The sequence below is a fragment of the Notolabrus celidotus genome, chromosome 15 (assembly GCF_009762535.1).
Source record: "Notolabrus celidotus isolate fNotCel1 chromosome 15, fNotCel1.pri, whole genome shotgun sequence".
NCBI classification, from domain to species: domain Eukaryota; kingdom Metazoa; phylum Chordata; class Actinopteri; order Labriformes; family Labridae; genus Notolabrus; species Notolabrus celidotus.
Genome location: NC_048286.1, coordinates 4,255,445 through 4,377,340, shown reverse-complemented (window position 1 = coordinate 4,377,340; position 121,896 = coordinate 4,255,445). Strand labels below are relative to the sequence as shown.

Here is a 121,896-nt window from a genome sequence, read left to right as displayed (position 1 = left end):
AAATGAATTGCAAAATGAATAGAAAATATAGTCAAGACATTGAGAATGTTAGAAATAATGATTTTTATTTGAAATAATAATTTTGTCCTTCAAACTTTGCTTTCATCAAAGAATGCTCCCTTTGCAGCAACTACAGCATTGCAGACCTTTGGCATTCTAGCTGTTAATTTGTTGAGGGAATCCGAAGAAATTTCACCCCACGCTTCCTGAAGCACCTCCCACAAGTTGGATTGGCTTGATGGACACTTCTTGCGTACCATACGGACAAGCTGCTCCCACAACAGCTCAATGGGGTTGAGATCTGGTGACTGCGCTGTCCACCCCATTACAGACAGAATACCAGCTGCCTGCTTCTTCCCTAAATAGTTCTTGTATAATCTGGAGGTGTGCTTTGGGTCATTGTCCTGTTGTAGGAGGAAATTGGCTCCAATCAAGCGCTGTCCACAGGGTATGGCATGGCGTTGCAAAATTGAGTGATAGCCTTCCTTATTCAAAATCCCTTTTATCTTGTACAAATCTGCCACTTTACCTGCACCAAAGCAGCCCCAGACCATCACATTACCTCCACCATGCTTAACAGATGGTGTCAGGCACTCTTCCAGCATCTTTTCACTTGTTCTGCATCTCACTAATCTTCTTCTGTGTGATCCAAACACCTGAAACTTTGATTCGTCTGTCCATAACACTTCTTTTCAATCTTCCTCTGTCCAATGTCTGTGTTCTTTAGCCCATATTAATCTTTTCCTTTTATTGGCCAGTCTCAGATATGGCTTTTTCTTTGCCACTCTGCCTAGAAGGCCAGCATCCCGGAGTCACCTCTTCACTGTAGACGTTGACACTGGCGTTTTGCGGGTACCATTTAATGAAGCTGCCAGTTCAGGACCTGTGAGGCGTCTATTTCTCAAACTAGAGACTCTACTGTACTTGTCTTCTTGTTCTGTTGTGCACCGGGGCCTCCCACTTCTCTTTCTACTCTGGTTAGAGCCTGTTTGTGCTGTTCTCTGAAGGGAGTAGTACACATTGTTGTAGGAAATGTTCAGTTTCTTTGCAATTTCTCGCATGGAATAGCCTTCATTTCTAAGAACAAGAATAGACTGTCGAGTTTCATATGAAAGTTCTCTTTTTCTGGCCATTCTGAGAGTATAATCGAACCCACAAATGTGATGCTCCAGATACTCAACTAGCTCAAAGAAAGGCCAGTTTTACAGCTTCTCTAACCAGCAAAACCGTTTTCAGCTGTGCTAACATGATTGCACAAGGGTTTTCAAGGTGTTTCTAATCATCCATTAGCTTTCTAACACGATTAGCAAACACAATGTACCATTAGAACACTGGAGTGATGGTTGCTGGAAATGAGCCTCTATACACCTATGTAGATACTCCATTAAAAACCAGACGTTTGCAGCTAGAATAGTCATTTATCACATTAACAATGCATAGAGTGTATTTCTGATTAATTTAATGTTATCTTCATTGAAAAAAAAAGAGTTATTTTCTTTCAAAAATAAGGACATTTCTAAGTGACCCCAAACTTTTGAACGGTAGTGTATACACAACTCTTTTCCTTATTGGTGCAAAATGTACTGAGACTACTTTCTAGAATTCACACGTTTTGATTATGACAAAGAGCGGTCTGGACCAGAACCATTCTGCACAACCAAAAGGTGAACAATGCTTTCATAATGTCAGGTGTTCGTCCCAGAGTCCATGGCAAATACAAACCTGAGGCTCAGTAAGCCTAAAGGGATTTATGTAGAGGTTTTTAGAACACACAGAGTGAGTGAGGCTTTTATTCTTGGTTAGAAATGAACTCAGTTTGAGTGTCTTTGAATTACAGCTGGAGCACCTTCATTAACTGTTACCTAGTTGCCCTGTCTTTGTCTTATTGTAACCTGGTATTTTCTCAAGAGCTTTCCAACATGGTGTTTGGAGATCAAATGTTGAGTCGACCTGCCACGTTGTGGGATAAAAACCTCTACAGACATTTGTCTGACACCACAGCTGTCTAAGGAGACTCTTTGTTTCTGATATTTTAATTGTTCTGCAGATCTTTAAAGTCTCTTTCACTCATGAAAATCTGATTTAACTCCTGACGTGTCACAATTAAAGAATTCAGAAAAGTAAAACCTAGAAGGTTAAAAGAAAATGTGGACAAAACAGAGACAAACCCTCAAGCCTTATTCTTTAAAGGAGAAAAAAGTGCCCTGAATAAAGTTTCAACACACGCACCTGTCAGTCATATCAGCCTTATCTTTAATTCTGCATGTATATGCACAACTCTTAGCTTTAATGTAAACACAACAGATAAGTTAGAAAAAATGTAATCCATGCACAAATAAATAAGATGAAGAGACAAAAACAGGCTGTGAACATGTTTAGTTCTGTATGTCATGTATGAGTTAATCTATGAGTTTAAGAAGGCCTCTGTTTTTCCAGCAAGTTCTTTGTCAAAGTTTCTCCTGCACTGTTAAAGGGAGGGGGGAGAGGATGTCTGCTGGTTGCAATCTACAATCTCACTGCTAGATGTCACTACATCTCTTGAATCTGGGCCTCATAGAGTAACCTTTAAGACTTTTTGAGATCTGTATAATTAAAGAATATTGGAGAGGTCCAGGGCGTTTTGAAGTCCAGGATTCTGCACTGAATAAATTGATAGATCTGAGTAAAGATGGATAGAGGTGATAGATGTGCTGCTGAAGCATTCAATATAGAGATAATTGGGATTAGAGTTAGCACTGTCAGATGTGGAGTTTACTTAATGTGCAGTCTTTTATGTCCAATCACTCGTAGCTGCAATGATAGCGGGGAAAAAAATTCCACTTTCCATACAGTAAACACTCAGCAGTTTGCAGAAACATCATTGAGCACATGGTGAATAGTCATGAGAATGTCATCATGTCTATTTCCACTGAAGTGATCTGCAGCTTTTATCCTGCAGCAGCTATTTTCTGCACTGTGATTTGCACTTTCCTTACCTGTTAATCTGACGCTCTTGGATCTTTTATGGTGTTTAAATCTTCCTTTTTTCTTAAAGTCAACCTTCCCCAGCATGCCCCAATTATCACATCATTTACAAACAACCATAAGCTCTCTGTCTGTCTTGGGCAGTCTCATGTCTTGAAACCTTTGGATCAAGCTCCAAACTCCCCTAACATTCAGACAACACTGACCTGAATCAATACCTGGAGCTTACTGCTTCATGATAATAATAATAATAACCATAATGAATGATAAGTGCATGTTTCTGCTCTTAAAGTACACTACCAGTTAAAAGTTTGGAAACACCTTCTCATTCAAGGGTTTGTATTTATTGTAATGATTGTAAACACTGTAGATTAATACTGAAGACATCAAAACTATGAAAGAACATATATGGAATTAATGAAAGAACAAAAAAGTGTTAAACAAAGCAGAATCTGTTTTATATTTTAGATTCTGTAAAGTAGCCCCCTTTTTCCTTCATGACAGCTTTGCACACTCTTGGTATTCTCTCAGTCTGCTTCATGAAGTGGTCTCCTGGAATGGTTTCTAATGAACATGAGCCTTGTCAAGAGTTCATTTGTAGAATGACTTGTCTTCTTAATGTGTTTGAGACCATCAGTTGTGTTGTTCAGAGGTAGGGTTAGTACACAATGGATAGCCCTATTTGACTACTGTTGTAATCCAGATTATGGCAAAACCAGATTATTTCATAGTTTTGATGTCTTCAGTATTAATCTACAATGTTGAAAATAATTAAAATAAATACACTTTTCACTGGTAGTGTTACTTTTCCTGTAGTGTTGGATGGTCTTTGAGCACCACCTAGTGGCATATTATTTAATTACACTGGATTAAAACAGAAAAACCTACCCTGTAAGAGTCTGCAGAGAAGTTTCAATGTTTCACAGTATCTCTCAGTCGCTAAAACACTAAACCCGATTGTCTGAACCAAATTTCTTATCAGCCTGAACCCATGTATTGAATCAGTCACTCTTTTAGCAAAACCATCAGCACTTTTCACCTGTTAGACAGAACTCCAAACACACTCTCACTCACTAAAACACATGTTGCACTGTGATGCTCTTGTGTTGCATAAAGGTAAGCACAGGTAGCAACAGTGAAACACATTTGAAGCACAGGTGTCACAGCTTAAACACAACCACTCAAAACTGATCACACTTGTGGATCATGATGTGAGGAAACCAGTATAAACCAGTTCAGAGAGCACTGGTTGTTGAAGGTTGTACAATGGACAGAAATAATCTGAGAGGCAGAGGAAGAGTGCGTGTAAGAGGTGGTCGAGGAGGAAGAGGAGGGGAGCGAAATCGAGAAAGACAAAGAACAGTAACTTATATTTGTGTTTACTTTATTTTTACTGGATATAGGTGCTCAATTCAAAGAGGATTTATGTTTAGCCTACTGTGATGAATAAACATTATTTCTCCAGCTTCATGTCCTGATGTGTTTTCAGTGTTTTGATGTAGTGTGTAATGACTGCTCAGTATTGTTTTTAATTTTGATTGACTCGGGGTATGATCTGACAACATTGTTTGGTTTTGCAGGAGGAGTCAGAGGTTTGGTGAATGTAGCTTGAGAAAAGTGTGGTGGATGTTAAGAAATGTGTTTTAGCAATTGAGAAATACTGAAATTACATCGTTTGAACAAAATATTCTTATCTTATGAAGTAAAGATGTCCAGATTTGTAAACTTACATACTTTTTGTTTCATAAGAAAGTCAAAGTTCAGGAAGTTTTCAATTTATTTTTGCTCTTTTTTAATTCTCAGTTTTTCCAAGTATTCTTTCTAAATGTGTAAACTCAAATTTTTGGACGATTCTTCCTGCTTAAGAAACATTCAACATGAGTAGGTTTATAGAGTGTAAGGCGATGGAGTAAAGCAAGAGACTCAGACGTGCTTTCGTATATTTTATTGTGATGGGGAGTCATAAAAATGGAGCAAAACTAAAATAAAAACAATACAAAAAGACAGTGGATTTACAAAGGGTGAGGACAGAACGATCGATATGCAGCCTTCGACAGTACGATGAACGAGTTGGCACAGAACGGAAAAACAGGGCGGAGGGATGATCTAAATTTGGCTTTGAAATAAAAAGGGGAGGAGGAACGGCTTCATAACAAGATCCTTCAGGAAAACGGCAACGACTCATGCTTTTAAAATCACAGAGTTTTAGAATTCAGTAGCTTCATAACGACGCAAAGAGCGGATGCACATGTAACAGTTTCTAATTCTCAATTCATTCCTGGCTTTTTTTTTTTGTCTTATTTTCTAGCTCAAACAGAAGTCTGCTTTACAGAATACATGTTTTATCTTTTTATATTTTTTTGTTGAACAAACTTCAGCTCCCAGAACCACACGTTGGGCTTTTTCTGTTTGTCTTGAGATTATTTTTCATACTAAAATATATTATTGTATCAATTCAAACTACATTAATGTACACTACAATGTGTAATAAATAACCATAAAAGAAAATATAAAAATAAGACACATAAATATCAAAAGTCTTCTAAAAACTAAACAGGTACATTTTTTTAATCTGTGAAAAGGGTTCTAATACTGCCATTGTTGAAAAAAAACAAAAACATACAGAGGACAAACAACTTTAAACAGACTAATATTAAAACACTGCTCAGTAAAACCAAGTGAAACACCTTCATCAGAGACCACATTCACCTGCGTTTGTTACCTGAAGTGCGGGACAGCGTGCCACAAAGGATCCTCTTTAAACTTTCTGAAAACGAGTGCAGACGTCTGAACAACCTCAGAATGTTACTGTGAAATCCTTCCACATCTCATGTCCTTCAAATGACCTCCGTTTGAAGATTTGGATTTCTTTCTGAGCCGATTGGATGAATTTGCCTTTGAATTATTTCATCTGAACATTTTCTGTTCCTTAGCAGTCATGTAAACATCTTTAAATCCATTTTTAAACACATGTAAGACGCTGATTATTTCAAGTTTAAAAGGCATTTCATATCCACAGGTAAACTCTAATTTTTCACTTCAAATCTTTCAAACTGTGGCTCAAAAGCAGAAACTTCTGAACGCTGATGAGGAACTGCAACTGTGCCGGACTCCATACCTACAGATGAATGGTTGAAGAACTAATTTTCAGACTTTATAAGATCATACAAGTCGAATACATGTGTCATCATAAGGACAGAGTGGAAGTTTGTGTACAGTCATTAAAGCTCCTGTGAGGAACTTTCGCTTTGAGTTGATTTTGGCGCCCCCTTGTGACCGTCTTTGCTGATTTTGTCCTCTACATGTGCAAGTAATGTTTCCCGACGAGAGAATCTTCTGTTGCATTCTTTCAAATGTGAACGAATCACTCACTCTGAAGAAAAAGTAAAAAAAAAGCTAGCTTCAGCGTGTTTTTTAAAGTCTGGTCTGACACCTACCCCCCTCACAGCGGTTATGAACATTAAAAATCACAGCATGGAAATCGTCCGTCTTGAGACGGATAGTCTTGTTTGCTTTTGTAAGTCATAAAAAAGCATCCTTGTTGACTTTGACGCCGTTTCATAGCCGGACAAAAACTCCTCACTGGAGCTTTAAAGCCGAGAGGATGGACGATTATTGATAACCATTTCATTTCATCAGTTTTAGCTTCTTCTTTATTGTTTCATAGTTTTTAAAATGAGGGCTGTCTTCCTTTAAAACTCCTGTGAGGATTTTTAGACTGAAATAAAGGCTTCCTTTGGATCTACAAAAGCAAACAAGTCAGTCATTTTTAGAGTCTGTAACCATCGTGAGGAGGGAAGGTGTCAGACGAGGAGACTCACAGCACACTGATGAACTTTTAAAATCTTTTTTACTGCAGATATTCACAGATATACATTTCACTAATAAAAAGACGGCATGATAACACTTGATGTCAAAAAACACTACTTACATATGTACAGGAGGATGCAGGAGGTATCACTTTGTCCACATGGGGGCGCCGTAATCAATCAACTAAACCCTGATTTCACAGTAAGTCTCCTTCCTTCAGTGATTGTGGCATAAATCAGCTGTTCTGTGCAAGTCGACAAACATCAGTCAATGTGGGTCTCTTTAAGTAACAGAGGGACATAATACTGGCTACATGTGAGAAGAAGAAATAATAACACTGTTCAATGGCACTTTTAACAGCACACAGGTCTTGCATAAGGCTGGAGGCATCGGGGTGGAGCGGGAGACAGCCCCGCCCCTTCACGTACAGTATGACTTCATATATATAGATAGATAAGCTAATAACACTGAAACACTGAGAACATAAGTCAACCAAAGTAACGAGAAGCTCGGTAAGAATGGGTGCGTGTGTTTTGCGACACAGCTGAACCCGGCGAGGTGGAGTCTGCTTCACCTGGGGGGGGGGGGGACTCCACTCGCTCAGGCTACACCGGGATTCAAAACACAGGCGCCTTGATGCTGGCTTTGAGGTTGTGACTCTACCTTCCCTGATTGGACAAATTTGGTTATGGCGTTCAGAAGCCACGCCCCCGACTCCCCGTCCCGCCCACAACCCTCCCCAAGAATCCTTTGTTTTCTTTAAGGCTAACAGTCAAACTGAAAACAAAGGTAATGCTAGCTAGCTAACACTAACACGGACAACATCTCGCTAGCTAGTGTACGTTTATAACACTGAAGGGCATACGATGCATGAGGCATGTATCCGTAGGTAAACCAGGAATACTGTAGTGCAGAGGTTTTTGTTCGTAGAACTCAATAAAATACTGATTTAGGAAACTTCATTGGCAATAAAAAGGTATAGAAATCTTTCTCATCTTTACAGGTTAAAATGTTTTCAAAGGAGAACAAGATTAGTAACACTGACCAAATGAAAACAAACAAACAATAAAAACAACCTGGGATGTCTCAGTAACAAGTCTAACAAGTTGAAGGGTGAGTTCAGCTTTAAAATCTGGACTTCTATAAACACTTTTTAACACTGATATTTTCATTTCCACAAGAAAAAAAAAGTCTGTTTTTTTTCTGTTTTCAAGTTCAGGCACACCTGGAGTTTGTACACAGTAGTGGACCGATAGATTCAGGCAACCGCCGCACATTTAGGACTTCTCTGCGGTTTTGTCTTAGTGAACTCGAGGTCGTCGAGTTTCAGATCGGAACTGTTATTTGGCGTTTGGCGTCACTTCGTCTGTAGGATCGCTGACGTCTGTCGTCACTTCATGTGTAGGATCGCTGACGCCTGTCGTCACTTCATCTGTAGGATCGCTGACGTCTGTCGTCACTTCATCTGTAGGATCTGCGATGTCTGTCGTCACTTCATCTGTAGGATCTGCGATGTCTGTCGTCACTTCACCTGTAGGATCTGCGATGTCTGCCGTCTCTTCCTCCATGGCTTCAGTGACATCCATCCTCTCTTCCTCTGAAGGTTCGGTGATGTTTGTCGTCTCTTCCTCTGAAGGTGCAGTAATGTCTTTCATCTCCTCTTCCGTAGGCTTGACAATACTTTTCGCATCTTCCTGCGTAAGTTCGCTGATGTTCGTCACCTCTTCCTCCGTAGGTTTGGCAAGGTTTGTCGCCTCTTCCTCTGCAGATTCAGTGTTGCTTGTCATCTCGTCCTCTGTAGGTTTGACATTTGTTGTTTCTTCCTTCGTAGCTTTGAGGTTTTTCTTCTCTTCCTCTACAGATTTGGCGATCTTTATTGTCTCTCCCTCAGAAGTTTTGACGTTTGTCGTGTCTTCCTCCGCAGGTTTGGCGAGGTTTATCGTCTCTTCCTCCATAGATTCAGTGGTGCTGGCCATCTCTTCCTCTGTAGTTTCGATGTTGTTCTTCTTTTCCTCTACAGATTCAGCGATCTTCGTTGTCTCTTCCTCTGTCAATTCAATCTTTTTCTTCTCTTCGTCTACGGATTCGGGGATCTTTGTCTTGCCTTCCTCTGTAGGTTTGACGTTTGGCGTCTCTTCTACTGTAGGTTTTACAAGGTTTGTCGACTCTTCTTCCATAGATTCAGTGGTGCTGGACGTCTCTTCCTCCGTAGCTTTGATGTTTTTCTTCTCTTCCTCTATGGACTTGGGGATCTTTGTCACCTCTTCCTCCATAGGTTTGACATTTGTTGTCTCTTCCTCCTTAGGTTTGGAGAGGTTTAATGTCTCTTCCTCCATAGATTCAGTGGTGTTGGTCGTCTCTTCCTCCATAGGTTGGACGTTTTTCTTCTCTTTCTCGACCGATGTGTCTTCCTCTGTAGCTTTTACATCTGTCTTCTTCTCCTCCACAGATTTGTTGATCTTTGTGGTGTCTCTTTCCGTGCCAGCCTCTTTGACACCTTTATCAGTTTCTGCTACACAGTCTGCACTTTTGTCTTTATTCACACTCGCCTCCTTTCCTCCACCTGTTCCCTCCGTGTCCTCCACCATCATGTGATCTTCCTGTAGCTCCACCTCAACAACATCATAAGTCAACTCCATTTCCGCCCGTCTTCTTTGTTCCTCTTCATCCATGTCTTCATCATCCTCGTCCTCCTCGTCGTCGTCGTCGTCCTCAAAGTTCCCCTCGTAGATCTCACACTCGCCGTCGTCGACCTGAATGACCCGGATGTCGTCCATGCACATGGCCTCGTCGTCGTCCTCTTCCTCGCTCTCTCTCTCGTCTGAGTCTGGCTGAGAGGGCGGGGTGGTCGTCCGGCTGTCCGACTGCAGTCCTTCCCCGGGTCTGATGATCTCCACCCGGACCCCGTGTGGATCCTGGTCAGGTCTCAGGCCGTCCTTCTTGCAGTAGGAGTAGCGGTGGTTCATGTGCTGGGAGTACGAGCCGGAGTGAGAGAAACGCTTTCCGCACTTGTCACACTGGTAGGGTTTCTCCCCGGAGTGCAGCCTGGTGTGTTCGATCAGGTGGTGCTTGTGTTTGAAGGCCTTGTTGCAGACCGGACACTCGTGAGGACGTTTTCCTGCAGAAGACAGAACAGAGAGTCAGACCGGGACACATGCTGCAATGCAAAATAACCTAAACTGCAAAGAACCGTCAGACTGAACGTAACTATATCTTAAAATTTACTGCAGAAAGGTGATTTTAGGATTTATTAAGTAAATATGTAGGAAAAGGACAGCAGCGAAGCATTCCTGTTTTTTCTCTTTCTTTAAGTCTCTTGCAAAAACAGGAAGAGCGTCACAGAAAAACTTTCTTACTGACTCGCTAACTTTCCCCAGGACCGGTCCAATAACTTTCCCCAGGACCGGTCCACTAACTATCCCCAGGACCGGTTCACTAACTATCCCCAGGACCGCTTCACTAACTTCCCTCAGGACCTGTTCACTAACTTTCCCCAGGACCGGTCCACTAACTTTCCCCAGGACCGGTCCACTAACTATCCCCAGGACCGCTTCACTAACTTCCCTCAGGACCGGTCCACTAACTTTCCCCAGGACCGTTACACTAACTATCCCCAGGACCGCTTCACTAACTTCCCCCAGGACCGGTTCACTAACTATCCCCAGGACCGCTTCAATAACTTCCCTCAGGACCGCTTCACTAACTGTCCCCAGGACCGGTTCACTAACTATCCCCAGGACCGCTTCATTAACTTCCCTCAGGACCGCTTCACTAACTTCCCTCAGGACCGGTTCACTAACTTTCCTCAGGACCGGTTCACTAACTCTCCTCAGAACCAGTTCACTAACTTTCCTCAGGACCGGTTCACTAACTCTCCTCAGGACCGGTTCACTAACTTTCCTCAAACAGCTCAGAGTTTAGACAAACAGCTCCGTCTGACACCCGGAGCCGAGCTCCCCTGCGTGAACATACTACACTTCAGCCTCCTCTGCTCCAGGCGTCCCATGGTCCTGATGCCCCAGAGACTACGGAGTGATAAAACTAATAAATGATAGAAGTTCTGATTCTGAAGTATTTTGTGACTCAGCACTCAGAGACCATTGTAAATGAATCATTTTCAGATTCTGGAGTTTTTATGTCTTTAGATTCAGAGTCAGACGGCTCAAACATGCAGGCTGTGAACTCTCTCTTGACCCGTCAATCAAAGAGTTAGGCCACGCCCACACAGTCCTGAAAAATGCTCTGACCAGTAAAATAAGATGTTTTGAGTTTTTTCAGAGTTATGGATGCTTATTTTCACTCGTATTTTTGTTGAAACTTGATTACACATTACTTTTTGATATTGTATCAGAATTTAAATATTCCATTTACATTTCCAGAGGCTTTAAAAGTCAGATAATTTTTATACACTCTGAAAAAATCCGGTCTCATCTCTCTATGATAACTTATGTCACATCATTTGAGCTGTTTATTTACAGAACAGCTGTAACGATTCAAAGAGCGCTGACGTCACATATCATACCTGTGTGCTCATATTTGTGCCTGATCAGGGAGCTGGTCTTGTGGAAGACTTTGTGGCACAGGTCGCAGGCGTAGACGCCCTTCCCTATCCGAGGCCTCTTGGCCTGAACAGCCGAGTCTGGGTCCGTGCTGTCGTCCGCCAGGGCGCCGCAGTCAGAGCTGATGTCCAGCTTCTTCTCCTTCTGTGAGAGGAAGAATGAGAGGTTTGTGTGAGAGTGAGTGTTAACGGTTCAGTCTGTTCCTTTGAGTGAGTTCCATGTGGCGATATTACTTCAGTGGCTGCAGAGGAGCTGACAGAAGAAACATGGATGCTACAAACTCAGATCAGGTAATGAAACGCTCAAATGTGCTTCCTGGAATAACCTTAATCCAAGTTTACTGGATGACCTTCTGACTTTTTATTTTGCTTTCAAAGACAGTTTAAGTAAATCGGTTCAAAGCGACCTACCTTGTGTCCATTGAGCACGACCGTCTTCGCTCCAGTGGCATTGCTGGCTGTAGTGGCGTAGGTGTAGGTGAGCTGGGGGATGAGGATGGTGCGCTTGGTCGTGGTGTTGATGGCGCTGAGGCAGCCCATGGTGCCCTGACCGGCAATGGCCACCAGCGTGGGGAGCTGTGCCGCAGACACGATGTTGACAGGTCTCCCAGTCTGAGGCGTGGTGACGTAGATAGTTCGACCCTCGAACTGCTCCTTCCGCAGACAGGTCAGGTTCAGGGGCTGCTCCTGCTGCTTGGCGGGCGGCATTTTAGTTTCTGATGTCGCTGCGATATGTTTGGGAACAGACAGATCCAGCGGCTCGGCCTGGGAGTCCACGGCCTCTGGGTCTTCGGGCTCCGTCTTAACGATGACGAGGTCTCCGTTGAGGTTTAGTGGTGAACAGTCTGACAGAGAAGTGCTGCTGGACTCTGCTGAGGCTTCATCGGACATATTAAGGGAGTCGCCTTCCTCTGGCTCAGAGGAACGGGACTTTGTGATTCTAGCTTTCGAGAACACTGCTGTAGCCTTATTGCAGTGTTTATGCACATTTTTCCCAGAGTTCATCTTGGCAAACCACTTCCTGACCACATGGATGGGGATGCTGACAGCCTCTGAGACCTTCACCAGCTCCTCTTCGCTGGGGTTGGCTTTGGAGGCATAGTGGGCTTTCAGGAGCGAGAGGGGATCGTCTACAGGCTGCTCCTCCAGCGTCACCCCCGCCTCACTCAGCAGGTCGGCAAACGAGGGATCCAAAGCGGCCGAGTCGACGGCCTCCCCGTTGGCTGCTTTGCGGTGCTGCAGGAGGTGCAGCGCCTCCAGGTGGTCGGGACAGTCGTCACACAGTAAACACGAGCTGGAGCTGTTCACTTTTGGCATCTGAGCTGTTTGTTGGACTGAAGACTTGACGCTTTTCGGCTGTGTTTGTGTGGCCGCTTCAGCCTCCATGATGGGCACCGACTCCGGCTCCATCTTTACGATGGAGAGGTCGGTCACCTCTGGGGTTGGGGATTTGTCTGTTTTGCTGGGGGTGGGGGCTGCAGGCGTGGCGACAGCGACAGGAAGGGAGGGGAGATTGTTTTTGGCAATAAGCGTTGCAGGCTGGGTGGCGGCTGCTGGGTTGATGCTGTAGTTGATGATGATCTTTGTGGTGCCGTCGTGATCCACGAAGGCGGGCAGGCTGATGATCTGCTGCTGAGGCTGCTGGACCACAATTCCCTGCTTCCCCTGCGCCACCACGCCGTTAGCTGTCCCTAGCACCTGCCTGAGCACGTTCCCGTCCATCGCCACCTTCAGCACGTTCTGCAGGTCGTTCAGATTGATGCTGATGGGCGACATCAGACCCACCGTGGGTACGACCATGGCCACACCCTGAGGCAGGGTCGCAGCTTGCACGACGGTCGGCTGCGTCGTCCCGCCGTTCACCACGCCGTTCGTACCAGTGGACGTCGTCGTCGTTGCTGCCATCACAGGCTTGCATGCAAATTCCACAGGTTCAGATTTGATCTGAGTGACGGGGAGCTGCTCCTGGAGCGGTTTGCTGTCAGTCTTCTCTTTAAGGATCATGCGGGCCGGGGCGATGGTGACCGGAATGGTCTGGTTGGGGAGCGGAGGGGATTTGATCAGAGTTCTAGGGACACCATTGGGAGGGGCAGCACCCACACACTTCTTACTGCTGATGTGGGAGCTGTAGGAGCCTGAGTGGGAGAAGCGCTTCTTACAGTTTGAGCATTCGTACGGTTTCTCACCTGCAGGGGGAGCAGAGGAGAATATCAGACATGGTTATGAAGAAGCTCTTTAAGTTATCTGTGTTGACATATTTAAGTTCTCCTCTTTGTAAAGTTAAGTACTCATTAGGCTTCGGTACCGAAAACCGAGTCCGTTTTAGAAATTTCTCAGATTCATGGATTCGATAAGGAACATCCTTTCACTTCTGCTTTTCAGTTCCTAAAAGCAACATACACTACCAGTCAAAAGTTTGGACACACCTTCTCAATCAATGGTTTTTATTTATTTTAATTATTTTGAACATTGTAGATTAATACTGAAGACATCAGAACTATGAAATAATCTGGTTTTGCCATAATCTGGATTACAACAGTAGTCAAATAGGGCTATCCATTGTGTACTAAGCTTGCCTCTGAACAACACAACTGATGGTCTCAAACACATTAAGAAGGCAAGTCATTCTACAAATGAACTCTTGACAAGGCTCATGTTCATTAGAAACCATTCCAGGAGACCACTTCATGAAGCAGACTGAGAGAATACCAAGAGTGTGCAAAGCTGTCATGAAGGAAAAAGGGGGCTACTTTACAGAATCTAAAACATGAAACAGATTCTGCTTTGTTTAACACTTTTTGGTTAATTCAATAATTCCATAAATAATTCTATTCATGTGATATTAATACATTTGGAAATTTTATCAATTTTTGGTGACTTATTTGTAATAAAAGTACTAAACTGTACATGAGATTAGATTAAGTGTACTTTATTATTCCTCCATTCTTTTAGGGAAATTATTTTGTTCCAGCATCTGACAACACGGGACAGGGGAACAACAATGTACTTACATATCTAAATAAATAAATAAATAATAATAATAATAATAATAATAATAATATTAATAATAATAAACCATTAATAATAATGATGATCATAATAAATAATAATGTTGTTGTTTTTATTTAGTTTATTGTGTTTTAATCTCTCTGTGAAGTAGCATTGAGTGTTGAGAAAGGCGCTTTTAAATAAAATGTATTATCATTATTATTATAATAAAATAAATGTATAATAATAACAATAATAATAATAATGGTAAAAATAAAATATAATAAAATATAGCAAATATCACAGATATATACTCTAAGTACACTTCTATCTTATGAATAGATAGTAGAGTAAGTTATTGCATGGATAAAATTGCACTAGGTTTTTATGAACACACACACAGTATGAAAAACAGACACAGTGTGATTCAAATAATGGATGGGAAGTATTAATAAAAGAGATCCAAAGAGCTTCAGCTACCAGAGAAGTGTGTGTTTCTTTCTATTCACTTTAAGAGTCCCTACTTGTCATGTTGTCATTTGCGTTTGATGATAAATATGTTGAACCTTAAATTGAATTTATTGACAGCTACATTAAAGTCTTAAGATCCAAACTATCAGAGCTTCATGTGCTGGTGTCAGTGAGTAGATCACGTTGTGTTAGATATAACCTGCAGAAGCTGTAAAAACAAACAATAAGTAACCGTCTGAAGCAGCAAGTGGCCGGTTTAAACTTTTCCAGGCTGTGGACTGACTGTGTAATGACTGATAACGGAGGGGGTTGCTGCAGGAACAACTCACCGCTGTGAATGCGCAGGTGCTCCTTCAGGTGGTGTTTGTACTTGAAGGCCTTGGCACATTCGTTACACTTGAATTTGCGGGAACCAGGTGCTCCTCCTGTTGCCTGAGAAACGTGACGCTGTTAATAGAAATCATGAGACGTGAGTCCAAACCACAGAAATGATGCCTCCATGCTTTCATGTAAGAATTCATGGGGCTGCAGGAAAATAGAACTCTGAGTAAGAGTGCGGGTCTTTTGAATTCAAAGTTTGTAACTAATAGGGTGGTAAACGTATCAACGGGTGGAGCAGGCTTATAAAAATAATCTGTGTGGACATACAGGGATAGAAAGTGAAGCTGAGACTATAACATGTGGATTTACTGCAACGAGAGACCTTAACAGAAACATATTTCAGACTAGGGATGTTAATCAACAGTTAATCAAGTACAGATTAATTGATTGTTAGGAACTTACTCAAACACATTTTTTTGATTTGATTTTCTATAACATGGAACAAACATCATGTGGTCTTATATTTGGTTCAGCTTTCAGGGAGGTGTTTTAAGTTTAAAGCATGTTTCCATGTGAATCAGCTGCTACAGGTGATTCGCACATCAGAGACGCTCAGCTGAGGGCTGCAGCTGAGGGACAGGTCTCCACAAGCACTTTTTTTTCCTCTTTTCTGTGCCCAGTTTTTCTATTCGTTCTTATTGAGAAAAATAAGCATATGACCGTGGTCAGGTGTCAGCCAGGAGCACAACCAGGTCATAATCAGTCTGGCGGTGGAGAGAAAAAAAACGCTTGTGGAGACCTGTCACTCAGCCACAGCCCCCAGCTGAGCGTCTCCTTCAGTCGGCTGACTCACATCGAAACATGCTTTAAATGTAGAACACCTCCCTGATAGCTGAACCAAATATGAGACCACATGATGTTTTAATAGAAAATCAAAAACAAAAACATGTTTGAGTAAATTCTTAATCAATTAATCCATACTCAATTAACTGTTAACATCTCGTGTACCAAATATTGCTGCAGATTAAAACAATGCAGATATGTTTTCAAACTTTTTTGTTGCAGTCCACACCTCTGTTTTAATAACAAAACAAGGCCATAATTAATTCTTTAAAGTATAAAATTATATATTTAAATTTCACAAGGTTTGCTACAAGTGATGGGAGTCATATTCCTCTTCTATTGAATGAGAAATGCACACTTATTCTAAATATTAAAACCTGTTTTTTAAATTGTTATCGACTTGTATGAAACACAGGGTTTTACATTAGTCAGATAAAGGTTAAATATGTCTCATTGTTAAAATCGGGGATGGACAAGAGATCAAAAGCTTGGACAGTCTATTTAAAATCCTGAATATATTTGCTTAGTAAATATGATCCACTGTTATTAACACTGGAGAGTAAAAATAATAAAGTTGTCAGTAACGCCTTGCCCTCAAAACACCACCAGTGTCACCTGATCCACCTCAGACTGGTCTCCCTGGGTACACAGACATGCAGGGTTTAGTCTCATGGGAGTGGGCGTGGCTTAATCTCAGATTGGTTGGAGAATAAATAACCCGCTGCCTCTCTGTGGGTGGGTCTGTCGTCTGAAGAAGAGGAACCCCTCATGCAGAAAAAAGAGGATCTACCTTTCTGCATAGATTGTAAAATGATAACCGACATTACAAAGATATTAACATGTGTGACCAAGACACGGTTTAAGACACACAAAGGTTATAATAAAAATTATAATAATTATTACTGCACTGCACTTTTTGTTTAATTAAAACCACATAAGACAATCTGAAAGGTAAATAAAGTATTGCATATTGTTTCTTTTAATAATCGGTGCATACAGAGAGGTGCAGTCTTACCTTTCTGAGAATAAACGTGCAGATTTGACGTTTTTCGTAACAGATCACGCGCTACAATGTGGTTTTTAACCTATGAACGTGGAGGGTTACACGTTGCACGCGGTCCTAAAACAAAGTCCGAGTGTATGTATCGATTAGTTAAATCGATTGGAGTTGATCAGGATGTGAGTCGCGTGAGCTGCAGATTTAATCCGGTCTTTCTTCTGTCCTCTTAGTCTGATCCACAATAACAGGACTTAACAAAAGGTGAGCAGGCAGGTAACCACCGTGGCAGGTGAGCCATGAGGTGTGTGTGCGCCTCTCACGAGATTACGCCCCTCTCCCAACATGCAGCACGGCGTGACGTCACTGGTACCTTTATTTACTTTTTACCTTCGTCGCGCGAAAGTTTACCTGTGCGCGTGGAGGGAGGAAGTCGGCCCTGAGGATGCAACGAGATCGATATTTACACCACAGAGGTCAGAAAACTTTCAATTCAGCTTGAGTTTCTCTAATATCAGATCGAATGCTTCCCTTTGAAATGTTCCTCGTGTGTCTCAGACAGAGAGAGAGAGAGCTTTCTGCTTTTATGTCCATAAACTCTGAACTCTCTGCGAACAGTGAGCTCTCTGAGTGTTTTTAAAAGTACATTTAAGATGTACCTTTTTAATCTAGCTTTTAATTTGGAGTCATTTATTTTTAGCCCTGGACTGCATTATTATTATTAATATTTTAATTATGATTTGAATCATTGCTTTACCATTTATGCATCTTATTTAATCATCTATTCATCTATTTTATTCCCTGTATTCATCTGATCTTGTTAATGCAACCTTATTTTTAACATTTCTTTCCACTATTACTTATTTTATTAATTTTACTGTATTGATTTATTTTATTTTATTTTTAAGTATTTTATTTATAATTTTACCATTGCTGTTGTTTTCTGTCTCTCTGTTATTCTATGAAGTACTTTGGGCTGCATGTTTATATATATATGAAAGGTGATGTATAAATAAAGTTGAGTTGAGATTTTGCTGAGTGAAAAAAAATTCACTCACAGTTCAAATCAAATAAAACACGTCATATATTTAATAATTTAGAGAAAGCTGAAGCTAGGTCTACCTCTGAGAACGTGTTGAATCAGCGCTTCTTATCTTTGCAGCCTGTATTGATTCCATCACAGGAAGCGCTCTGGCTGACACCGACCAATCACAAGCCGCGTAGCAACACTCATAATGGCGTCCCAATACAATCTCCTTATTCTGCTAAATTAGTGATTTAGGGTTTATTTCAAAAGAATTTTAATTAATGTTTTATGTGCAGAGGACTTCATAGACTGAACATGTGCAGTCTGCAGAGCTCATTTGATCGTGATTGGAACATGAGGTTGTGTTTTGGGCCCGGTGTTGTTCACTGTGTACATTAATGCTGTTGTTTCCACTTTGAACGGTTGTCATGCTGCTCTTTGTGCAGATGATGCTATTGTTTATTGCATTGCAGATTCTGTACAATTTGCAATTTGCCTTTAATAATCTTCAACATTCACTCATCAATCTTAAACAGAAAAATTCATTATGAAAATGTGTAAGTCTACTGTACAAAAGGCCGTCACATCAGAGGTGGTGGTCTGTGGCATACAGAGCCAGAGTGTGTTCACTCTGTCCACTATCTGACACGGGCACGCGCTGGATACCTGACGTGGGAGCGCACAGCAGAGGAAAAAAAGAGTGCAGCAACCATATACAGCAGGGGCGTCAAACTCATTTCAGTTGAGGGGCCACATACAGCCCAAGTTGATCTGAAGTGGGCTTGACCAGTAAAATCATAACTTAATAACCTATAAATAACGGCGACTCTACATTTCTCCCTTTGTTTAGTGTAAAAAAGTACAAGTACATTCTGAAAATGTTCACATTCATGAACTATATTTTTACAGAAACAGCTGTTGTGTTTTCCACCAGGATGAGTCTCATAGTGGGCCGAATATTTTACTCTTTAAGCCCTGAAACCTGCTGTGAACACACCATACCTAGTCTGACAGAGTATAATGTTTACCGCAAAAGAACAGAGGTTATAATAATGAAGAAGGTAAAGTTGATTAATGTGAACCCCTCAGTTCCAGCATGAACAGTTTGCTTGCTGGACAGTGTTGTATGCAGGGGTGTAGTGCTAGTGTTAGTAGTTAGTGGATCATCTTATAGTGCTTTAAAAAGTCTGCATGAATCTCAACTGGATTATGCAAACAGCAGGTCATCTATTTTCTCACTTTGAGAAAAAATGTCCCGGAGCCCCGTTCAGGGCGCTCCGTCAGCACTATGATTTTATGATTTTATGTGACCCCCATAGGACGAATTTGAAATAGTAGTTACTTTTATTAGAAAATTGAATTTAATGTCTTCTCTGTCATTTTTTCACTTTGCAAAGTCGTTCCGTGGGGATTGGAACCTCTGGGGGGGCAGGTTTGACAGCCCTGATATACAGTCTATAGCAGCGACAGTGAGTATATTAACGGTTGTGTGGACAGACTAATTAACAACTGCGGTGACGGACGAAGTTTGCGTACATCTTTGGAAATGTGAGTTATGTGTTTATTTGTGCTGTTAGTATATCGGTTTGTTTATATTTGTATCATGAGGAAGAATATTTGAGTTAATTATTAGTTCTTTGGTTGGCCTGAGGCACTTGTGAGAAAAATAGCAACAGGAATTGGGCTAACAGAGGATACATGGTCCACATCTGTGTAGATTTAAAACCCAAAATGAAAAAACCTCATCTGTCGGACTCAAAACATCAAATTATAAGAAAACTTTTCAACCTTAAATTGAATAGTTTTCCTTTAAATATCTGTAACAATTAAAATACCTCACAAGTTCCCTGCAACAGCCCTAGATCACGGCTTTAAAAGGTCTGACGCACCATCCTGCAGCTTAAAACCCCTCATGACTTGCACACCAACAGACTTCCGTGATGCGTTCAGGTGCGCCGCTCTTACCGGCTCCCTGTTGTTCCTGTGGTGGGTCATGTGCCTCTCCAGCTGCGAGCGATAGGTGAAGGTGTAGCTGCAGTGCGAGCAGCTGTAGTTGTCGTCGCTGGTCTCATGGCGGTACTTGATGTGCTCCTTCAGCGAGGCGTTGCGCTTGTAGCCGCGGGAGCAGTACGGGCAAATGTGGAGCTGGGGGAAGGTGTCCGGTGTGCCTGTGAGGGAGACGACAGAGGGGGTCACGGCGAGGTCATGGACGGATATGGAACAGTGTCTTTGGTTTCGATACAAGATAAGTATTAGCATGTTCGGATATGTTTATTTTACCGTTTTCATCAGCGCCTCCCGTCTCCGCTGGACTCTGCTCGTCCTCGGGGGCTTCAGGGTAGATGACGGCTGTGTCCCCCTGCTGGAGAATCTCCTCCACCAGAGTGTCCTTCACCACCCCGTCTTCCTCTTCCTCTTCTTCTTCTTCCTCTTCTTCTTCTGACACACACTCCTCCTTCACTAAAACACACACACAAATGCAGAGTTAAGGATGAGGAATTGTTCTACCAGAATGCTGGGTGCTGTTCTGCAGCATCACCACTAGAGGGCAGCAGAGAGCTTTATAATGATTCCTTAGGACTGTGTTTGCTCCTGTTTTGAATCATGAGACGCAGTTCTACACATTTTCTGCAGCGTCTGAAGTTTAAATGTTTAAAGTCAGAGCTTGCAGAGAGAAAGTGCACACAACAGAGGAGGAAACGTTTAAAAAAGACACAAAATGGCTTAAAACGCCTTTTAAAGACTCAATTTCTGTTTTTATAACTCAGAAAAAAATCCACCAGTCCTACTGTTGATGCCTTTTAATGATCAGGCTGATGCTTGTATCATTAAAGAGTGTGCTGTGAAATATAGAAACTGAAGCAGCAGATTTTGACAGCTAGACATTATTAATATCAAACTATTCACAGCTTTAAAGGCAGGGATACATCTGTTTTAAGAGGACTGTAGTTAGTTGAATTTTGGCATGCAGGCCGCTGACTCTGCAGGTTCCAAAGCTGCTTTCTCCGTTTTTATCCGACGATCCTTTTCACAGGTAAAGTCCACGCTTCCATCCACAAAAACTTCCACTTTCAAGTGTGTTTCTTTTTTACCTTGTAGTGGTAATTTGACTTGGTCAACTTTACAAAACTCAAATCAAAAACCTGCCACGGGACAAGGGGGAGAGTGGATCGTACATGGTGTCCAAAGATTGCCAATGTTCAGCCAAGTATTCAGTATTTTGGTGGTTTATTGTACAACAAAGAAAAAAGGCTTCTCTCAAACAATAGCGTCTAAAGGTGATTTTCGACTGGAGGAACTTTACCCCAGAACTAGGGACTACTCATAAACTACGTGTGTTTTAACAGGTGGACCCAGGGTCTAAATTCAGTTCAGGGTTAGATAATCTCCCCCATAAAAAGCCCCTGCTAGAGAGGTAGTACTTTTCAAAGGTCCCAGGACTTTCGGGGGGCAGGGCCTGCAATGCTGAACATGTCTGATTGGTAGATTAACCGCAGTGTTTTTATTCCGCCCGCCGTCCACAATAACATCACACACATCTGTGATTCACTTGATTTCTCTTTCTTTCATTAGTTTTTATTTGTTCTATCTTTTTTGTATGTGTGTGTACTTTTCAAAAGAAGAAGCTGTGATTCTCTTGATTTAGCAGCTTGTAACAGTAGTCTTCTCTCAGCCTTCAGTGAATGCATCTCTCCCGGTGTTACGGTTTTAAAAGTGACCCTGTAAACTGGAGACCTTCAGCTGAACGTGTCAGTGTTTGTGGAGTTTACACAGCTGTTGAAACACAGAGGGAGTTCCTGGGAATGCAAACTAGTTTAGTTTTTATTAAGATTTCAAAATATCCTCATCAGATATTTAATGATCGTCTAAAGACGTTTATGAGGGATGCATGCGGCTGAGAGTCTCCAGTTAACAGGGTCTCTGTTTAAACCAAAACACCAGCCGATCTCTGCCACAGCTTTTTGAGTTCAAAAGGATTTTAAAGTCGTGTTGAAACGTCTTTGCTACTCGCGCTTATCTCCTCTCACGTGTTGATTCAGTGAATCCATCTGTGATGAAATATAGCACCATCTAAAACAGAGCCAGCTGAGTCTCTTCATGCTAACAGGCTAACTGTTGTGTTGCTCATAATGATACCTGCCTGTCCGTCTGCTTCTATGGTGTCATCTGTGATGAATGGCATTCGTCTTTGTTTTACTGCCCTCTACTGGTCTGGTGGTGTAGTGCATTTACTTTTTTCCTCCATACATCACTGGCCTGATTTACACAATCTACCCGGGACTTCCGCCCGCTGTCGAAACACAGACAACAATGGGGGCACAGGAACCTTTTAGTTCAGGGGAAAGTAGTTCTGTGGGCTAAAAGACCCCGGAACTCTTGGTCGAAATGCACATTAAGTGCTTTCCAATCTCCCGGGAAAAAATCCATTCACCTTCCCCGGTGTCCGCCCCTCCTCTCTTACCTGTCCACGTCACCTGGTGCAAAACTATCAACCTATAAAACTGAGTAACAAAATATGTAATAACACCTAAGGCATCAATGTTAAACCAAAGTTAACCCTAGAATTACCTTAAATGAAATAACAATAAATGAATTGATTCAAGTAAAAATAAAAAATGTAAATAGCTCCAACAAGGAAAAACAGTTCCTCTACTTTCTCTTCAATGCCTCTGATTTCATGTCTCTTCTGGACCTCATGTCTGTTCAAAACCACAGAAGAAGACGTCTCACAGGAGTCACAGGTGGTTTCAGAGACCTCCTCAGGTGCAGGGATACTGAGCAGACTTCAGTGACTGAAAGGACTAACTGTGTTTGCATCTAAAGTAACATGGTGTTTATGTTTCCTGCACTGATATTGATTTATTCTGCGTGTTTGTCCTCTCAAACCCTCGACTTTAAACGTCTCTGAGCATTGTTCTAGCATATATAATAATCTTTGATATTTCAGTGTGAGAGGCCGAGACGCTGCTTCACGTTGTGTGTGTAAAGATGTTGATAAGAACTCCCAGTGAGGTGAAACTGCGGCCAGTGTTACTATAGAGACCAGGCATTTTGAGTGCAGGCAGGACGGGTGCCAAAGACCACGCCTCTTCCTGCTGAGCCGTGTCAGGGACAGGTGCAGCTGTGTGTGTGTGTGTGTGTGTGTGTGTGTGTGTGTGTGTGTGTGTGTGTGTGTGTGTGTGTGTGTGTGTGAGTGTGAGTGTGTGTAAGGACCAGGCCGAGCCCTGTTAAGCCTCACTTTAAACACTGAGATCTCTGCTTCCCATGATCTCATCCCAAAGCTTTCCAAATCTCTCCTTTCTCCTCAGAGACGCACTCCTCCACCTTTCATCCCTCTCTCTGTTCTTCACTCTTCCTCTCTTTTCCCCCCCTTCTTTTTTGTGTTTCTCTCCCCCCCCCCCCCCCCCCTCTCTCTCTCTCCCTCTCTCTCTCTCTCTCTCTCTCTCTCTCTCTCTCTCTCTCTCTCTCTTACAGTTTCTCTTGGAGTCGGTCAGCACTAACAGTGTGTTTTCAGCGTCAGTGAGTGAGCATGGTAGAGCCTGCCAGTTTCTGTAGGTGAGCATGAGAAAAGAGGGAAGTAGACATGAACAAAGTGTATGTGCTCATTATGAGAATGATAAATGAACAGATGGAGGGATTTAAATAGACAGAGTGTGTCACAGACATTAAACAGCTATTCTCATCTTTGTCTCTGTGGGCACCAAGTTTAAACAGAAAGAAGACACCTGAAGAAAAACTTTCAGTCCCCTCTTTTAGACAACTTTCTGTCCACTTATCTCCCTGTATGAGCTCTTTTTATTTACTCAATAATAATAATAATAATAAAATTATTAATAATAATAATAATAATAATAATACAATTATAATAATAATAAATAATACAATTATAATAATAATAAAAATAATCATGATGATGATAAATAATAATGATAATGATAATCATAAAGATGAATAAGATTCATTATAATAATAATAATGATAATACTGAAAATAAATGTTATTATTTTAGTTACTCTGATAATATAAAAAAATAAATTATGATGATAATAAATAGTAAAAGTAATAATAATAACAATAATAAAAATATAGATGATCATAATAATAAATAACAATAATACATAATGATAATAATCCTAATGATAAATAATGCAAATCATAATAATAACAAGAATACAAACTATTCTATTTACTCCGCAATTAATATTGTTATATCAGATATAATAAAATCATAAGTAATGATGATAAAAAATAATAAGAATATAAATAAGAATTATAATGATTTATTATAAATAATAGTAGTAATAATTATAATAGTAATAATAACAATCATAATAATTAATGATGGTGATAAATAGTAATAATAATAAGAAGAAGAACAAGAAGAAGAAAGATGATCATAATAATTAATAATAATGATAATAATTATAATACATTATAATAATAATAATTAGCAATTGTATTTACTCTGAGATAATACAAATAAAATAATAATAATGCATATTAAATAAATGTATTAATAAGAATAATGTTAACCATAATATACATTATAATAGTAATAATAATGCTAACTTTATTTATTGTATTTACTCTGATGATGATACTACTACTACAACTACTACTACTACTACTACTTATAATAGTAATAATAAAAATAAAAATAATAATAATAATAATAATTATGATAATTGTCACTACATCTTGGTTAGCCTTTATTTTTGTTTACATGTGTTGTTTTGTACCTGAAGGCTCAGACGGGTTCAATTACAGGTGGGAAATTCCAACCTCAGCCACTGACTGGAAGGCAGATTAAGACTCTCCTGAATAATCTGTCTGTGTCGCTCACAGTGTTTAAAGTGACTGTGGGAACTTAGTTTCATCAAACATGAGAAACATTGAACGTCGTCCTGAAGTCCTCTCACGCTCCAGCAGAGACAGTTTTGTTGTTATCTGTTCAAAATAACCCTAAAAACAGAGACAGTCGTTTGTTTGGGTTTTGTAAAGACGTATTTTAACTTCTTCCTCTACCCCCTCCTTTGTCGTCTTTTTATTTCTCCCTCCACCTCGCTGCTTAACCCTTTCTACCCCTCCTCACTGTGTCTCCATTTTCTCTTGTTCATTTTTACCACCATCTTTCTTTCCACTTTCAACTCCCCCCTTACCTTTCTTCCCCCTGCTCCTTTACCTCCCTCCTGTGTTTCTCTTGAGCTCCCTCCATCCCTCCTCCTCCTCCTCGCTGATACACCTCTCTGCATATTTTCCCACCACACTCTACAATTACACTTAATGCCTCACCAAAAGCCACGCAGTAACGACCCTGCAACAAGACACATGTGGAATATCAGAGTGGAATGAAAACAGGAAATCATGTGGTGCAAACACACACTTGATGAGGCACACACACCAGCGGAGCTACACACACATGCGCTTCCTTGAAAGACTCTAAACACACTCGTGCACAGAGCACTGCACTTGTGTACCTTGCCAGAACCTGTCAGTGCGAGTCCGTGGTGAATTTATAAGGCAGGATGGATTGGAGCTGCAGTGCGGCCCAGACTGCAGGGGGAGTAACACACACTAATCTCTCACCAGAGGAGCGATTCAACACCAGCTGCTCCCCCGCTCTCTCCTCAGACAGCCAGGAAAGAAAGGAGTCAGACGATCCAAACATATCACAGAGCGCCTCTGACAGGGTCTCACTGTGGCGCTGCAGGGCGCCAACTTCTCATGACTTCTCCATCACTTCCCTCCAACACACAAGGAGATACATCTACAACTTTAGACGATACTACTTCCTGGTTTGAACAACAGGTAACAGAACTAATCAGACTCCCCGTCCACACTCAACCTTCAGTGAGCCTTTAAGCAGAACTGTTTCATCGGTTTGAATATGAGCAAGAGATGATTCCAGTGGCACTAATGAGGACATCTTACATATTCGCACACTCTGAATGGTCACATAAAAGGGCAGATTAGGTCCCTTTAGGTCTCACAGCTCTGCACCAGCAGGGATTTAAGCACAAGCACTTCTCCTCCTGATGATACTTGCATGAAGCTGCTTTATGGACATCAAATCTTTGCATTACACCACTCAGCCTCTAGGGGGCAGAAATTGTCAGAGCAGCCGGATGACGCTGACTTGGCAGTTCCGATTTTTGGGCCTGACTTCAGGTTAAAAAGTAAGCACAGTTAAGGACGAACCGATACCAATTTTGATACCATGGTCTCAGCAGATGTGTGTCTAACATGAGTCTGGTCCTGCTGGAGGTTTCTGCCTGTTAAAGGAAGTTTGTCCTTGCAAGGTTTCTCTCTATATTTACAGTTCCTTTTGAATTATCTATTAATGATGTCCCATTACAGTTACTAACCGTAGACCTTTCTAGAGTCCTTGTGCTCCCTTGTCTCGTATCAATCAATCAATCAATCAATCTTTATTTGTATAGCGCCAAATCACAACAAACGTTATCTCAAGACGCTTTTACAAACAGAGCAGGTCTAGACCACTCTATGTCAAATTATGAACAGAGACCCAACACCAAGACAGGGTAAGACTCAGTCTGACCCCACCTTAATCCACCATGAGCACTGCTCCTCGCAGCATTTAGCTAGTTACAGCGGTGAGGAAAACTTCCTTTTAACAGGCAGAAACCTCAAGCAGAGCCAGACTCATGTTAGACAGCCATCTGCCTCGACCAAGTTGGGTCGAGGGATTGAAGAGAATAAGAGATATCTTGGTGTTAGATCACTCAGCCTGCAGGGGCCGAAACTGTAAAAGCAGCCTGATGACACTGACTTAGCATTGCACAGTTAGAGATGGGCCAGTACCAGTTCTGATAACACGGTGTGTCTAACATGAGTCTGGTCCTGCTGGAGGTTTCTGCCATAGACTGTATAAAAAATGGACGTAGTATCCGTGACGTCACCAATTGGAAATGAGGAAATCAACCAGGCGTAGTGTGACGTAAATGGGCAGAGTTTGAGCCTCCTAGCCAATAGCTATGTGTTCCCGACCGGGAGTCAAGTCAGTCATGTCCTTATTTGGGCAAAAACTCGTAATCTTAATATCTTCTGAACCGTCACGTTACAAAAAATTCACCCCCCTTACAGTGTTTGCCGATAGAGAGATAAGCTACGAAGAGTCAAGCTTTATTTTGAACAAGGCTGTAAACATGTTTATTAATGCTGCAAAGATCATCTTCTTTGAATGGGTGTGTATGTGGTTTCTGGTGTTTCTGCAGCCAGCCTCAAGTGGACGCTCGATGAATTGCAGTTCATAACACTTCCGCATGGGCTTCATATTTTGAGACCGGAGGTTGCCGCTTGGTTTCTGTTTGCCCTTGCCACTGTAACTTGCTAAATGCTGCAAAGTGCTCTGCTCATGGTGGATTAAGATGAGATCAGACTGAGTCCTGTCTGTAAGATGGGACTGGATCTTATCCTGTCTTGATGTTGGGTCTTTGTTAATAATAGAACATAGAGTAGGGTGTAGACCTGCTCTGTTTGGAAGGAGTCTTCAGATAAACTTTGTTGTGATTTGGCGCTTTATTAACAAAGATTGTTCCATAGAGGGTTCATATTTATGTTTTCAAATCGGTGCAGATCTTCTGAGCAGATTGGGGGAAGTAAAGTAAATCTTGTCATACCTCACATCACAGGAAAATCTGGCGCGGAACCATCATAATATTGGGAGTTTGCTCACTAATGTCTGAAGGGGGACATTAGGCCTGAATTGGTTGGATTATTGTTGTGTACCCAGCTTAAGATGTGTTCTGATCGGGATAAAGTGCAGATTGAAAACTCTGTCAGAGTAATCGGAGTACCAGGCTTTAAAAGTAAGAGTTTGTTCCACAGAGTTATAGAAGTGATGCTAATGTGAGGCTCAGCAAACATTGTGGGAATAATTAACAGCTCATAAAGTCCAGATATCACTCCAAACACTGAGAAGAGGCTTTTTCACACCTTTTCTTCAGATGGGTTTTTGAACAAGATGAGAGAAGGACACAAAAAAGAAAGAAAAGCAAAGAAGGCGAGAGGAGAGTCAGGTAGAACACAACAAGAGATAAAGAGGGAGAGGGAGAAATAGTGAGTACACAGAGGAGAAAAGAGCGAGCGGAGAGAGGGAGAGAGAGAGAGCGAGCAGCACTCTGCTCACACCATGTAAGGCTTTATTCAGAAACAAAGAAACCAGCCTTGAGAGCAATATCTCCGAGTGTCACATTCTCAGCGTCTCCATGGTGTTAGTGTTTCCTGCTCGGCTGAAACTGACTGCTGTTGTGATGAAGGCAGATGCTTGCGTAGGCTGAGCTGTTTGTGGGGAATCGTGGATCAAAAAGAGCATTGAGACGCGGCGTAAACACAAGCCAATCAAACCGTGCTGCCAGGCCGAGGCTCGGTTTCACCTCGGCTTGTTAAATCTGGTGCTGCTTTTGTTGTTGGGTTTACGTGAACGCTGAGGTGTGTTGTGTTTTTGTTTGGCGCTGATCCTGCAAACTGTCTTACAGTCGGATATCAGGAGGTTCAAACAAAAGAAGACAGTCTCTAAGAGTTTTGTCAAGCTGCTCAGAAGCAAGTTGTGAGTTCTGTCTGCAGTTCCTCCAGCGGATGAAACTTGTGAAACTGTAACGAGCAGAATAAAGATGAACAGAGGCAGGACTGATGAGAGACTCGAGGTCCACTAAGCAGACGTGATGCTTCCTGCAGGGCCAGACCTGCTCTGTCTTCACCTACAAGTGGACGAGGTTACTTAAGATTATCTTTGGGGCTTTTAACGTGTTTGTTTCAAGCGGAAGAATTGAAGCCAATGCAGAAGTGTTAAGAACTGCAGTTCCTCGATCTGTGCTACGAGATGACATCATCACCTGTGCTCCTTTCCATCCAGGTAGTAGATCTTTAGAGCATTATGGCAGCAGACATTAACTAGAGCTACAGCTCCAGCTAAAGGAGGGAGGCTTAACCACAGCTTAGACACATATAATTGGTCATTCTGGTTCCGACTAGCAAGGTTGTCCACCTTGAATCATTAAGCGGACATCCACAACAAAAGAAGAAAGTCTCTAAGAGTTTTGTCAAGCTACTCAGAAGCAAGTTGTGAGTTCTGTCTGGAGTTCGTCCAGTGGATGAAACTTGTGAAACTGTAACGAGCAGAATAAAGATGAACAGAAGCAGGACTGATGAGAGACTCGAGGTCCACTAAGCAGACGTGATGCTTCCTGCGGGGCCAGACCTGCTCTGTCTTCAACTACAAGTGGACAAGGTTACTTAAGATTATCTTTGGGGCTTTTAACGTGTTTGTTTCAAGCGGAAGAATTGAAGCCAATGCAGAAGTGTTAAGAACTGCAGTTCCTCGATCCGTGCTACGAGATGACATCATCACCTGTGCTCCTTTCCATCCAGGTAGTAGATCTTTAGAGCATTATGGCAGCAGACATTAACCAGAGCTACAGCTCCAGCTAAAGGAGGGAGGCTTAACCACAGCTTAGACACATATAATTGGTCATTCTGGTTCCGACTAGCAAGGTTGTCCACCTTGAATCATTAAGTTGACGTCCACAACGTGAGCAACCCTTCTCTGAAACCCCAACAAAGATGGCTTCTCTCTGCTTTATTCTCAGTCAGCTGGTTCAGAGTTGACACATTTACATAAATAACAGGTTGGATTCTGTTGTTTGTGTTTTTAAATCACCAGAAAAGACAGATAAGCTCACATCTTGTGACATGACTCCAGCAGGTGCTACACTGTGTGAATCTTTGAGATTTACAGAGGCGGCCATATTTAGAGCACAGGGTGGATACAGTTAGGACAGACTACACGGTGTCACCAAGCGGCAACCTCCGGTCTCAAAATATAAAGCCCATGCAGGAGTGTTAAAAACTGCAGTACATCAAGCATCCACTTGAGGCGGGCTCCTGAAGTACCGGAAACCACATACACACCCATTCAAAAAAGACGAATGTAGCAGTAAGCGGATGACGTCACGGATACTACATTAAGTATACAGTTTATTATTTGTTCAGAGGATAGGACAGTGGATGGAGTTGGAAGCAGGGAAGAGAGAGAGGACTATTGCCTCTGCTTGTGTGGTGTGTGATTTACTGCCGAGCTAAACTGGCTCCCTCGGGTGTGTAATAACTTTGAATTAAAAAAGAAAAAGTAAAAAAAATACTGAAAATCAAATCTTATGGACCATGGGGAGCAGGTTTTCATAAGTTAAGGGTTTCAGCTCACAAAAATCCATATTGTGCATCCCCAATGATGAAATATTGTAAATTGACGAAAGGGTTTTGTTCTTTAAATTTAAGTAATGTTTACATTTTTAAATAAAATATGGTTTATTTGAGTTTTCAGGCTGCTGGTCAAACATTTAAAGAATATTTAGACACTTAACTTCTGGCTTTGAGCAATTGTGACCCCAATTTTTCAAGATTTTCAGACATTTTATAGACCCAAAAAAACAAAACAGATCTTGAACATAAATGTCAGCTGCTAGATGCATGCCAAAATAGGACGATACAAATATTTATCTCCTCATTAAGATGTTAATGTCTGCAGAAAAGAGCATCAAAAACACTTAAAGAGTGAACACATGTACACTCCTAAACAACACGTGGCAGCTCGAAACAAAAAGTCCTGTCCTAACTTTGTTTCATTTCATCCTAACACTTTTAATCCCTGAGATCTGACAGGAAGGCGGGCAGTGCTTGGGGAAAATCTGAGTCACTGGTGTAGAACAGAGAAGCAGTTTGACTCCAGTCTGAGGACAGAGACGACGGCGAGTGATGAAGAAGCTTAACGGCTGTGTTTTTATCAGACGGAGAAAGAAAGAGAGGGGACGATCTGGAGATGTACTGGTGTTGTCTGCAGATTAACTTTTAGGAGTCTCACAGAGAGTCAGAGAGGAGATGAGAGAGGGGAACATCTGGTTGTTAGTGTGCTGGCGTTCCCCAGGGCCCAGAGGAGGACTGAACTAACTTGATCAAAGAGAGAGCCGGAGGATCGTCACTCCTCCTGTACGCTGTGTCAAAACTGTGATGTTGCAGGTTCATTGCATCGCACATAACAGGTTAAATTAATAATGACTGTCAAGCTGTTTAATCTCTGGTTTTAGGGATGAAAGACTGTCATCCAAAGATCTGGCTCCCTGCATCACCAGTCAAATATCTGTGCTTATTGGTTTTGTGTAATAAATCGCCGCCACACACACCGACAGGATTGTGCAAGTTTATCTGTCAACATGTTACATAGCTTCCATTCCCAAACCCCCACGTTGTGTGTTTTTATTAGGGCTGAACGATTAATCGAATTCAAACCGACATCGTGATGTAATAGAATGCAATTTTCAAATCGCAAAGGCTGCGATTAAAAAAAAAAAAAAAGTTTCATGTACACAGATGCAGCCTTACGTGACATGCATGCAGTAGGTGGCCGTAATGTTCCCTTCAGCTGGTTTGCCGACGGCCAAAAAACTCCAAAGAACGAGACACGTGCAAGCGGGGGATGAAGAAAACAACTTCGGCCACGCTAAGTTTTGATTTGTTGTTTTGTTGTTGACATCTTTAAAAACGGCCTCAGCAGAAGAACCGATCATATTGGGACGTACAAAATAATCAACACGCTGAATATCAACATGTGGAGCAGGCTTATAAATAATCTGCGCAGACGCACACTCAGTGAAGACCCAGACAACATGTGGATTTACTGCAACAGGACAACTGAACAGAATCATATTTCAGACTTAGTGTCCAGTTTTCTGTCTACTCGTTCTTATTGAGAAAAATAAGCATGTTTACGTGGTCAGGTGTCAGCCAGGAGCGCAAATGATAATCAGTCCGGCAGCGGAGAAAAAAAGAGACCTGTCACTCAGCCGCTGGTGAACACTGACAAGACTACAAGTCAAAGGATTCAGTAAGTTTACAACTGTAATTGAAGTAGATAAAAAAATCGTCTTTCATATTAATTCATGCTTCATTTACCTTTATCTGAACATAAGTCTATCCTATGAGAAAGAATAATTTGTGTACAATAAATCTGATATTGTTTATTATAATACAGATTGATTTATTACTTGTGTTTGTTGAAAAATACATAAAGAGGAGCTTGAAAAAATAATCGCATTTTAAATCGCAATCGCAATATTAAAGGTGACATATGCAAAATGGACTTTTTAATGGTTCTCTACCTGGAATATGTTTCCCTGGCATGTCTACAAACCCCCCGAGAATGAAAAAAATCCATTCTGCCCCTGTTCTGATTTCTCCACTTTTCTGTAAATGTGTGTGAAACGAGTCGTTTCAGACTTCCGTGTTTTTGTTACGTAACAACAATATCCGGTCTGTCACGGAGTCAGAGCTCAGAGCTTGTTCAGCCCATAGACTGTATAAAATAATACTGAATCCCTCCCCCGTTTTTCATTACCTGCACAAATGTGTGCTAACAAGGAGCTTAGGAGGGAGGCATGCTAGTTGTAGGCTGTCTTAATAAACACAAAGGTCGGTTTTACTCCCCACGTCTGCAGATTTAAAGATCTAGTGGATGATTTTTATTTATCATGGATAAGTGCTAGCGCTAATTAGCATAGCCACATAGCTACATGTTTGTAGCTGTAGCTGTGTACCAAGACACACGTCGACATACTGATAAATAAAACAACAAGAAACACTAAATCTGTGACCAATCCTTCAGAAAGGTCCTGCTGCAGGTGCCTCTCCGTCAGGATCAGATTCTGGATCAGATTCAGAGGGTTGAAGTAACGTGATCTCTGAGCAGCCGTGTATATTCAGCCAACATGTAAACATTAGATCAACGTGCTGGAGAGCCGAGGCCACATCCACTTCCTGAGGGGGCGTGGTCAGAGAGAAAACAGACTGTTCTGAGGGGGACTGAAGAAGAGGGTTTTTCAGACATGCCAAAATCGGATTTCAAAGTGTTTTTGAGCATAAGTTTTAAAGACATGTTTTGGGAACCGCTTAGACCAATATATATTGATGAAAAAAGCGTGATATGTCACCTTTAAGGAAAATAATCGCAATTAGATTATTTTCCAAAATCGTTCAGCCCTAGTTTTTATCCCCTCGTATTATGTAACAATGCTAACAACAACTTTCTTGCGTATCTGATCCAGATCAGAGACGCAGCCGGAACGCAACGGAGCGGATCCAGTGGAAGTTAACACATTGACTAGAATAGAAACCTATCAGATCCGGTGCTGTGACGGATCGGAGACAGACCGGACACGGATCTGGTGGATTCTGGCTGTAACTATGAAACAGCAAATGCAAGTTTCAACTTCTGCACAAATCTCAACCTTTGTCCTCACTGTGTTTGAATCTTTGTTAGTGAGCACGGTTTGTTCTGCCATTCTACATCAGAGTCAGCTCATGCAACTGAAATGATCGTTCAATTCACAGACAACAGCTCGGGCAGACGTTCCTGTTGTCACTTCTACAAATCTGTGACATCTGTTGCGGTGTGTTGTTCGAGAGGGGTGACAGTAAAGTGACCTTTGATTCTGACCAGCCCGGCACACCTGTGTGGTGATCAGTGTGTTAATAGCAACGTGAAAGTCTCATGCAGCACTTGAAATATTCGAGCAAAGACAAAGCGTTGATGTTTTTGTGTATGGATGATATAAGCGTCTCTTTCTTTGCTTGACTGGATTACACTTTCACTCTGACTCTCACTTCTCCAGCTCTGTAATCTCATCCAAGCATCTCTTCATATTTGCATCGTGCTACATTCTGAGCAGTGAACGGTTGCCTCCGCTGCTGTCACACCAAACAATAAAAGACAAATGGGGAGAAAGCGGCCTGTCACACAAACATCTGACCCAGATACCACGACGTCTCTGCTGTGTTTGGAAGTCTCTCAGCTCTGTTATTCTGTCTGTGTGGAGAAGTTTGAGTCTCCAGAGCTCAGACACTGCAGCAGAAAGACCCTGACTTAACAGAAAAGAAGCACTTATCATGAAGCTGGAGGAAGAGGTGCAGGGATTTCTGGGTAAAGACTTGACCTGGGGCAGATTGCTGTTATTGAAAGGTGTTCGCCTGTTAGCGAGTGTTTGGGATTTACCCAGTTAGTAGGATATGAAACGTCTGCATGGCATCCGGATTACAGATTATTTAAGTCACTATTGAAGTCTTCTTTCCAGACATGCTCTCTCTCCCTCTCTCTCTCTTTTTCTTCCTTTCTTTCTCTCTCTCCCGCTCTGCCTCGCTCTTGATCTGAAAGTGTCACAGCACACTGAGCTGTGATCATGTTCAGCTTACTCAGGCTTCCAGCTCTTACGCTCTCTAACACGGGCAGCAGAATGCTTTGTTTGCTTTCTATCACGCGTTATTCAATTAAGAGCAAAGGACTTAAAGGACTGCTCTGTGTACGCTTCAGCTCGTGTGGCAGCGGTACAGAGTAATACACAGCAGTGAAGAGGAGTCTGATTCTGGGCAGAGTCGCAGGGATAATCGTACCACCTGTTCAAAATCATCCTCCACAACAGAGGCAGCTCATGTCCAGGATGATTGTAAAACCTCCTTCCTTTCTACGCTTCTTAGCAGATTTAACAGAAGACATCACATCACTCCTGTCCTCGCCTCTCTGTGTTTTAGAAGAGATTGTAAGATTTTACTGACCACTTTTAAAGCTCGTCTGGGTCTCGCCTCCAGCTACATTGTGTACACCATACGAGCCATCATCTTAGACCCTGGGGCCTTTCTGGTCGGTCCAAAGTAAAGGCTCAAATCATAAGGGGATCAACTTTCTCTATTTGGGCCCCTCGACTTTGGAAAAACCTCCCAAGTAGATAAGGCTTGCAGAGTAACATCTTTTAAATCGCCTCTTAAAAGTCACTTTAATTGTATTTATTTATTTGTAATTATTTATTTAACTAATTCATTATTTTTTTTTTTTTTTTTTTTTTATTATTTCCTTTTTCATTTATTATTTTAATTTTAATAATCTATCCTTTTCTATTTTCTTTGATGTGATGTTGTCTTCTTAAAACGCCTTTTATTTATTATTTTATTTATAATTTGTTAAACTAATTCCTAACTTTTTAATTGTATTTGATTATTCATTGTTTTATTTTTTCCTTTTTCATTTATTATTTTAAAGTTCTCAATATATCCTTTTTCTATTATCTCCGAAGTGCTGTCGTTGTCTTAAAAAGCTTTTTATTGTCATTTTATGCCTTTTTTTCTTTCTTTTTTCCTTTCTTTTATTTTCTTATTTTTTATTTTTTTATTTCATTTTTTTAATTATTTGAAAAAAAAATATTCTATTCCTTTATTATTTATTCATTTATTTTATTTCTTAATTAAATTTTTAATTTTAATTTTTTTTTTTAAAACTCTATAACAATAATTTATTGATCACTTTATCCTGTTTAACTCACATTTATTCTTTTTAATAATTTTCATCGTTAGAATTTTTGCACTCCTCTGTCTGTTAAAGATTTATTCTGTCCTCCTGAATCCTGCCATGCTTTGTTTATCAAAGCACTTAGTAAACATTTGTTTGTAAAGGTGCTTTATAAATAAAGTTATTATATCACTTTAATGAAATCCTGCCAAGCTTGTAGCTTGAATGAAACCTGACGTTCAGCAGCAGAGGGCGTCTCACCTCCGTTCAGGGCGCCGTTAAGGGGTAATACTGTTGTGATGGCGTCATGGCTGGCGTCCTGCAGCGTGGTCCCCTCAGCGTTGGCGACCTCTGGGTCCTGCAGACTTTCATCTTCCACGATGTGTAGCTTGTCCTCATCATCCGAGTCTGAACTGGCCTCCAAGCCATTGTTGAATTCTGTCACTGTGGAGAGGAGACACAGACATGGAGAGTTATCAAATATGCACTACTTCACCATTCTGATTTCCACTGCTGTGGAGCCAGAAACCTGCTGCTGTAATCAGCGCTGATTAAAATGTGGGATGCAAAATACAGACAACTAACTGCAATTACTGAAAACAAGACGCAAGTGTGCTTAGCATCTGAGCTGCATGCAGAAGAAGCATCTGCAGGAAGGAGTCCAGTGTTACTGTCCCTCATAAGACTCGAGCCCCTCATGCTTAACACAAACAGCCTGTGAGCTCTCTTTAATGAGTCCTACAAGAACACACAGACAGGGAAATAATGCAACACAGGAGATATAGTACAGGTACAGGAGGAGGAAATGTGTTTGAAACGTGTTTTTTGAAGATAGAAATCTGAGCGTGTGAGACTTCAAACTTCAGCTGCAGATTTACTGTCAATGCAGATCAATCATAGCGACTTAAGTTAGACAGATCCACAAGGAGCTTAAGATCAAATTAGACAGAGGAAGACAGTAAGATAAAATGTGATCCATTTTCTTTTCTCTCCTTTTGTTTATGACTAAAACTTATTTTTTAAAAGTGCTTCAACCAGCAAAATCACGCAGAGTTGCAACAATTTTAAAGAAAAAAAGCTTAAAAAGGATCTGCTTTTGAAATACTAAACTGACAAGTAACTTAGAAAAATGACCCTGGTTTCCTCTGTACTGTTTTTACAAATTAAATAATTTAAAGAAATAAGCCTAAAGAAATACATTTCTTAATCTGGCAACTGTTTTCTTCCCTTTGTAACAGAGATAAAAAAAAACCTTTTTTGACAGCCTGTGAGATCATCAGTTTAGATTGGTAGCTATGGTGACATGCCAACATGTTTCATCTAGATTAAAATAATCTTTCATACACACCACAGTTTGATAAGTTCTACTTTATCACAATTTTACATCTGTAGGCGGAGAGAGTTCCTGGTTTCTGTGTGTTACGCACATGACAGTGTGGTTTGAACCACATACGCTGGTCCCGCTGTTTTGAAGCCAATCATCAGTGGGTGTCATATTGTAAATGCTGAACTCAACCTAACTTCGTCCAAGCTAGTTTGGCCTTTAGCCTTTCTGCTAACAGCTACATGGTGCCCGCCTGTCAATCAAGTCAGCCATGCCCCCCCCCCCCCCCCCCCCCGTACAGTGTGTGCTGATGGAGAAATGAGCTAATCAGACCTAAACAGTTTTTTGAACCAGGCTGTAAACATGTTTATTTCTGCTGTAAAGATCGTCTTCTTTGAATGGGTGTGTATGTGGTTTCTGGTGGTTCTGCAGCCAGCCTCTAGTGGACACTGGACGAACTGCAGTTTTTAGCACTTCCTCATGGGCTTCACATTTTGCCTGTCTCTCTTCAGCTGTCCAATCCAGTAAACGCAGAAACGCCCAACTTCATACAAAACTTTGAGAAGCTTTAAGTTTATATCAACTCTGGGGCCCCCTTGTGGACGAGGCAGTCCCTGCTGATTTTGTCCTGCACATGTGTTCTTAGTGTTTCTTGACAAAATATGTGTCATCATAGAAATGTATCACCCATCGAGAATCTTTGCTGCAGATGGCATCGTGCAGGTAATCACGGGGTCTGACCATAAGCAGCAACCTCCGGTCTTAAAATACGAGGCCAATGCGCGAAAAACTGAAGTTCATTGAGGATCTGCTTGAGGCTGGTTCCAGAAGTACCAGAAACCAAATACACACCAATTCAAAGAAGACGATCTTTACAGCAGAAATAAACATGTTTACAGCCTGGTTCAAAAAACGAGTGTAATTTATTTATTGGCACACATTGTATGGGGGGGGGGGTGAATTTTTTCATCAAGCGGCAATTTCAAGTTCAGGTCGGCCTCAAAGCAGTGCTTCAAAAACAGATGGGTGACGTCACGGATACTACGTCCATTTATTATACAGTCTATGGGTCTGAAACGAACTTAAAAGTCCCTTTATTGACAAGGTTTCTCCTCTTGTTGACGGTTTATTTAACTTCTTCAGTTCATAAAGAGAGGTCAGCATTAAATTCAGTCTGTTTCACAACCAGCTGAAAACTCCTCACAGGAGCTTTAATGCCAAAAAGGTGTCACCTCTCATCCACCAGAACAGGTTCAGTTAAATACCCCCACCAAAGTACACCATGTCTCATGTCTTTACTTTCTCTGCCATCACCACTTTGCAAAAACCTAATCTTCATCACATCGATCAGTCTGCGACTCGGGGTACACACACACTTCTTCCTCTCCTCGTACTCGGAGCAGACATGAATGAGGACAAACGGCAGCCACGGGGAGAAATCATCACCAGTACATCAGCCTCAGAAAGCAGATCTATTTCACACACTGCTGCAGTTAGAGAGTGTGTCTGAGGGGTACGGCCTCCTAATGGGAGCTCAGGGTGATGAATGGACCAACAACACGGGTCTGTATGCATTCAGCAGGAGGTGTGTGTGAGTGTGTGTGTGCGTGTGTGTGTGTGTTTAGAACAAAAGTTTGAGGTGATGATGAAGACGTGTAGGTGTTCAGGGATTTAAGTGAAGATGATGCTTTACATATTTAATTGCTTTCTCACTGTCAGCATGTGCGCACTTATGACTGTGTGTGAGCGGTAATGAGTGTGTGTGAGAGAACAAAGTGTGTGTGTGTGTAGAGCAAGAGGGTGTGTGTGGGTCCCTGCAGGGAGCTGTGCATCTTGGTGGAGGTGCTGAAGACGCCTAATGAGGAAGAAAACTTGGGTTGTTTGTTTACAGGTGACAGGTGCACACAACGCACACGCACACAGGCCCCAAACCACAACACAAGCTCTCTCTCTGAGTGTGTGTGTGTGTTTGTAGTGTGTGTGTGTGTGTGTTTGTTTGTGTGTCTTCTCATGAAATTAGAGGCTCTGTCAGGTTGCACTGTTCACCACTTGCTCACACGTACACCTCTGCAGCAGGCACATCCTGCAGACTAGATGACACACACACACCTTCAGTAATCCGCCTCCATCTAGGACACACCCTTAGCACTTCATGCACAAACCCACACATGCACAAACACACACCCACACACAGCCTCTGACGTAACCCTCCAGGAGTGATGCAGTGGTTTCCTGAGACGACTCTGTCACAGCTCCAGACAGACGGGTGGAGCTTGGAATGCTAAACCGAGCGTGTGTGTGTGTGTGTGTGTGTGTGTGTGTGTGTGTGTGTGTGTGTGCTTTGAGACTGAGATCAATGCCCGTCTGGATCGATGAGAGAGGCAGGAGAAGAAAATGAGGAGCACAATATGTTTGCATGGAGATACTCTTGTTTGTTATCTCATCTTAAACAGATGACGGAGAAAACATGAACACCAAGACGTCTTTGTTTTTCATCTTTGAAGAATAGTCTGAGATCAAAGATCGTCTGCGTACAAGAGAACACGGCTCAGTGCCAGAGTATATCTACGGGGTATCTCACTGACAGATAGACGGACGTGTAGAGAAGTGGATGGATGTTAAGTGACTGTATTATTTCTGAGTCTTTAGTAACGATGAATCTTTGTGAAGATGTTTTAGCTGCTTTTAAGACAGACTAAAATTGACACTGATGCTTTTTGATGTCCCAATAATAACTTTCACTTTGCCACATGGTAGGTGTCAGGTGAGCAATTAACAGCTCCCTGCTGAAACCGCTTTCTTACATTTGTCTTTTGCAAAGATTCATATTGGGTGACTGCAAAGCTTCTTCATTTGAAAATAAAACCATAACATTTAAAGACAGGATCAGCAAAGAGATAAAAGATACAACTTTGTCCACAGGGGGCGCCAAAATCCACACACACCTAAAGTTCCTCAGAATTTTCCAGATTAATGTTAGGAAAAATGTCAGAGAACAGTGAAATCACAGACTGTTGAAATAATGGACGTAGTATCCGTGACGTCACCCATCTGTTTCTGAAGCGCTGTTTTTAGGCCAGGCGGCCGCGGCGGCCATATTGCTGCTGATGTGAGTGTGACGTAAAGAGGCATGCTTTGAGCCTCCTAGCTAACAGCTACAGTGTTCCTGCCTGTCAATCAAGTCAGCTGTGTCTCTCATTGGAAGACTTGTAATCTTAATAACCTCAAAATTGCCACGTTATGAAAAAATTCACCCCCTACAGTGTGTGCCGTTTTTTGTACCAGGCTGTAAACATTCTGCTGTAAAGATCGTCTTCTTTGAATTGGTGTGTATGTGGTTTCCTGTACTTCCGGAGCCAGCCTCAAGTGGATTCTCGATGAACTGCAGTTTTTAGCACTTCTGCATTGGACCCATATTTTTAGACCAGCAGCTCCTCTGTTGAATATAAAGACAAGCGGCAACCTCCTGTCTTAGAATGTGAATGTGAAGGTGCTAAAAACTGCAGTTCCTCAAGCGTCCACTAGAGGCTGAATGCAGGAACACAAGAAACCACATACATGCCCATTCACAGCAGAAATAAACATGTTTACAGCCTGGTTCACAAAACACTTTAGGTCTGAATTGCTCATTTCTTGACTGTACGAGGAATGAATCTTTTGATAGCGCAGGGCACAACAAACTTGACTGACAGCTAGCACACTGTAGCTGTTGGCGAGGAGGCTACAGGCCCACGTCTTTACTTCATGCTAGGTCGACAGAAAGTTAGGTTGAGTCAGCATTTACAATATGGCACCCACCGATGACATGCTTCAAAACTCAGCTTCAGGAACGATGGTTGACGTCACAGAGCCTACATCCACAGTCTATGATAGGAACACAGTAGCCTTTTCTCCCCTTGTGCACCATGAGCCCTGACTGCTCATGACACTGTTGCTAGTTCACCTGTTTTCCTCCCTTGGACAACCTTTAGAAAGTACTGACCAATGCAGAATGGGAACACCCAACAAGAGCTGCAGGTTTGGAGATGCTCAGACATTACTCTTGTCAAAGTCACCTCCATCCTTACTCTCACCCATTCTCCCAACACATCAACTTGGGGACAAAATGTCCACTTGCTGCAGAACAAACACTGACAGGTGTCACAGTAAAGAGATAACCAATGTTAATACGCTCATAATGTCAGCCGTCATAATGTTCTGTAATTGCTTCGTTAATATTCTAAAAGTCAGATAAGAAATTGATCCCAACAAATGATTGCAGTCTTACTTTGGTGACTTATTTTACAGAAGCTGCCCTAAACAAAAACACTGGACAATCACTGAAAGCCTGAACCGTCTGGTCTAGTCGCCTTGACTCACTGTAAATGAACTCGATCCTTCGTTCTTCAGGAGACAAAGTTAAATCTTAAAGTAAAACATGAACCGTCCAGAACAGTAACCCCGCTCTGCGTCCTGAGAGAGCTGACTGCAGCAACATTACCCGTCCTTCCTCTCCTCTTTCTTCAGATTCAGTTACAGACTGATCAGGTTAGCAGACGTGAGGATGCTGTGTGTGCTTCAGTGACATTAGATATCAGGGATTCTGGGTAATGAAGTCAGGATTTTAACTCTGAGTACAATTTAGAGAAGCTGGCCTACATTTCAAAGTTTTTAAAGCATCAACTGAAGCTCTGATGGAATCATGATGATCATGAGAAGAACCTGCACACCTGCTCAACGTGGACCAAACAACACTTAGACTCCTGCAGGATGAGCATATCACCAGTGCAAGCTTGATTAATCTGAAAGTCTTAAATTCAGATTTCCTGCCAACTCTCTGACTCTGCTTTCTTTGCTGACTTGGCCAGCCGGCAGTTACTATAACAACAGACAGGTGGCAGCACTGAGCAGGCTTCCAAACTAACTGTATGTAAACATGGACACACACAAGTCTTGCCAGAACTCCATGTGTGTGTTTGGAGAGAGGGGAGGGGGTGTTTGTTAGACAGAGGGTAAAAATCTGTCCACATCATCCGGACAATGTGTGAAGTCAACTGTTAATCCTCCATCTGGTCTGTGAGGAGGAGAGGCCGGCTCAGAGAGGAGGAGGGAAGTCTAGACTCTAACATTCCTCCTTTCCCACCTTTCTCACCGCCCATCTGCTTCATAACGTCCTCTTTCATAATCACTTCACTTTCTGATTGCAGAGAGCACCTGAGTCTTAAATCTGTCCAAAAGCATCCCTTCTTTTTCGGTCTTATTGTTGAGTGAAACTAACTCACTTGGTCTTGCATTTGTGCATTTAATAAAACAACAAACTTCTCAAAACTTGAGTAGAGATCCACAAAAAGCAGCAAAGGAGTAGAAAAGAACAACATCTGGAGGAAATAGCCTCATCTTTAAAAACCAAGCTGTGCATTCTTCATTTTCAAGATACGTTTTAAATCCATTGAATGTGGTAAACATCATCATATGGTGTGATTCAAACAGATTTTCAGTCATAACATATGATGACAACCCATGGGTTAAATGTACTCCTAAAGTGTGGAAAACAATTCTAAAATAATTTAAAGTAGAAGATGACAGTAGTTTTGAAATGATGTGCATATAACTCAGACTTTGCACTTAAAGGTGACATATCATGCTAAATGGACTTTTTAATGGTTCTCTACCTGAAATATGTTTCCCTGGCATGTCTACAAACCCCCCGAGAATGAAAAAAATCCATTCTGCCCCTGTTCTGATTTCTCCACCTTTCTGTACATGTGTGTGAAACGAGCCGTTTCAGACTTCAGTGTTTTTGTTACGTAACAACAATATCCGGTCTGTCACGGAGTCAGAGCTCGGAGCTTGTTCAGCCCATAGACTGTATAAAATAATACTGAATCCCTCCTCCGTTTTTCATTTCCTGCACAAATGTGTGCTAACAAGGAGCTTAGGAGGGAGGCATGCTAGTTGTAGGCTGTCTTAATAAACACAAAGGTCGGTTTTACTCCCCACGTCTGCAGATTTGAAGATCTAGTGGATGATTTTTATTTATCATGGATAAGTGCTAGCGCTAGTTAGCATAGCTACATAGCTACATGTTCATAGCTGTAGCTGTAGCTGTGTACCAAGACACACGTCTACATACTGACAAATAAAACAACAAGAAACACAGAATCTGTGACCAATCCTTCAGAAAGGTCCTGCTGTCTTTCTGGTAGAGGTCGGTTTTACTCCCCACGTCTGCAGATTTGAAGATCTAGTGGATGATTTTTATTTATCATGGATAAGTACTAGCGCTTGTTAGCATAGCCACATAGCTACATGTTCGTAGCTGTGTACCAAGACACACGTCGACATACCGATAAATAAAACAACAAGAAACACTAAATCTGTGACCAATCCTTCAGAAAGGTCCTGCTGCAGGCGCCTCTCCATCAGGATCAGATTCTGGATCAGATTCAGAGGGTTGAAGTAACGTGATCTCTGAGCAGCCGTGTATATTCAGCCAACATGTAAACATTAGATCAACGTGCTGGACAGCCGAGGCACATCCACTTCCTGAGGGGGCGTGGTCAGAGAGAAAACAGAGTGTTCTGAGGACTGCTGAAGAAGAGGGATTTTCAGGCAGACCAAAATCTGATTTCAAAGTGTTCTTTTGAGCATAAACTTTAAAGACATGTTTTGGGGACCTCTTAGACCAATATATATTGATGAGAAAAGCGTGATATGTCACCTTTAATAAATTAGATACTAGATTTAGACAGAAGAAACACAACAGAGAGAGAGAGAGAGAGAGAGAGAGAGAGAGAGAGAGAGAGAGAGAGAGAGAGAGAGAGAGAGAGAGAGAGAGAGAGAGAGAGAGAGAGAGAGAGAGAGAGAGAGAGAGAGAGAGAGAGAGAGAGAGAGAGAGAGAGAGAGAGAGAGAGAGAATCAGAGGATAGAAGTCATAATATCCTGTCTGCCTTCATCTGTAATCCAACCTTTATTTAATCAGGTAGGCTGAGTGAAATTAAAAAATATCTGCAATGAGATCTGAGCGAGGGAGCAGCATCACCGACAAACTAATACCTCAAACCATCAACAAAAGTAAACAGTGATAAAGAATCAAAGTGGACTAAAATCACAAACACAGAGGTCCCCTGTAAAAACTATGATGCTGTAGATCTGTGTCTGATATCACAGCCTGCATAAAGTATCCTCCTTTCACTTTTCAGTCACAGAAAATGAAAATATGGACTTTTACCCAAACAACAACTTTCAGAAATAACAGAATCTGCAGATTAGAGCTAACAGTGTCTTCTCCTGTGTCACTATCAGTTCAGGTTCAGGTTTCTGTATTTGCACCAGTAGGTAGATTTATTTTGCAGCATGATTACAAAACAACCATAACATGAAAGAAACCAAAACAGGATAAAAGACGGTCTCTTCCTATCTGCACTCAGTGAGTCAGCCTGCATCAGGACACGTGACCCTGCAGGGGAAGTCATGTGTGCCTCGCACCACAACACAACCCTGACTGAACCACATGGCCCGATAACTGGGTCAAAGGTCAGCTGCTGAGCAGCAGGAAGAAGGAGAGGGAGAAAGGAGGAAGGAGAGCTACAAATAGAATACTACCAGTCTGTCTTTTTTTTTAAAGGCCAGTGCAGAGCGGATATTCTGAATCCAGCATCGCAGCACGGCTTTGAAGACATGATAAGTCCGTTTAGCAGGTATAATGCTCTCTGGATTTAAAATGTAAGTGTGACTTGTTTGCATACTCACATTACAGCTTAGCTAAAGGTGCAGCAGAGGTCGAATGTCAGACCATATGCAGTGATTCCACCTTAGATCTGCATATTTTACCAAAAATGTTAATTTTCTTTAAATATCCCTTTTTTTCAATTCATTATTTTCATTTTTTTCACAGCCTCTTATTTCTTATTTCTATTTTTAATTTTTGTTGTTGTATTTTATATTGAATTCTACCCTCTTTATATCAGGACCTTGCAGGATTTGACACAACTGGGGCAACAATTAACATCCTGAATCTGAATCTCCATGTAGACTTTAAGTAAATGAAAGTCATTACATTTTATTTGTAAGGCTTTTTGTTGTTGTTTTTTACAGTAAAGTCACAACATACTTCTCATGGACATAACAAATAAAATATATAACACATAAGAATAGAGGTGAGGAGGTCAGAGCAGCCTCAGATAAGTGTGTAAAAATTTAAAAAGTGTAGGTCCAAGACATGACAAATTAAAAAACACTGCATTAAAAGATCAGAAGTCACACGGTTTGATAGTAACAGGTTCTAGGTTGGTCTGTTCATCATCATCATTATGATAGTTTATTTAGATCTTTGTTGTTATTTGATTATTTTGAGTCTTTTGTTAATAAATAAAAAAACTTTCCATGGACTTTTTGATTTTGATTTATGACAAGACATGTCACAAACAAGAGCCCACTTAGTCTCTGCGGCACTTTTCAATCTTAGCCGCTTCAGGGGGGATAAATACATCTGAGGAAGAATGGATGAAAATGGGTAATACCATTGGAAGTGTTGTAGTTTGTAAATATTGATGGAATACAGCTGGAAAAGCCTGATAAGATACCTTCACAAAAATCCTGCTATGATGGAAATCCCCCCCCCCTCACATGTTGGAGGTACTGCGGTAGTCAAAATGCAAACCACTACCATGTTATGTGGGACTGCCCTGTCATCAATGACTAGGGGTGAGGTACACAATGCCCTACAAGCTATTTTTGAAGATGTGCTGCCTCTTGAGATCAAGGTGTTGCATTTTGGGATTATACCTCAGGGCTGGTCCAAAAGAGACAAATACTTAACAAACATTCTGCTGGTTGCAGCTAAAAAGGCGTTAACCAGGAAATGGTTGTCACAGGAGAGCCCAACTCTAAATGGATGGATGGACATTACAATGGAAATTTACAACATGGATAAGACTACGGCACTTTTTAATCACAGATCAGAACAATGGATCCAAGATTCAGGATGTCAATTGTTGCCCCAGTTGTGTCAAATCCTGCAAGGTCTCGATATAAAGAGGGTAGAATTCAATCAAAATATGATGCATTAAAAGATCAGAAGTCACACGGTTTGATAGTAACAGGTTCTAGGTTGGTCTGTGCATCTCTCTTGAGAAAGTGGCAACCAGTTCTCAGCCTTAAGTTGCCATCAGTAAGCTCTTATTGACATATTAAAAACAGTACAATGTGCACCTCAAAATCTGACTCAGCGTTGTCAGATAATCCATCAGCTCTGCTTTGCATCACTTCAGTTTGAACAGGTAACTAATAAAAAGCGAGTGACTCATCACCACTGATCACTAACTGAGGACTCGATGATAACCTGCACCAGCTGAGGAAACACTCGTCACACCGGACGTGAATGAAAGTCTTTTGTTTCAGACACGTTATGGAAAAGTCCGGACTGAAAAAGTACGTGTGAGCAAAACATCAGACAGCATGACAACACCTCAACTAGTCTGCTACATGAGTTTGTGTGTGTGTGTGTGTGTGTGTGTGTGTGTGTGTGTGTGTGTGTGTGTGTGTGTGTGTGTGTGTGTGTGTGTGTGTGTGTGTGTGTGTGTGTGTGTATTGACCCAGTGCAGCTGTGCAGCATGGGACGTCTGCCAAGCCCCCAACAGACAATTACCCCACTGTGTGTGTGTGTGTGTGTGTGTGTGTGTGTGTGTGTGTGTGTGTGTGTGTGTGTGTGTGTGTGAGCAGCACACCAAACACAAGAGCGTACATCACCAAAGCTGTCTGTCTGCTACTAGATGTGACCAGACTTTAACATGGTGAGCAGCTGCAGAGAGTCAGCCCACTTAAAGGGACAGTAACACATTTCTTAATTTTTTAATGTATTAATTAATTTATATAAACAACAGCTTCAAAGATTACTGCTATCATGGATTAATCTGTTATGTTAGTATTAATTCAAGAAGGCTTTATAACCTGCTAAAACTACCTATTGGAGCTTCCAATAATTTAAATTTATTCTGAGTAAAATATTTTGTGACTTTTTGTATTTATTCTGGGTACTGATTGAGAAGAGTACCAGATTTTATTAAATTTATTTATGTATTTATATTAAATAAAAGTGTAACCCGTTACTTTCTTCCATTATTACTCAGAATACAGTTAAAGCTCTAATAGGGAGTTTTGAACAGGCTATGAAACAGTCTTAAATGAATATTGATGCCTCTAAATGACTGAAAAAAGCAAAAAAAACACCATCACTCACTATACCTAGCAGTAACAGAATGCAAAATGTAGAAATGCACAAACACAGAAATGATAACCTCATCTAAGTGATTGTCTCTTTTGCTTTTGTATGTAATGTAGAGGCCTCAATGTCAATTTAAGACAGTTTCACAACCTGCTAAAAACTCCCTAATGGAGCTTTAACTTTAATCTCAGTAATGATGGAGAAAGGTAACAGATTTATTTTTATTTTTTTAAATATATATAATGAAAATCAATTAAATCTATTATTTTTCTCAATTTATTCTAAGTAATAATGGAGAAAAGTAAAACAAATTTGTAAATAAAAGAATAAATCTACTATTTTTCAGTATTTATTCTAAGAAATAATTGAGAAAGGTAACATGTTTTATGTATTTTATTTTTTTAATTCAAGAATAAATCTGTATTTATTCTAAGTAATAATGGAGAAAAATAACAGATTTATTCATTATTTTTTCATTTAAATAAAACAAATCAAAAAATATTATCTGTGACTATTCTCCATTATTACACAGAATGAAGTTAAAGCTTCAATAGGGAGTTTTTAGTGGGTTAAGAAACAGTCTTAAATGAATGCTGACACCTCTAAAAGACATACAGAAGCAAAAGAGACCTGCATGTCTACAGTTTTCATTCTGTTTCTGCTTCCACCGGATAGATACAGTGAGTTACAGCACACTACTGCTGTGTAGCACACTGTGTAATATCCTCACTGCTTTTAATACTTTACTTCATCTGTAAGTACATCTGTACTTACTTTTATTCTTATGTTTATTTGATTTAGTATTTATGGCTTATTTCATCCCTAGTTACTATTAATACACTGATAAATCTCGTATTTCTTAGTCTGATTTGACTGTTAAGAGCAAGTAAGAAATAATTTTCATCGTAAAAAACAACCTTCACATGTACAGGACTAATCAGCAGCAAAACAAGATGTAGTGCTTTGTCCACAGGGGGCGCCAAAATCAATGCAAAGTCAAAATTCTTCATAGTAGCTTTAAAAAATGCCCATCACAACTTCCATGAACCCTGTGTGCACCTTAAAAAAGTATGCTTTTCTCCGCCAACGGTGCAAAATCTCCAGTTTTTCAATGTAAAATAACTGAAGGGTATAATACAGAAGAACAGATGAACGTCCTCAAGTTTGAGAAGCCAAAAGCAGCAAATATTCTTCATCATGTAGTTAAAAAAATGCCCAAAGCAAAAGCCGTGTTTGCAACCAGTTGTTTGGTTTTTATAAACCCAGATGAAACATCTCAAACATCATGATTTGAGACTTTTTTTGTCATAATTAACAGTAAATTGAACACTTCTATCTTATGGATCACTGGTTTAATACAACAAACAATAAAATACAGTTATAAGTTATACAATATACGGATCATAAAACTTCTTTTTTTTATGACTTAGTGGAATAATCAGAAAGTTTTATTATCTGATTGCTCTTTCAATAATTAAAGAGGGATCAATACATTAACAAACGATTGTAATACTTAAGTTTCTATAAAGAAAACAACATTGCCCATATAAGGTGCCGCTCCCTGTTCTGGAGAGGAAAACAAAGTGTGAGCAGATTGAAGTCCCTCCCACAACCGTCTCTTTAACTGTCGTTAACAAGGGAACAAGAACACCTGCTTCATTTCTGTGCATAAAAGACATCAACCATTAAATTGATCACCAGGTATAAAACGCACCAAAGCTCTGAAAGTCTTCTTCACACTGCTGTCGCTCTGTTGTGCTCATTCACTGCACCTTAAATGAAAGCAGTTAACATGCCACTGCGTCTCGGTGCCTTCAGGGTTATAAAATGTCTACATCGGTACACAAACAGCCCTGGTTGCGGGACTGGAAGTTGTTAAGTCTGAAGCACTGACTCATATTCCTGAGGTGTCTGTTAAAAGTCGACATCATGAGGTAAGAGCGAGGCTGCGTCATCCACACAGACACAGGGAGAAGAGGGGCGTGGTCGCTCGTGTCTCTGGAACAGCACACCGGCTTTCCGTGCCCACCTCTCTGTAACACGGCCAAGAGAGAGGACTGGACATGCACTGCAATGCAGAGTTATAAATGCACCTCATACACACACACACACACACACACACACACACACACACACGCAGGAAAGCCCCTCTTGTTGTGGCCAGCAATGTAAGCCAGAGGACAGGGACTCCCCCTCCTCTTCCTCCCCCCTGCAACAGAGACAGCATCTGTCACATGTGTGTGCACATATATAAATGTGTGTGTGTGTGTGTGTGTGTGTGTGTGTGGTTGTGATAGTGACAGGGAAATATAATACCTAAGTGTGTATGTGCGTTATTACTAAGTGAATGGTGAATCTTCATAACTCTCATCTGTTGGTCACTGAAGCTTAGAGTTGTGTGTATGTGTGTATCTTTTTCTGTGTGTGTGTGTGTGTGTGTGTGTGTGTGTGCGTGTGTCTACGGAGTAATCAGGACTCTCCAGCTGCTTCCTGCACAGCCCAGGTGCTCAATCAGTCCCCATCAGACCTCTCTCTCTCTCTATCTCTCCCTCCTTCTCTCTGATTGCAGGGTCGGGGCCCTCAGCACACAATAGTAGGAACTATTGAAAATCTGAAGGGCCTCCGATCCTGACCTGCTCGACCAAGACAACAACACACAGCGAGAACAAACACTTCGACCTTTAATTGGACGCTGGTGAGGGTCCGTCGTGCAGCTTAAAGGAACAGTTTGAGAAAACAGGATTTTAAGTGTCATTAAAACAAGGTGAGATTTCATGCAGGGTTAGGAGCTTGAACTATTCATTTAACCAGGGAAAAATGTCTGCATGCATGTAACTCCACATTAAGCCCAAACTTTAACAGACAGATTGTACTCGAGAGAGGCATTTTAAGCAAAAATACCCTTTTGATTTGCTGAGAAGTTCCTCAGAAAACTCTCTGAACTCTGCAGAAACTCTGCATTGATCTCCAGCTCTGAATCTCACAGCAACACACCTGTTGTACCAGCACCTGGTACTCATGCATCCTCTTTTCTTATGAGGTTAGCAAACAGCTTTAAGATGTGCTACAGCCACTGTCTGGTGGTTAAACTGTATTACATCAAGGCGCCGGTTAAAGCAAGGATTTTAATTTTCATCTTTATCATATCATAACCCGTCCCTGATAGATATTTACACTGTATCCATTGATTCTTTAGATTTTTCATAGCACCAGGCTGGCTGTTTCCCTCCTCTTCCCTACTCCTCAAGTGTTTTTCAAACTCCTCATACAGTCCACTAAGGAACACTTCAAGGCCTAGTTTAAGCCTCTAACTGTCGTTGGTGTGTTCAGGTAGTCAAAAAGGGGCCTTAGTAGACTCGTTATCCCAGTTACTGAGAGTTATTAGCTCACCTCCTGACAGTGGTTCAGTATTTTCCTGGCAGTCATTAGCCTAGTTTGTGATGTTCAAGTTTTACATAGATGGCTTCCTTGACCCCTCTTTCATACCAACGGTCTACTCTGTCCAAAACCTGGACCTTGCTGTCCTCAAAGGACAGTCCCTTGTCCTTTAGGTCCTTTACATTACAACATGATCGACTGTCAGGAGGTAAGCTAACAACTGTTGTGGAAGTCCTGAACGACTGTCAGGAGGTAAGCTAACGGCTGTCGTGGAAGTCCTGAACGACTGTCAGGAGGTAAGCTAACGACTGTTGTAGAAGTCCTGAACGACTGTCAGGAGGTAAGCTAACGACTGTTGTAGAAGTCCTGAACGACTGTCAGGAGGGAAGCTAACGACTGTTGTAGAAGTCCTGAACGACTGTCGGGAGGTAAGCTAACAATTGTTGTGGAAGTCCTGAACGACTGTCAGGAGGTAAGCTAACGGCTGTCGTGGAAGTCCTGAACGACTGTCAGGAGGTAAGCTAACGGCTGTCGTGGAAGTCCTGAATGACTGTCAGGAGGTAAGCTAACGGCTGTCGTGGAAGTCCTGAACGACTGTCAGGAGGTAAGCTAACTGCTGTGTGGAAGTCCTGAACGACTGTCAGGAGGTAAGCTAACGACTGTCGTGGAAGTCCTGAACGACTGTCAGGAGGTAAGCTAACGACTGTCAGGGAAGTCCTGAACGACTGTCAGGAGGTAAGCTAACGACTGTCGTGGAAGTCCTGAACGACTGTCAGGAGGTAAGCTAACGACTGTCAGGAAAGTCCTGAACAACTGTCAGGAGGTAAGCTAACGACTGTTGTGGAAGTCCTGAACAACTGTCAGGAGGTAAGCTAACGACTGTTGTGGAAGTCCTGAACGACTGTCAGGAGGTAAGCTAACGACTGTCAGGAAAGTCCTGAACAACTGTCAGGAGGTAAGCTAACGACTGTTGTGGAAGTCCTTAACGACTGTCAGGAGGTAAGCTAACGACTGTCAGGAAAGTCCTGAACAACTGTCAGGAGGTAAGCTAACGACTGTCGTGGAAGTCCTGAACGACTGTCAGGAGGTAAGCTAACGACTGTTGTGGAAGTCCTGAACAACTGTCAGGAGGTAAGCTAACGACTGTTGTGGAAGTCCTGAACGACTGTCAGGAGGTAAGCTAACGACTGTTGTGGAAGTCCTGAACGACTGTCAGGAGGTAAGCTAACGACTGTTGTAGAAGTCCTGAAAGACTGTCAGGAGGTAAGCTAACGACTGTTGTGGAAGTCCTTAACGACTGTCAGGAGGTAAGCTAACGACTGTCGGGAAAGTCCTGAACGACTGTCAGGAGGTAAGCTAACGACTGTCGGGAAAGTCCTGAACGACTGTCAGGAGGTAAGCTAACGACTGTTGTGGAAGTCCTTAACGACTGTCAGGAGGTAAGCTAACGACTGTCGTGGAAGTCCTGAACGACTGTCAGGAGGTAAGCTAACGACTGTCGTGGAAGTCCTGAACGACTGTCAGGAGGTAAGCTAACAACTGTCGTGGAAGTCCTGAATGACTGTCAGGAGGTAAGCTAACAACTGTCGTGGAAGTCCTGAATGACTGTCAGGAGGTAAGCTAACAACTGTCAGGAAAGTCCTGAACGACTGTCAGGAGGTAAGCTAACGACTGTCAGGAGGTAAGCTAACGAATGTCGTGGAAGTCTGGTCAGAACTGAAGAGGCCTTTCCGGATCAAGCTTTGACCTGGATGACTGTGAACCTGTCACTCCCTCCTCCTGCAGCTTCATCAAACCACTTCACTGTCATTCTCCTCATGTCCACTAAGTGACCCCCTGAACGTCACCTCACTCCACCAAACAGCCCCTCCCTTCTGCCCTACAATAACCTTTTCACCCTCAAGCCCAGTCACCTGACCTTTCACCTCACTCACCTGCCTCACATTTCCCCAAATCAGCCCGGTGATACACACAGCTACATTTCCACCGCTGCTCTGTTTTGTATTTGCTTCCTGCCCACTCTCTCACTTTCTGTTGTCTGAGACTTCAAACCTCAAATGTGTGACTTGTTCTCTGATGCTTTTGTGATCCGTGTCTGGTTCTCTTTAGCTTTGGATTTTTTTCTGCTTTCCTCTTTGGACTTCCTTCCTCGTTTGGACTCTTGCCCCTCTCATCTTTCCTGTTTGCTCTCTTTGCTAGATGAAGGTCTCAGAAATCATAGATGCCAGCCTTAAATTTTAAAAAGAACTTAGTTTCAGACATGTAAACTTTCACCTCTAAACAAACCCAGTACCTTTTACTTGCAAACACATCTCCTGGACTGTAATCCGAGGGAAACACTGATTGTTATGTCCCATCCAATAACATGAGACTTTTTTCAGCCCTCTGATGATGTAAGTCGTCTGCACCTGTTTCTGCCCTCAAACTAGGAGAGTTAGTTTAAAATGTATGTAATATCTGAAACAGCAATAACTCTTAACCACTCAAACAAAATAAAAATTTCATGACTTCATTAAACATTCAAGAGGCAAAGTGAAAAAAACATACAGCACAGTCACTTTGAAAATGACTTAAATCTTTAACCACAGAGGAGATCACTTTCTCAGGCTGCATTTTCATATTTCCAAAAGGTACATTTAAAGTGAGTCTAGGTGGGATGTTCTTATAAAAGCAAAGGTCTAAAGGAGCTCTTACATCATCTTTAAACTTCCCAGACATCATGAGGTAACTTACAGGTGAAAGAAGGAGGTAAAACACCGTGGCTGATGTAATTCCCCCAAAGCTCCCGTTTACTGCAAGTGCAGCTGACTCGTCACTGACTAACATCACGACACTACACCTGAGGAACCGCTGACATCACTGCTGAAGTCAGTATAGGTATGAATGTGTCATATGAAGGAGGGGGCTATTAAAGTGTTACTGAGTCATTTGAGTCCAACAGACGTGAATCTCAAAAGCTTTACTCCCCACAAGTTCAAGCAACACTCTACAGGCCACGTTTAGCTGCCATGTTCAACTGCTACAGTAGAAAGTCTTTTTAATACTTTAACTAATGCATGTGATAAGTTAAACATGTCTGCTGAGTCTCAGTTTCACTGTAAAAAGTAAGTCACACATATCAGGGGGACTAACATTTACAAATGCTGGTTGATTTGATTGAATGCACCTTTAATTAACCTCAATAGAAGGCTTTAATTTATATAACTGGCTATATATTTTACTCTAACAGAGCTTTTCTGACGCAAGGTTAGAAAAGAAGAACATTTTTGTACAGAGTTACAGGAACATTTCCGTCTGTTCAAATCAGAAGCATCACCAAAATTTGGCCATTATACACCCCTAAGGAGACTTTTGCTAAATGTCCAACACCAACAATCAAATTTCAGCTGGGTAAAGCCAGGTGGGTCTCAGTTTCACTGTAAACAGTAAGTCACATATAGTCTGCACTCTGACCTACTTCTGCTGTACAAACTTAATCCAAGAGTATCACATTTAGCATTTTAGATGCATACAAGGAAGTCAGGGAAAGGTTAACCCTTATTGACTTTTGTTAAATTATTTTTTTCTTTAAAGCTCCTGTGAGGAATTTAAGCTGGGTAGTGCCTGTTGTCCTGGTACAGGTAGGTCTCAGTCACATATAGGCTGCACTCTGACCTACTTTAGCAGTACAAACCCAATAAAAGAGGTTTTCTTTTGATTGACTTGCAGTTAAGAGATCAAGATCATAACACAGATATTTCAAATAACAGAAAAGCATGTCTGACCAGATTTAAAATGTGTATTTAATTTAGTTTATTTGATATGGAGGATCAAATTTAACATTTTTGATGTGTCCAAGGAAGTAATGGGAATGTTAACCCGGATAGGCATTGCTAAATCAGCTTTTCCCTTAAAGCTCCTGTGAGGAATTTCAGCTGGGTAGTGTTGCCCTAATTCAGTTGGGTCTCAGTTTCACTGTAAACAGTAAGTCACACAGAGGCTGCACTGGGACCTACTTCAGCAGTACAAACCCAACAAAACAGGGTTTCTTTTATTTACTTGCTGTTAACAGATCAAAATCATAACACAGATATGGAAAGTTATTCATTCAATTTTTAAATTTGGTATAGAGGTCAAATTGAGCATTTTTGATGCGTCTATGAAAGTCAGGTAAATGTAAACCCCGATTGGCTTTTGCTAAATTAGTTTTCTCCTTAAAGCTCCTGTGAGGAACTTTCAGTTTGTGATGATTCTGGCGCCACCTGTGGACAAAGTGGTACCTCTTGTCTCTTTGCTCGTCTTGTCCTTTACATGTGTAGGGATCATTTTATAACGAGAATCTCCTCCTGCTATATAACAATGTCTGTAGCAGTTAAAGGTGTTTCAAAATAATGTAAACAAACAGTCAGTCTGACTGAGCTCTGTATGAGCCTCATACAGAGGCTTCTCTTTTAATATCAGTCTGTTTCATAAGCAGCTAAAAACCCCTGGCAGGATCTTTGAAGCTTCTGTTTCCAGTTAACTGATTTTATAGTTTGGGTTCTTTTTATAATAAACTCAGATGTTGCCTAATATGATGCAGGAGTTTTCTTTCTTTGTACGGAAGTTAGAAATCAAAGAGGGAAGATGTGGCTTATTATACTGTGGATATTTGAAACCTTTTATCCTGCATCGTGACAGATTTTGGTCATATCTCCCGCCCCTGACGTGTACAATGATTCACTGACAAATTTAGGGTAAAATCTATTTTGAGAGCTATTATATGCATCCCTTTTATGTCTTACCTGACACGCTGAATTTTTCGTGACTATGTGTGTGTGTGTGTTTGAGTGTGTGTAATGAGTCAGGATCTACAGGGAGGTGGCAGTACACTGGGGTATTACATAACCTTCTCAGCTCTGATCTCAGTCCTGTTACAGCTGCCTGGAAAAACCAATGATGTGCACCTCTGCACTACATCATCATCAGTTTAACCGACTGGAGTTCATCAGTGAGTCATAGAAACACTAATGAGTGAGGAGGTATGGATTAAAGCCGCTCCAGGACAGACTTTTATAGAAAAATCCAACGGTCTCATTAAGTCTTAAAGTAGGGCTTTGAGTTGAAAAGGTAACTCTGATTAAGATGCTTAGTTTAGGTTGAATTCAGGGTTTTCTCTGTGAGAAGAGGAGCATCATGCCTCCTTAACGGCTATAAAGCAAACAGTTTGAACAAATCTTCGTTGTTAATGTCGACTTAAGTAGGAGTACCACTTAAAAACCGAACCACAGATGGAGTTTGACTGTCACAGTAAACATAAAGCCTTTTAGAAATGCAATTAAAGCGACTTCTGTTCACCTGAAATTTCCAGTTTCACTTTGACAGAGTGAGCAAAACCGAAACACCTTTGAATTCTCTGGGGCAACACGTTTACAGAGTCTGCTACTTCTTCGGTATCCACCGCAAAAACGTGACAATGAGTCAAATCTGTTTGTCACAAAGAGTCTGCAGATAAAAGGGGGCTAAATGTTGAGCTTTGATGCTGCTGATTTACATATTTATCTTTTGAGCATACTAGTTAGAAGTGTGAACACCAGGAATTAAATTAAGTCCCCTGATGTAAGATTTACAACACTGTCTGCAAAGAGACGTTTAACAGCTTGTTTAAAGCTCCTGTAAGGAACTTTACATTTGTGTTGATTTTGGCGCCCCCTGTGGACAAAGTGGTGCTGCCTGACAGGGGACTTCCACCAGATCTATGTCGGCCCGGCTTTGTGATCTCTCATCCACCAACACCCACCGGTTGTGTTTTCAGAATGCAGCACGGACTGCTGGAGTCATGTTACCAAGGTTTTCCTGCAGTAATCACTGAATCAAGGATTCTCCTCCTCCTCTCCTCATCCATGTTGTCTTTCTGGTCCTCTGAAAACCTCTGACCTGTTGACTCCAGGCCTGGCTCCGCTCAAAATGACATTTTGTTGTCATAGTTAAGATAACAGTTTCAGTTTTATTCTGAAAATTAACCAGATGTTTTCATTTTGTTTTGGTGCCTGACTTCCTGTCCCGCTCCATCTGCTCTGTTGAGATTTAAAATAGAAGTCTTGTGTATCTGATCCGTTTTGTTCCGACCTGCCGGATCAGAGAAGCAGCTGGAATGCAACAGAGTGGATCCAGTGGAAGTTAACACTTTGACTAGAATAGAAACCTATCAGATCTGGTGCTGTGACAGATCGGAGAAGGACCGGACACGGATCTGGTGGAATTTGACCGCAACCCTTTGCTGATTTTGTCCTGTGCATTTGTCAGTATCCTAACCTAAAAAAACAATCTCATCCATCCTTTTTTTTAACAGGTGTAGAAAGAATCTTTGCAAAAAGCTGCATCCCTTTGTCTGACACCTAAACCCCGCCTTCAGATTCAGAGTTAGAAATAAAAACAAAAATGAGCCAGTCTCCTTGATAGTTTTGTTTGCTTCTGTTTGGCATAGAGAGGCATCAATATTACTTTCAGTCTGTTATAAAATTCCTCACAGGAGCTTTAAGCTAATCAGTCAATTCTAAACCAGACTTGCTGTAACGACCTAAAGACTTAGAGAATTTGCCCACGTCTATTGTTTTTGCTGCTGCCAGTTGCAGGGATTTTCTCTTCCTGCATCCTGCCCTTTGACCTCTGACCCCTGCTTGAAAGACAAAGAGCTTGCTTTTGTATGCTCCACACAGAAGAACAAAAGCACAGTTGGAGTTTTGCAGCCAGTCAAAACTTCTCCTCTGAACCTATGTGCGTCTTTGGTGTTCACCTGCCACACCGACTTATCACTACCTGTCTGACACAGGAAACACACACACACACACACACACACACACACACACACACATCTACATTTATGTGTGTTTGACAAGTGTAGGATCAGCAGGATTTAACTCTCCCTGACAACAACTGGGTCACACACTGACACGCTGCTGTTTGGAATTTACTCCCCCCCCCCACACACACACACACACACACACACACACACACACACACACACACACTTACATATATACAGACATACAGTATAAACACAGCTCTGACCTATATTCACATATCCCAGGCTCATTAGTAGCCTAACACCGTCTTGCACATTATAACATGTCATATCTTCCTTCACTGACACACAGACAAAGATCTGGTGTGTTTTCTTCTGTTATTGGTTAGAAATGTAACTGGAGAACTCTCAACATGCAGGAAGTGACATCTAAGGAAGCCAGAGGGTTCACTTCCTGTTACCTCAGTGACTTCCCTCCTCCTGTCTACTCTCTTAACACCTTCAGCTCACATCAGCTTCTTTTAATATTTACTCCACCTGAGTGATGTGCAATCAGCACAAATGTGGAGGTTCACCACCAAGGGGGTCTGAAGTCTGGTGGTGCTAGCTCTGCTTATGGTAGCCTGTTTTCTGAGTGCTCTCTTACCTTTAGAGTAATCGGTCAGTCAGGAGTTAAATTTCAGTTTTAACAGCTCAGAAATTAGTTGCAGGTTGTCCCCAGTGTCGATTTTGCTGTTGAGAATTAATCACTGTTGTTGTTATGAGGTTTTGACCAATCAGAATCAAGTACAGATAACATTTTTCAATCCTAGCTGCAGTTTCCTGTTTCTAAACTCAGGGTTTCTCTCAGTGCTTACTACTGATTCGATAGCAGTGCTCTCTGTTCCTCAAGTGAAAAGTCTAACTGATCATCTGTGTATGTGTGTGTGTGTGTTTGTGTGTGTCTGTGTGTGTGTCTGTGTGTGAGAGTTGATATGAGACCAGGAACCGTGGAAGCTAGTGTCAAAGGACTAAAGCCCGGTTTGACCTGTGAATATTTTGTGCCACAGACCAGATCATGTTTTTATAGTCAGAGCTTTTGATGTATTCACTGCGCCGAGGTTATTTCAATAAAATAGAACGAGAGATTGTGAAAGAAATTGTTTGAATTTGCTTTGAATACAACTGGAGACAACATGAGAGTTAGTTTCACTCCTGGAAGAAGACTCTACTCTTTCCTGTGTCCATAAGGAAATGATGTGTGTCACTTTCTATCAGGTTTTTGTTGTAAAAGAGTAAACTACGGTGGCCGAGAAGGGAGGACGATCTTTATGCAACGAGCTGCAAATGCAGAAAATATGCTTTTTTTTTTTTTTTAAAGTTATAGTTTTGGGCTTTTTTGCCTTCACTGATAGGACAGCTAAAGAGAGTCAGGAAATGTAGGGAGCAGAGAGTGGGGGAAGACATGCAGGAAATGGTCACGGTTGAGAGTCAAACCGGCGACCTCTGTGATGAGGATTGTAGCCTCTGTATGTGGGGCGCTTATGGCCAAATTCCACCAGATCCATGTCCGGTCCGTATCCGATCCGTCACAGCACCGGATCTGATAGGTTTCTATTCTAGTCCATCTGTTAACTTCCACTGGATCCTCTCCATTGAGTTTGTGCTGCATCTCTGTCGGAACGCAACAGATCAGTGATGAAAGACTTCTATTTTTGCCGGATGCAAGCGCACAACTCACCAATCTCCGTAGAGCAGATGGAGCGGGGACAGGAAGTCAGGCACCAAAACAAAATTAAAATTTTCAGAATAAAACACTCTGTTATCACCAGATTGTATTTTACCGCGGGAACACCTCGGTCACATGACTCCAGCTGTCCGTCCTGCTCCGTGCTGCGTTCTGAAAACACAACCGGTGTGTGTTGACAGACGAGAGAGCACAGAGCCGGACCGCAGTGGATCGGAGACGGACTGGACACGGATCTGGTGGAAGTCTCGTGTTGGACCCCTTGGCCAACGGGGCCCTGAAACGATGCATCTTTAAAAACACATGCAAAATTCCAAAGCAAATGCAAGAGCTTGAACACACTGGGAATGAGAAAACGTGCTGCAAAAAGCCAAAACAACTGCATCTACAAAAGAGAAAAACGATTCAAATTGAGCTTTGAGCTTTTAAACGGAAGTGCTCCAGGCGTACAGGGACGCTTAGTGACACAGCTTTCATGTTGACTGGACTTTTGCATGTGTTTCTATCCATGCATCTTTTCTGCATTTGCAGCTTGTTTCTCCTGATGAAGATCTTTCAGGCCTTTGCAGGTTGTCTGCCTATCTCAGCCACCGCAGCAAACCAAGTGAATAAGACCAAGGATGACAGACACGAACACGGATAAAGTCACAGCACCGTGCCTGTGAGTGTGAATATTTCCGGCCTAATGGACCGATTCCTGTCTCGTTTGTCACCCGCTCACTTCTGATTCACATCGAGGAAACAAGAGGAGCATCACTAACGGCTCCACACTGCTGCTGGAAACTCCACGCTACCGGGTCCGGTTCTTTTAAATGCAGGGGCGGAGAAACAGAAGTACTCACTTCAACACAACAAGTACCTAAAAGCCTGCAGCCTGTCATAGAGAGAGCGAGTGAGAGTAAGAGTGTGAGAGGTGTGTGAGGGATGAGCCAGGCAGGCAGTCAATCACATAACCTGCACTGTCATACTCAGTAATAAACTCCCTCCCACTCACATACGCATGCACACACACTCTCTTCCTACACACACTCTTCAGCTCTCGAAAACCCTCTCATCCTCGCTGGTTCAACCACTCTGTCAGGGCGTTTCCTCGTCTTCCCTCACCACAGCGGCTGCAGAGGAGAAGAGCGCACGCTGTGGCTTTAATTTAATTTAATACTGAAGTACATGCATTAATCTGCTGCATCAGTACACACACACATATACTGCAGACACACTAATCTCCTCTGTCAAGAGGCCATCCATACCAGCTCTACACCTGGATTAAAGCGGTTTAAACAGTAATCTATCATGGATGATTTACTGTTTGTACACTGAAATCATAGAGCTTTACCTCATCCTGTGTGTGGGTCTAGAAACAGAGCGGGGTCAAGCTGCAGACAAAAAGGCTGCCGAGGTCATCATTAATCAGACTCCAGCTGAAAGCTTCACACAGTCCATGTTAGGTCATTTTAAAAAAAGAAATGTGAGAAAAATGTCCTGAGAGTTGGCCAAACTCTGTCCCGACGTCTTCAGACTGTTTGTTTTGTTTGTACACAGAAGAAAAATCCAGAAAATTCACATCAAAATGACAAAATACAGGAAATAACCCCTGAATTATGACTTTCTGCTGAATTTACTCTGGGTTAAAGATTAGATCTAATCTCACAGAAATGTTTGATGCTCATCGTTAGAGCTCTCATGTGTTCACAAAAAAGGAAAACAGTAGTTATTTCCTCGGTTGAATTAATGGCAGGGTCCAACTGTTTTGAAAGTTGGTTTGAAGTCAAAATAACACTTATAAAACAATCTGAACTGAGTCCAGTTTCTTCAACACAACTCAACATGAGGTCACAGATTCTGCAGGTAAATCAAGTTGAATTTGTTTGCTGAGTGTGGCTACAGATAGTAGAGCTAGCACCACCATTCTTAGGTTAAAGTCCACATGCCTGTGCTGCTTACTCATTGCTCCAGTTGAGTGGTTATATTCCGGTTTAACCAGACACAGCCTACATGTAACTTTAGCTCCAGCTTCTAGATCAACATACCAACAAACCACGAGATGATATCCATCATCTGTGCTTGTTTACATCCAAAGATGTAGTCCACAACCAAACCAAAACTAAGGACATATGTGCAGATCAAGCATAATTTCATCCCTGAATTGTATGTAATGTCTTGTTTATCTGGAAGTCAAACATCTTTGGTAGCACAGTTAAGATCTGGTATTCTTCCTCTGGCCATTGAGGTCGGTCGTTTCAAAAATAGTATAGTGATGTGATTTGAATGAAGTGGAAACAGAGTCCCATTTTATTTTGTACTGTACAGTATGATGACCTCACAGAGATATTGTTTCATGAAATTGCCTTTAAAAATCCTGAAATATTGTGGTGGAGAGATGTGCAAAAACTAGAATGGTTGTTTAATTCTGAAGTGTTGAAAGTTGATAATTTTGTCACAAAAGCTGGAAAAGACGACATGATAGTGTTTTTAAGTAGTGTGCACTTTTATTTGTATTTTTGATTCTGTTATAATTTTCTCCCTCAGTTTCCTTGTGCTCTGAGACTGCATGAATTCATGGCGTCTTGTAAGCAAATACGGGCTGGACATATGATTGTATGCATGACACAGTAATAAAATAAAAACTTCAAACTGCAAACTAATTCACTACGCCAATATTAAAAAACTACAGGTTTATTGCTAAAAATGTGAAGTCCTACAAACTATTTCTGATACTTCCTCTGAGTTGAAGGTTATTTCTTTGAGTATTTGTGTCGTTTGACGCTAATCTGAATCCCAAAGATGATCAGTTTACTCTCAGAGGACCTTGAAAATTTTAAATCATATACGTATTGGCATTTCTGCTTCAGGGAGAAGTAAAAAACGTATCAGAGTCTCAATCTGTTTGGATAATTGATGAGTATTTCGATCTACTAAAGTAATCAGATTGTCATTTCAGCCTCAGAACATGTTTTTTTAACTTCTTGATATTTTACCGGGTTGTTTTTTTTTATGTAGGTGTGTATGGGGTCTTGTAACTTAAAGCTCCTGTGAACAGTTTTCAAGGTTTTTCTAAAAGGAGTGAAATGAACAGTGAGGCCTCTTTATAACCTCTTAAAGCAAACAGGAGCATCAACATCGAGACCCACTGTTTCCATGTTGTCATTTTTAATGCCTGTAGCTGCTGTAAGGGGTCAGGGGTCACAGAAAATACTCTGAGTGAGACATTTCACTGTTAAAAGACAGCTTGACAGGAGTTTTTTTCATTTATACTAATTTACAGCATTAAACCAGACATTAGAGGTATCAGTGTGTCCACAGGGGGCGCCACAATCAACCCAAACAAAGTTCCTCACAGGAGCTTTTAGTTTTGAAAGTTATGATGACTTTGATTGTGTATTTTCTTGATTAATAGTCTGTCTTTGGTTCTTACGTTGTCAGAGAGTTCGGAAACATTATTTCAGTGTTTCAAAAAGCCGAATATTCTATCATTTAGAGTCTTGTTTTGTCCACAACGCACAGATTTTTCCAAAGGAACCCAAATTTGCTGATATTTGAATAGTTTCCAACTAAATTAGCCTCAATTCAACAAACACCTCGAATACAAAGACCTGAAGTTTAGGCTCTGTGCAGCTTACGTTGAATTAGCATGCAAGAGCAGCACAGCTCTGATGTAAGGCGCATGAAGACCGGGTCAGAAGAGGAGCAGGTGCAAACCGTTGGCCCCTCCCACCTCCGAAACTTTATCTAAGTCTCAGGCTCCTCTTAAATACTATTTAGGACTAACAGAGTAGCCGTTGGGCTCTCTGCTGCTGTAACATCAGTCACCCATGAGTAAGAGGCTAGCAGGCTAATCACAGAGAAGCAGTCTGCCTGTGTGTCTGACCCGCTTCCCTGCAGGCTGACAAACAGCCCCGAGAGCAGAGGCTGGATTCTGGTGAAATAGTCCTGTGAGTCTGAAGGCTTAGATGGAGGGCAGGGTGGAGGGCAGGACCTGAAGTCGGGCAGAAAATAGCTCAAGAAAGATCCATGTGGATGTGTGTGAGTGCGTGTGTTGAAGTGTGTGTGTGAGTGTGTGTGTGTGTGCTAGCAGGAGCGATTAAGAGGAGCAGGACTGACCCTGTTTTCTACGAGTCTCCAAAGCAGACCCGTGGGGATAAGAGACGATGGAGGTTACATAAGCTGAACTCCCAGAAGACGCTCACATATAGAGTTTAAAAAAACCACAGTCACTGCACACAGAGGCTGACTGACAGTGCAGACTCACTGCATGCACTGCAGGTGGCAGGATTCATGCAGAAGATGAGCTGGATCAGAGGGAGGGAGGGAGGGAGGGGGGGAGCTCCGGTGGGTCCAACAGACAGGGGCCAGTTAGCTCTCAGCTCTGCTGGATCCAGTCGACTAGTCAGACGATCCCTGGAACACGGGGCTGAATGAGGAGGCCTGCCAGAGAGTAAAAATCAATCTGATAGCTTGAGTTTCCACGCCAGGGGCCACACAAGAGCCCGACCGACCGGGGAGCAACTGATTCAATTTACCTAAGAAGCCCAGCTGTTACTCAGAGAGAGAGAGAGAGAGAGAGAGAGAGAGAGAGAGAGAGAGAGAGAGAGAGAGAGAGAGAGAGAGAGAGAGAGAAAGAGAGAGAGAGAGAGAGAGAGAGAGAGAGAGAGAGAGAGAGAGAGAGAGTGACTCTGTGTGTGTGTGTGTGTGTGTGTGTGTGTGTGTGTGTGTGTGTGTGTGTGTGTGTGTGTGTGTGTGTGTGTGTGTGTGTGTGTGTGTGCGTGTGTGTGTGTGTGTATGTCAGCAGAAATTGCTGTTCTGGCACTTTTCTTTCTTCTCTTTCTTTTCGTAATTCCATTTTTATGTAGTTCTCCACTTTGGCAGGCATGTGATTGAAGACTCCCGTGTTAAATCTTGTTGCCATGCTAAACGGCTTTGTGTGTGTGTGTGTGTGTGTGTGTGTGTGTGTGTGTGTGTGTGTGTATGTTTGTGTTTCTGTTTGTGTGTGTGTGTGTGTGTGTGTGTGTGTGTGTGTGTGAGCGCACTCTTTTTACACCGCTTAGACTCATGACAGCACATATATTATCCATACATCACCTGCATGTGACTCTCTGATTTCATTATGGGCACAAATAGAGTGGCGTGCACACACAGCGTGACCTGCAGTAAACAGGTTCCTTTCAGCGCTCGTTTTCCTGCATCTTACTGTAAATACAGAGTCACCGTCTGCAGCATGTGGGCCAGGCTTTACTCTGTTTGTACTGCAGCGATGTCCAACCTGATGTTTATTTGTCTAGCTCAAAGACAGCTAACCTTAAAGAAGCACATGACGTCTATCACTTGTTGATAGTTTGCAGTTTCAGGCCGGTAGCCAGATATTTCTGCTAACTGTGCAGGCTTGCCTTTGCTGCAGGAGCTCTGGCAATGCCCCATCAGCCCATTGTGTAAGTGTATTCATTTGTACTACAAGAAGACTGCAGCAGAGGGAATTTGTTGTTGGGGTTTGGCGTGAAGGGAGATGATCTCTGCAGTGAATTTAATGATGAAATGTTTCCTTCACATGCTATCATTACATGCCACTGATGCTATTCTCAAAGCAGGCATGTGTATCTTTTTGAACCAGGCTGTAAACATGTTTATTGCTGCTGTAAAGATCGTCTTATTTTAATGGCTGTGTATGTGGTTTCCTGTGTTTCTGCAGCCAGCCTCTAGTGGACTGTGCATGAACTGCAGTCTTTTAGCACTTCTGCATGGGCTTCATATTTTAAGACCGGACCTGAGGTTGCTGCTTGTTTTCCCATTATATATTTTCACTTGGTATGAAGTATAAAGACACATCCTTTGACTCAATTTACATGACAGTAAAAATGTCAAGTTTTTGAACAGAGTAGCTAACAGGTGCAAATAATGCCAGGCCACACTTCTACACATCTGCTGCTGCCACTTGCTCTTTCACTTACCGTCCCCTCGAGAGCTGAGAGTCCTGACATCTCTGTTGCTCTCAGGTTTACTTTACTGGAAAGCCTGACTCACCCAGAGGGAGTGTATCTGTAAAATACACATCACAGACACGGCAACAAGGGACGATTCAGGAAGTGACAACAAGAGTTACTCATATTAATCCTGCAAGGTTAGGTAACTCTTTAAGCACCTGTAGGTAGATTCAGTTTACAGTTAGCATGGACTTGAGAGAAGACAGAGTAGAACCTGATTACTCATAACCCTGTGTATATGATAAATACTAATACTGAATGCCAACATTGCATTGCAGATATGCCGAATCCACCAGAGAGAGAGAGAGAGAGAGACAGCGTATTTAAACTCAACTTCTCAACTTGGACTGCTGTCAGCCTGACTGCCACAGCATGTGACGAATGAACAGTGGGTGAAGATACACAGCCGTAAGTAAGACACTCTCGTTGCTGCCACCGTGTTTGTGTTGATGCTGATGCGTCACTCAGCTGTGCAGGTAGTCAGATGCTGAGGCGTACACATGCCACAGTGTCCTGTTTTCTTTCAGAGGTCTCCAAGTGGCAAAATCTGGTTTCTTAAAACCAGGATAAGGGTAGGGCTTGGTAATACTTGTAAATATAAAATATGTTCGATACAAATTTGATATTAATTATGTAATTACACCCCCCATCCACTTAAAAAGGAGGGGGGCACTAATGAGCCTTAAACGCTAGTTGCCACTCAACATTAGACAGAAGAAGAAGACGGCGTTTAACAGCCAATCATGTCGTATAGTGAGAGGTAGGCGGGGCTTAAAGACGTTTGGAATGTAAACACAGCTGAGACGAGCGACAGCAACACTGAGGACAACTCAAAACCTATCAGCTCAAAGCAGAGTCAGTCACTGAGTCGACTCTGCGTTAACTATTAACTTAATACACTTCATTAAATAAACATTCAGGATGTGGGGAAAGGAAGAGCACAGAGACAACTTCTGCTGTGAACACGTTTAATGTCCACCACGACCGTAGGACAACTGAACACTGAATAACCCTGATGCATTCACTGCACTTTGGGAAACAACATCACTCTGCCCGTAACCCTTAGTAATCTTAAAGAGGAGAGCACAACAGAATTTTCAATATTGCCCAGCACTAGATAAGGGTTTCTCCTGGTTTCTGTAACTGGATGTTTACACGTAACAACGCAAAAACAGGACACTTAAGAACCTGTTCAATACAGGGATACTCAAGTCAAGTAAAAGGAGAAATGTGCAAAGATCCATAAATAGTCAATAATTCATAAAGAAACTGCTCTTAAATCATTGATGCTCTGATGTTATGATGTTAGGACTTGTCGATCTCACTGGTTTTTGCAAGTGAAACATAATGACATACTTCACCTGCAGTCTCCTCACACTGGAGCTGCAAAAGCTGCTTCAGTGCAAAGGCTAACAGAGCTACGCAGGAGAGGAGATCTTCCACCTGGAGCAGGAGGAGGAGGAGGAGGGGGGGGGTCAGGGATTCCAAACAGCCTCAGAGAAAAACCAGACTGCACCAGAGTAGTGCTGCTCAGATCACATGAAGGCTCACAAGGAGTTAGGGTTTTATTTTCTGTAGCAAAGCAGCAACAGACTCATCTCAGAACTCTTTTCTATTGTTTTTCTTTAGCTTCTAGTGTCATTACATGTTATACAAACACAGCATCATCATATCAATACGTGAGGTCAGAGCTGCTGTTCTCTGTTCTGCTCATGGACTCAGACGACAGTCTTTTTTGGGAATGAGGTCAGTCCTGGTCAGGTACCCTGCACAGAGGGAGAAATGTTTTGTCTACAGGAGGATACCTCTCTCTCTTTCTCTCTCTTCATCTCCCTCTTTCCAACCACAACTCAGTCTCAGCAGATGTGTGTCTAACATGAGTCTGGTCCTGCTGGAGGTTTCTGCCTGTTAAAGGAAGTTTGTCCTTGCCACTGTAACTTGCTAAATGCTGCAAAGTGTTCTGCTCATGGTGGATTAAGATGATATCAGACTGAGTACTGTCTGGAAGATGGGACTGGATCTGATCCTGTCTTGATGTTGGGTCTTTGTTAATAATAGGACATAGAGTACGGTCTAGACCTGCTCTGTTTGGAAAGAGTCTGAGGATAACATTTGTTGTGATTTGGCGTTATATAAATAAAGATTGATGGATTGATACCAAGTGGCAACCTCTGGTCTAAAAATATGAGTCCAATGAGGAAGTGTTAAAAGCTGCAGTTCATCAATTGTTTGCTTGAGGCTGGCTCCAGAAGTACAGGAAACCACATACACACCCATTCAAAGAAGCCGATCTTTACAGCAGAATTAAACATGTTTACAGCCTGGTTCAAAAGACAAGTGTAGTCTGGATAGCTCATTTCTTGATCAGCACACACTGTACGGGGGGTGAATTTTTTCATAACGTGGTAATTTCAAAGATATTGAGATTACTAGTCTTCCAATGAGAGGCACAGCTGACTTGATTGACAGGCGGGAACACTGTAGCTGTTGGCTAGGAGGCTCAAAGCCCGCCTCTTTACGGCGCAATCGCTCGACAGCAGCAATATGGCTCCCGCCGACTAGTGCTGTGCGATATTACGATATAAATCGTAGTGCAATATAAAAACGTCCACCGTACGATGTAACCCTCTGTCGTTTATATCGTTATTTTGATGTGTAGGGTATTGGTCTAGCTCTGTTGCTTCACTGACATTGTATGAACGATGATGAATGCAGGTTAATGTAAGCTGCAGCACCGCTACTACTTTGCGGTAGCATTTTTACGTCACTCACAACTACTAGTTTACGGCACTGATAGAGCATGGATGTAACAACATGGCAGAAGCGGAAAACAAAGTGGAAACAGAACCGAAAGAGGAGTTGGTGCCGAAAAGAGGGAACCGCAATTCCATGGTTTGGCTTTGGTTTGGTTTTAAAAAGTCGGACACCGACCAGAAAACGGTAATCTGCAAAACATGTCGCCAACAAGTCGTTACGACCGACTCGAACACATCTAATCTTTTCTACCACTTAAAGACGCGACACGAAGAACAGTACAGAGACAGCGTGAAGCTGCGACAAAGCACTAACGTGACATCAAAACCACACAGTGATGAAAAGAAAAAAACACACCAAACGAGTCTGAAACAATCGTTGGTCAACGGCATCCCGTACGACAAGCAGTCCCACAGACACCGCGAAATTACAGATGCCATCGCTAAATTCATATGTCAAGACATGGTTCCAGTATATACTGTCGTTGTATATACTGTATTTTATTATGTTTTTATACAGAAAATATGTGTTTCATAAATAAATTGAAAAATATGACAGAAAACTGCCATTCATTTCATGTAATTTTAAGGAAAAATACTATATCGGGATATATATCGTTATCAGGATATAAAATCACCTATATCGGGATATAAAACTTTGTCCATATCGCACAGCACTACCGCCGACGATTGGCTTCAAAACAGATGGGTGACGTCACAGATACTACGTCCATTATTTACACAGTCTATGATTGATACCAGGGATAATATGTATGTGTGTGAATCTTCTCCAGGAAGAATCTCTCACTTGAACCTTTAAGGGGTTTTGGTGTGAGTGTAACTGAGAACCTAATGAGACAAGTGAGAGTTACCCTCTGTTAAAAACCAAGTGCAGTGTCTGTACAGTGAAATATAGCGGACAGTGGACGAGGGGAGGATGGTGACCATCATGCTGATGGTTACTAACAGCATCTGTCACCCCCCATTGAGCAGACATGTTTTAGTGTAAGGCCGGAGAGAAGAGAGAGCCGGGCTCTACCAATCAGCGCTAAAGAGGACGGAAAGGTCGCTACACGGCCACGGGCGCCCGCTGACTGTGAAGGAGCTGAGACCAAGCATGGAGAGGCCACCTCATGAGAGGAGGAGGAGGAGGAGGAGGAGGTGGACAGGTCACTGTGCTGAGGGGGAGGGAGAGGGGGAGAGCACATGGCACCTAACCACATGACACACTGAGGGGAAAGAAGAGGGCTTAAAACGCGACCATGCACAGAGCTGGAGCTGCACCTGAATCCTGTCATTTGAATATGAATCAGTTTATATAGAAGCAGACGCAAGGGGATCTTCACCGGTGGCATCAGAAGAGACATAATGTACACAGCAGCATTACATGAGATTTACTTTCCAGCCCTGGAAGCCTAAACGCTGTGCTGAAAAATCCCATGCTCAGTTTAAACTCAAACTTTCACTATTCTCAAGCAACTGCTTCTCAAACATGCACACTGTTTTTACATGACATCCAACGACCAATGAAATACAACATTATCTGACTGTGTACCACAGATAGGATAGAGTCACTGTGAATACACAGACTGAAGCTGTCTGAAGTGCTCCTGGTTTACCTCTCCCACCACGCTGGACAGAACTCACCCGTCTCCCTACCACCCACTGAGCCAGACAGCACAAGGTTGCTCAGTGGGCTGTAAAGGCCTTTATGAGCTGAACTATTATACGATGTTTCACAACAACATACTTTGAACAACATGAAACATCATGTAACGCCTGTGATCCTGATATAACATCACAGCTCAGACTTCCTCTATTCTGAATGAAGTGAAATGAAACTTGCGTACAGTGTAATAACTACACTTTTGGACCTCCAGATGTCTTCGAGATTATGCAGATGATGTGCCAAAATATCTATCTGGGGGTTAGTGTTAGGGTTTGTAAACAAAACGGTTATGGATCAGGTTCTATTAGATATGTCAGGATACCAGAACGTGAAATTTGATACAAGACGCATAAAAACTAAGCAGAACTTCCAGTCACAGGAATTGAGGCCAATGCAAAAGTGTTAAAAACTGCAGTTCATCAAGTGTCCACTTGAGGCTGGCTCCAGATATACCAGAAACCACATACACACCCATTCAAAGAAGACGATCTTCACAGCAGAAATAAACATGTTTGGTGTAGTCAGAACCATCTGGAGCTGAACCCGCTCAAGACGGTAGAGATGACAGTGGACTTCAGGAGAAGCCCCCCCCACTCCCCCCCTCACCATCCTGAACAGCACTGTGTCTACTGTGGACTCTTTCAGGTTCCTGGGATCCACTATTTCCCGGGACCTGAGGTGGACCTCCCACATAGACACTATCAGAAAAAAGGCCCAGCAGAGGATGTACTTCCTGCGTCAGCTCAGGAAGTTCAACCTGCCCCAGGAGCTGCTGATCATGTTCTACACCTCCATCATCCAGTCTGTTCTGTGTACCTCCATCACTGTCTGGTTTGGCTCTGCAACCAAACTAGACAAACACAGACTGCAACGGACTATAAGGACTGCAGAAAAAATCATCGGTGTCGACCTGCCCCCCATCCAGGACTTGTACCGGTCCCGGGCCAGGAAACGGGCAGGTAGCATCACCGCTGACCCCTCACACCCTGGACACAAATTCTTCAAACTCCTCCCCTCCGGCAGGCGCTACAGATCACTGTGCGCCAAAACAACCCGCCATAAGAACAGTTTCTTCCCCCAGGCTGTCACTCTGATGAAAACTAAACCATAACAGTGTCATACCTGTTGGATAAACACTCTCTGTAAATATACATGTAGATATACAATGCAACAATTCTCCAAGCAGAATTCCATATTTCTATTTTTTGTATTATTTAACTTCTATTTTTATAATGTAAAAACTACCTCTGCTAATCACCACTGCTCTTTATCATATTATTTTAGCCTGTACATATTAGTCAAGCCTATTTGTTGTTCTTTTGTATTTATAGCTAAGGTTATTGTTATTATATTTTTATTTTTTATTGTAGGTCTTATTCTTATTCCTATTCTGCCTTGTACAAAGAGAGCACAGTTTACTAAAGTCAAATTCCTTGTGTGTTCAAGCATACTTGGCGAATAAAGCTGATTCTGATTCTGATTCTGATGTTTACAGCCTGGTTCAAAAAAGAAAAAAGACACTGTACGGGGGGGGGGGGGGGGGGGGGGATTTTTTCATAACGCTGCAATTTTTTAGATAGTTTTCCATTATGAGAGGCACAGCTGACTGGATTGACAGGCAGGAAAACTGTAGCAGTTGGCAAGGAGGCTCAAAGCCCGCCTCTTTACCTTACACTAGCTCAACAGCAGTTCTGTTCAACATTTCCAATATGGCTGCCGCCGCCGATTGGCCTCAAAACAGCACTTCAGAAACAGATGGGTGACATCACTGATACTACGTCCATTATTCATACAGTCTATGATAAAAACCAAACAATATTGACACCTCAATTTTCCAAACTCAAGTTATATTATTAGCGTCAGTCATTGTGCAGTGCTGTGAAGCTCCCTGTCAACAGACTGACTGCCAGTCGAGACGAACAAGTGCATTGTAGGAACCAGATGATATCACTTCCTCTCTCCTCTGGTCTCAGTCTGTATGCAGTAGACAGAAACATAACTTGTGTGTCTTTTTTTTAATGCTAAGATGACCTCACAAAACATCAGCTGTGAATGATAACAGTTAACGACATACCCTGTGACAGAGGGCAGAGCAGAGTCACACCTGGCAGACACAGTTCCTTCTTGCAAGTATGTGCAGAGTTTAGAAGTTTATTAAAAAACACTCAGGAAATATCCTCTCATATTTCAGTTTCGTGTCTTTGTTTGTTTAACCGCTGCTCTCTCTCTCTTTACCTTATCTCTATGTTGATCGGCCATCACTACTTGCTTGTTCTTTCATTCACTCGTGGTGAAGTTAAAATAAAACTGTAGGTCTGTTTTTTCATTAGCTTTGGTGCTTTTAAATACGACTGAACGTAAATATCGTTCTTTCAGAACAAACCATACTGACAAACATAATTACATGCAAATTAGGGATGCTCCGATCGATCGGCCACCAATCATTATCGGCCGATTTCTTTGAAAAAGTATGTGATCGGTGTATGCCGATCAATGCCTTTCATTGCCGATCACAAAAAACCATCACCTGTAGCTCATACTTTGCAGCCTGCAGCCTGAAGAGGACCTGTGTGTAGTGTGCCCCCTCCCCCTTTCCTTCACACTGCGCAGGCGCGCAGCGGCAAACCACAACAAACATGTCTGCCGTGTGGAACTTTTATACAGTCTGTGAGCGTGATGTAAAGTTTGCATCCTGCAACACATGTGACGAAAAAATACCTCGCAGGGGAAGCAATTTAAAAAAGCTTCAACACAACCAATTTAATAAGACATTTAAAGAACAAACACTTGGTGGAGTATGGCGAGTTTTTGAGGCTCACGGCAGTGAATGAAAAGAAGACAGCCGGAGCAGCATCAGTCAGACGGCAGCTAACACAGCCCACGGTGGCAACACTTGCCTGTATGGGTGTGACAGTCAGAAGGCTAAGCAAATAACCCAAGAAATAATTGAATCGGGCTAGATGAGCTTTTCTCAGAGGTCGAAGACACCGGGTTCCGCCGACTGCTCTCTCACTTGGAGCCCGCTATGTGCCACCGGGACGTAAATAATTCACAGACGTAGCGCTGCCAGAGCTCCACCAGACTGTGTACTCTCACATCCAACGTCTCCATAAAGAAGGAATCCCATTCTCTGTAAGTTTCACAAGTTTCAAACATGGCATATTCAGAGAGACAAACTTGTGAGACATTATTTCGTCTTTTATTTATTTGACTTTCTGCACTATTTAGCCTGTTGAGAGCCTTAATGTTTCCAATCTGTTAAAGATTGGGTTACTGATAGCAGGTACATATAAGTGTCTCTCAGTTGTCCTTTTGACTGAATAGTTGCTGCATTGTGCGTGCAAGGTTTTTGTATTTTTCTCTTGAAGAAGTTAGTAAAAAGACGTTTTTTTTTCTAAATTAAGGTGATTTTATGGTTCCTTTTTTCCCAGATGATGTAGCACTCACCATAACTAAATTGAAAAATGTACAGAAAGTCCATGTGATCGGTATCGGTGATCGGCAGTGATCGGCACTCATGGCTGATCGGTATCGGAATCGGCAGCATAAAATCTGATCAGAGCATCCCTAATGCAAATAATAATTTGGCTTGGTGCTTTTCGATACTATTATTGAATGTAAAGATGATGGATATGTATTGTTTTAAAGCAGGTGGTTGCTATTACATTAGCTGTTGGGCCATCCATGGAGACCAGCAGAGGTTTGGAGGACAGTAGAGATCTTTTTTCATTAATATTAAAGACAGACATCCTTATGAGCTTGGCACACTTTCCAAACAAGCTGATTCATTTCCAGATTTAATCACAGCAGCCTGTGTTTTTTATTCCTGCAGATTCATGAATACAGATTTATTCAGCTCTTTTATCTTAACCCAAATCAATCCGGGTATGTAAGTCAGCTAAATGCTTTACATGTCACTGTGGAAACACACACAGACGAGTGCACATCTGGAGCAGGAAGTCTTGCTACCAGCTTATTATCCAGGAACACATTCCTGTGAAATGTGCCGACAAGACAGTTTTTCTGACGTACAGACTCTGCACCGTGCAAGCTGTGATCGACCAACAAACAACATCCTCGCAGTCATGCAGCACATGACACTTCAATAAAAGTCTTGAGATTTGTAATTTGTTTTTGACAGTCAGGTAGGATCTACTCTTCTGTTGTTCTGATGTTGTGACAGATTTTGGTGGGAGCAAATCTAGGTCAGCTCTGTGCTTTGGTAGCTCAGCATTAGTGTTTGACCCAGTACTCTATTATCACGGTGGTTTTCCTAAGATTTAAGTGTGTGGGGAGGGGGGTCTTTTCCCTATAATAACCTTTGAAGAAGTCATCTTCTGACATCAAGCCTGTCAGGTGGATCACTGGCTGTCAGCAGGTAATAACATGGATGCTTTCTTGTTGTATTTTTAGCTGATAACGTAGCTTTCAGTAGCAATTCAGGCAGGCCCCAAGGTCAAGTAAGCATCAGCTGCTCTTAATGCTAGCCCCTATCAGCAGACAGCTCAGCCGATTACCTTCAACGCATCCACTTGGCAAATATCAAAGTGCGCTCCCTGCTTCCTCTGCAAACCCTCTTGCGACCCTCCTCTACTGCAGCTCTTCCTTTTTATGCTGCCTCCAATTTCACCAGTGTCATATGTGTTGCCACTGATGCTCGCTCCTGTTCTGTACCCTGCCTGTCTTTGCTGCTGCTCTCCCTGCCTTGGCTTTTCATGCATGCACAAAATCAAAAACCTGTGTTATTGGCATCCTCTCTCCTGATCTCAATCTGTGTGCGGTAGACAGAAACATAACTTGTGCAGCTGTTATTAGATGCTAAGATGACTGAACATATAGATAATGGAGATGTATCATTTTAAAGCAGCTGCAGGTGGTATTGAAAAGTATTAGGCTTAGGCATTCCACGTACACACATGGAAGAGCAGGGAGCTCCCAGAGCAGACAGTGGTGACAACTTAACGACTTTGTCGCTGATTGTGTACAATAAACATCTTGAAAATGTTATGGTTGAAACATTTCATATTTTACTTTGATTTGTTGTAGTCTCTTAAGTGTAGTTGTTAACATATTTAGAGTGTTTTTTAACCTCTTTTTGTCTCTCCCTCAACGTTACACGTCTCTCCTACTGTGTCCATTACGATTTAAAGGTGACATATCATGCAAAATGGACTTTTTAATGGTTCTCTACCTGAAATATGTGTCCCTGGCATGTCTACAAACCCCCCGAAAATGAAAAAAATCCATTCTGCCCCTGTTCTGATTTCTCCACCTTTCTGTAAATGTGTGTGAAACGAGCCGTTTCAGACTTCCGTGTTTTTGTTACGTAACAACAATATCCGGTCTGTCACGGAGTCAGAGCTCGGAGCTTGTTCAGCCCATAGACTGTATAAAATACAACTCAACCCCTCCTCTGTTTTTCATTACCTGCACACGTGCGCTAACAAGGAGCTTAAGAGGGAGGCATGCTAGTTGTAGGCTGTCTTAATAAACACAAAGGTCGGTTTTACTCCCCACGTCTGCAGATTTGAAGATCTAGTGGATGATTTGTATTTATCATGGATAAGTGCTAGCGCTAGTTAGCATAGCCACATAGCTACATGTTTGTAGCTGTAGCTGTAGCTGTGTACCAAGACACACGTCAACATACTGACAAATAAAACAACAAGAAACACTAAATCTGTGACCAATCCTTCAGAAAGGTCCTGCTGTCTTTCTGGCAGAGGTCGGTTTTACTCCCCACGTCTGCAGATTTGAAGATCTAGTGGATGATTTTTATTTTTCAAGGATAAGTGCTAGCGCTAGTTAGCATAGCCCCATAGCTACATTTTCTTAGCTGTGTACCAAGACACACGTCGACATACTGATAAATAAAACAACAAGAAACACTAAATCTGTGACCAATCCTTCAGAAAGGTCCTGCTGCAGGTGCCTCTCCGTCAGGATCAGATTCTGGATCAGATTCAGAGGGTTGAAGTAACGTGATCTCTGAGCAGCCGTGTATATTCAGCCAACATGTAAACATTAGATCAACGTGCTGGAGAGCCGAGGTCTCATCCATTTTCTGAGGGGGCGTGGTCAGAGAGAAAACAGAGTGTTCTGAGGAGGACTGAAGAAGAGGGTTTTTCAGGCATGCCAAAATCTGATTTCAAAGTGTTTTTTTGAGCATAAACTTTAAAGACTTGTTTTGGGGACCTCTTAGACCAATATATTTTGATGAAAAGAGCGTGATATGTCACCTTTAAATTAGGCAAATTAAGTGATGACACCATTAAGCGACTTCTAGCAACTTTTAGTACAGCCAATAGCTACTTTCCTCACTGAGGAGTTGGCAACAGAGAACAGAACCATGGTGACAAATATAGCCTATTACATGCAAATAATCATTCTCTTTGACGGGAGTGGTCTTGACTGAGCTTTGTTTCTAATCTGGACTTTGGATTTAAAAGAAAACATGTCAAAGTTATTGTTTAAAGTTCCTGTGAGGACGTTTCAGTTTGTGTTGATTTTGGTGCCCCCTGTGGACAAAGTGGTACATCTTGTTTAACAGAGAATTCGTCCTGTCATGTGTAAGTAGTGTTCTGAAACAAAAATTCCAATGTAGGACATGGATAATCTTTGCTTTGGAAACGTAGCAGCATGCACTGAAACACTGTGTCTGACAATGACCGCCTGCAGGGGTTTTAGACGATAACAAAAACAGCATAAAAATAGGCAACTTCATTCTGTTTGGGGTTGTTTCCATTTTATAGCTCATCCAGAAGCATCAGTATCAATTCAAATGTGTTTCATAACCAACTACAAACTCCTCACAGGAGCTCTAAGGGAATTAAGTTATCAAGCATATGGTCCTTCACATCTGTTTGAGATAAATCATCAGAAACAGCGAGGAGCTGTGAAAAGTGCTGGATTTAGAAAAAAAACTCCACCTGCAACAGAGAACCAGATAATACACTTTGATATTTTACATCTTCTGACAGCTCTGTCAGCCCATTTCATAAAAAGCCCAAACGTCTTCATACTTCCTTTAAGCAGGTAATAAACTTCAAACTTCTTTCAAGTTTTCAGTGAGTGGAAAGAAGCCTGTGATTACACTGGCCGGTCTCCAGGTTCTGAATGAGTCCATGTGTATGAATGTGGTGTGTAGCCGCTGAGCCTGTGTGCTGAGTAAACTTTCCTTTGATTAAAAAAAAAGAAAAAAAAGTTGAGCAATGCGACAATACGTTGTGGTTGAAAGAAAAGAAAGGAGGAAAAATTGAGAGCTGAGCAGCCACCTCAAGCGTGTAATCAGGGACTGAGTATCATGTTCAAATCTCAGCAGGTCTAAATCAAATAAATGTTGGACTTCTACACGGCACGGTTTGGCTGGATTTTGATCTAGAAAATGGAGGTAGAGTTGTATGTGAGCTGTATCTGGTTAAACTGGCACACAACCACTGGACTGGAGCACTGCATAACCAGCCAGCGTTCATTCCATTCACAAGCATTATGACGATAAATGTTCCCCAACAACCCATTTTTCATGACGAAGACGAGACTACGACGAGCTAAAGTGCATCACTGATGCTAAAAACTCAGACAAACGTATGTTTTGATTTTGTTAACGACACAATGACGACAAAAACGTTATTGATGGACCGCCGGACATCCAAAATCCCCATTTCCCCCTGCTGTGTGTCTATTATTTGAGGGTTAGCAGTGTTAGCTTGATTACTACCAGCAGAAGGTGTGGTGTGGAAGCTAGCTCCCCGTGCTTCCATGCATCAGTCTCATTTTCATTGATGATTTTTACCCCCTGGTGTGCGTTAGTGACAAAGACACAACCAGGGGACGTCTGTTTACTATTTGCAGTTTTTGCCGCTATCACCGTAAACAGCTCTGCGTCTACAGGTACATTCAGGGACCGTTGTAAAGCTAACAAGCGTTTTCGTCTGAAGACTAAGACTAAATCTATAATAGCGGCCAAAATTAAAGGTGACATATCACGCTTTTTTCATCAATAGATATTGGTCTAAGAGGTCCCCAAAACATGTCTTTAAAGTTTATGCTCAAAAAAACACTTTGAAATCAGATTTTGGTCTGCCTGAAAAACCCTCTTCTTCAGTCCTCCTCAGAACACTCTGTTTTCTCTCTGACCACGCCCCCTCAGGAAGTGGATGTGCCTCGGCTCTCCAGCACGTTGATCTAATGTTTACATGTTAGCTGAATATACACGGCTGCTCAGAGATCACGTTACTTCAACCCTCTGAATCTGATCCAGAATCTGATCCTGACAGAGAGGCGCCTGCAGCAGGACCTTTCTGAAGGATTGGTCACAGATTTAGTGTTTCTTGTTGTTTTATTTATCAGTATGTCGACGTGTGTCTTGGTACACAGCTACGAACATGTAGCTATGTGGCTATGCTAACTAGCGCTAGCACTTATCTATGATAAATGAAAATCATCCACTAGATCTTCAAATCTGCAGACGTGGGGAGTAAAACCGACATCTACCAGAAAGGCAGCTGGACCTTTCTGAAGGATTGGTCACAGATTCTGTGTTTCTTGTTTTATTTGTCAGTATGTCGACGTGTCTTGGTACACAGCTACAGCTACAGCTACAAACATGTAGCTATGTGGCTATGCTAATTAGCGCTAGCACTTATCCATGACAAATAAAAATCATCCACTAGATCTTCAAATCTGCAGACGTGGGGAGTAAAACCGACCTTTGTGTTTATTAAGACAGCCTACAACTAGCATGCCTCCCTCCTAAGCTCCTTGTTAGCACACATGTGTGCAGGGAATGAAAAACAGAGGAGAAGTTGAGATGTTATTTTATACAGTCTATGGGCTGAACAAGCTCTGAGCTCTGACTCCGTGACAGACCGGATATTGTTGTTACGTAACAAAAACACTGAAGTCTGAAACGGCTCGTTTCACACACATTTACAGAAAGGTGGAGAAATCAGAACAGGGGCAGAATGGATTTTTTTCATTCTTGGGGGGTTTGTAGACATGCCAGAGACACATATTTCAGGTAGAGAACCATTAAAAAGTCCATTTTGCATGATATGTCACCTTTAACACTGTAACCAGCACAGTCATGTGGATGTTAACCTCTAAAGAAGGCTGGTGGTGCTAGCTCTGCTAACCTTAGCCATGCTCAGGAACCTAATTTGACATCAACAGCAGACTTTGTGTTCCCTTGTTTAGCTGTGTGAAATAAATTGTGCTTTGTTTTGACTGTTTTTTTACCTTTAGACGAGGGGTTCCCAAACTTTGTACGACCCCCAAAATAACAGTGCCAGAGACTGCAGACCCCCCATTGCCCTGGGGTGGTTCGATGTTGCTTTGACTCGCATGCAAGAACTAGTAGGCCAATCCAAAAACCTACATATTTCTTTTTCATTCAATAAATGCTATAGGAAGCATAATTTCCCCTGGGGTCATATGGCAACCATGGTTTTATCTCAAATTTAGCAACATTTATTTTATATAAGTTTACAAAAATGGATAATTCAGATTCAGATTCAGATTCAGAATACTTTATTAGTCCCTGAAGGGCAATTCAGTTTTACAGTCAACCTGTTCATAGTACAGAATATACAGTAAGGAAATAAGGAAATAAATAACACGTCATGACATCATGCAGTTTTAGATAATTCCAAATTTGGATTTTGTTTTGGAAGGCATATCACGACCCCCCCAATCAGTGTCTCGGGACCTCTGCTTTAGACGAATCGGCTAGTAGGAATTAAAATTTCAGTCAACTGGGAAATGAGTCTCTTCAGAGCATTTCCTCTCCTAAACAAATGACTGTGAACTAGAACATAACAGATTCCACATTAATCTGTATCGTCACACGCTGTTGCATCCAGAAGAAAAAGAAGCCACATGATTTATTATCGATCACGTGTTAAGCTGAACTGAAAAGTATAAAGTCAACTGAATTATTCATGAGCAGAAAGTCAATTTCTTTCACTGATTAATCATTCAGATCTATTTAGCAGAGAGAAATGCTGATCATGTGCTGGTTTTCTTTGTCTGCTATGGTAGACTACATTTCTATAAGTTTGCTGATGTGTTATTTTTGCATGTGTCTGCAACTAAAAATGATTTGCATTATAGATCGATCCGCAAATTCTTTCCTGATCCGTCGTTTTGTCCAGGAATGTCAGAAAATGAAAGCTGCCTTTTTTCGTCTGGCCAGCATGTAATCATTAAAAGAAATTCAATTCAGTGTCGCACAAGAGAAGTGGTCCCCAGACATTTTCTGTAAGGCTTTCCTTTAGTGGATGAAAATATTTGCAACTTCCCCGCTTCTGTCACCATGCACAGACACCTAAACATAAGTCACATTTTTCCTTGGCTAACAAATTCATAAATCTGTACAATTATTTATTAAAGACTTCAGGGTGTGACATCAAATTGTTGAAACCAGCAAGCATCTTTAACAAAGGAAGCAACATGCAGCTTCCAAATCTTTACCATGTGGGCGGCTTCTTTGTTACAGAAGTTGTGACGTTGGTTTTAATTCATTGTAACACAGGACTTCCACCAGATCTGTGTCAGGTCCGTCTCTGTGCTCTATCGTCCGCCAACACCCACTGGTTGGGTTTTCGCCACGCAGCACGGAGCAGGACGGCCGGACAGCTGGAGTCATGTGACCGAGGTTTCTCAAGGTAATTACTGAATCAAGGATTCTCCTCCTCCTCTCCTCATCCATGTTGTCTTTCTGGTCCTCTGAAAACCTCTGACCTGTTGACTCCAGGCCTGGCTCCGCTCATCATGACGGTTTGTTGTTGTAGTTAAGTGAAATACGATCTGGTGATAACACAGAGTGTTTTATTCTGAAAATTAATGTTGTCATTTAGTTTTGGTGCCTGACTTCCTGTCCCGCTCAATCTGCTCCGGATCCAGTGGAAGTTTACACATTGACTAGAATAGAAACCTATCAGATCTGGTGCCGTGATGGATCAGATTGCCTGACTGTCCTTTTGCAAAACAGGACGTTCTTTGCTAGCACTGAACTGTGTGCACCCCGTTTCTGAGGACTATGATTTGGACTGTCAATGTGGTAACTGATAAGTCCCAATCAGGAGGTAAATATGTAAGGTCTGTAGTCTCTGTTTCGGGGGTTAAACATGCTTGAGTTGTGTGGTTCAAAGTGTAAACACAGCTAAAGTCAGATTTCTAAATTAAAAAGCCTGACTGTGAACGTCACTTCCAAATCCAACAACACTGTGGTGGATAATGCAGATCCACTGCAGGGAGAGGAGACTTCTCTTGAACCCGAACAGCTGGATTCAACTCAGCAAGCATCCAACCTTCCAAAGTGTCCTTCACAGTAAATCCCTTCTTGTTCCAGAGAGGCTGATCATGACCTCTGATCTCTCTGTGAGGAGGCAGAATTTTCCAACAAGTATCAATCAGCTGTTAGATTGGACCATGTCACAACACGGAGTGACAAAAAGGATCTGTCCAGGCTGCTCAGTGGACAGAGAGGGTGGAGGGGGGGGGCATGTGGCATGTGAAGCGCTGCTCTGTGACCTTTAACACGAGCTTCAGCCCCCTTTCTCTGTCTTCCATCTCTCCTGACAGTCTGGACTGAGAGTGGGGGATGGGTTTGGTAGGTGGAAGAAGGTTAATATCCGCTCAGCTCACCAGTTGAAGCAGTAAAAAATGAAAGGAGCAGGCCTAGCATACTTTGCATTAGTCTGCTTATTATTTCCTGGATTCATCAGTCTCTCCAGGATGTCGTGAAGTTGCGATTCGGAGGATTCACGCATATTTAGCTTCTGCAACCTTGCAGTTTTTAACAAACCCTGCTGCAACTGCTTTACAAATCTGATGAATCAGCCTACCCATACCGGCATTAACATGTACCCCACTACATACATCTGATTTCTAAAATATTGATCCCCTTATGTTCATCAAAGGGCATGGTTTACTGTCCCTATATTATCTATGATCCGCTGCATCGTTAAAACAAGATCTCTGGTGTGATGGGTTGTCTGATTTGGCCCCAAACTGCGGTGTCTTAATTAAAGCTAGGGTTGGTAGTCACGGAAAACTAGCATGAATTTGAATGTAGCATTTCCTCAGAACCCCTCCCTCGCTCCCCTCGGAGCTCCTACAAAACGACGCCCCCGCCCACATGCACGAGTGCTGCTGATTCACGACCATATGATGGTGACTAATTCCAAACCGGTCCTCAGCACATGGTTTGTGTTTTGCACTACATCAACTCATGTCTCACTCAGCGGTAAGAAAACACCAAAACATTCTCATAGTGAAAGTTAAAAACACAAACAAACATGAAATGTACGCTCTGCAGGAGGCGGGCAGAACGGCAGGATGCGATTTGATTGGTTTCATCATTTGGCTCCTGATGGCAGGGATTGGTTGGTGTTTTCCCAGGTTTACTCCGGCTGTAGATAGCAGCTTTTTTTACCTCTTTTTTAAGAACACATTATGTATGGATTACCATCAGGACATAAAGATCCTTTTAACCAGTATAATAAAAGGTGGATCTAAATCTGACTACCAATCCCAGCTTTAAGACGCTATATGGTAAATCCATAATCCTAAATATAATACTCCTTGTTGTATTGTGATTATTTATCAATATAAAAAGTGTTAGCCACTTCAAACACCTTGTGTTGAGTCTATTGGCCAATCAGAGGCTAGATTCCAAACCTTCCCCAATTAGAAGCTCTGTTACAAATGTGAATCATTTTGAGTTTAATTTTAGTTTTCACCCTTGAATGAATAAAACACAGCAATGGTCTCAGTGACAGCACCCATTGGTGTCTGAAGCTGAGTTTTGAAGCCCAACAATGGTGGCCGCCATATTTGAAATGCTGACTCAAACTAAATCAGTAAACCTCACTGTCATGAAGGACTTTTGCACTTGTGTATGTGTATTTTGTCATGTGCTTAAGGTGGATGAAACCAGCCAATCAGGGCCCTTGTCATTGCCCTTCCCTAACACCATGCGTGCTTTGTCAAGGTAACTAGGTGGAGATATGTGTTATCTGATTGTGAATTAGCTATAAGCTATCCATCGTGTGTTCGTTCAGAAACACATAAGTAGTCTGAAGATAAAGTTATTATGCCTCATACTGCCATGATAATATGTTCAGTTCTTGCAGACTAGCAGGAAGTAGTTAGCATAAAGTTCACTAGCCACACGAACATGAATCAGAAGCTAACAGTCATGTGCATGCTGAGTGTTGTTGTGAGGAGCCTACTAGGCCAGTTCTATTGTGAGCTAAACCATCTGTTAATTAGCCTTTACCTTGCCTATGTGTGTAAGCTAACTATAGAGCATTAAGTATGCTGTTAGCATTGTTAGCATTAATGATGAATAAACTATCCTATCTGCTGTTATTATTATAGAATGGTGGACACATTCTCCGTCCGGGCTTAATTTACAGTCCTAAATAGTCCCACTTCAGAACACTCACAAAAGGCAGAGAGGCAGTGTTGAGACTGGCTTTAGTCAAGTTAGCCACACCCCTAAATGATGCCTTATTCTGCAAAACTTGTAGCCTTAATATCTTCAAAATGAGTGTGTTATAAAAGCAATCACTTCCTGTTAAGTGGTTACAGAGATGAGATATTCAGACCAAAGCTGTGTTTGTACCAGGCTGTAAACAGAGATGAGCATTTTAACACAGGTGTTGATGGGGCTTCTGGGTGTTTGGAGCCAGCCTCTAGTGGACACTCAATGAACTGCAGTTTGTAGATCTTGCTTCATTTTTGATACCAGAAATGGCCTATTAGTTTTTACACATTTTATGACGCGGAAACTGACTTTCTCTCTCGGTCAATATCATGTATTATAGGTGCTTTCGTAGCGGTCATGTGTAATGTGTTAAATAAAATGAAAACCTGCGACTTTTATAAGAAGAAGCTGCAGCAATCACAGAAACGCCTGCGAAATCCTGGAGGGACTGATTTTTCTTGTGGCCTACATCTACAAACATGTACATTTTTGAAAGGTAGTCAGCAAAAGTTTGACCTTTCTGCATGAAATACCCAAGAAATGTTAATCAACAGTCAAATATTTGGTGATTCTGTATCATAAAGGCTTCATTAAACGGTTAAGAGAGGTGGACACTTCCCTCAAAGTGAAGTCGTTGGCAGAAAAGACGACGACACTTTCCTTGATTTCTTTTCTAAGTGTTTCTGCCTTCTCCACTGACCTTTACTTTAAAGACTGTTGAGGTTATCACAGTTTAAATGTCACTTAGTCTCACCTATGAAGTCTTTAATCACACCGAACACTCTGCAGACTCCCTAACTACTCCGGCCTTAAAAAACATTTAGGATATAATGATTATCATAAAAATATGACGAGGGAGACAGAGCTCGTCCTGCCTCCTGCACATCTTGTGTTTCAATCCACACCCTGAATTTTCCAGACGTGCTTTCTCTGCAGCTCATGATGTTTTTCCAGTTTGTGCTAATCTGATATCCGTGAGGCTTTTAATGGTGCTGTACAGAGGATGTCCTCTGAGCAATCAGGTCGTGTGGAAGCACTCTGCTCGTTATACGGCTGATCAATAACAACAGTCGACATGTTTCCTTCTTCACCTGTCCCTGTTTTCAGAGCATGAATGACGTGACAATGCATGCAGTTCTTCAATTATCCCCCTCTCTGGCTTCGTTAAGCGGTCACAGTTCATTCCTAACAAACAGACAGATCAGGCTCCAGCACAAAGTTGTCTAACAATGCTTTTTGGATTTGCCTGTTTTAGCAGGACCTGTGGTGTCCTCATTTAGGCGTGTAGCTCTGCTCTCTAGTCCTGCAGGATGAATCTCTCCTGTCCCTTTTATTGGTCACAGAGAGCTCCAGCAGGAAAAAACACTTCCACCTTATCAATAATAATCTGAGTGAGCTCTGATTTATGCCCCAGCAGGTACCGCTGCACTGCTGTGGTCATGATCTAACACTCCCCCTCCTCTCTCCTGCTCAGTATTCACATCACACGCGCTCCCTCTCCGCCTGAAACCTCCTTGGGAAATAGGTCGGAGAACTGAAGACTTTCCACTGCTTACAAAGGGCTGCTTAGCATCAGGAAAAGCTGAGCGCTGTGATGTGCAAAACATGACATCTGTGTGTTTAGCTGCGTCTCTGCTGGAGTTTGCTGCCTCTGCAGCACAAGCTAGCCTGTGGGGGGAAGCATGTACCGCCCTGAGCATGTTTCTGGATCTGTGCTGTGCCTTCATTGGCTACGCTACGCTAAAGTAAGCGCTAAGCTTAGCAGTAGACCAGACAGGCCTCATGAGGGCCTGTTCTGAGCTCTGGGTAAATATGCCGAAGTACACACACACACACACACACACACACACACACACACACACACACACACACACACACACACACACACACAAACACACACACACACACACACACACACACACACACACACACACAGGCTGCTGCTGTCCTGACAGAAAGGCTCTTGGATAACACTGCTGACCTCAGAGTTCTGGGCAAACTGAGGTCAACTGTACGCTAACATCAGAGCTATGTTTGCTTTGATGTAGAACTGCACGTTTCTGAATGAGCTCAGATACACGGATCACAAACAGGAACACATCCTGGAGCTACTTAGAGGCTAAGGTGAAAAATAAAACAAGTTTTCATACTGTGCCTCTGCAGTAACTCTTCTAATATCTGTGAATAAATACCTAAAATGAAATTTAAAACAACCTGGGTGTTTAAAGTGTTCCATGTTTACAGTCGAATGGTTTGAAGGTAAGAAGTAACCTCTGTGATCCGGTCCGTCTCTGATACGTCACGGCACCGGGTCTGATAGGTTTCTATTCTAGTTTATGTGTTAACTTCCACTGGATCCGCTCTGTTGCGTTCCGGCTGCGTCTCTGATCCGGCAGGTTGGAGTCCTCCGGATCAGATACACAAGACTTCTATTTTTGCCGGATGACGGAGCACGACGCACCAATCTCAACAGAGCAGATGGAGCGGGACAGGAAGTCAGGTTTCACCAAAACAAAATGAAAACATCCGGTTAATTTTCAGAATAAAACACTCTGTGTTATCACCAGATTGTATTTCACTTAACTACAACAACAAACTGTCATGATGAGCGGAGCCAGGCCTGGAGTCAACAGGTCAGAGGTTTTCAGAGGACCAGAAAGACAACACGGATGAGGAGAGGAGGAGGATATTTATTAATGCAGTAATTACCGTGGGAAAACCTCGGTCACATGACTTCAGCAGTCCAGCGGTCCTGCTGCGTGCCACGTTCTGGGTGTTGACTGATGAGAGAGCATGTGTGCAGACTGGACACGGATGTGGTGGAAGTCTGATGTTAGTCAGTGTTTGTTTTGGGAGCTGTGCTTCGAATAAATGTTGAATATTTCCTGAAACTATCAAATGTTACTCATGCTTGAAATTCCCACCCTATCATCCATCCATCATCTATACCGCTTATCCCATTAGGGGTCATGGGTTGTCTGGAGCCCATCCCAGCTGTCATTGGGCGAGAGCCAGGGTACAACATGGAGAGGTTGACAGCCTATCACAGGACTGACATGCTGAGACAAACACTCTCACACCTACAGGCAATTCAGAGTGACCGGTGAATGTGACAAGCACAGGGGGAACATGCTAACTCCACACAGAAAGGCTCCTGCCCAGCTGGGATTCAAACCAGGAACCTTCTTGCAGTAAGGCAACCATTGCATCACCGTCCACTAAGAGATCGCCCACGACAACCTAATCAGAGAGGTTTGACCCTCTTCTTATCCATCACAAAGATCGTTTAAATAACAAGAGTGATTATTCCCTTCAATGTGTTCCTTTAAACAAGTCCAAGTCTTTACTCGATTACAAGAAACCAATATGCATTTAAAATCTAAAACCCTTTGCAATCACACCATATGATCAGTTCTAGTCCACCTGGGTAACTGTAAGTCCAACCTTTAGGATGAAGCCTTTATGAAGGGGTGTGTGTGTCCTGTCATTAGCCTCATTTTAACACAGATGAAGAGAACACGGAGCAGCCTCCACTAACAATATCTCCATCTCTAAATCCAGCAGGCTCCCTCACAGCATCCCTCCGTCTAACATCATAATACTTAATCAGATCACTGTATTCTTGGCACCACTCGTCCACTGTATGTCAGGAGCTGGCAGCGGCCGCGGCGAGCTCCGCGGGCCGCTCTTTGGCACGTAACCTCGGCTGGCACGGCGATTCTGTTCGCGCTAAATGAGGACCATGCCGCTGCCGTCTGTGTGCCGAGCGGGCTAGCTAGCTCGCTTTGAACGGCTGTCAGCGAGGGACGGAGTCAAGCTGGGGAGATGAGACTGTGCCCGGGCAGAGCGGAGCAGAGGGGAGGCTTCATGTCTGAGTGGCACAGAATCAAAGAATATCTCCATATGCTGCCAGACGTTAGATTAGAAGTTCAAGTGAACCTCTGGGGGGGTTTAGAGGAGGGTAGAGACCCCCATCTCACGACGCGACAACAGATCTTGTCTTCATGACACTATCAAGGAACGTTTCTCACACAGACTTTGATTCACTCAAAGTCTACTCAGTTGATTAAAGAGTGTTTCTCCGTTTATGTCAAGCCACAGGAAGCAGCACTGAAACAACACTGACCTGTTTACAGAGCTCATAATGAGATGCTAGCCTACTTTTTATTTACAGGTGTGTTTAGGGAAAACATCCAAAATAAACACCTCAAGGCTTTTCTCTGCAGTAAAGACAAAAGCATAATCCTCAACCTGCAGGCACACGAAGCAAACGCCCCAGATGTGAGGCAGCCTGTGAGGACGTAGACACTGAAACATGCCTGTGTTTGTGTTTACCCAGCCACACAATGCAGGGAGGGTGGGAAGGAAAACACAGCGGCAGACAGAACCTTCCATACACAGTTTAGCAAAATGTCAAGCACGTTCAGATCGCCGCCGCACTGGACTGAAATGTCATCCACGAGGCGATGAGAGAAGGCCAGACAAATATTTCTAATTACGACACCTTCAGGTCCTCAGATCTGCACTATTTGACTTTACTGTGTAAGGATACGGAGGAGGTTCACTTCAAAACACTCTGACCTTTAGAGGTATTTTTCCCATTAAGCACCATTAAATCGAATACACGCTTTTAGACTTCTCTGAGTGTGTGTGTGAGCTGGGTTAAAGTCTCACATGAACCGCCACAGTCGTACATTTAAGTAGAACTTATTTTGAGTCAAGCCAGCTTCGAGACAGTTTGATTACTTAATTTTTTGATTTTTCTATTTTATTTTATTTATTTATTATCTAGTTCAAATTTAAGTAACTTTTTATTTTTTTTAATCATTTATTTCTTATCTGTTTCAAATTTTAGTCGCTTTTTATCTATTTATTTATTTATTTATTCGTTATCAAGTTCAAATTTTAATCACTTTTTATTTATTTTATTTTATTTATTTATTTGTTATCTAGTTCAAATTTTAGTCACTTTTTATTTATTTTATTTTATTTATTTATTTGTTATCTAGTTCAAATTTTAGTCACTTTTTATTTATTTTATTTTATTTATTTATTTGTTATCTAGTTCAAATTTTAGGCACTTTTTATTTATTTTATTTTATTTATTTATTATCTAGTTCAAATTTTAGGCACTTTTTATTTATTTTATTTTATTTATTTATTATCTAGTTCAAATTTTAATCACTTTTTATTTATTTTATTTTATTTATTTATTATCTAGTTCAAATTTTAATCACTTTTTATTTATTTTATTTTATTTATTTATTATCTAGTTCAAATTTTAAGTATAGCATCTTATTTTGTTTTAATGGTTTAATATTTAGTCTTTTATTATCTTATAAATGTGTTATTTTTTGGTGAGTTTAATTTCCTGAGTTGAGTTTTAACATCTTATTTTACCTCCAGTGTTTCCTCATTAAGATATCATGAGTGTTTCCTCAGTTCGTTAAGCAGCTTCTTATTTATTTTTCATTTATTTATTTATTTTATTTTCATTGTTATTATTATTAGTGTTCCATATATTGTGTTCTTAACCTTAGGATTGTGGGGTGGGTTTGGGTTCAGGGCTGGTGTTGGGAATTAGATTGGGGGGGTCTTTTCATTTGTATTTTTATATATATATTTATATATACACTACCGGTCAAAAGTTTTAGAACACCCCAAATTTTTCAAGTTTTTATTGAAAATTATGCAGTTCAATGTCTTATTGTGCTCTGAAATGAAAACATCGAACAAATAAACAATTAAATTTCAAAAATAAATCATGCAATCAATTCAGAAACAAAATGTAGTCTAAACTTTTGACTCATCGAAGTAGCCACCTTTTCCTGTCCATTTATTTAGCAACACATAACTTTCGGGAGTACAAGGCTGTTCAAATATTGCTCACGAGGGTACGGTACCACAGTGTGTTCCAACACTACTTTTATGCAGACAGAGGGAGTTGCAAGTAATCAAGGACAGTTTGGACACCTCTAAGAAATGGCAGCACCAACTTTCAAGGCTTGACTAACCTCAATTGCTGCAGAACAGCAACCCATTTCTTGTTCCCTGAAAAAGTCCTTTTCATATAATTGTGAAATGTACATTATTTTTTCAGTTTTGGGTTATCTTACCCTTTTTTTTTTTTTTCACCTCTGACAGTTCACCACTTACTTTGTACCATGCTGTAAAAAGTGGAAAAATGGGGGTGTTCTAAAACTTTTGACCGGTAGTGTATATATATTTAAATTTCATTGTATTTGAAGTTGTTTTTATTTACAGCACTTTGTGTTACAATGTCATTGTATGAAAAGTGCTTTATAAATAAAGTCTGATTGATTGATTGATTGATTGATTCTCAAAGCAGTTCTTTGTTAAAAACATGATTTAAACAGCTTGAATCTGAAGTTATAAGACAGCGTGAGAGGGACTGTGTGCTCAGACCGGCTGGGGCAGGGTGCAGCTCTCTCTCCTGAAGTGTGCTATAATATAATTGTGCTGAAGGGCTGCATGCTCACGCCACAGGAGGAGAGTTTTATATCGAAGGCAGCCTGCTGTAACCGTGTCAGGTGGTATTTATGAGACCTGTAATGGGTCTGAAGCCCAGGCACACCTGCTACGCCCGGGAAGGGTACACACACACATTAACACACACGTATGCACACACAATGAGACAGAAATGTACAAGCAGCAGCCCTCCACTCTGCTTGTTTTTATCTGTTGTTGAAGCTTTATTTATTTGCTGCGTTGCTAGACGAACCTGGAGACGTGAACATAAATAAATAAAAACTGAAGACTTGAACGGGAGGGAAGAGAAGCTGATTCAAGAGAAGACGTAAAACCAAGTGGATCAAAGGAAGAGAGTTTCTTCTGCAGCTTATTAACATGGTTCTGTTTATTTATCAGATCTATATTAAGACGTGGAATGGAAAACTGGTAGGATTTTAACCCAAAGGCAGAGGCTGCAAAAAAGGTCTATTACGCCAAAGGTTAGGAACACATAACTAATATTATTAGGCTGGAAATTTTTAGCCTATATGTTGTCTGATATACACCGATAAAACTTCAAGTATCTGCAAATAAAAATGCAGGTAGAATACCTGAAAACATAAAAAAAGAGCCTTTAAGGTAATAAATCCTGAAGCAACCTGTAAAAGGAGCACTGAATCATCTCTCTCTTCATCTCCCTCTATCCCTCTCTCCAACACAGTCTCAGCAGATGTGTGTTTAACATGAGTCTGGTCCTGCTCGAGGTTTCTGCCTGTTAAAGGAAGTTTGTCCTTGTCCCTTAACTGCTGGATCAGGCTTTCACCAGCTCTTAGTTATGCTGCTATGGGCTTAGACTGTCCCATTAAAGTCACTAACCATAGATCTTTCTGGAGTCCCTGAGCTCCCTTGTCTCGTAGGTTGCTCTGGATCTCAGCTTTAGACATGACAGACTCCAGCTGCTACAACTGCTACACTCCGTCTCACTGCTATCATCTCTCTCTCTCTTCATCTCCCTCCATCCCTCTCTCCAACAGGGTTTCAGCAGATGTGTGTCTAACATGAGTCTGGTCCTGCTGGAGGTTTCTGCCTGTTAAAGGAAGTTTGTCCTTGCCACTGTAACTTGCTAAATGCTGCAAAGTGCTCTGCTCATGGTGGATTAAGATGAGATCAGACTGAGTCCTGTCTGTGAGATGGGACTGGATCTTATCCTGTCTTGATGTTGGGTCTTTGTTAATAATAGAACATAGAGTGCGGTCTAGACCTGCTCTAGACCTCCACCTGGTCAATTCCTAGAATTCACCAACTACCACCACCAGAGTCTGGAGGGGATTTCTTCTGCTGACAAATTCACACCTCCTACGCTCACAAAATAATCCCCATAGAGTCCTTACGCCAAAGAATTCTGTCAAGTTTCATTATTCATTAAGTCGTAATAAATAACATTTAATCTTCAAACTGTGTCTCTCCTGATTGAAGTAAAGATTGATTGATGATGTTCCCATTAAAAAAGCTAGGACCAGTACATTTGACTATTTCACTGAACGTATTTCTTAAAGTATTGAAGAATTTGTTCAAACTCCAGTGCACATCTTGGAGTTTGGACTTCAGTGATCACACAGCTTTGCTTTCAGTACGAAATGCTACCTCAGTCTATCTTCTGTGGACTGTTCCAGGCGGAGCAACTTGTGACTAATGAACCTCTCAGCGAGCTCACCACAGGTTGAGACTACCTCGGAGTATCTGTGAGCTCACACTAAGATGCCTGCTGCATGAGACCAGAGGGGAAAACAAACAGCGTTGATGAAATCCAGTCCAAATGTAAAAAAAAAAAAAAAAGCTGCAGCCTCGGAGCTGCACCTGTGCCAAGTCTCCTACACCGATAACCCAAAAAGGAAAACTGCAGCTCAGCCAGACTTCTGCTCAGGGTTACATACTTGATGAGGGCAGGAAATTAAACTTTTTGCCTGTAGGCTGTATTGGATGATGGTCTCCTAAAGTCAACAGCTAACTCGCAGAAACACGGGCGGTGCCAACAACTTAAAACCAAGGTCAAAATCTTCATCATTTCATATTTCAACACCAAAGAAGTAGTTATATCAGTAGGATAGTAGGAAACACTCTAAACTTCAAATACTTTCATATCATGCTGAAAACGCCGTGATAACCTTTAACCTTCACAGGCTGGGTGCGTGCGTAGTTCTTCGTCTGATGTTTGATTTTTCCCTTGTGAAATGAAGATGATGGTTTACCTCTGCAGGTGTTAAAATAGAACGAGGTTCCCCCACAGAGTGCAAACCCTGCTGCGACGGCTTTTAATATCTATTGTTGCAAACTGCAAATGAAGTGAACTATCAGTCGGGTCAGAGCGAGGCCACACAATGACTCCAGCACTGCAGAGGAAGCCCTCACAGTCGACCCCGTCACTCGCATCCTGCCATAACAGACACGCCTCCCTCAGAGTAAACAACACAATCACGCACACATGACTGTTATTGATTACATTTGCTCTTGTAGTGCTTTAAAATCAGGTTTCACGACATAAAAAGTACAACTATGACGAGTCCTGCTTTGCCTCACAGAGCACAAACAAACACAAGATGAGGAGGAAGAGGAGGAAGAGGAGGAAGAGGAGGAAGAGGAGGGAGTGCTGGCCCTGCCCCTCAGGTTGAAGGTAGAGGGAGCCAGAATCCCACCGAGCAGCAGCAGCAGCACAAACACAGAAACACAGCGAGGATCGAGCCTGCAGGGTCGTCCATCCGCCTCTCCTGAAGACTGAACAGCTGACGCCTCAGCAGTCACGCCACAGCGCCCAACACTGAGGCCAAAACTGCTTTGATCAACAACAAGTCACCAAAGTGGATAAGCATGGTGGCAGTGACAGCAGAGAGGAGGAGGAGGAGGAGGAGGAGGAGAGGTGAGAAAGAGAGAAAGTAAAGAGAGGGCAGGATCAGTGTTAATGCGTTCAAGTTTGTGCCATGCAACACTATGGATGATTGTTTCCATCATTGATTACGTTCCTTCTCTCCTGATTAATCGATCTGTTAATACTATTCTCCAGAAAATGTCAAGAAACAGCAACACAGAATTTATCGTTCTATAATAATAATAATAATAATAATAATAATAATAATAATAATAATAAAAATGTAATAATAATTTAAATACAAATAAAAATAATTTATAAAATGATATTATTATTATATATAAGAATGATAATAATAATAATAATAATAATAATAATAATAATAATAATAATAATAATAATAATAATAAAAATACAAATTATAATTATAATTAAATAATAATCAAAATAATAATAACTTTAATAATAATAACAATAATGAAAAATTATACTCAAAAATTAAAATACAAATTAAAATAATAATAATTATAATAATTGTATTAATAAGTAGACAAACGAAAACAGTAATCAAAATATTAATAATAATACACAATAAAATAATAATAATAATAATAATAATACAAAGAAAAATAATAATATAATAATTAAAAAAATAACTAAAACAATAATACAAAATAATAATAACAAAAATTTAAATCATAATAATAATAATAATAATAATAATAACATTTTTTTAAGAATAATAATTGAAATACAAATAAAAATAATTTTAAAAATGAAATTATTATTATATATAATAATGATAATAATAATAATAATAATAATAATAATAATAAAAAAAATACAAATTATAATTATAATTAAATAATAATCAAAATAATAATAACTTTAATAATAATAACAATAATGAAAAATAATACTCAAAAATTAAAATACAAATTAAAATAATAATAATTATAATAATTGTATTAATAAGTAGACAAACGAAAACAGTAATCAAAATATTAATAATAATACACAACAAAATAATAATAATAATAATAATAATAATAATAATAATAATAATAATAATAATAATACAAAGAAAAATAATAATTCAATAATTAAAAAAATAACTAAAACAATAATATAAAATAATAATAATAACACAAATTAAAATAATAATAATAATAATAATAATAATAATAATAATAATAATAATAATAATAATAATAATAATAATAATAATAATAATTTAAAAAGGGGACTCTTATCTTGAGATAACAAGAAAAATAAGTTGCAATCCTGAGAAAACAGAGAAAATAACATGTATATAATCATGTCCTTTTAGGGCTTCCGTACAAATCATGTGTTTGTTTTTTTTATGGCTAAAATGTAAACATGGCATGTAAACCAATGCCACTCACCACATTAAACATTTATTAATGATACTGAGAATAAGATAAAAGACTAAAGCTGCTGGAAATGGGGCTGTTTAAAAAGTCCTGCCATCATCGCACCTTAGGACTCACACATTTAACACTGCAACAGTGTGATGTTGGTGTCCAAGTCATGAGAGGCGTGCAAATAAAGGTGTGTAAAAACAAAAAGGGAGAGTTCCACATCGCCACCATGTTCCCTGCATTATGCCTCTGGTACTACATCAGACAGCTCAGAAGCAGAACAACTTTGTTCATCGCACGACTCGTAAGAACACCGACTATAGGTTCTAGAGTTGCTGTGGTGTCTCATGAATGAGCGGTAGAATAACATGTAAGAGGATAAAAACTCATGCAGTATGACTTTCAAGCCTTGCTGACCCCCTGCTGAGAGACCAGAGAGGAGGTGATGCTGTTATTGTCACAGCTCTGGTGCAAACGTGTTGCTTCATGCCTGCAGCTCATCAAAAAAGCTGCACACTCTTCTCGCTCAGTGGCCGCCTCAATTACAGCAGCATCACCCTCAGCTCAGCCGCTCCTCCATCCATCCATCCATCCATCCAGTCTGGGTGTAATACATCAGGGCCCGGTGGCCTCCATTAGCGCTCCTCCGCAGGGACAGGACAACCTCTAAAGCGCAGCACTCAGGGAGCATGCTGGGGCCCCGCACTTTACCCTAACAGCTTCATCAACGCTGCATCCCCAGAGCCAGGCACACACACTCATACAAAACACACACACGCACACACAGCAACACACAACCTCTGGAGGGCCCAATTAGCAGCCATCACCTGTAATTCAATAACAACACTCCCTTTCTCTCAGCCTCTGCAGCTCTCTCCTTCACACAGCAGTGACTCTGCTGCATGATTTAAAAAAGCAGTCTGCCAACGAAGCCCGGCATCAAGCAGCAGACCTAAATCTACACTGACACTTTATTAAAGGATTTCAATACATGTGCATATTTTGTTTGCAAGCAAGGGGATGTCTTCCCTCGCAGTCACATTTAAACGCGCCGTATATCATCGCCCCTGCAGCTTCGCGTGCACGACACATCGAGCCCACAGGACGCAGGATGGAGCGGGAACACAAAGGAAGAACTCAAACTCCGCTAATCAAGTTTAGCATCTAATCAAATCCTCTGTTCCAATTAAGGCTGTTCACTCACACCTCCTGCTCTGCAGAGACAGACAGAAACAGAGACAGACAACAGCTTTTCTTAAATCAGACACATCTCAATAAACAACGAGCAGGAATAAGGAAACACAACAACCATGCATCGTTTTAAAATACTGTGATTTCATGTGAAAGCATCCTCAGTTCCTCTCCAGACTGATCTAGTTTTGTTCCCATCCACTCTGTGTACATGCATAAAGACTCAAATCTGCAGCTAATAACATCTTTCAGTATTAAGAACCAAACATCTTATCTAAGAGAATTTGTGCATCTTATTTATTTGACATGCTCAAGAGGAGTCAGTTTAGCTCAACGGTTAAATCACACACAAGTGTGACTGCAACCCTCTGCAGCATGTCGTCACTGACTCTCTGTCCACTGTCCTGTCTTCTGAATAAAGGCATTAAAAGGCCTATAAATATTATAAAAAGTGACACTTTTTAATTCCTTTTTTATTAATTCAGTAAGTTTAATTCACAGCAATTATTCACATCTGAGAAGCTAAAAGAAAAATCTACATTTTAACTGATTGCTGCTTTTTTAAAGCAGACGGCCATCTTTTTTTCTCCTACTGAATAAATGATTATATGTGCTCAAATTTCAGAGCAAATTCAGTCTTAGAAAATCCAAATGCACACAATATCTGCTCAAACGTCCAAGGTGATGAAGAGGGAGTTGTATAAATCAGCTAAATGAGCAACAACCAGACGATAAACTCAGAATCCACGGTCAAAAACTACACTGATATCTTAAAGGTGACATATCACGCTTTTTTCATCAATATATATTGGTCTAAGAGGTCCCCAAAACATGTCTTTAAAGTTTATGCTCAAAAAAACACTTTGAAATCAGATTTTGGTCTGCCTGAAAAGCTCTCTTCTTCAGTCCTCCTCAGAACACTCTGTTTTCTCTCTGACCACGCCCCCTCAGGAAGTGGATGTGCCTCGGCTGTCCAGCACGTTGATCTAATGTTTACATGTTGGCTGAATATACACGGCTGCTGTTACTTCAACCCTCTGAATCTGATCCAGAATCTGATCCTGACGGAGAGGCGCCTGCAGCAGGACCTTTCTGAAGGATTGGTCACAGATTTAGTGTTTCTTGTTGTTTTATTTGTCAGTATGTCGACGTGTGTCTTGGTACACAGCTACAGCTATAGCTATGAACATGTAGCTATGTGGCTATGCTAATTAGTGCTAGCACTTATCCATGACAAATAAAAATCATCCACTAGATCTTCAAATCTGCAGACGTGGGGAGTAAAACCGACCTTTGTGTTTATTAAGACAGCCTACAACTAGCATGCCTCCCTCCTAAGCTCCTTGTTAGCACACATTTGTGCAGGTAATGAAAAACGGAGGGGGGATTCAGTATTATTTCATACAGTCTATGGGCTGAACAAGCTCCGAGCTCTGACTCCGTGACAGACCGGATATTGTTGTGACGTAACAAAAACACGGAAGTCTGAAACGGCTCATTTCACACACATTTATAGAAAGGTGTAGAAATCAGAACAGGGGCAGAATGGATTTTTTTCATTCGCGGGGGGTTTGTAGACATGCCAGGGACACATATTTCAGGTAGAGAACCATTAAAAAGTCCATTTTGCATGATATGTCACCTTTAAGCTGTGAGGATAATGAGCTATTTTGTGGCAATAGAAGTAACATTAACTTTGTTTTTAGAGTTACATATGTAGATCACCAACTCAATGCTTCAGGCTCATGAGAGGCAAGAGAGAGTCTTGAGCAGGACTTCTGTATGACTAGTCAAGAGGTGAGTCACTAGAAGAAGCCTCGGAACAACCACACAGATGCAAAGAGTGTGTTTGGGGTTTCAACAATCATTTTTTAGTGCTAAAAATGATGCTTTTCTTAGCTCCTCAAATCATTTCTGCAAGAAGTCGAGGTGCACCAATGTGTGAAAGCAGCATGTAAAAGCAAAGACTGTATAATAAATGGACGCAGTATCCGTGACGTCACCAATCTGTTTTGAAGTCAATTGTCGGCGGGTGCCATATTGGAAATGCTGAACTCAAACTAACTTTGTCTGAGCTAGTGTGAGGTAAAGAGACAGTAACAGCTAACAGGGTGCCGCCTGTCAATCAAGTCAGCCATGTCCTTTATAATAGGGATGGGCAATGATTTCCGAATATTCAAAATGCTTTGTAAAAATCGAAGAGTTACTTTGAATATTTTCTCATTTTAAAAGTACAATTTTTCATGGTTTTACCGGTGCCTGGTTGTAATACGGTATTCCCGCCAGACGGTGGCTACAGAGCGTCTTAAAGCTGTTTGCTAACAGGAGAAGAAGAATGTTAACTGCATTAAATAGCAAAAGAAGAAGAAAACATCAGCGACAGTCGCGTCAATTTTCTCCACTTCTGAATCTCACACTACTACACACGTATTTCCAGAGACTGAGCATGGCTGTAAAATGTAAACACACACGCCACGCTGCGTCACAGAAACACTGACGTAAAGATCGCGACAGACGCTGTCAGTGCCTGCTACTAGCAGCACCTTGTCCTGCTGCTGGTTAGCTATTCTGATCTAAACTGAATTTTGAACCAGGCTGTCAACATGTTTATTTCTGCTGTAAAGATCGTCTTATTTGAATGGGTGTGTATGTGGTTTCCCATGTTTCTGCAACTAGCCTCTAGTGGACGCTTGAGGAACTCCAGTTTTTGACACTTTCGAATGGGCTTCATATTTTAAGACCGGAGGTTGCCGCCTGGGGAAAAGTCAGAAAAATTCATCGTTTGTGAGTTAGTTGGAGGGTGGTGATGTTTGAAGCAAGAGACTGAGAGCAACCAGTGCAATTGTCCTGCAAGTAATGAAGCTATGAATATGTACAATTACACAAAAACTGACATCTCTGCCATTCGTTTAGGCCCCGCCCCTCCTCCCAACAGGGAAACAACATGTGTGAAAAGGGCTGAAGAGACCCATACTGTCTGCACTACTCAAGAAAGCTCATACCTCTTCAACATTTTGCATTTTCAGAGCGACTCCTCTGATCTTCTGCACACATGATCTGAGACAGAATAAGACAGAAGCAGAACTGCAGCCTCAGTTAAAGAGAGGAGAATAAATCACTCTCCTTGATGCTTCTAATCTAATCCTCTATTCCTCTCCACCTGTTCTGCTGCTGTTGCTGCTGCTGCTGCTGCTGCTGCTGCTGCTGCTGCACTACTGCTGCACCCACTGAAGTCTCAGGGGGGTCTTTAGTGAGTCCAGACCCCTCCTAACCCACCTGTCCACTGCTCATGATTTATGTCTCCTGAGATGCAGGGGCTGCTGGGAGGTTGCTTTTTCATTTCACCGTTTTTTAAAGCTTCATTCAATCTCAAATACATCAGAGTCTGCAGACAGTTCTTCGGTCAGAGCTCTGGTTTGTTAAATAATGTAGTGTAGAATCAGAAGAAAAAAGCCAGTGTGGTTCTGTAGGGTTATTTTTATAAATACTGCTCCAATGAAACTAATCTGGTTCATGAGAGAAGGCGTATGAGCGTGGTTAAAGCTCAAGAATGGTCATGGAGCATGCTTAGAGACACATTTTCCATCACTGTACTCGCCATGAGGAGCTATTCTTCAACAAAACAACGTTACAATACAAGACTGCATGTAAATATGTTTTCAACATATTGTCTTAAGGCCTAAAATAAGTGGAACCAACATATTTGCAACTTTACTCTTCTGATTTTGGTATGTTAAAGCTCCTGTAAGGAATGTTTTGGCACCCCCTGTGGACAAAGTGACACTTCTTAACTCTTGCTAATCTTGTCCTATATTTGTGTAGCTTGTGTTTAATCCTGCTTCCTATTAAAATTCAAACAAATCACTCACTGAAAATATTTGGTGTCGAAAATAAAATAAAAATCTTCCTCCAGCGAGCTGTCAATCATCTGGTCTGACACCTACCCCCTCACAGGAGGTACAGGAATTAAAAGTTACAATATAAGGATATAAATTCTGTTGCTAATGGTCTAGTTTGCTTTTGCAGGTCATAAAGAGGCATCCCTATTCATTTCAGTCTGTTTCATAACCAGCTAAAAAAAACTCACAGGAGCTTTAATGTGATATATTTACACTTAATTTCAATTGCTTAGTTAATCTTAAAGCTCCTGTGGGGAACTTTCAATTTGTGTTGATTATGGCGCCCCCTGTTGACAAAGTGATCCCTCTTATCTCTTTGCTGATTGTGTCCTGTACATGCATAAGTCATGTTTTATGAAAACAATGCTTTTTCTGTAGCTTGAAAATTCCTCAGCCAAACTGACACCTACCCCCCCACCAGCAGTTTTTGACATTACACTTCACTATATATCTGTGGAGATAATCAGACTTGTTGCTGATGGTCTTGTTTGCTGTTGTAGCTCATAAAGAGGAATCAGTGTTTATTTCAGTCTGTTTCATAACCAGCTAAAAATGTCCTCACAGGAGCTTTAATGCGATCTATTTACACTCAAATTCAATTACTTAATGAACTTTAAAGCTCCTGTTGGAAATTTAAATTTGTGATTTTGGCACCCCCTGTGGACAAAGTGATACCTCTTATCTCTGCTGTAATGTGTAATGTTTTAGGGGAAAAAAGGCTGTTTCTGTAGAGGGAAGTTCATCAGCCAAACTGACACCTACCCCCTACCAGCAGTTTTGGACATTACACCTCAGTATATACCTGTGGAGATAATCACACTTGTTGCTGATGGTCTTGTTTGCTCTCGTAGGTCTTAACGCATCAGAATTAATTACAGTGTTTCATAAGCAGATAAAAACTCCACACTGGAGCTTTAAGGCTAACAAATGTCACAGATTAGTGTGTAAGGCACAACTAGTCTAATATTTAAAGTTCATCTGTCAGAGTTACTCTCTAAAAGCAGAATTCCCTTCAAAATATTTCAAAATAAAGGTTGAAAATAATAATAAGAAATGTGTCTATTATTAAAGTATTTTACAAATAGTCACCTGCCATTAAGACTGCTTCTGTGTCTGATTAACACAAACCTTATTTTTACACTAACAGCAGGCAGACTCTAAATTTAGTTGAGCCCTAACTTTGAAATGTTTCCAATGTTTTCTTTATCCGTCTCATTGTTCTGCTGCCTCTCTCCTCTGAGCGACACATTTCTTTTCATTCCTCTCCATACACCTGTTTCTTTCACGTCTACCTTTGAGATGTGTCCCAATTTTAATGGAAACAAATCAAAGCGAGCAGCCTATCACAGACCGGCCCCATTCCACTTCAATGACCGGCATGCACAGGATTATGTCTGTACTTATACTCTACATGTATCGCAGCACACGCAGCTGGGGCTGGATGTTGAGCCCGGAGGCAGGCAGCAGCTTTGGGCTGCGCTTTCACTGATTTCCTCTGAGCTCCTGGAGCCCTGTGCTCTGCCTCTCAGGCGGCAGGAGAGAAGAAAGAGAATGGAGGATGGCAGGAAATGCAAATTTTTTACCACCACCAAAGGAGAGGGAGAGGAGTTTCCCACCGGCTGAGTGTGAAAGAGTGCTCCCCCTCTCCCACACACACACAGGACTCTGAAAGGGACTCTTTTCTTTAGACGCACTCTGGCCTGCGCGCACACAGAATCACACAAACGGATAAACACAGACAGGTTTGAATGCACACGCACTCATTTAGTGAAGTCTTGAGAGCGTGTGAGTCGGGGTCCTGGTCAGCAGCAGCAGCAGAATAAAGTGGGCTTCCTCTCAGCAGGTTGTCTCACAGCTCAGCCTGAGTTAGCATTAGCACCACAGTGCAGATTAAAGTTTTAGCTGTTAGCTGCTACGGGAGCCTCTTGAATACATGAATATTCAGGTGGTTTAATGCGCACGATGAAAGGAGACAGCAAAGCAGGTTACTTGTGGAAATGGGTTAGGCCACCTTTAAAGAAGGAAGTGCTAATGCGACTCTGGCAGCTCCTCTCAGATTTCATGCTCCAGAGGAGCTGGAGGTAAACTTCAGTTCTGGTTCCACGTTTTGGCCTCGTTTGGAGCGTGGGAGGCAGCGAGTAACTCCGTCTTCATGACACCGATTTTAAACACAATTGGAAGTTTTAAGGAATTGGCTGAAGTATAATCTGGTCTTGAATTAACACGGCAGACTTGGAATAACACAGATCTTTTCTACCACTCTTAATGAGCTCTTCTTTTGACATTTTTGAGAGAGCGCAGCAGCTTTCAAATTTCACTTTTCACTGGATTACAGCGATGAATGGGCATGAATTAGTTTTTTAAATCATACAGAAAACACTGAAGGCACTGATACGATCCACCATCTCTGCAGCCATCATAACTAAACACTCTATTAATTTTATTCTGACTGTTTTTAATCCACTGGAGTTTCAAACGTCACCAAAACATTCTTCTTCCACCTCCGTAACATTGCACGCCTCAGAGCCTCTCTCTCCTTTTCTGCTGCTGAAACCCTCATCCGCGCCTTCATAACCTCCAGACTGGACTACTGCAACAGCATCCTTTACAGCCTTCCCTCCACTGACCTCCAAAAACCCACTCCCACTCCAGAGCCCACATCACACCCATCCTTCAGCACCTCCACTGGCTCCCCAGCACCGAATCCACTTCAAGAACCTGCTCAAGCCCTCAATAGCCTCGCCCCCTTCATACCTGACCGACCTTCTCAAACTCCACTCCCTGTCTCGCCGCCTCAGATCATCAGATGCCAATCTCCTGTCCCCTATCACCAAGTCCAAGCACTGCACCCTGGGGGACAGAGCCTTTGCCATCGCCACCCCAACTCTCTGGAACTCTCTCCCTCCACACATCCGCAACTCTGACTCTGTTCTCTCATTTCTCAAAAACACCTCAAGACCTTCCTGTTCAAAAAAGCATACAACACATAAACCTCTTCTCCCGCCCCACCTCCGTCCTTCTTCTTCTTTATTTGCTTTATTTTATTTTTATTATTATTTTTCTGTAAAGCAACTTTGAGTATCAAGAAAAGCGCTATAAAAAAAACTATCAATTATTATTATTATTATTATTAAAACATGCATCAAGACTCATTTCTGCTCAAATCACAACCTCAGTCCTTCTTTCCATGTTTGTCCTAAAGGTCTTAAAGTTTCTGGTCTTACAAACTCTACAGATGCCCTTCAGTCTGAAGTGGTAACTGAGTGCTGGGACCACATCCAACAACATGAATGTGTTTCAGCCCTGAATCAGCATCCTATCTAAGCCATGTTTGAGTGTTGTGACTCATTTTTAAAAGGAACATTACTGCACTTCAGTCCTCTGCACATGTGGCTCATGTGCTTTCTACTGTTCCCCAGCTCCAGGGCTGCTCCACTGACCTCTGACCTCTCTGTGGAGGACTCGGCAGGGGGGGGGCTACCCTCTGAAATCTTTGTTGTCTACGCTAACTTTAAAAGAAGCTGCATGCTTTCGATTAACGAAGCCTGAGTGACATCACTTCTTTCAGTTTCATACCGACGCTCGGTTCCTCTTCTGCCTCGGCCTCATATAACTCTCACGTGGAGAGCTCACAAGTTGCAGAAGCAGATCACACCTGTGTGCGGCTAACACGTCTGCACCTACTCTGTCATCTGTCATATGAGGAAGATTACCTGTCTTATAAGCGGCTCGGCTGATGAAGTGTTTGTGATTACGGCTGCTTTGTTTGGAGGGTTACATCAGCGTCCTCCTCAGACACACCCTGCTGATCTACGGTGGACTTCACTGATTTGTGTAAGTGAAAAACTCTTGACTAATGACTCTAAGCTCCAGCTCTGATCTTTGCATCACACTTTTGTCAAGCAGAAGATAAATATTGTGTTCCAGTGTGGTCGGGCTGCACAATGAATTGCATTTGCATCATTATCACAATATGAGCGTTAGCAATAAACGCTTCAAAAAGTCTCAACTTATTGATTGAAATAAGAAGAATTATTTGATTTAAACACTCTCGCTCAGCATGGTCACATTTCACAGCTTCACACCGTTTCATGCAGTCAGATGAAGCTCAAGCTTTCAGCTCCCCTCAGATCCATTGTTGACTATGTACACTACCAGTGAAAAGTTTGGAAACACCTTCTCATTCAAGGGTTTGTATTTATTTTAACTATTGTAAACACTGTAGATTAATACTGAAGACATCAAAACTATGAAAGAACATATATGGAATTATTGAATGAACAAAAAAGTGTTAAACAAAGCAGAATCTGTTTTAGATTTTAGATTCTGTAAAGTAGCCCCCTTTTTCCTTCATGACAGCTTTGCACACTCTTGGTATTCTCTCAGTCTGCTTCATGAAGTGGTCTCCTGGAATGGTTTCTAATGAACATGAGCCTTGTCAAGAGTTCATTTGTAGAATGACTTGCCTTCTTAATGTGTTTGAGACCATCAGTTGTGTTGTTCAGAGGTAGGGTTAGTACACAATGGATAGCCCTATTTGACTACTGTTGTAATCCAGATTATGGCAAAACCAGATTATTTCATAGTTTTGATGTCTTCAGTATTAATCTACAATGTTGAAAATACCTAAAATAAAAATAATGAGAAGGTGTGTCCAAACTTTTGACTGGTAGTGAGTCATTTTGCATGTGCACACCTCTGTAGAGTCCTCAGAGGAAGCATGAGAGAGAGGAGGACGAGCTGAGTGGAGGGGAGTAGTGGTGGTCAACAGGAGTTGTTACTTTCTGCTTTTGCCCCTGCACTAAAAAGATCAAGCATCAGAATTGTGCAGCACGGGTCAAACACTGAGGGAGTATCGTCTGCTTTAAAGCCATGCTTCTGCCTTTATAAAGCAACATAATGGAGTCATCTCTTTTCACCTGATCCGTCAAGGTGCCTTTATCTAATTAAAACGCAACAGCATCAGCAGGACCCTCTGACTCCCCCTCACAGGCTCCACTGTGTTAATGCATGTAAATCCAAACAAGCAGGCCTGTGTTGTTATGCAAAGCCCAAAGGAAAGTAGCAGTTTCCCACCTTGATGCTAACAAACACACACATACACACTCTCTTTCATGCACACACACACACACTGCTCAATTAGTCACAGCAGCAGCAGCATCAGTAGCCTGGACGCACCTCCCCCTTCAGGACCGTAAAAGGCGATGGGAGGGGTTAATGCTGACTCGCTAAAGATGTCCTATAGTGCTTTGTCATTCCACAGGCCCATTTGTGCAAAGGAAGGAGCACACACACACACGCACGCACACACACACTCACACACACACACACACACACACACACACACACACACACACAGCCCCAGGCTCTTTAGCTGTAGGAGAAAGTAACATGAATGACCACTGGTCATGGATCAATTAACAGCTCCTGTTGACCACCACTCCTCTCCACTCAGCTCGTCCTCCTCTCTCTCATGCTTCCTCTGAGGACTCTACAGAGGTGTGCACATGCAAAATGACTCACTACCAGTCAAAAGTTTGGACACACCTTCTCATTTTTATTTATTTTAATTATTAATACTGAAGACATCAAAACTATGAAATAATCTGGTTTTACCATAATCTGGATTACAACAGTAGTCAAATAGGGCTATCCATTGTGTACTAACCCTACCTCTGAACAACACAACTGATGGTCTCAAACACATTAAGAAGGCAAGTCATTCTACAAATGAACTCTTGACAAGGCTCATGTTAATTAGAAACCATTTCAGGAGACCACTTCATGAAGCAGACTGAGAGAATACCAAGAGTGTGCAAAGCTGTCATGAAGGAAAAAGGGTGCTACTTTACAGAATCTAAAATATAAAACAGATTCTGCTTTGTTTAACACTTTTTTGTTCATTCAATAATTCCATATATGTTCTTTCATAGTTTTGATGTCTTCAGTATTAATCTACAGTGTTTACAATCATTACAATAAATACAAACCCTTGAATGAGAAGGTGTTTCCAAACTTTTGACTGGTAGTGTACATCTCACCTGCACTGTAAAAATGAAAACTTTAAATTGTTGGCCTGGAAATGATTTTTTTTGGTTAAGTAAACAAAAATGTTCCATTCTGTTTCAAACTACATCAAAGTAGTTATCTCAACTACCTGTATGAAGTTTGTTGTTTGTTAATAAATTAGGTTGGCAGAACTTCAAATTATGGGTTTGAGGATCAGCTAAATTATTTGAGTATGCTTCAGGCAAAGAACGGGGTCTCCCACTCAAATCTACAGGGGTCCTCATCCACACTTTTAATTCCCCACATGTGGCGTCATCTCTCCTGTCCTGTGTGGATTTTATCACTCTAAAGGTGAGTATTTGGTTTGAGTATTGTATTGAAACTCTAGCTTTACAGTTGGTCAGTTGATGGTGAGTTGATTACCGGTTAATGTAACTTTAATCTGTTTAGTTAGTTTAATAAGGCATGGTCATTACCAATAGTTAGCCGCCTTGAACATTAGCTAGCTACCTTGCAGGTGTGAAAACGGTGCAGTAATGTGCAGGAACAAAGGAACATTTTCTGAACAAACAATAATAAGTTAGCACAACTTTCACTTCTTAGTATGTAGAACTCAAAACTTTAAGTTACACTACATATGAATGATAAGTTATCTCAACAAAAACTAATCAGTTTGCTCAAATGTAAGATTTCTAGTTAGCCTCAAAACTAAAAAAATCTAGTGTAGACAGTTGCCTTGAAATTTTGAGTTTTCACAGCTTTTTCATTTTAACAATGTGACCTGCATTCAACTTCAGGTAAATCCTTTCAAATGAGCCGATTTATGTTTGAACTTTCATCAGCATACTTCTATACAGTGCTGTATTGATAATGTGTTATCAGAATATGAGTGCACCAGGGTGAACCCGGCCATAGGCAGAGCCTGTTATCTAACAGTCAGACGCTCACATGACTCCTCTGCTCGGTAGAGAAGCTGTAACTGAAACACCTCAGGGTGACCTTAAAACGGGTCATTTATACAGAGAGGACTGCAAAACAAGCTGCAGCGTTTAGATTTCCCTCCCAGAGTGTGACTGCATGTGGCTTTTGGTGGTGCCACGGTGTGTCGTGGCCTAAAAACACTGATAGAGTCCTGAGAAGCGAAGCACACAGCACTGGTCTGAGCCACAGTTCTTACAAAGCTTGTTTTGTGCACCATGCAAGTATTACAGCATCAAGGAGAGCTGTACAAATACCAGGTAGGGAGAAAACACTGCTCATCTGTGCATCAAACAACAGCAAGCTGATCAAAGAGCCAATCACCACGGAGTAAGACAAACGCCTTTGAAAGTGTAATTCAAAGCACTTTCATATCAACAACTTTTTCCATGACCTGACGGAGAACACAGCCGTCTGCAAACAACGCTCTTATCTGTGAATGCACGGCGCTCACTGCAAGAGAAAAGAACATTTCTGGAGCAGCACCCTCTTAAGAGCTGGCACCAAAGCAGGGAAATGTAGTTTTTGACCTCAAGTGGTGAAACACAGCCGATAATCTAAGAGAGGAAGCCTTTTTTTGGGTTAGGGTCACATATGCACAAAAGACATACAAACTCCTGCAACTTGATAAGAAGCGACATGATTGATGATGTAAACGATGCTGAATTCAAGGCAATGTATTCAACATTCAGTGTACACTATAGACTGTATAAATCAGGGGTTCTCAAAGTGTGGTTCTGGACCCCCCGGGGGCTCTCGAGACACAAATAGGGGGTCGTGAGATGTCTTCCAGAATGTTTTTTTTTTTAAAGTTATTTAAAAATACACATTTTTACCCATTATAGTAAAAAATATAGACAAAAATAGTAGCTAAACTTGAAATAAAACCTTGAAAATAGAAAATGTAATGAGTTTTCTGCCTTTCTTGCTGCTAGATGACTCCTAAGTTTAGGGTTAGTGAACACTTAATTATCAAAAGCATCAGTAGCAGCAGGTTCATTCATAAAGTCACAGGAAACACAGACACATGCTCATATAGTCATAGAGGTAGGTTCATTTTCTGCAGACCAGCTAAATGAAGCCACATTAAATCACTTTGAGGGACAGTGGGGGTCGCAAATCTTTGGCTTCTGTATTTTGGAGTTTGCAGGCTGAATAGTTTGGGAACCCCCTGATATAAATAATGGACGTAGTATCCGTGACGTCATCCATCTGTTTCTGAAGCACTGTTTTGATGCCAATCGTCGGCGGGAGCTATATTGCTGCTGTTGAGCGATTGTGACGTAAAGAGGCGGGCTTTGTGCCTCCTCGCCAACAGCTACAGTGTTCCCGCCTGTCAATCACGTCAGCAGTGTCTCTCATTGGAAGACTCGTAATCTAAATATCTTCGAAATTACCGCGTTAAGAAATGATCTATCCAGACTACACTCGTCTTTTGCACCAGGCTGTAAACATGTTTATTTCTGCTGTAAAGATCGTCTTTTTTAAATTGGTGTGTATGTGGTTTCTGGTACTTCTGGAGCCAGCCTCAAGTGGATCTTCGATGAACTGCAGTTTTTAGCACTTCCTCATTGGTCTCATATTTTTAGACCGGAGGTTGCCGCTTGGTGTAAACATGTGAAAACAGCTCAGGTCAGGGGCGCTGGTTGCCTAGCGGTCTAAGCGCCCCACATATAGAGGCTATAGTCCTCGTTGCAGAGGTCGCCGGTTTGTCTCCCGGCCAGTCGACCATTCACTGCATGTCTACCTCCACTCTCTACTCCCCACATTTCCTGTCTCTCTTCAGCTGTCCTGTCAATGAAGGGAAAAAAAGCCCAAAAATATACCTTTAAAAAAAACAAAAAAAAACAGCTCAGGTCATGTTTCCTTAATTCTTCAGATACCTCTACAGGACAGGGTGGACGGGCGCGGGTGAAGGCCAGGTCCCTGGCAGGGTTCTACGTATGAGCAGTACAAGCCTGGGAGTAGGCCGCTGTGTTTATCCTGTCAAGGTATGTTAACACCAGGCTGCATTCCTGTAGTCCCTAAATTGCAGTGTTAGATTACAGCCCAGCTGAGAGTGTACTCATACACACACGCACACACACAAACATGGGAGTACTTTTACACAGGAGGAGAGGCGCTGGATGACGAAGCCGTGACCAAAGTGGCAGCAGCAGCAGGGCAGGGCCGACACCTGACATTTACAGGAGAGCTGCAGAAGATTACACATGAGGTGGAGCTACAAGCTAGCCTTCCTCCTTCGATGTCCATATATCCTCGTCTAAAAACAACACAGTGACTGTTTAATGCAGCTGCAGCTCACTCTGATCTACACTGTAATGTGTGTTAAGGGTTTAAATTAAGCCAAAACAAGTAAGTGAAGAGGGAAGGCTGTTAGGGGTCTCTGCAGGCCTATAGCTAGATGACACTCATCATTTACTGTGCTGTTATACCAGCGTGTTTACAGCTGCTGCATGCTGGGAAATCATCTCTATAAAGATGGGAGGCAAGGCCAGCTGCATGGCATCTATCAATAACAGCAGACAGGTCAGGAGGAGGGGTTTAATCTGAGGGACAACTGAAGTGTTGAGCAAGTTTTTGAGCAAGACAAGAAACACCATCTGTCATGGTTATTCATTTTTAAAAACAAAACCATTTCTCATATTCTATATCTGTTCTATATCCTTTTTGTGACTGCTAACCATGTACCAATGATATGCTAACAGATCTGGCTCACTCTCACCAAAGCATTGTGGCGCAATGTGAAACTAATAACTGTGGTTTGGACCGGGGTGGCCTACCTTAAACTTGATTGGCCACCCTAAAATCCTCAATTATGATTGGCTGTTAACCATGTCAGAGGCAGGACTTGCTGTGCTGTAACCATAGACTGCATAAAAAATGGACATAGTTTCCGTGACGTCACCCATCTGTTTCTGAAGTGCTGTTTTGAAACCAATCGTCGGCGGGGGCCATATTGGAAATGCTGAACTCAACCTAAATTTGTCCGAGCTAGTGTGAGGTAAAGAGGCGGGCTTTGAGCCTCCTAGCCAACAGCTACATGGTGGTGCCGCCTGTAAATCAAGACAGCCATGTCCTTATTTGGGCAAAACTTGTAATCTTAATATCTTCAAAAAATAACAAGTTACAAAAAATTCACCCCCGTACAGTGTGTGCCGAGAGAGAAATGAGCTACTCAGACCTAAACAGTTTTTTGAACTAGGCTGTAAACATGTTTAATTTAAAAGATCGTCTTTTTTATGGGTGTGTATGTGGTTTCCTGTGTCTCTGCAGCCAGCCTCTAGGGGACGCTCGATGAACTGCAGTTTGTAGCACTTCTGCATTCTGTTGCTGCTTGGCTGTAACAGGCTGTCAGTAGCTTTGTATTAAATGAAGCACATTTTCTCTTGTTAGTAGCTCTAATTGTAACTTAAAGCCTACAACATCTTGTTTTTCAGCTCTTGTTTTTAGTTCTCTGTATGATACTTTAATAATGTCTATATAGATACAGAGAGGGTAAATGCTATAATATAGTGCAGCTGGGTTCCCAAATTGTGGGTTGGGACCCCCCGGGGGGTCGCGAAACACACATGGGGGGTTGTGAGATGTCTTCCAGAATGTTTTTTTAAGTGATCTAAAATTTGTACATTTTACCCATTATAGTAAAAAATATAGACACAAATAGTAGCTCAACTTGAAATAAAACCTTGAAAGTAGAAAATGTAATGAGTTTTCTGCCTTTCTTTTTACCAGATGACTCCTAAGTTTAGGGTTAGTGAACAGTTAATTATCAAAAGCATCAGTAGCAGTAGGTTAATTCATAACGTCACAGGAAACACAGCCACATGCTCATATAGGTAGGGTCATTTTGTGGAGACCAGCTAAATGAAGCCACATTAAATCACAGTGAGGGACAGTGGCGGTTGCAAGTCTTTGGCACCTATATTTTGGGGGTCGCGGGCTGAAAAGTTTGGGAACCCCTGAGTTAGTGTGTCTCTGTGTGTGAAGGCCACCCCAGCTTGGCCACCCAAGTCTCAAAACTCTGGACACACCCCTGTCGTACCCCTTGAAAACCAGTTAAAGTGTGTGTGTGTTTGTGTGTGTGTGTGTGTGTGTGTGTGTGTGTGTGTGTGTGTGTGTGTGTGTGTGTGTGTGTGCGTGTGTGTGTGTGCCTGTCACACCTATCATACAAGGTGCTAATTTTTTTTAACCATGCACTCAACAGATGACATACAGTTATTTTTATATTCTGCTGTAATTTGTGGACAATTTAAAATTACTTGATTCTTTTCTCAAACTATAATCCAGAAGGAGAGCTGGATTTTTTTTAATGTTCTTTGATCAGCTTGATCAAACGTGTTTCAAGTCATATTCTGTGCATAAAAGTAAACATTTAGTCCCTGCTCATCTGATTTAAAAAAAAAATGCTGCTTTATTTTACATATATAAGAAAAAAAAGGGAATATCCTCGACTTTTGCACCCCAGATCTTATATATAGATGAACAGTATGCACGTAAGCACAGGTATAACTTAAAGCTGTGGTATGGGGTAGTTGCAGCTGTTTCAACATCATGGAGATGACAGGCTGGAGGTCAGGGCACATTAGCACAGGCTAATGTTTGGCACGTGAGATCAGATTGTAACGTGCAGACTGTCTCGCGTGCATGTAAAGTAAAAATGAGTGTGTTTTTAATTAGAGGCAGGTAAGAAGTCAATGAGAGGCGGATGAGTTGCAGATGAAAGCAGTGCGCGCAGAATCACAGCACCTTTTGCCATCTTGATTGTGCGTCCCGTTACACGAACAATGATGCGCTCCCTCTTGATGGGATCTCATTTCATGTTAAATGTGTGGAAATACAGAGAAATAGAGAGATGCTTCAGGACACACTTGTTAAGGATTTGAGCCTCACGTTTGGAGGCTGTGACGCTTATATCTGTGCAAATACACCTTTATAGGTGTTGCATCACCTTGCGTATACCTGGCTGTCTCCGGTCCAGGAGAAAAAAGGCAGCAACCCCGCCTTCACTGCAGTAATGGTACTGACCGCCATTCCCTTCCGCTCACCGCTCAGGAAATTGTATAACGAATCAGCGCAACACAATAGATGGAAACGAGAGGTTTGACGGGGAGCCCTATAAGCACTGTTATTGTCCGGGGTTAGGAATAACAAGAGGGATGACCACCTTATGCACCGCTCATTTACCGTGCAGACACACACACACACAGCTGCAGAGTGAACACACAGCCTGCACACACACACACACACATACGAACACATAAAGCGGAGATAAAACATGCACAAGTGGGTCAGGAATCCGTGTCCATGAGATAAATCCCGCGAGAATGAAGGCAGGCGAACATCCATGGCACACACACCGTGAAACTACACAAAAATCATCTCTACCTGCACAAGTTGACATTTGGAGCGATTTTCAGGCTCCTCACGAGACACCGAGGCTTTACGCAACGACGAGCAGATCCTGATCCGGTACCGGACGAGAGCCGCAGGTGTTATCTCTGTTTATTTCTAGGCCATTTGCAAGCCCCGTTATCCGCGTTCAGGTAAACATGATGATGATGATGATGATGATGATGATGGCTCCTGTACGGACGCGCAGAGTCACCGTCGTGTCGTCAGCAGGAGGAGGAAAAAAAAAGGTGCTTTCCAGCCCCTCGGCTCACACACATCATGCCTCATAACGGGCTCTAAAAATATATAAATGTGTGTTTTTTATTGGCTGATACGATGTTAGAGGGGGAGAGCACAGGTAAGAAGCCAGCCAATGAGAGACTACGTTAAAGTTATTACAACAACTACGTGTAAATTCTATTTCTGCATCCATTACTCCAAACAGGTGTACTCCAAAACACTTCTGCAGAGTGAGACATGTGCACAAGAATATTACAACTTCCTCTGTTGTGATTTTAGTTATTATCTTAAACTCATACAGTCTCCATCTGCACTATCAAAAGTAAACTTGAGACTTATCAATCTGGCTTTTAACTTTGAGTAATTTCATTTTAGTCCTGGACTGCATTATTACCATTATGACCATTGTTTTAACATCATTCTTAGTTATTATATTTTATTTTCATATTTATTTTTCTGGTATTTATAGGTCTATATTTATTAATTTAATTATAAATATTTTAATTTATTGTATCTTATTATATAATATCTTATTATATAATATCTTATTTTTATTTTTCGTGTATTTATCTTTTTTTCTATTGATTTAATTTTACTGATTTTAATTTATCTTATTATACTATATTTCATTTTATTGATTTATTATTATGATTTATTTTATTATATCTTTATATATTATTTTATTTTATTTCAGTTTTTTTAATTGATTTCATTATGATGATTTTAATTTTATTTTTCTGATTTTATTTTATTGATTTGATCATCTAGTTTTATTTGCAAGTATTTTACATCTCTTTCCTTTCCACTTTTACCTATTCCTATTGTTTTCTGTGTCAGTTCTTAAGTGAAGCACTTTGGGCTGCATGCTTAAATATATATGAAAGGTGCTTTATAAATGAAAATGAGTTGAGCTGAGCATTAAAAGATATTTACAACAACATTACTACGTTTTCCATCGCCAAGATTCCTAATAAGTGTTGAAATAACGCAGAGTGCGATTCAACAAAATCAGCAAAGAGGGAGAGGAATGCCAAAGTCAACAAAAACAGGAAGTTCCTCACAGGAGCTTCAATATTCCATATTTTTCAATTAAGCACAGACCTTCAAAATAAAAGTCCCCCCAATAAAAGCAAAAAAGTCACTTTAATACTACGCATAAGTGTAGCTTTGAAAACCTGACTGCACAGGTGCAAAAATAAACAAATTATATTATATTATAAGGAGAAATTTCCGATTTCTAAATTTGCCGTCCACCAAAATGACAAAAATGAGAAAATAATGCAGCTAATCTGGTAAGTGACATGAGGAAAGGTATGCATGATGAGAAATCAGGATAAGAAATATGATATCCACTCTTACCTTAACTAAGAGAACATGTGGTGCTGCAGTTGTAGCAGGGAGGGGTGTACTGGAGATAAAATAAACATCCCATGTCTTTTCCATCACCAAAGCCCATGCAAAAAATCCCAGAGATTCACCACAGCACAGCACAATCCACCGTCCGGACAACACACATCAATAAAGTTGAATTATCAAGAGGTGGAGAGAGAATCTGCACCATCCGGGACCGAAGCACGGAACAAACCTCGCCCTAAAGAACCAAACACTGCTCTGCAAACTGCGATCAACGGGCCACGTTGTTGTGAGAAAGCCCCGCAACCTGCCGCCAAGTGTTGCTGAGGGTGGGAAAGTGGCAGAAAAGTACCGAAACAAGGAGAGGAAGAGTGGAGAAAGTTAAAAACACAAGCAGCGCTGCGGCGCTCCGAGGGTTATTATAAGGGACGGATAACGGTTCACGCGGCCCCGCGCGCCGCAGAGAGAAGCCAACCAGGTATAACGGTACACCACCACCCTGGATATGAACACACCAATACTCCGTAAAACTCAGACAAACGAGCTCCAACTAACTCCCAGAAGTCCTCAGGAGAAGTTCACCGAGTGAGAGGCTCCCCGCCAGCCCGCCCGGGTCGCCCTGACGCGGTATCAGTTTGGACTTACCGCTGCTCCTCTTCGGGTTCGCCTGTTTTCTGCGCTTACACCTGGGGCCATCCGCCATGATCCTCTCGCTGAGTCTGAAGCGCAGCCGCTCGCGAGTCACCTCCCTCCTCCACCTCCTCCTCCTCCTGTCTCCCCCCTCCTCACCCCTCCCCTCCCTTCCCCCTGTCCGCTTTACGACGTCACCTTCCACCCGCAGAAAACACCTGGTTTGCGACATGCTGGCCGCGTTTACGGCATCACCTTCTCAACACCTCAGCACATGGCCCCTCCTACTGGCCGCACATGAGTGGGTGTTTCAGAGAGCGGTGTCCAAACGGTGGTCCTCCCGCCCCATGAGGGACGGGGAGGAGACATAACAGAGAGGTGTTTCCACAGGTGAAGAGAGGGAGGGTGCCTACAAGAGAATAACAGAGGGGGAATTGATTTATATACTATAACAAGTTACTTATTACAGATTAATATTAATAAATAAAAACATTATATCAAGTAGGCCTAATGTATTATAATACATCACTGCAAATTCAACTGCCCTGTAGTTTTAAAGTATTACAAGTTGTACTATCTTTAACAGTTTATAATAATAGTAAAAATAATAACAATACAGTTTATTTCTATAGCACGCATCAAAACAGATGGTACAAAGTGCTTTACATCATAAAAAAACAATAATAAACAAAGCATGAAAGGGAGACATGTTTAACTAGCAAGACAATTAAAGAGGAACAACTTAAAGTAACAGCTGAGAGAAAGAGAAACTACTAAATAAGTAAAACAAATAAAACTGAGGAGTGAATAAAATATAACAATTTATTAAAGACCTTTTGATAAAAAATATGTTTTCATCTGTGATTTAAAAAAAGAAGACACATTCTAATAATAAACTATAACAGATACACATATAAATCTGAAATAGCTCATCTTACATGATTGGTAGTTTTACTTTTGGTACTATAATGATATTTTTTGTGCTATTAGACCTTCGTTTTAGTGCATGGTACATACTGTGTGTGTGTGTTTTAGCAGCCTGGTGAAAATGTCACTGAGCAATAGCTAAACAATGCACAAGTAGAAAGTGTCCATAGTGTATATATGTATATATTTATTATATTTAATTTAATTTTCTATTGTTCTTATTTCTTATCTTTGATTTTTTAATTGTAACTTTGTAAGTAAATTGTCGTACTCTCCTGTCTTCTGCTGAAAATTGCTGTAGCACATTTTTTTTCCTCCAATGGGGGATCAGTAAAGTCAATCTTATCCTATCTTGTCTTAAAAAGATCTGTGTACTTTGCTGGAAAGCATTAATAACATTTGGAAAAAAATATTACAAGTATAAGTCCTGAATTAAAAGTGTTATCTGAGTGAATCCAAAGAAAAAAAAATTGATCTACGTGTTACACTTTTATTGCATAATTATGGTAATGCATTCACATGCGAGTAGCATTTTATTTTTATGGACCCTTTTTATGGCCTAAAATGAAGGGAAATGTGTTATTTGGTTTGTGATTTTCAATAGAAGCAGCCTCAAATGGAAATACATAAGAGAGTCGATACAGGATTCAAATCTAAGTTTAATCAAATGTTCTTAGTAACACTTGTTATTACTCTGGTAACTTATCTTCTACATGTTCAGAGGAAGTTCAGAAACTGAAGCTTAAATTTATTGATTAAAAACAAAGTGACAAAGACATTTCTGATCTTTTATTTACCTTAAAGAACTTCAGAAAACAAAATACAAGGTTGGAAAACTACATTTTTTATAGCCTGTATTTGAAACTTTACTGACAGGGGACTTGTAAATCATACACAGGATGCCCCTTTTTAAGAGTATATGTGTATTTGAATGTTATTAAAGCCATCTTCACTTGTAAACTGTAGCCTATAGTGTCATGGAGTAATGCCACATAAGAAAAATAAACATTAGTAGACCTAGTTGTTGTAGTTTTTTTTTTTTTTTGCATGTCAAACAAATCAATCAATCAATCTTTATTTATATAGCACCAAATCACAACACATGTTATCCTCAGACTCTTTTCAAACAGAGCAGGTCTAGACCGTATTCTATGTTCTATTATTAACAAAAACCCAACATCAAGACAGGATAAGATCCAGTCCCATCTTACAGACAGGACTCAGTCTGATCTCATCTTAATCCACCATGAGCAGAGCACTTTGCAGCATTTAGCAAGTTACAGTGGCAAGGACAAACTTCCTTTAACAGGCAGAAACCTCCAGCAGGACCAGACTCATGTTAGACACATATCGGCTGAGACCGAGAATAAAAAATAATGATAAGTAGAGCAAGTCTATAACTGTTACCCAATATAATATGACACAGCAGCTAGGTATTGTGGATTGCTCATGCCTGACTTGGTCCTTATGGATGTTAATAATAATCACCTGCTGCTTCTTCAGATCTCACACCCTTGTCATTAAAGGAGCATTGTGAAGTATTTAGCTGCATGCAGCAGGACTTGTATTGATAGATGTTTTCTAATGGAGGATCCTTTTTATCATGCCTCAAAGCTTTTTGTCCTTCAAGGCCACCATCACTTCACCGACAGGAGTGAGCAAGGGAGCGTTTTAATCTAGAATCTGAATGCTTGATATTTATAAATATTCACATTTCTACACACTGTGCCTTTATATTAATACACCTTAAAGCTCCTTTTTCAGAGTATGTTTATTAGAATATTATTAACTTAGAAACTGTATTAGAAGTGACTTTTGTGTCATGAATATAACATAAGAAGAAGAATTAGTGGATGTTGAGGTTATCCAGAATTTAAAAACATAAATATTCATCAAGTTAAACGAATGGAAAAGGATGATAGGTAGAGAAACTCCATCACTGCAATACACTCAAATTTGACATGGCTACTACTGTGGATTGTTTATATCTTGAGACAGTAATGAATATTAATCAAAATGGATATTTGGAGCAGAAAATCTGAGCCCATACATTCACACAAAGACATCATCTGTCAGCAGGGTCAGAAGTTCAATGACAGTCCACAGCAGGTCAGGAGCGAGGCCTTCACAGTCCTGACGAGCTATTCTTGTACCTGCTGATGATCAGGTTTCCAGTTCAGACACACCAGGTGCTGCCGTGAGCCTCCCACAGTCGACAGGACTCATCTGAATCTCCTATTGTGGACAGAGGGAGGGGGGGGGGGGGTTAAATCACACCGCAGAGGCTTAACAAGTGGGACAGAAAGCGTGAGATTATGTGCATTTTTCAAAAGGTGTTGTATTGTTGGCGTGCTGCATTCAGCAGCTCGATTCAGCTTGGATTGAAGCTGCAAAAACAATGCAGGCTGCAGGAGGATTCAGAGATTTCACTTGAGTAAAGGAAGGAAAACCAAAGAACAGAAGTTGTCTGTTTCAAGAAAAGTATGTAGGCAATCAAAACCCTGCACGCGCGCGCTCTCTCTTTCTCTCTCTCTTTATCTCTCTCTCCCTCTCTCTCTCTCTCTCTCTCTCTCTCTCTCTCTCTCTCTCTCTCTCTTTCTCTCTCTCTCCCTCTCTCTCTCTCTCTCTAGCTTAATCTCTCTCTCTCCTGGATTTCTCTTTTTTTATAAGTTCGATTATCTTCACAGTCAGAAAAGGCAAAAATGGTTCAACTCTAACAGCTCGTTGTTTTGTGTCGTTTCACGCCGTTTTGTTTCTGGTCGTGTTGTTTCATGTCGATTTATGTTGTGTCTTGTTATTTTGTGTCTTGTGATGCTGTTTTGTGTCGTGTTGTGACGTGGTTTGTCTTGTTGTGTTGTTTGATGTACTGTCTTGTCGTGTTGTTTCGTTTTGTGTCCGGTTGTTTCGTTCTGTCATTTAGTGTCTTGTTATTTCTTGTCATGTTGTTTTCGTACAGTTTCATGTCGTGGCGTGTTGTTTCATATCGTTTTATGTCGTGTTGTGTCTTGTGTTGTTTTTTGTCCTGTCGTTTTGTGTCGTCTCGTTTTGTGTTCTGTTGTTTTGTTCTGTGTCAATTAGTGCCTTAGTATTTCTTGTTGTGTTTTGTGTCGTTTCATGTTGTTGTGTCGTTTCATGTCGTTGTGTCGTTTCGTTTCGTGTCGTTGTGTTGTTTTATGTCATTTCATGTCGTTGTGTTTTGTGTCATTTCATGTCATTATGTCATTTCATGTCATTATGTCATTTCATGTCGTGTCATTACATGTCGTTGTATTGTTTCGTGTCGTTTCATGTCGTTGTGTCATTTCATGTCGTGTCGTTGTATTGTTTCGTGTCGTTTCATGTCGTGTCGTTTCGTGTCGTTGTGTCGTTTCATGTCGTGTCGTTTCGTGTCGTGTCGTTTCATGTAGTTGTGTCGTTTCGTGTCGTTGTATTGTTTCGTGTCGTTTCATGTCGTTGTGTCGTTTCGTGTCGTTGTGTCATTTCATGTCGTTGTGTCATTTCATGTCGTGTCCTTTCGTGTCGTTTCGTGTTGTTGTGTCGTTTCGTGTCGTTGTGTCGTTTCGTGTCGTTGTATTGTTTCGTGTCGTTTCATGTCATTGTGTCGTTTTGTGTCGTGTCATTTCATGTCGTTGTGTTGTTTCATGTCGTGTCGTTTCGTGTCATTGTATCGTGTCATGTCATTTCATGTCGTTGTGTCATTTCATGTCGTGTCATTTCATGTCGTGTCATTTCGTGTCGTTGTATTGTTTCGTGTCGTTTCATGTCGTTGTGTCATTTCATGTCGTGTCATTTCATGTCGTGTTGTTTCGTGTCATTTCATGTTATTGTGTGGTTTCGTGTCGTTTCATGTCGTGTTGTTTTGTGTTCTGTCGTTTCGTGCTGTGTTGTTTTGTCTTGTTGTTTCTTGTAGTGTTGTCTCGTTTTCTGTCTTGTCGTTTCATGTTGTTTTGTGTCGTTTCGTTTTGTGTTCTTTTGTGTCGTGTTGTTTTGTGTTGTGTTGTTTTGTGTCTTGTTGTTTTTTGTTGTGTTGTTCGTGTCCTATCTTGTTGTTTCATGTCGTGTTGTTTTGTGTTCTGTCGTTTCATGTCGTGTTGTTTTATGTTGTTTCATGTCGTGTTGTTTTGTGTTCTGTCGTTTCGTGCTGTGTGGTTTTGTCCTGTTGTTTCATGTCGTGTTGTTTTGGGTTCTGTCGTTTCGTGCTGTGTGGTTTTGTCTTGTTGTTTCATCTCGTGTTGTTTTGTGTTCTGTCGTTTCGTGCTGTGTGGTTTTGTCTTGTTGTTTCTTGTAGTGTTGTCTCGTTTTCTGTCTTGTCGTTTCATGTTGTTTTGTGTTGTTTCGTTTTGTGTCCTTTTGTGTCATGTTGTTTTGTGTTGTGTTGTTTTGTGTCATGTTGTTTTTTGTTGTGTTGTTCGTGTCCTATCTTGTTGTTTCATGTTGTGTTGCTTCATTTTGTGTTGTTTTGTGTCTTGTCATGTTGTTTCGTGTCGTGTTGCATCATAATGTGCCACAGAAATCCCACTCTGGTTTTCCAGTAATCTGTTAATAATGTAAACCCAGTGCACAGTCATGATTATTAAATCCTGCTCTATCATTTCTACATAAACTCATCATAATAAAACCCGTTTTTGCAACACTCAATTAGAAACTCAAACTTGCCTGGGAGGATAAAAGGTGGACATTATACCCAATCTCTTCCTTCATACACACCTCCAACACACACATGATTTTCCTAAAGTATGATCAATTTGAATGAACCCCTCAAACCACAGCCAAACCCCCCAACACTTCATCAGGAATGCTTTAAATGAATCTCCCACTGGCAGGCTATGACCGGCTGAAGAGCTGGGATTTCTGTCCTGCTACATCACAACATCTCTACAGGCGACTGCTGCCTGTGATGTGGGAGGAAATGGATGCTAATGTAGTATTGACATGACTATAGGGCTCAGAGGGCTTTAGGTTTTCTTTTCCTCTATAGTGAGTTCATTTGTATTTCTGCTGTAAAATCCTTCTCAATGAGTATTCAGCCAATGAAGCGTGAGCATTGTTCTTTGGCGGAGAGAAGTGTACCCTCAGGCTAAAGGTTTGTTAATTCCTCTCTCAGCAGTTTCTTTTGTCATGCGTCAGGTAGGAGGTCTAGCTTTAGACTGAAACCATTGATCTGAATGACATATACAGGAAATTTAACCCCTAAACCTGTAAGTCATGGGACCTAACTTCAGCTGTTTACAACCACAAGATGAAAGTTCAGCACTGTGAGGACTAAGATTGTCAGAAAAATAAAAATGTCATGAGCTGTCAATGTAATGCAGTTATTACCCTACTTAGCTAACTCTAGTTACTGAACTTATTGCACTTTTATAGTTACCATTCCATTTTAAGCACATTTTCTTTTCAAACCTTCATCATGCACTTCATTTTTAAATTTGATGCACATTTGATGTATTTTGTTTTACAAATATTTTTACACCATGCTAGAAATTCCCTAAAATTTCAATACTTTTTATCCCTTGGTTTTAATTCATGGCGTATTATATTGTATCACGTCCTAATGTATTGTACTATACATAGCCGTGCTGTTTCTTTTCATTTCATTTCGTATCCTATTGTTTTATAACGTAACATATTACTTCGCTTTCGTATCATATATTGTTTTGTTGTATTTTGTTTTGTTTTTAAATTTTAGCGTATCATACCGTAGTATATCGTATCATATCATTTAATTTCATTTAGTTTAATATCGTGACATATCTTATTGTTAAGTATCATATTGTTTGGTATCATTTTATATCGTAGCATACATGAGTAGTGTAGCATTTCGTTTTGGTTGTATTGTATGGTATCCTAGCCTAGCCTAGCCTAGCGTATCCTAGCATATTGTTTTGTTTCATATTGTATTGTTTCATATCATACCATAGCGTAACATATGGTATTATATGATATTGTTTTGTTTAGTTTAATGTCATATTGTATTGTTTAGTATTGTAGTGTTTTGTATCATTTTGTATCATTTCTCATTGTACTGTAGCGTAGCATATTAGGGTGTTTTGTTTTGTTTCATTTTAATCGTATCGTAGCATACTGTGTTTCGCCTCGTTCACTTATTTTTTCGTGTTGTTTCATTTCCCATGTATGTACAATACAATATTGTATGATATTGTATCACAGTTAATTGCAGTGTTATGGTTGTATGGTATCATACGTATGTATTTTATCTTATTGTTTCATACTGTACTGTATCACAGTGTAAAATCATTTCATATTATATTATATCATATTGTATTGTGCTGCACTGTATCATATCATATTATACTGTATCGTATCAAAAATGTGTTTGCACTTTAGGTCTGACTATATTTCTGGTTACACTTAAAGGGGACATATCACGCTTTTTTCATCAATATATATTGGTCTAAGAGGTCCCCAAAACATGTCTTTAAAGTTTATGCTCAAAAAAACACTTTGAAATCAGATTTTGGCATGCCTGAAAAGTCCTCTTCTTCATTCCTCATCAGAACACTCTGTTTTCCCTCTGACCACGCCCCCTCAGGAAGTGGATGTGCCTCGGCTCTCAAGCACGTTGATCTAATGTTTACATGTTGGCTGAATATACACGGCTGCTCAGAGATCACGTTACTTCAACCCTCTGAATCTGATCCTGACGGAGAGGCGCCTGTAGCAGGACCTTTCTGAAGGATTGGTCACAGATTTAGTGTTTCTTGTTGTTTTATTTATCAGTATGTAGACGTGTGTCTTGGTACACAGCTACGAACATGTAGCTATGTGGCTATGCTAACTAGCGCTAGCACTTATCCATGATAAATAAAAATCATCCACTAGATCTTCAAATCTGCAGACGTGGGGAGTAAAACAGACCTCTGCCAGAAAGGCAGCGGGACCTTTTCTGAAGGATTGGTCACAGATTTAGTGTTTCTTGTTGTTTTATTTGTCAGTATGTCGACGTGTGTCTTGGTACACAGCTGCAGCTACGACATGTAGCTATGTAGCTATGCTAACTAGCGCTAGCACTTATCCATGATAAATAAAAATCATCCACTAGATCTTCAAATCTGCAGACGTGGGGAGTAAAACCGACCTTTGTGTTTATTAAGACAGCCTACAACTAGCATGCCTCCCTCCTAAGCTCCTTGTTAGCACACATTTGTGCAGGTAATGAAAAACGGAGGGGGGATTCAGTATTATTTTATACAGTCTATGGGCTGAACAAGCTCTGAGCTCTGACTCCGTGACAGACCGGATATTGTTGTTACGTAACAAAAACACAGAAGTCTGAAACGGCTCGTTTCACACACATTTACAGAAAGGTGGAGAAATCAGAACAGGGGCAGAATGGATTTTTTTCATTCTCGGGGGGTTTGTAGACATGCCAGGGAAACATATTTCAGGTAGAGAACCATTAAAATGTCAATTTTGCATGATATGTCACCTTTAAGATAAAAAAAAAAACACAGGTCTGATGCTGTTAAGCCTTGAAATAAAAATTGAAATAAACTAAACACTTCTAAACTGATACAATGGAAACCTCTTTCCAGTGGGCACAGCAGATCATTGCTTACATAATCCTGTTGTCATTGCAATCTCGGGACGCACTAGCTCCCTGTGCATTGCCAATGTTAAAGGTACAACTAGCAACTTCAGAGAGATTATAAAAGAGATTATTATTGCACAATGTTCATCCTGACTGCTGATGGGTTCCAGGATTGCACTACAGTGGATTGTGTGCTGACTCTCTTCCTGTATACAGCCAGCTGATGATACTCTGACGATCTAAAATGTGTTCCTGTGCCTTCAGATTCTGCCTTTTCATGCTGAGTTTGTAAACAGAGATCAGTGTTGCTCTTGTTTTCATCCTTATGTCATAAAACGGCCCTGACACTATGGATTACAAGGACAGCACAAAGGTAGAGTAGAGGTCTCTCTCTGATATGATA

The 121,896-nt window shown here is 41.4% G+C and overlaps 1 protein-coding gene across 2 annotated transcripts; it reads right to left on the bottom strand.

The window, feature by feature from the left end:
- Positions 1–4,894: 4,894 nt before the first annotated feature.
- On the bottom strand, positions 4,895–113,199 carry LOC117826405 (zinc finger E-box-binding homeobox 1-like). Of its 2 annotated transcripts, none has more exons than XM_034702425.1 (8): positions 113,033–113,199; positions 35,588–35,770; positions 20,260–20,439; positions 19,945–20,147; positions 15,121–15,223; positions 11,744–13,518; positions 11,297–11,477; positions 4,895–9,892 (listed from the first exon to the last, which is right to left on the bottom strand). In XM_034702425.1, the coding sequence occupies exons 1-8, from the start codon at positions 113,088–113,090 to the stop codon at positions 8,115–8,117; spliced, it is 4,461 nt and encodes a 1,486-aa protein (XP_034558316.1). In that variant the 5' UTR covers positions 113,091–113,199; the 3' UTR covers positions 4,895–8,114. The 2 variants fall into 2 exon arrangements, with proteins under 2 accessions (XP_034558316.1, XP_034558315.1); XM_034702424.1 differs by having other exon boundaries at positions 15,121–15,238; positions 113,033–113,138.
- Positions 113,200–121,896: the final 8,697 nt, after the last annotated feature.

What these genes read in the sequence shown, in the direction of transcription:
- LOC117826405 (XM_034702424.1), bottom strand. Translation starts at nt 113,090, where the DNA reads ATGGCGGATGGCCCCAGGTGTAAGCGCAGAAAACAGGCGAACCCGAAG. An exon ending in TAACGGCGCCCTGAACGGAG is followed by an intron (nt 20,440 to 35,587) that starts GTGAGACGCCCT and finishes TGTGTGTTTTAG; the next exon opens with TGAAGGAGGAGTGTGTGTCA. An exon ending in GCACCTGCGCATTCACAGCG is followed by an intron (nt 13,519 to 15,120) that starts GTGAGTTGTTCC and finishes CTCCCCCTGCAG; the next exon opens with GTGAGAAACCGTACGAATGC.